This window comes from Balaenoptera ricei, chromosome 14, assembly GCF_028023285.1.
Source record: "Balaenoptera ricei isolate mBalRic1 chromosome 14, mBalRic1.hap2, whole genome shotgun sequence".
Classification (NCBI taxonomy): domain Eukaryota; kingdom Metazoa; phylum Chordata; class Mammalia; order Artiodactyla; family Balaenopteridae; genus Balaenoptera; species Balaenoptera ricei.
Genome location: NC_082652.1, coordinates 25,424,815 through 25,540,626, shown reverse-complemented (window position 1 = coordinate 25,540,626; position 115,812 = coordinate 25,424,815). Strand labels below are relative to the sequence as shown.

The 115,812-nt window shown below is 51.4% G+C and overlaps 3 protein-coding genes and 9 gene segments (V, D, J or C); 2 read left to right on the top strand and 10 right to left on the bottom strand.

Moving 5' to 3' along the window:
* Positions 1-3,948: 3,948 nt before the first annotated feature.
* Positions 3,949-5,752, bottom strand: LOC132348103 (immunoglobulin lambda constant 6-like). The segment is given in 2 exon segments: positions 3,949-4,268; positions 5,692-5,752. Coding segments are annotated over 2 exon segments (381 nt in total).
* A 1,376-nt stretch (positions 5,753-7,128) lies between these two features.
* Positions 7,129-9,059, bottom strand: LOC132348102 (Ig lambda chain C region-like). The segment is given in 2 exon segments: positions 7,129-7,575; positions 8,999-9,059. Coding segments are annotated over 2 exon segments (381 nt in total).
* A 1,382-nt stretch (positions 9,060-10,441) lies between these two features.
* On the bottom strand, positions 10,442-12,372 carry LOC132348098 (Ig lambda chain C region-like). The segment is given in 2 exon segments: positions 10,442-10,888; positions 12,312-12,372. Coding segments are annotated over 2 exon segments (381 nt in total).
* Positions 12,373-13,881: 1,509 nt separating this feature from the next.
* LOC132348097 (Ig lambda chain C region-like) lies at positions 13,882-14,425 on the bottom strand. The segment is given in 2 exon segments: positions 13,882-14,201; positions 14,362-14,425. Coding segments are annotated over 2 exon segments (384 nt in total).
* Positions 14,426-17,067: 2,642 nt separating this feature from the next.
* LOC132347493 (immunoglobulin lambda-1 light chain-like) lies at positions 17,068-39,260 on the bottom strand. Its single transcript, XM_059894053.1, has 5 exons — positions 39,215-39,260; positions 38,783-39,056; positions 26,290-26,302; positions 22,290-22,335; positions 17,068-17,514 (listed from the first exon to the last, which is right to left on the bottom strand). The coding sequence occupies exons 1-5, from the start codon at positions 39,258-39,260 to the stop codon at positions 17,195-17,197; spliced, it is 699 nt and encodes a 232-aa protein (XP_059750036.1). The 3' UTR covers positions 17,068-17,194.
* A 3,168-nt stretch (positions 39,261-42,428) lies between these two features.
* On the bottom strand, positions 42,429-43,875 carry LOC132348096 (immunoglobulin lambda variable 3-21-like). The segment is given in 4 exon segments: positions 42,429-42,580; positions 42,853-43,177; positions 43,570-43,690; positions 43,822-43,875. Coding segments are annotated over 4 exon segments (652 nt in total).
* Positions 43,876-45,198: 1,323 nt separating this feature from the next.
* Positions 45,199-59,320, bottom strand: LOC132348095 (immunoglobulin lambda variable 2-18-like). The segment is given in 5 exon segments: positions 45,199-45,239; positions 48,204-48,287; positions 53,697-53,867; positions 58,812-59,132; positions 59,248-59,320. Coding segments are annotated over 5 exon segments (663 nt in total).
* A 5,606-nt stretch (positions 59,321-64,926) lies between these two features.
* LOC132348094 (immunoglobulin lambda variable 2-8-like) lies at positions 64,927-65,468 on the bottom strand. The segment is given in 2 exon segments: positions 64,927-65,306; positions 65,423-65,468. Coding segments are annotated over 2 exon segments (426 nt in total).
* Positions 65,469-70,135: 4,667 nt separating this feature from the next.
* On the bottom strand, positions 70,136-71,650 carry LOC132347496 (immunoglobulin lambda variable 2-18-like; the record flags this gene model as incomplete). The annotated part of the segment is given in 3 exon segments: positions 70,136-70,164; positions 71,194-71,481; positions 71,599-71,650. Coding segments are annotated over 3 exon segments (363 nt in total), but the record flags the coding sequence as incomplete, so codon positions are not given.
* Positions 71,651-71,969: 319 nt separating this feature from the next.
* Positions 71,970-76,966, bottom strand: LOC132348092 (immunoglobulin lambda variable 2-8-like). The segment is given in 4 exon segments: positions 71,970-72,064; positions 74,237-74,284; positions 76,502-76,780; positions 76,889-76,966. Coding segments are annotated over 4 exon segments (468 nt in total).
* Positions 76,967-89,199: 12,233 nt separating this feature from the next.
* On the top strand, positions 89,200-93,847 carry PRAME (PRAME nuclear receptor transcriptional regulator). The gene is made up of 4 exons (XM_059894679.1): positions 89,200-89,238; positions 90,519-90,838; positions 91,178-91,786; positions 93,271-93,847. The coding sequence occupies exons 1-4, from the start codon at positions 89,203-89,205 to the stop codon at positions 93,845-93,847; spliced, it is 1,542 nt and encodes a 513-aa protein (XP_059750662.1). The 5' UTR covers positions 89,200-89,202.
* A 15,570-nt stretch (positions 93,848-109,417) lies between these two features.
* LOC132347703 (zinc finger protein 280A-like) lies at positions 109,418-111,110 on the top strand. The gene is given in 2 exon segments (XM_059894458.1): positions 109,418-111,079; positions 111,081-111,110. Coding segments are annotated over 2 exon segments (1,692 nt in total).
* Positions 111,111-115,812: the final 4,702 nt, after the last annotated feature.

Genomic DNA, 115,812 nt, shown 5'->3' with positions numbered 1-115,812 from the left:
GGGATCTCCACAGCCCAGGGTCCCTGCATGAAGGGCTCGGGCGGGGTTGGGGCTGGGTCTCTCGCCACACCCCTCATCGTCAGAGTGGCTGGAGCCCCCAGACCCCAGGGGCCTCGCAGAGACACCAAGTCCCTCCACGGGACGGGGCTCTCCCACTGACAGCACGACGGAAGGGAGGAGGCGTCCAGTGGACAAGCCCCAGGAAGGTGGCACGTGCCTTTCTGGCACAGACCTGAGAGAGCGCCCCTCGCCTCTTTGCTCCCACCTGGCAGAGCTGGGCTGTGAGTGGGGGGCAGCTTGGGGGTCCCAGGACACCCAAGAGGGCCTCAGGCAGCGGTGGGAGAGGCCTTGTATGTGTGGTGTGTGCAGGATGGTGGTCCACCCTGGGTCCAGGGGCAGGAGCTTTCCTGGCTACACCCCCGGGAGCCAAATCAGGGGACTGTTACTATGTAACTACACTATGTACAGTGACCGTACTATGTACAGTTACTATGTAACCCCCCAGAGATGGTAACCTGGTTGTACTGCAGACAGGAACACAGAGGGCTCCCCATGCAGGGGCAGCTGTTCCACCTGGTGGTCATCACCATGTCATGAGGCTGCCAGGCGATCACCTGTGTGTGTGTCAGAGCCCGGTTCCCATCAACGCTGAGGCCTCGGGTAAAACATGTCCCCACTTTTAACCGTGGTACAAGACACCTGGCTTCAGCGCTGAGACACCAGTTTCCCTCCAGCAAAGGCTTTGTTGAATCTCAGAGATTCTGAGGCACCTATTCCCTCCTCGCATTGGCTCCTGGGGAGCTCAGAGCTGATCTTTGTCACGTGCCGAGCTTCCAGGCAGGGCTTTTGTGGGACAGTTTCCTTCCTAGCTTCCTCCTACTCCTCTTGCAGCCCTGCACCTGCCGTCGGGCGAAGAACTGAGATGGACCCCAGATTTAAGAGCCCATGAAGCCAATGTTGCTGGAGTGTCCTGGCCCCCATGGGTGGTCCAGCCCTAGGGAGTGACAGGGAGGGTGAGGGGGGGCAGGAGCTGAGCTGGGCAGCCAGGGAGGAGGGCATCCTGTGGGCAGGGCCAGGAGCAGAGGGGGTCCAGGCCAGGGCAGGAAAGACAGGACGTGGGTTGGGGGGCGGTCTAGGGCGTCCCCACCAGGGCAGGGAGGGAGGGCTCATCTGGAGGTCATCAGCCATGGGCAGCTCCGGCCAGGAAGGTGGCAGGGGGTGGGCACGGCCCTGTGCTGGAGGAGGAGTGGGAGGAAGGAGAAGGCAGATGGGTGATGTGTCCTGGCTGGTTTCCTGGGAGATGCCCCCACCCAGGAGACTGTGAGCCTCTCCCCTTAGTTACTTTCTCACTGGTGCCTAGGATTCCCCACCCCACCCAGAATTCTTCAGAGGTTGCAAACTAAATATGAGAAAAAAAAAAGAAATGAGCAGAGAGCATGATTTCTGAATAACAATGAGGACATTTTATTGCAAGTTGTTTGGTGCAGGAAGAGGGCTGCGGTGGGCCCAGGCTGGGCACGGGGAGACCCTACCGGATCCTGTTGGGAGAATCTCTATGCCCTAATTTCTTTTTTTAACCATGCTGTGTGGCATGCGGGATCTTAGTTCCCCGACCAGGAATGGAACCTGTGCCCCCTGCAGTGGAAGCGTGGAGTCTTAACCACTAGACCCACTGGGAAGTCCTGGATGCCCTAATCGTGGGAGCTCTGGGCACCCTCTTTGGCCCCTGACCCTTCAGGTTCACACGTCCTCATAACTTGACCTCCTGCCCTGTGCTCCCTGCTGCTGCCGACACCAGCTGTGCTGTGACCTCTCATCCTTCCTGGGGCATCTGTCTGCCTGAAGATCCCCTCCCCCCAGACCCTCTCCCCACGTCCTCATACAGCATGTCCATCCATCCATCGTATTGGTGTCAGGTCTCTGCCCTTTTGGGGAGGGGGTTTCTTGCCTCATAGTCTCAGACTGTAAAGAATCCAGGGAAGCAGTTCAGATATTATCCTGGAGGCAGGAGAGTGGGGGAGAGGGCCTGAGGGCCGGCAGTGGGTGAGGTCCACACAAGAATAGCAAGTGTAGGGAAGCTGCAGAGGTGGGCTCTCCTGGGTCCTGCTGCCCTGATCCCCTGCTCTGGAATATTCTCTGGGCTTTTCTGGGTGAGAGTGAAACTATCCCTCAAGGGATGAGGAATCAAGAGGAGAAGGTCCCCGGGAGAGACCTCAGGGTCACAGTGGCAGGGAACAAGAGGGTCACTGAGACCATCCCATCTTGTCCCCAACCAGGGTCTAAGAACAGTGAACAGACTAAAAAGGTGAGGATTACAGGCCCCAGAGCAATTCAGACCCCAGCCCCAGACAGGACAGAGAAAACAGAAAAATCTACCCAATTGTCACTCCTGACCCCAAGAAGATGGAAAGGGGGAGACTCACCCAGGATGGTCAGCTGGGTCCACACAGCACACAGTGACACAGCCTCGAACATAAACCCACCTGTCAACCACCCAGCCCTTAACCCAGGCCCAACTGCAGCTGCACTGAGGCTCCAGGACCACCCCTGTGGTCATGGGGGCTAGTCTGGCCTCGAGGAGGGAAGGGGAAACCCCTCTAATCCTGCAACTTCGCCCCAGGGAAGCGGGGCTCCATCCATCCCCAGTTGCGGGAGGGGCAGGAGGGATGTCTGGGTGTCACATCACATCCCAGGGAATTTCCTTTCTGGAGAGCAGCTCGAGGGGGGCGTCATGGTGGGAGGGTGAGGAGTCTCTTTAGCACCCTGAGGGGTTGGAGCTGTGGCCTCTGCAGAGTGAGGCCGCGGGGCATTCTGGGGGCTCCATTTCCTTAGAGGCATTCCAACAGGGCCATGTTTGTAGTAACTTGTGTGTGTGTGTGCAATTAAAGGTGCAGCTATGAGATCCTATGTTAGCACCTAGGACAGTCATCTGGGAGGGTCTCTGATCCCATTCTGAGCCCCTAAAGAAGTGTACAGTTCACAGACGAACCCACAGCACCTTCCTAGAACCTGATTCCGGACCTCAAGCTCATGGGACCCATCGACCACCATGGACACTTAGACATGAGGAAGTTGCGGTGGAGTCAGTGGTGGACTGACTTCTAAGGGGTCAGAGAGAGAAAGGCTGACCTTGGCCCTGGGGCCTTGAATGGAGGCAGGACCCACCTGACACAAGTGGGAGGAGGGATACCAGGGGGAGTGTGGGATGAGTGACCAGGGTCAGGGACTGGAGGTTCCTGTGAGTGTGACAGTGAGGGCCTGGGGGAGGGGCAGAAGGCAGTGTCCCTGGGGAGGTGGGAATAGGAGGGGCCCTAAGGATGGGAGTAGGAGGGGGTGCAGTGGGGGTGACTCTAGGACGAGGTCATGGGGAATTACCAGGGTGAGTTTTAAACCAAAGGACACATGGAATCAGTGGGTCATCATCAATGGACAGAAGGACACTTGAGGGGGAACACAATCCAGAATGTGATGCTGAGGGTTCCAGGGAAAGGAGCTGAGGTATTGTCCCGGGGGCCCTGGCAACCAAACAGCGTGTGACCAGGACAATCAGATGTGGAGGTGGTCCACACGGAGGAGGAAACATGGAAGAGCGTGGGGAAGGTGGACAGACTTCGATTCCTGCAGCGACCCAATTCCCTGTTCTCGAATGTTCTCTGGGAGGGTTTCGGGGTGACAGTGAAACCACCCCTTGTGAAATCCCCAAGACCCATCCTCTATCTTGATTTCCGGAAGGATAAGAGGATTTTGTTCACCTTTGAGGATGGTTGAGTTCAGGACACCAAATGCAGAAAGAAAAATGAGCAGAGAGCACGACTTCTGAATGACAATGAGGACATTTTATTGAGAGTTGATTGGGTGCAGGAGGGAGGGCTGGGGGGAGCAAGGTGGGTGGGTAGACCCTCCAGAGGTCCTGTGGCTCCAGTCCCCTGAGGGTGGGGGGACCAGGACCTAAGAGCACTCGGAGGGTGACACTGTCTTCCCCACGGTGGTCACCTCGTGCGTGACCTGGCAGGTGACGCTGTCGTAAGATTTCCACTCGCTGGCCGTCAGGGTCAGGTAGCTGCTGGCCGCGAACTTGTTGTTGCTCTGTTTCGAGGGCTGGCTGGTCTCCACGCCCCTGGTGATGGTGGTGCCGTCTGCCTTCGAGGCCACCTTCACGCTGCCCGGGTAGAAGTCATTGATGAGACACACCAGGGTGGCCTTGTTGGCGCTGAGCTCCTCAGTGGAGGGAGCAAACAGAGTGACCGAGGGCGCGGACTTTGGCTGACCTGCAAAGTGGGGGAGAGACGGGAGGTGACTGGGGCATCTTCCATCGCGGGAGCCCCTGGCCTCAGGAGAAGCGGGCACAGGTGCCCAAAGCCCAGTGCATGGGTCCCAGGCGGGCCCTTGCTCCCCCGAGGTCAGGCAGCCATGGCTGGGGTCGCTCACCTTCTGTCGGGGGATCCTCAGTGCCCGACTCCTGGGAGTTCGGGGCTCCCTTGCAAGTCTCCATCTCTTGCTCAGGCTCCCACCTCCCATAAACCACATCCCACCCTCTGTTCCCTGGTGCTGCCTGGCGTCCACCCTGAGGTCCCCTCTTTCCTCTGGGTGTCTGTCCATCCTGGGCATCTGTCTGTCTGAGATCTTCCCCTGGTTCTTGTCCGGTGTCCTCACACAGGCTGTCTGTCTGTCCCCCGTTCAGGCTCTCTTCCCTTTCAGGGCGGGGGTTTGCTGCCCACAGTCCCCCTGACGCCAGCCTCACAGCCCCCAACCCTCTAGGGCTGCCACAGAGACCACAGAGACCCCTCTAGGGCTGCCAGGGTGGAGGGAGCGTCAGCCCCGGGGCTGGGGTCCAGGGAGTCCCACAAATGAGAGTTTCCATGTGGGTGAATGCTGTGTTCTGAGCCTCGGGCTGTGTCTGTTCTGAGGGGTCCCCTGACCTGTGAAGTCCCGCTGGGGATCTGTCTGTCCTAGGACATCTGTCTGCCTGGCCGGGTCAGTTCCTGTCACCTGTCCCTATGAGGAGTCCCCACCCTGGGCGTCTGAGCTAGGGGCTCACGTCCAGTGTGTAACTGGGTGAGGCGACCGTTAAGGCCCGAGTGTCCTGAGGTCTGTGCGGCCTGGGGTGTCCTGCTTGCTGGGAGAAGGATGGGGACCTAGCACCCTGAGGCCACCTTCTCAACGGGACACTCGTCCACCCTTCCCCCGTGTACTGTTGCCTCCTCCTCTCTCCAAGTCCCCTGGCTTTGGGGTCCCTCACTAGCCCCCATTTGGGTCCCTGAGCAGAAAGATCCCAGGATGACACCCATGCTCTGTCCAGCCCTTTCCAGTGTCCTTCCCACATCCCTGGACCCGGTGCCCCAGCCTGAGACCCCCCATTCCTTGGGCCTCAGCCCCTCCGTTCTCCTCAGACCCCGGGGATGGGCACCCTGAGGAGGGAGCTGAGATGCCAGCATCCAGAGAAGAAGGGCCTGGAGGGAAGGCTCGGGGTGGGCAGAGCGAGGGGTGGCAGGAGGGTCACTGAGCCCGTCCCCACCATGTCCACCAGTTTCTGTGAAGAACGACAGGCTTGGGGGGGATGGACAGCCTAGAAGGGTGAAGGTGACAGGCTCCAGAGAGTGAGACCCCAGCCCCAGACAGGAGGGAAAAGACAAGAAAATCTGCCCAAATTTCACTGTGGACCCTGAAGAGGAGGGGAAGGGGGAGACTCACCCAGGACGGTCAGCTTGGTCCCTCCGCCGAGCACAGCACACAGTGACACAGCCTCGAACATAAACCCTCCTGACACGCCCTCCACCCCCTGCCCAGGCCCACCTGCAGCTGCACAGAGGCCCCAGGGCCACCCTCCTTGTCATGGGGGCTGGTCTGGCCTCGGGGAGGATGAGGGGGGGACCCCACCCCACCAGCAACTTCACCCCTGGGAAGCGGAGCTCCATCCATCCCCAGTCATGGGAGGTGCAGGAGAGACATCTGGGTGTCACATCACATCCCAGGGAACTTCCTTTCTTGGAGGAGGCGGTGGCCCCTGGAGAGCAGCTTGGGGGGGTATTGTGGTGGCAGAATGAGTAGCCTGTTTACAGCCCGGAGGGGATGGAGATGTGCCCTCTGCAGATTGAGGCCCGGGACATTCTTGAGGCTCTACTCGTCCTAGAGGCACGTCCAACATGACCATGTTTGTAGTAAATTGCGTGTGTGTGTGTGTGTGAGTGTGTGTGTGCATCTAAAGGTGTAGCTATGAGATCCTACGTTAGCACTTAGGACAGTCGTCTGTGATGATCTCAGATCCCATTCTGAGCTCCTGAGGAAGTGCATCAGTTCACAGACGAACCCACGGCACCTTCCCAGAACCTGATTCTGGACCTCGAGCTCAAGGGGCCCATCGTCCACCATGGACACTTGGACATGGGGCACTTGTGGTGGAGTCAGTGGTGGGCTGGCTTCTAAAGGGTCAGAGAGAGAAAGGCTGGCCTCAGTCCCAGGGCCTTGAAGGCAGCTGGGACCCTCCTGACACAAGTGGAAGGAGGGCTACCTAGGGGGAGTGTGGGATGAGTGACCAGGGTCAGGGACTGAGGGTCCTGTGCGGAGTGTGACAGGAAAGCCTGGGGGAGGGGCACAGGGCCGTTTCCCTAGGGAGGTGGGAGCAAGAGGGGCCCTGAGGAGGGGGACGCTCTAGGATGAGGTCATGGGGAATTACCAGGGTGGGTTTTGAGCAAAAGGACACATGGAATCGGAGGGTCATCATATATAGGACCGACAGACTCTCGAGGGGGAACACAATCCAGAATGTGAGGCTGAGGGTTCCAGGGAAGGGAGCTGAGGTATTGTCCCGGGGGCCCTGGCAACCAACCAGTGTGTGACCAGGACAATCAGATGTGGACATGGCCCACACAGAGGAGGAAGCATGGAAGCCGGTGGGGAAGGTGGACAGACTTCCATTCCTGCAGCGACCCAATTCCCTGTTCTCGAATGTTCTCTGGGGGGAGGGGGGGTTCCTGGGTGACAGTGAAACCATCCCTCGCAAGAGTCCCAAGACTCCATCCTCTATCTTGATTTCTGAAAGGATAAGAGGATTTTGTTCACCTCTGAGGATGGTTGAGTTCAGGACACCAAATGCAGAAAGAAAAATGAGCGGAGAGCATGACTTCTGAATGACAATGAGGACATTTTATTGAGAGTTGATTGGGTGCAGGAGGGAGGGCTGGGGGGAGCAGGGTGGGTGGGTAGACCCTCCAGGGGTCCTGTGGCTCCGGTCCCCTGAGGGTGGGGGGACCAGGACCTAAGAGCACTCGGAGGGTGACACTGTCTTCTCCACGGTGGTCACCTCGTGCGTGACCTGGCAGGTGACGCTGTCGTAAGATTTCCACTCGCTGGCCGTCAGGGCCAGGTAGCTGCTGGCCGCATACTTGCTGTTGCTCTGTTTCGAGGGCTGGCTGGTCTCCACGCCCCTGGTGATGGTGGTGCCGCCTGCCTTCCAGACCACCGTCACGCTGCCCGGGTAGAAGTCATTGATGAGACACACCAGGGTGGCCTTGTTGGCGCTGAGCTCCTCAGTGGAGGGAGCAAACAGAGTGACCGTGGGCGCGGACTTTGGCTGACCTGCAAAGTGGGGGAGAGACGGGAGGTGACTGGGGCAGCGTCCATCGTGGGAACCCCTGACCTCAGGAGAAGTGGGCACGGGTGCCCAAAGTCCAGTGCATGGGTCCCAGGCGGGCCCTTGCTCCCCCGAGGTCAGGCAGCCATGGCTGGGGTCGCTCACCTTCTGTCGGGGGATCCTCAGTGCCCGACTCCTGGGAGTTCGGGGCTCCCTTGCAAGTCTCCATCTCTTGCTCAGGCTCCCACCTCCCATAAACCACATCCCACCCTCTGCTCCCTGGTGCTGCCTGGCGTCCACCCTGAGGTCCCCTCTTTCCTCTGGGTGTCTGTCCATCCTGGGCATCTGTCTGTCTGAGATCTTCCCCTGGTTCTTGTCCGGTGTCCTCACACAGGCCGTCTGTCTGTCCCCCGTTCAGGCTCTCTTCCCTTTCAGGGTGGGGGTTTGCTGCCCACAGTCCCCCTGACGCCAGCCTCACAGCCCCCAACCCTCTAGGGCTGCCACAGAGACCACAGAGACCCCTCTAGGGCTGCCAGGGTGGAGGGAGCGTCAGCCCCGGGGCTGGGGTCCAGGGAGTCCCACAAATGAGAGTTTCCATGTGGGTGAATGCTGTGTTCTGAGCCTCGGGCTGTGTCTGTTCTGAGGGGTCCCCTGACCTGTGAAGTCCCGCTGGGGATCTGTCTGTCCTAGGACATCTGTCTGCCTGGCCGGGTCAGTTCCTGTCACCTGTCCCTATGAGGAGTCCCCACCCTGGGCGTCTGAGCTAGGGGCTCACGTCCAGTGTGTAACTGGGTGAGGCGACCGTTAAGGCCCGAGTGTCCTGAGGTCTGTGCGGCCTGGGGTGTCCTGCTTGCTGGGAGAAGGATGGGGACCTAGCACCCTGAGGCCACCTTCTCAACGGGACACTCGTCCACCCTTCCCCCGTGTACTGTTCCCTCCTCCTCTCTCCAAGTCCCCTGGCTTTGGGGTCCCTCACTAGCCCCCATTTGGGTCCCTGAGCAGAAAGATCCCAGGATGACACCCATGCTCTGTCCAGCCCTTTCCAGTGTCCTTCCCACATCCCTGGACCCGGTGCCCCAGCCTGAGACCCCCCATTCCTTGGGCCTCAGCCCCTCCGTTCTCCTCAGACCCCGGGGATGGGCACCCTGAGGAGGGAGCTGAGATGCCAGCATCCAGAGAAGAAGGGCCTGGAGGGAAGGCTCGGGGTGGGCAGAGCGAGGGGTGGCAGGAGGGTCACTGAGCCCGTCCCCACCATGTCCACCAGTTTCTGTGAAGAACGACAGGCTTGGGGGGGATGGACAGCCTAGAAGGGTGAAGGTGACAGGCTCCAGAGAGTGAGACCCCAGCCCCAGACAGGAGGGAAAAGACAAGAAAATCTGCCCAAATTTCACTGTGGACCCTGAAGAGGAGGGGAAGGGGGAGACTCACCCAGGACGGTCAGCTTGGTCCCTCCGCCGAGCACAGCACACAGTGACACAGCCTCGAACATAAACCCTCCTGACACGCCCTCCACCCCCTGCCCAGGCCCACCTGCAGCTGCACAGAGGCCCCAGGGCCACCCTCCTTGTCATGGGGGCTGGTCTGGCCTCGGGGAGGATGAGGGGGGGACCCCACCCTACCAGCAACTTCACCCCTGGGAAGCGGAGCTCCATCCATCCCCAGTCATGGGAGGTGCAGGAGAGACATCTGGGTGTCACATCACATCCCAGGGAACTTCCTTTCTTGGAGGAGGCGGTGGCCCCTGGAGAGCAGCTTGGGGGGGTGTTGTGGTGGCAGAATGAGTAGCCTGTTTACAGCCCGGAGGGGATGGAGATGTGCCCTCTGCAGATTGAGGCCCGGGACATTCTTGAGGCTCTACTCGTCCTAGAGGCACATCCAACACGACCATGTTTGTAGTAACTTGCGTGTGTGTGTGTGTGTGTGTGTGTGTGTGTGTGTGCATCTAAAGGTGTAGCTATGAGATCCTACGTTAGCACTTAGGACAGTCGTCTGTGATGATCTCAGATCCCATTCTGAGCTCCTGAGGAAGTGCATCAGTTCACAGACGAACCCACGGCACCTTCCCAGAACCTGATTCTGGACCTCGAGCTCAAGGGGCCCATCGTCCACCATGGACACTTGGACATGGGGCACTTGTGGTGGAGTCAGTGGTGGGCTGACTTCTAAAGGGTCAGAGAGAGAAAGGCTGGCCTCAGTCCCAGGGCCTTGAAGGCAGCTGGGACCCTCCTGACACAAGTGGAAGGAGGGCTACCTAGGGGGAGTGTGGGATGAGTGACCAGGGTCAGGGACTGAGGGTCCTGTGCGGAGTGTGACAGGAAAGCCTGGGGGAGGGGCACAGGGCCGTTTCCCTAGGGAGGTGGGAGCAAGAGGGGCCCTGAGGAGGGGGACGCTCTAGGATGAGGTCATGGGGAATTACCAGGGTGGGTTTTGAGCAAAAGGACACATGGAATCGGAGGGTCACCATATATAGGACCGACAGACTCTCGAGGGGGAACACAATCCAGAATGTGAGGCTGAGGGTTCCAGGGAAGGGAGCTGAGGTATTGTCCCGGGGGCCCTGGCAACCAACCAGTGTGTGACCAGGACAATCAGATGTGGACATGGCCCACACAGAGGAGGAAGCATGGAAGCCGGTGGGGAAGGTGGACAGACTTCCATTCCTGCAGCGACCCAATTCCCTGTTCTCGAATGTTCTCTGGGGGGAGGGGGGGTTCCTGGGTGACAGTGAAACCATCCCTCGCAAGAGTCCCAAGACTCCATCCTCTATCTTGATTTCTGAAAGGATAAGAGGATTTTGTTCACCTCTGAGGATGGTTGAGTTCAGGACACCAAATGCAGAAAGAAAAATGAGCGGAGAGCATGACTTCTGAATGACAATGAGGACATTTTATTGAGAGTTGATTGGGTGCAGGAGGGAGGGCTGGGGGGAGCAGGGTGGGTGGGTAGACCCTCCAGGGGTCCTGTGGCTCCGGTCCCCTGAGGGTGGGGGGACCAGGACCTAAGAGCACTCGGAGGGTGACACTGTCTTCTCCACGGTGGTCACCTCGTGCGTGACCTGGCAGGTGACGCTGTCGTAAGATTTCCACTCGCTGGCCGTCAGGGCCAGGTAGCTGCTGGCCGCATACTTGCTGTTGCTCTGTTTCGAGGGCTGGCTGGTCTCCACGCCCCTGGTGATGGTGGTGCCGCCTGCCTTCCAGACCACCGTCACGCTGCCCGGGTAGAAGTCATTGATGAGACACACCAGGGTGGCCTTGTTGGCGCTGAGCTCCTCAGTGGAGGGAGCAAACAGAGTGACCGTGGGCGCGGACTTTGGCTGACCTGCAAAGTGGGGGAGAGACGGGAGGTGACTGGGGCAGCGTCCATCGTGGGAACCCCTGACCTCAGGAGAAGTGGGCACGGGTGCCCAAAGTCCAGTGCATGGGTCCCAGGCGGGCCCTTGCTCCCCCGAGGTCAGGCAGCCATGGCTGGGGTCGCTCACCTTCTGTCGGGGGATCCTCAGTGCCCGACTCCTGGGAGTTCGGGGCTCCCTTGCAAGTCTCCATCTCTTGCTCAGGCTCCCACCTCCCATAAACCACATCCCACCCTCTGCTCCCTGGTGCTGCCTGGCGTCCACCCTGAGGTCCCCTCTTTCCTCTGGGTGTCTGTCCATCCTGGGCATCTGTCTGTCTGAGATCTTCCCCTGGTTCTTGTCCGGTGTCCTCACACAGGCCGTCTGTCTGTCCCCCGTTCAGGCTCTCTTCCCTTTCAGGGTGGGGGTTTGCTGCCCACAGTCCCCCTGACGCCAGCCTCACAGCCCCCAACCCTCTAGGGCTGCCACAGAGACCACAGAGACCCCTCTAGGGCTGCCAGGGTGGAGGGAGCGTCAGCCCCGGGGCTGGGGTCCAGGGAGTCCCACAAATGAGAGTTTCCATGTGGGTGAATGCTGTGTTCTGAGCCTCGGGCTGTGTCTGTTCTGAGGGGTCCCCTGACCTGTGAAGCCCCGCTGGGGATCTGTCTGTCCTAGGACATCTGTCTGCCTGGCCGGGTCAGTTCCTGTCACCTGTCCCTATGAGGAGTCCCCACCCTGGGCGTCTGAGCTAGGGGCTCACGTCCAGTGTGTAACTGGGTGAGGCGACCGTTAAGGCCCGAGTGTCCTGAGGTCTGTGCGGCCTGGGGTGTCCTGCTTGCTGGGAGAAGGATGGGGACCTAGCACCCTGAGGCCACCTTCTCAATGGGACACTCGTCCACCCTTCCCCCGTGTACTGTTCCCTCCTCCTCTCTCCAAGTCCCCTGGCTTTGGGGTCCCTCACTAGCCCCCATTTGGGTCCCTGAGCAGAAAGATCCCAGGATGACACCCATGCTCTGTCCAGCCCTTTCCAGTGTCCTTCCCACATCCCTGGACCCGGTGCCCCAGCCTGAGACCCCCCATTCCTTGGGCCTCAGCCCCTCCGTTCTCCTCAGACCCCGGGGATGGGCACCCTGAGGAGGGAGCTGAGATGCCAGCATCCAGAGAAGAAGGGCCTGGAGGGAAGGCTCGGGGTGGGCAGAGCGAGGGGTGGCAGGAGGGTCACTGAGCCCGTCCCCACCATGTCCACCAGTTTCTGTGAAGAACGACAGGCTTGGGGGGGATGGACAGCCTAGAAGGGTGAAGGTGACAGGCTCCAGAGAGTGAGACCCCAGCCCCAGACAGGAGGGAAAAGACAAGAAAATCTGCCCAAATTTCACTGTGGACCCTGAAGAGGAGGGGAAGGGGGAGACTCACCCAGGACGGTCAGCTTGGTCCCTCCGCCGAGCACAGCACACAGTGACACAGCCTCGAACATAAACCCTCCTGACACGCCCTCCACCCCCTGCCCAGGCCCACCTGCAGCTGCACAGAGGCCCCAGGGCCACCCTCCTTGTCATGGGGGCTGGTCTGGCCTCGGGGAGGATGAGGGGGGGACCCCACCCTACCAGCAACTTCACCCCTGGGAAGCGGAGCTCCATCCATCCCCAGTCATGGGAGGTGCAGGAGAGACATCTGGGTGTCACATCACATCCCAGGGAACTTCCTTTCTTGGAGGAGGCGGTGGCCCCTGGAGAGCAGCTTGGGGGGGTGTTGTGGTGGCAGAATGAGTAGCCTGTTTACAGCCCGGAGGGGATGGAGATGTGCCCTCTGCAGATTGAGGCCCGGGACATTCTTGAGGCTCTACTCGTCCTAGAGGCACATCCAACACGACCATGTTTGTAGTAACTTGCGTGTGTGTGTGTGTGTGTGTGTGTGTGTGTGTGTGCATCTAAAGGTGTAGCTATGAGATCCTACGTTAGCACTTAGGACAGTCGTCTGTGATGATCTCAGATCCCATTCTGAGCTCCTGAGGAAGTGCATCAGTTCACAGACGAACCCACGGCACCTTCCCAGAACCTGATTCTGGACCTCGAGCTCAAGGGGCCCATCGTCCACCATGGACACTTGGACATGGGGCACTTGTGGTGGAGTCAGTGGTGGGCTGACTTCTAAAGGGTCAGAGAGAGAAAGGCTGGCCTCAGTCCCAGGGCCTTGAAGGCAGCTGGGACCCTCCTGACACAAGTGGAAGGAGGGCTACCTAGGGGGAGTGTGGGATGAGTGACCAGGGTCAGGGACTGAGGGTCCTGTGCGGAGTGTGACAGGAAAGCCTGGGGGAGGGGTACAGGGCCGTTTCCCTAGGGAGGTGGGAGCAAGAGGGGCCCTGAGGAGGGGGACGCTCTAGGATGAGGTCATGGGGAATTACCAGGGTGGGTTTTGAGCAAAAGGACACATGGAATCGGAGGGTCACCATATATAGGACCGACAGACTCTCGAGGGGGAACACAATCCAGAATGTGAGGCTGAGGGTTCCAGGGAAGGGAGCTGAGGTATTGTCCCGGGGGCCCTGGCAACCAACCAGTGTGTGACCAGGATAATCAGATGTGGACATGGCCCACACAGAGGAGGAAGCATGGAAGCCGGTGGGGAAGGTGGACAGACTTCCATTCCTGCAGCGACCCAATTCCCTGTTCTCGAATGTTCTCTGGGGGGAGGGGGGGTTCCTGGGTGACAGTGAAACCATCCCTCGCAAGAGTCCCAAGACTCCATCCTCTATCTTGATTTCTGAAAGGATAAGAGGATTTTGTTCACCTCTGAGGATGGTTGAGTTCAGGACACCAAATGCAGAAAGAAAAATGAGCGGAGAGCATGACTTCTGAATGACAATGAGGACATTTTATTGAGAGTTGATTGGGTGCAGGAGGGAGGGCTGGGGGGAGCAGGGTGGGTGGGTAGACCCTCCAGGGGTCCTGTGGCTCCGGTCCCCTGAGGGTGGGGGGACCAGGACCTAAGAGCACTCGGAGGGTGACACTGTCTTCTCCACGGTGGTCACCTCGTGCGTGACCTGGCAGGTGACGCTGTCGTAAGATTTCCACTCGCTGGCCGTCAGGGCCAGGTAGCTGCTGGCCGCATACTTGCTGTTGCTCTGTTTCGAGGGCTGGCTGGTCTCCACGCCCCTGGTGATGGTGGTGCCGCCTGCCTTCCAGACCACCGTCACGCTGCCCGGGTAGAAGTCATTGATGAGACACACCAGGGTGGCCTTGTTGGCGCTGAGCTCCTCAGTGGAGGGAGCAAACAGAGTGACCGTGGGCGCGGACTTTGGCTGACCTGCAAAGTGGGGGAGAGACGGGAGGTGACTGGGGCAGCGTCCATCGTGGGAACCCCTGACCTCAGGAGAAGTGGGCACGGGTGCCCAAAGTCCAGTGCATGGGTCCCAGGCGGGCCCTTGCTCCCCCGAGGTCAGGCAGCCATGGCTGGGGTCGCTCACCTTCTGTCGGGGGATCCTCAGTGCCCGACTCCTGGGAGTTCGGGGCTCCCTTGCAAGTCTCCATCTCTTGCTCAGGCTCCCACCTCCCATAAACCACATCCCACCCTCTGCTCCCTGGTGCTGCCTGGCGTCCACCCTGAGGTCCCCTCTTTCCTCTGGGTGTCTGTCCATCCTGGGCATCTGTCTGTCTGAGATCTTCCCCTGGTTCTTGTCCGGTGTCCTCACACAGGCCGTCTGTCTGTCCCCCGTTCAGGCTCTCTTCCCTTTCAGGGTGGGGGTTTGCTGCCCACAGTCCCCCTGACGCCAGCCTCACAGCCCCCAACCCTCTAGGGCTGCCACAGAGACCACAGAGACCCCTCTAGGGCTGCCAGGGTGGAGGGAGCGTCAGCCCCGGGGCTGGGGTCCAGGGAGTCCCACAAATGAGAGTTTCCATGTGGGTGAATGCTGTGTTCTGAGCCTCGGGCTGTGTCTGTTCTGAGGGGTCCCCTGACCTGTGAAGCCCCGCTGGGGATCTGTCTGTCCTAGGACATCTGTCTGCCTGGCCGGGTCAGTTCCTGTCACCTGTCCCTATGAGGAGTCCCCACCCTGGGCGTCTGAGCTAGGGGCTCACGTCCAGTGTGTAACTGGGTGAGGCGACCGTTAAGGCCCGAGTGTCCTGAGGTCTGTGCGGCCTGGGGTGTCCTGCTTGCTGGGAGAAGGATGGGGACCTAGCACCCTGAGGCCACCTTCTCAATGGGACACTCGTCCACCCTTCCCCCATGTACTGTTCCCTCCTCCTCTCTCCAAGTCCCCTGGCTTTGGGGTCCCTCACTAGCCCCCATTTGGGTCCCTGAGCAGAAAGATCCCAGGATGACACCCATGCTCTGTCCAGCCCTTTCCAGTGTCCTTCCCACATCCCTGGACCCGGTGCCCCAGCCTGAGACCCCCCATTCCTTGGGCCTCAGCCCCTCCGTTCTCCTCAGACCCCGGGGATGGGCACCCTGAGGAGGGAGCTGAGATGCCAGCATCCAGAGAAGAAGGGCCTGGAGGGAAGGCTCGGGGTGGGCAGAGCGAGGGGTGGCAGGAGGGTCACTGAGCCCGTCCCCACCATGTCCACCAGTTTCTGTGAAGAACGACAGGCTTGGGGGGGATGGACAGCCTAGAAGGGTGAAGGTGACAGGCTCCAGAGAGTGAGACCCCAGCCCCAGACAGGAGGGAAAAGACAAGAAAATCTGCCCAAATTTCACTGTGGACCCTGAAGAGGAGGGGAAGGGGGAGACTCACCCAGGACGGTCAGCTTGGTCCCTCCGCCGAGCACAGCACACAGTGACACAGCCTCGAACATAAACCCTCCTGACACGCCCTCCACCCCCTGCCCAGGCCCACCTGCAGCTGCACAGAGGCCCCAGGGCCACCCTCCTTGTCATGGGGGCTGGTCTGGCCTCGGGGAGGATGAGGGGGGGACCCCACCCTACCAGCAACTTCACCCCTGGGAAGCGGAGCTCCATCCATCCCCAGTCATGGGAGGTGCAGGAGAGACATCTGGGTGTCACATCACATCCCAGGGAACTTCCTTTCTTGGAGGAGGCGGTGGCCCCTGGAGAGCAGCTTGGAGGGGTGTTGTGGTGGCAGAATGAGTAGCCTGTTTACAGCCCGGAGGGGATGGAGATGTGCCCTCTGCAGATTGAGGCCCGGGACATTCTTGAGGCTCTACTCGTCCTAGAGGCACATCCAACACGACCATGTTTGTAGTAACTTGCGTGTGTGTGTGTGTGTGTGTGTGTGTGTGTGTGTGCATCTAAAGGTGTAGCTATGAGATCCTACGTTAGCACTTAGGACAGTCGTCTGTGATGATCTCAGATCCCATTCTGAGCTCCTGAGGAAGTGCATCAGTTCACAGACGAACCCACGGCACCTTCCCAGAACCTGATTCTGGACCTCGAGCTCAAGGGGCCCATCGTCCACCATGGACACTTGGACATGGGGCACTTGTGGTGGAGTCAGTGGTGGGCTGACTTCTAAAGGGTCAGAGAGAGAAAGGCTGGCCTCAGTCCCAGGGCCTTGAAGGCAGCTGGGACCCTCCTGACACAAGTGGAAGGAGGGCTACCTAGGGGGAGTGTGGGATGAGTGACCAGGGTCAGGGACTGAGGGTCCTGTGCAGAGTGTGACAGGAAAGCCTGGGGGAGGGGCACAGGGCCGTTTCCCTAGGGAGGTGGGAGCAAGAGGGGCCCTGAGGAGGGGGACGCTCTAGGATGAGGTCATGGGGAATTACCAGGGTGGGTTTTGAGCAAAAGGACACATGGAATCGGAGGGTCACCATATATAGGACCGACAGACTCTCGAGGGGGAACACAATCCAGAATGTGAGGCTGAGGGTTCCAGGGAAGGGAGCTGAGGTATTGTCCCGGGGGCCCTGGCAACCAACCAGTGTGTGACCAGGACAATCAGATGTGGACATGGCCCACACAGAGGAGGAAGCATGGAAGCCGGTGGGGAAGGTGGACAGACTTCCATTCCTGCAGCGACCCAATTCCCTGTTCTCGAATGTTCTCTGGGGGGAGGGGGGGTTCCTGGGTGACAGTGAAACCATCCCTCGCAAGAGTCCCAAGACTCCATCCTCTATCTTGATTTCTGAAAGGATAAGAGGATTTTGTTCACCTCTGAGGATGGTTGAGTTCAGGACACCAAATGCAGAAAGAAAAATGAGCGGAGAGCATGACTTCTGAATGACAATGAGGACATTTTATTGAGAGTTGATTGGGTGCAGGAGGGAGGGCTGGGGGGAGCAGGGTGGGTGGGTAGACCCTCCAGGGGTCCTGTGGCTCCGGTCCCCTGAGGGTGGGGGGACCAGGACCTAAGAGCACTCGGAGGGTGACACTGTCTTCTCCACGGTGGTCACCTCGTGCGTGACCTGGCAGGTGATGCTGTCGTAAGATTTCCACTCGCTGGCCGTCAGGGCCAGGTAGCTGCTGGCCGCATACTTGCTGTTGCTCTGTTTCGAGGGCTGGCTGGTCTCCACGCCCCTGGTGATGGTGGTGCCGCCTGCCTTCCAGACCACCGTCACGCTGCCCGGGTAGAAGTCATTGATGAGACACACCAGGGTGGCCTTGTTGGCGCTGAGCTCCTCAGTGGAGGGAGCAAACAGAGTGACCGTGGGCGCGGACTTTGGCTGACCTGCAAAGTGGGGGAGAGACGGGAGGTGACTGGGGCAGCGTCCATCGTGGGAACCCCTGACCTCAGGAGAAGTGGGCACGGGTGCCCAAAGTCCAGTGCATGGGTCCCAGGCGGGCCCTTGCTCCCCCGAGGTCAGGCAGCCATGGCTGGGGTCGCTCACCTTCTGTCGGGGGATCCTCAGTGCCCGACTCCTGGGAGTTCGGGGCTCCCTTGCAAGTCTCCATCTCTTGCTCAGGCTCCCACCTCCCATAAACCACATCCCACCCTCTGCTCCCTGGTGCTGCCTGGCGTCCACCCTGAGGTCCCCTCTTTCCTCTGGGTGTCTGTCCATCCTGGGCATCTGTCTGTCTGAGATCTTCCCCTGGTTCTTGTCCGGTGTCCTCACACAGGCCGTCTGTCTGTCCCCCGTTCAGGCTCTCTTCCCTTTCAGGGTGGGGGTTTGCTGCCCACAGTCCCCCTGACGCCAGCCTCACAGCCCCCAACCCTCTAGGGCTGCCACAGAGACCACAGAGACCCCTCTAGGGCTGCCAGGGTGGAGGGAGCGTCAGCCCCGGGGCTGGGGTCCAGGGAGTCCCACAAATGAGAGTTTCCATGTGGGTGAATGCTGTGTTCTGAGCCTCGGGCTGTGTCTGTTCTGAGGGGTCCCCTGACCTGTGAAGCCCCGCTGGGGATCTGTCTGTCCTAGGACATCTGTCTGCCTGGCCGGGTCAGTTCCTGTCACCTGTCCCTATGAGGAGTCCCCACCCTGGGCGTCTGAGCTAGGGGCTCACGTCCAGTGTGTAACTGGGTGAGGCGACCGTTAAGGCCCGAGTGTCCTGAGGTCTGTGCGGCCTGGGGTGTCCTGCTTGCTGGGAGAAGGATGGGGACCTAGCACCCTGAGGCCACCTTCTCAATGGGACACTCGTCCACCCTTCCCCCGTGTACTGTTCCCTCCTCCTCTCTCCAAGTCCCCTGGCTTTGGGGTCCCTCACTAGCCCCCATTTGGGTCCCTGAGCAGAAAGATCCCAGGATGACACCCATGCTCTGTCCAGCCCTTTCCAGTGTCCTTCCCACATCCCTGGACCCGGTGCCCCAGCCTGAGACCCCCCATTCCTTGGGCCTCAGCCCCTCCGTTCTCCTCAGACCCCGGGGATGGGCACCCTGAGGAGGGAGCTGAGATGCCAGCATCCAGAGAAGAAGGGCCTGGAGGGAAGGCTCGGGGTGGGCAGAGCGAGGGGTGGCAGGAGGGTCACTGAGCCCGTCCCCACCATGTCCACCAGTTTCTGTGAAGAACGACAGGCTTGGGGGGGATGGACAGCCTAGAAGGGTGAAGGTGACAGGCTCCAGAGAGTGAGACCCCAGCCCCAGACAGGAGGGAAAAGACAAGAAAATCTGCCCAAATTTCACTGTGGACCCTGAAGAGGAGGGGAAGGGGGAGACTCACCCAGGACGGTCAGCTTGGTCCCTCCGCCGAGCACAGCACACAGTGACACAGCCTCGAACATAAACCCTCCTGACACGCCCTCCACCCCCTGCCCAGGCCCACCTGCAGCTGCACAGAGGCCCCAGGGCCACCCTCCTTGTCATGGGGGCTGGTCTGGCCTCGGGGAGGATGAGGGGGGGACCCCACCCTACCAGCAACTTCACCCCTGGGAAGCGGAGCTCCATCCATCCCCAGTCATGGGAGGTGCAGGAGAGACATCTGGGTGTCACATCACATCCCAGGGAACTTCCTTTCTTGGAGGAGGCGGTGGCCCCTGGAGAGCAGCTTGGGGGGGTGTTGTGGTGGCAGAATGAGTAGCCTGTTTACAGCCCGGAGGGGATGGAGATGTGCCCTCTGCAGATTGAGGCCCGGGACATTCTTGAGGCTCTACTCGTCCTAGAGGCACATCCAACACGACCATGTTTGTAGTAACTTGCGTGTGTGTGTGTGTGTGTGTGTGTGTGTGTGTGTGCATCTAAAGGTGTAGCTATGAGATCCTACGTTAGCACTTAGGACAGTCGTCTGTGATGATCTCAGATCCCATTCTGAGCTCCTGAGGAAGTGCATCAGTTCACAGACGAACCCACGGCACCTTCCCAGAACCTGATTCTGGACCTCGAGCTCAAGGGGCCCATCGTCCACCATGGACACTTGGACATGGGGCACTTGTGGTGGAGTCAGTGGTGGGCTGACTTCTAAAGGGTCAGAGAGAGAAAGGCTGGCCTCAGTCCCAGGGCCTTGAAGGCAGCTGGGACCCTCCTGACACAAGTGGAAGGAGAGCTACCTAGGGGGAGTGTGGGATGAGTGACCAGGGTCAGGGACTGAGGGTCCTGTGCAGAGTGTGACAGGAAAGCCTTGGGGAGGGGCACAGGGCCGTTTCCCTAGGGAGGTGGGAGCAAGAGGGGCCCTGAGGAGGGGGACGCTCTAGGATGAGGTCATGGGGAATTACCAGGGTGGGTTTTGAGCAAAAGGACACATGGAATCGGAGGGTCACCATATATAGGACCGACAGACTCTCGAGGGGGAACACAATCCAGAATGTGAGGCTGAGGGTTCCAGGGAAGGGAGCTGAGGTATTGTCCCGGGGGCCCTGGCAACCAACCAGTGTGTGACCAGGACAATCAGATGTGGACATGGCCCACACAGAGGAGGAAGCAAGGAAGCCGGTGGGGAAGGTGGACAGACTTCCATTCCTGCAGCGACCCAATTCCCTGTTCTCGAATGTTCTCTGGGGGGAGGGGGGGTTCCTGGGTGACAGTGAAACCATCCCTCGCAAGAGTCCCAAGACTCCATCCTCTATCTTGATTTCTGAAAGGATAAGAGGATTTTGTTCACCTCTGAGGATGGTTGAGTTCAGGACACCAAATGCAGAAAGAAAAATGAGTGGAGAGCATGACTTCTGAATGACAACGAGGACATTTTATTGAGAGTTGATTGGGTGCAGGAGGGAGGGCTGGGGGGAGCAGGGTGGGTGGGTAGACCCTCCAGGGGTCCTGTGGCTCCGGTCCCCTGAGGGTGGGGGGACCAGGACCTAAGAGCACTCGGAGGGTGACACTGTCTTCTCCACGGTGGTCACCTCGTGCGTGACCTGGCAGGTGACGCTGTCGTAAGATTTCCACTCGCTGGCCGTCAGGGCCAGGTAGCTGCTGGCCGCATACTTGCTGTTGCTCTGTTTCGAGGGCTGGCTGGTCTCCACGCCCTTGGTGATGGTGGTGCCGCCTGCCTTCCAGACCACCTTCACGCTGCCCGGGTAGAAGTCATTGATGAGACACACCAGGGTGGCCTTGTCGGCGCTGAGCTCCTCAGTGGAGGGAGCAAACAGAGTGACCGTGGGCGCGGACTTTGGCTGACCTGCAAAGTGGGGGAGAGACGGGAGGTGACTGGGGCATCTTCCATCGCGGGAGCCCCTGACCTCAGGAGAAGCGGGCACAGGTGCCCAAAGTCCAGTGCATGGGTCCCAGGCGGGCCCTTGCTCCCCTGAGGTCAGGCAGCCATGGCTGGGGTCGCTCACCTTCTGTCGGGGGATCCTCAGAAACTCTTCCATGTCACCCTCCCAGGTGACCCGGCCAAGCCATTCCATCTGCAGCCTCAGTGTCTCTGTGTGTAACCGGGCAGCTCTCCTCCCTCCTCCTGGTCCCAGGAGTCTGACTTTGAAATCTGGCCCCGACCTCCTGAGCCCTCAGCCCAGCATCAGGCCCCCACATGGCTTCATCCTTCGGGAGCCCAGATGCCTCCTCTGTGAACCGGGGTCCCCCACCCCACCTGCCAGGATACTGACTGTGTATGGAGAGGCCCCGAAGCGGAGCCATGTGCACAGCGGGACCTGGAGCCTCCTCTCCTTGTCGGGCACCGGCTCTGCCCCAGACTGGCCTCAGCCGTTCAGGCGAGGGCTGGGTCCGCCTCACCATAGCCCCGGGGGCTCCTCCGAGGCCCTGCCCATCTCCCCGTACCTCTGCCCTGACTGCAAGGCCCCTCGCCTTGGCTGTCTTCTTGGAGCTGCTCCCCCCGAGGACGGCACAGCTGCCCCCATGCAGCACCTCTGACGACTCTGATTTTATGGGGCAGCTGTGAGCTCTGAGCCCCTGTTCGTGATCTCCTGAGTCTTATGCAACCTTTGAGGCAGGTAGAGGCCGACCCTTGGACAGGTGTGATCCCTGGGCCCCAGGGGGTCAGGGCTCCAGGGACAGAGAAGTTCTGCCCTACAGGACTCGCTCCGTTCTGACCACCATCCTGGGAGCCTCTGGTCACCTTTTCCCAATTCACCTGTGTCTCCATGTCCCTGTGTCCTCACAGCCCAGCCGGGGCCCAGGGAGCCTCAGCCCGGAGTGAGTGGGACCCCTCTCTCTGCCCTCCGTGGGCCTCCCTCGGGCTGCTCCTCTGTGTCCCTGGAGGCTGGGTCATAGCTCCAGCCATGTCCCCGACCTCCTTTGTGGCCCTCAGCCCAGACCCTGGGGCTTGGAGACTGTCTCCAAGGCCACCCTAGTGCCCCTTGTCAGAACAAGCCTCTGGTCCCTACGCCAGTGTCTGCCCTAGAAGAGGGGAAGGAGCCCCCATTCCTGGGCCAAACCCCAGCCCAGGCCCCTGGACAGGCCATGTCCAACCGTTGGACTCTGGAGGTGGCTGCTTCTGCGGTTGGGGTCCTTCCTGCTGGTTACCCCAAGACCAACCTGCCTCCCCAGGCCCCAAGGAAAAAGGTGGGGGTCGGTCCTTAAGCTGGGAGGGCAGAGGGGAAGCAGCCCCCAGAGAGAAAAAAGTGACTTTCCCGAGACAGCAGAGGGTGGGACAGACTGGGAAAGACGTGAGAGCCACTTACCTAGGACGGTGAGCTGGGTCCCGCAGCCGAAGACGTACCACGGTGACTGAGACTCGGACCAACACCCACCGGGCCAGCACCTGGGACCTGTCCGCTGGGGGCCAGGATGGAGCGGGGACCTGCTGGGCATGACGGGAACAGGGCTGTAGCAGGCGGGGCTGTGTTCTCAGGTTGGGGGGGTGGGCAGCCAGCCCCCCGGAGGCTGGGGCGCCCCTGGGTGTCCCCATGCCCAGCCCCCTGTCTGAGGCAGCAGCCACCCACACCTTGTCACCCAGTGTGTCCCCCCCACTCTGAGGCTGTCCTGTGACCACTGAATCCTCAGTGCTGATGGTGCTGCTGAGTGCCGAGTCCCCTCGGGTGGCCATGTGGTGTGGCAGAGTGAGTCCTGAGCTGGCTTGGACCTGCCCGACCTCTCCTGGCCTCATTTTAGGGCCTCTGGGTGTTCCTTCCCCCATAATTTCCCACAGTCCAGCCAGGTAGCTTCCTCCCTGGGCCTGTGGACACCAGGTCATTCCCGGGGGGGCCCCCATGTGGGGACCCCCTGCCCTGTTGTCTCCACACATTGAGACACAGTTCAGTTCCTCCTCTTTCATGAAGCCTTCTCTGCTCTCTCAGATCATTGTCTTTCTGTCCATTTGTTTGTCCATCCATCATCCATCCATCCATCCATCATCCATCTATCATTCGTCCATCCATCCATCCATCCATCCATGTATCCATCATCCATCCATCATTTGTCCATCTGTCCAACAATGGTTCCCCAAGCACCTGTCTGCCAGGCACTGTTTCACAGGCTGGGACGTGGTATGGGGAGCCCTCTTCCTCTCACCCCCATCTCTCCCTGAAACTTCTCAGGTCAAGGCCAACAAGGTCCCCATCCTGGTCAAGTCTGAGGTCCCTTCCCAGTCCCCTGTGTTTTCCCATTCTCTCTGCCTCTGACCCACATTGTGCACTCTGACAACTGCCCAGTGGTCTTGCATCCTTATTTCCAGTCCTGACCTCTCTTTCTGGCTCTAGATTTATGCACATTCTGCCTCCTGAATGCATCTCTGCTTGAATGCCCTACAGACACCTCAAACTCAACATCCCCCATCTAAACTCCTCACAGTTCCCTGCAAACTTGCTGCCCCTCATTGTTCTCACTTCAGTAGATTTCTCCTCAAGCCAGAGGCCTGGAGTCATCCCAGAATGCTTTCCCCTCATTGAATCACCCTCTGTGTTCTAGGCATCCTACTACAACACAAAATACCCTTAAAATACTCAGAAAAAGAAAAAACACCCAAACCTCACCCTAAGAGTTTATGATGACAAGAATCCTCAGGCTTTGCCAAATCTGATTGTATCTCCCAATGAAGTTTATCTAAGTCAGAAGGTAACCCTTTGCATTGGGACAAGAATTTTTTAAATTCAGCGGTGGAACTATTTGGTCATGGTTGTGTTTAAGGTGTGCACATAAGATTTTTGAAACAAAATTTAACAGAACAGCAATATAAATTCAACACTTATTTCTGATTAAAGAAAGCAAATAGCCATAACTAATAACTTAAAGCAAATAACTTAACTTTTATTAAGTTAATTATCTAAGGAAACATCCTCAACTTGATAAAGAGTATCTCCCGAAACTTATAGCAACCTTCACATTTAAAGGTAAAACCATCTTAAAGGTCAGGGTTCCCACTCTTACTTTTATTATTCAACATATTCTACAGATTCGAGCCAATGAAGTGAGATGAGGTGGGGGAAAGAGTGTGTTAGGAAAAATGAGATAAAATTGTTCTTTGCAGATGATGGGCTAGTTTACTTCAAAAAAACCAAACCAAAACAAAACAAAACCCAAGACAATCAGCTGAAGGACTATTAGAACTAATACAAGAGTTAACCAAAATGATTGAACACAAGAGCAATAGGTAACTATTGAGGAGATGAAATTTGGGAAACACTGACAACCTCAATAAAAATTCTATTAAAAGCCCTAGGAATAAACTTAACACAAAATGTGCAAGATTTGTATGGATAAAATATAACACAATTTGACTAATGGACACAACAGCAAAGACATCAATTCCCCTTAAATGAATCCATATACTTCATGAAATTACAAGCACAACATCAAAGGAATAATTTTTGAAAATTAGTGAACCGATTCTAAAGTCCAACAGTAAGAATAATGATGGAGAATAGACACAAATATCCTGAATGAGAATAATAACGATGGGGTTGTTCTCTACCAGGTATCGAAACACATTGTAAAGCTACAATAATTAAAACAGGGTAGAAAGGATGTGGGAATTGATCATTAGATCAACAGAACCACAGAGAGGATGTGATAAATCCATAATTCATTATTGGATAAAAGCTATGTTTGTATTCAACAAATACCTGATGATTGGCTCTCCATTTGGAAAATATATAAGGTTATATTCCTACCTACACAAAAATAAACTCCAGGTGAAGTAAAAACAAACACCAAAACAATGAAAGTACCTGAATAAAATAGAAAAAAAATAGAAATGAATATGCCTTCCTTATGTTTGCCACAGATCACAGACACTGTAAAGAAAAACCACCAATCTGACATGTAAAAATTAAAAAGGTTTTATGGTGAAAGACCCCACAAACAAAAGGTGTAAAACAGATCAGGGAAAAATATTTACAATGTACATACTTAATAAGGGGTTACTATCCCAAATAGATGGAGAGTTTCTTATAGATCTTTAAGAAAATACAACAAAACGAACGAAAAATAAACCAGGCAAAATTATGACTGGTGAATTCACAGAAAAAATAAAATCAGTCAATAAAAATATGAAAGAAAAATAAATTTCACCAACGATCAAATAAACAGACAACAAACACTTTTGTTCTCATTTTTGCTCATCAGACGTGCAAAATAAAAAAAGATCCACCCTGTCACATTATTGGCAACAATGGAGAGAGAAAGGCACTGTCATTCACTGTGGTGAGAGTAAGTTGGAACAGACTTTTGGGAGGACCACTGGCATCTCCTATGAAAATTTCAAAGCCTGTTCTCTCTGATCCAGCAATCCCACTTTTTGGCATCTATCCCATGGAGATACACAGTGTAGTTAGTATGGGTACACAGCTACACACGTGGGGGTTTCCATGTAGCATCTCTTGTAATTTACATTTTTAAGTGGAAACAACCTAAATGTCCATTAACAGGGGAATCATTAAAGGCATGCTGCTTCATCCAAACTTTGAAGTCTTAACAAAGCTGTGTGGAGAACATGGGGGATCCATATGGGCTGATACAGAAAATCTCAACAGACTGTTGAAAAAGCTAGTTGCAGGCTAATATACTTCTGTGCTTAATCTTTTTTTAAAACACATATTACTCTGGTATTAAAAATTATTTTAGAAGATAAAAATGAAATATATCTTCTTATGAACATTTTCATAACTACAGAAAATTATAAAGTAAAAATTGAAACTAGGCAAAATCCCACCTAGTGCCAGAGACACACCATTGACATTTTTCTACATTTTCTGACAGGCTTTTGAAAATGCACACATACTTTAAAAACCCAATTTCAGAAATACAATTTTGGAGGTTTGTGTAAGATTCCTTATGATGGATATTCCATGCTGTATTTTGTCACACCCTTTCTGCTGGATATTTAGGTTATTTCCAGTTTTCTCCCATCATTAATAATGTTGAGTTTCTTGCTTGTAAACCTGTGGTTACATCTTTGGTTGTTTCCCCCCACCCTCTGCTCAGGATGAATTCCTAGAAGTGGAATTACACAGTTTAAAGAAATGCGCTTTCTTTTATGACTCACTGCATATTGCTAAAAAGGGTGTACATTTTAGTCTTTTATAGACAGTTCATGACTGTGCCCGTTCCTCCCCATCATGATAATGTCACTTTAAATTCACTTGCCAATTCCATAGGAGATATTGGTACCTGGTCACCGTGGACCAGCACCCCCTCCCCATTGACTTTCCACTGCCCCTTCTCCATCCTCTAATCTGGCCTCACACTGGTCTCTGATCTGGAGCCATTTTTTCAAAACATGAACCTGACTCTGACAGCTCCCCACTTAAATCCTTCAGTGACTCCTCCTGGACACCAGGATAAAGGATGAGGTGTACAAGACCCCGGCGGTCTGCACCCCACTCTCCCTGGCTCCGGAAGCTTCCTGCGGGCCTGTGCCACCTCACTCTCCTCCTCGGACCCCCCACCATTCCCTCTGCCTGGAGCGCCCCATCACGTGTCAGCACCCTGGATCTGTAAGACCAGCTCGGGCATCCCCCCCTCCCATCTTACTGCTCCTAAAATGGCCCATGGGTCTGCCCAATGCCTGGACATGATCCCACTTGTTTCAGGCTTGGCCCCAATAAACTCTCAGGAACTTAGTTGAGGAGTTGGCCTCCTTGGGGGACACCAAGCCAAACCTTTGCTTCCTTCTCTGGACGCCTTGTAGACTGCCCCTTCTCTTGCACCATTTTCTTAAAACACAGGACATGCTGGCCTGTTCAGTCCTGGGATTTCTATAGTCCTGGGACCATGCCCATGTGCTGTGTGAACTTGGGCAGGTTGCCTCACCTTTCTGGACCTCTAACCCTGTCTGTAAGATGGGGATGACGGCAGGACCTGCCTTGTGGGGCTGCTGCCCCTAAAGTGATTAGTGCCTTCTGGGTACGTCCTGCCCCTGCCGCCCTGTTTCTGCCCTGCTCAGAGGTCCAGGGCGAGGCAAGTGAGGCACCAGTCTTGGGCACAAAACTTAAGGGACGCCAAAAAACCCCAGTCATTGAGATAAATAATACTTTAATACAATATTAAGAAAGAAAAATCAATACAAACAAATCCACACTAGACAAAATGTCAACACTTTAAATAAAGCCACTGTCTGCTCAGGCCCCTTCTTTACGAATGATTCTCCCTTCTTGCCCCTCTCCTCTATATTCATTCACCCCTGCGCCCCGTCAAAGGGACCTCCAGTCCCCCTGTACCACAACTCCCTCGGCCTCTTACCTGTCCCACAGTCTCCGCAGGCTGGATGGGATTCTTCCTGCCGGGGCTTCCTTGTTGGGGGCCATGCTGCCATCGGGGGCAGCAGGCCATGGATTCCCATGGCCAGGCCCAGCACTATTAGAGGCCAGGGCTGCCTGGGGACAGAGCTCTGACCCCTGGGGTCCTCATGTGCCCTCAGGGTCAAACGCGCCTCGGCCGACCTGCTGGTGTGGGCTCCCTGGAGGGGGATCGGCAGGTGCCCCCAGTTCCCCTCACTGGCAGTGGCCGTCCCAGCTCATCCTGGCCCGCATGGCCCTGTCCTCTGCCTGGGCCTTTTCTGTCCCTGCCCCCAGCACCCGGCCCCCTTCAGGATCCATGGCTGTTACTCCTGGGGCCTCTCCCAGCGGGGCCTTTGCTAACTGCTCTGCTGTGGTCAGGATCCAGGGCTCAAGGGCTTCACAGCAAAGCCCGCCCACCAGCCCCGCCCCCGGGTCCCTGCCTCGGGCACATCCGCCCTGTTCTCCTTCCCTGTTCTGCGACGGCATGCCCGGGCTGTGGAGCACCTCCCTGGGGCCTGGAGGGGCCAGGGAGGGCAGCCGAGTGCCCGTGGAATGAGTCAGTGAGGCCTAAGTGCAGTGGGCTGGGGCTTCTCTTCTGACCAGTCCTCCAGCTTGGTCCCTGCAGCCTTCACTCCGGCTAGTCAAGATCGCCCTTCCTTGGTTGGTTTGGCCAAGCCTGCCTGGTGTCCTTGGTCAACTCCTCACTCAGCTTCTCAGCCAGGCAACGGCCCTGCGGGAGTGATTCTATACCCCTCGTTCAAGGAGAAACGTTAAGTCATGAATGTTGACACCATCCAGACCGAGGTTCCCTCTGGATCTCAGTTTCCTTATCTGTAAAATGGGGGCAGTTCCTTTGCGGCAGGAAGGCCGTGAGGATCAGTGTGATCACGTGTCTGCTTAGGTTGGGGTCCGTTTTGAAGCCCAGGAAGATAACACATGATACAGTGATGAGAGGGATGCTGTTTATCCAGTGCTGACAACCGGGCCGGCTCCCTGCTGAGCTAAGATTTTTTTTTTTTTTCTCCCCTGTTTGAAGATGAAGAAATTGATGTTCAATCAGATTCCGTACTTTCCTGATGCCACACCGTCAAGAGGCCTGGCCCTCACACAGCTCCAGGGCGTGCCCCTCTCTCTAGGTCCTGGTGCTGTATAGGAAGAACTCCAAGTGGCAGGTTGAAAGTTTCCACTTGTCACAGCCAGCACCTACCCTCTGGCTTTCCAGTTGCTCTCCGGCCACAGGAGCTCTAATACCTATGTCAAGTCCAGCTCTGCAGCCCTCCCAATCTTCTGTTTCAGCAAATCTGAAAGAGGCCTCCCAGGGATGAACCCCAAAGTGACTTTCCTGGGAGGGCCCTTTCAGAGGTGTCTGGCCCGTGTTTTGAGGCCGATGCTCCTTAACTTTCCTGCTACATTTGGTGAAAATCAGTCCAGCCTGTTCCATGGGATGCGTTAACAGGCACACAGCCTGGGACTTCATTTCCTTCACATAGATAAGGGTCCCTGGGAGACAATGTCTACGGATCTCTGTATTTCTGCACGTCTCACGAGCAAAGGAACGGATTGCCTTTGTTTTGGATCATCTTTTCGAGGATGTTTGTGTAATGAACGACCTGGAGGGTAGAGATAGCGTCTCCCTCTGGAGCAAAACATGCTTACTGTCCGGCAGAAAAGATTTGGGGTCCCCAGCTTGGATGTGCAGGTGTCTCCTGTCCCCTTTGCATCACCCTGTGGGGCTCAGAGAACCAGTGCAGGGCGATGCTGATATGCCGGCTGCCTCTCTTGCTGGGAGTGACAAGCTGGCCTTTGTCTCCAACCCAGCATCTTGTGTCCACCAGCATCTGTGCAACTGTGGCAGGCTCACTTTTTAGCTTACGGGCAGGAACAAATCCCAGACCCTCCACAGCTCTTGATAATGATGGTTGTGATGGGGGAAGGAGGGAACGAAGGTGATGATGGTGATCAAAACCTCACAGTTTGACCAAACTCATAAAGCAGCTTTGGAGGAACCCCAGGCTGCCGGGCCCGGTGCTGAGGGCTGGACTACACAGCACACACACACAGATCCCTGGCCTTGAACATGGGCCAGGCACTGAATGGTAACGGGGTGTGGGCGCCCTACCAGCCATCATGCAGGATATGGGGGAGCCCCTGGGAGGCCCTAATCCAGTCCAGCTTCTCCCCATTGTGGTGCTTGGTCCACTCCAGCCTCATACCTGGGTTCCTTGTACCTTGGGGCCTGGGGTGGGGTTCCTGCCAGGGTCCAGGCTGAAGCTGTTCCCTCACAGCACCCCTATGTGGGTGTGACACTCACCCACTGCCCGGGGCCCAGAAGCTGTGGTTCCCCCGAGGACAGCCCCAGGTCTTGGGGAGAAGAAGGGACTGTCCCTGAATTCAGTGACCCCAGCTACTCCCCATAACCTGCCCTGCACCTGCTGTTGCTACAGACCACATATTCCTGTGGTGGCCATGGTCGGAAATCCGGGTCTGGCTGGTCCCTGGAGACCCTCGGGGGATGGGCAGGGCCTTCCCAGCTGGTGCAGCTGCAGCTCTGGCCGCCCGGGCCTGTCCCCACCACCTCCCTGGACCGAGAATGGCCGAGGGCTGGATTCAGGCTGAGCCAGAGAGGTCTGGGTCCAGCTCTCCTGCTCAGCAGACCCCCTGCTCAGGGTCCCTGGCTCCTCTGTGCCCCGCCCCCACCCATCTCCCCTGGAGCGGAGGGGTGTGTCATGTCCCGTCACTTCTGCCCTGCTCCCGTGTCAGAGGGCGCCCCCTGCCTCCTGCTGGTCAGCCCCCTGCCCATTCTCCATCCCACAGGCCCCAGAGACCCTGCCTATAGTCACAGTGGACTCTTCTCTCCCAGGCCCAGGTCTCCCCAGCTCCCCACTCCCCTCCATCCCCAAAACTTAAGCGCTGGTCCTTCTCTTAACATCGTCAGCGTTTTACTCTTGGGGCCTGGAGGGTCTGAGGCAGAGGGGGACAAAGTGTCCATCTGGAGATATGACAAAGTTTCTGGAATCAGGATCTGGCTCTGTGGTTCCTGAGTCCCCTCTGAAGGGTGCCCGGGGAACCCTGAAGATCCCGGCTCCTCTGGCAGTCCTGGGGGTGCAGCCCCCCACCTGCACTCTCCTCCAGCAAATGGGGAGAGAATCCTGCTGCTTCTGGAGATGTCACAGACTCACCGACCTGGTAGCTCCTTCTACAGATGAAGAAACTGAAGCACAGAGAGGGAGAGTTTCTTTCCTAAGACACACAGCTACTTGGTGTAAAGACCGTGTCCTGGGACTTACCAGTACCAGCCGGAGACCTGGGAGGACCAGACTTTTTGGACATGGGGGAGGGCCCAGCCTGGAACTGGGGGCTTTGGAAAATTTCCGTGCTTTAACCTCTAACTCTCCCAGTCCAGCCGTCGGGGATGCAGCCCGACGGGGAGGGCCTGGTAGGGGGCAGCAGAAACCAGCTGTCAAGGGGAAGCAACGCCCAGAAAATGTGGCTCTCAGAAGTGGGAGGCGGGAGACCTGGGGGTCGGAGTGGGGGGTTCCTGTGAGGGGGAGGAAGGGGTGCAGGGGCTGGACTCCGTTCTTCATCTTCCTGGAGCCCCGGCTTGTCCTGGCCTGGGGGTTACTTAAGGTGAGTCACACCAGTGCATGGTCAGATCCTGACTTTACTTACTGTTTCAGTGCTTTACTCATATGGATTTTGGGGGGCTTTAATTTCAATTTTAAAAAATATTGCATTAAATATTATTTATCTTTTTTTTTTTTTTTTTTTAATTTGGCCGTGCCATGGGGCTTACGGGATCTTAGTTCCCCGACCAGGGATTGAACCCGTGACCTCGTCAGTAAAAGCGTGGAGTCCTAACCACTGGACCTCCAGGGAATTCCCAAAATATTATTTTTCATTTTTCATCATTTTAATGTTGATCTCACCAGACACATCCTTTAATTTTCAGTGATTTATGACGTTCCTCAAAATGCCCACTAACACGTTTACTTGTATTGACAAATACAGTGGGAAGGCTTCTAACAGAACTTGGTCCGAATAGTACATTTGGCAGTGAGGACTGGCTGTGCAAATTAGATCACTCGGTCAGACTTTTCCATAGATTGAATGGTTCAAGTCAGCAGCCTCAGGTTTTGGAGGAAGCATATACTCAAAGCACATGATAAGATGCAAGTATTTTTCTCAAAAGATACCGTATTGGCAAAGATGCACTAAGATGACAGATATTTAAATTTTCCCTAATCTTTATATCTTCTTACACAAGGGGCCTCTTAAGTAAAGGAGTAATACATTTAACTAGTAAGTTCTGCTCAAGCCTTCTCGGTGTTTATCTCCGAGAAAATGAATGACAAGTGGCTGGGTGACACCTCTCTGAGGGTGGTTCCCCGAAAAGCTGACTCTGGGATGGAGCCGGCTTGCAGGCTCTCCCAGTATATGAGGCAATGAGCCCTCGTCCCTGAGGGGTCTGGAAGTGCATTGAACTGCCTCCCACACGAGTCCTCTTGAAGTCGGGTGGTGTCCAATCCTTTGCTTTCCACAAAATTACGAGAGTATGAAACGGAGCTGTCAGCTGATAAATCATTTAGAGAAACTATTTTTGACCATCAACCATGAACGATTTTTGGCATATAACTAGGAAGGAGTTCATATCAGGCAGTGACACTGTATTACAAGACTCCTATTGATGGACCAAAGTTTCTCCGTGTTTCATATAGAAACGCAAGCCAGGACAGCTTTGATGCTGGACTTACTTCATTCTAGAGGTAAATTATATTAATTGATGGATCCATGAGTCAACACTAGTTAATAGTTATTTATGAAAATGTCAATGCATTTATGTTGTTTTGATCAAACTCTGCTGCTAATAATTAACAATGTGGGAGAAACCTTTTGGCACTTAAAATCACGGGAAATGAAACAAATTCAAAAATTTTAAATGAATGTACATTATTATGACAGAGATGTATGATAGGATAATGAATGAGATTTTCAGGTATGAAAATGTATGAGCAGACCAAATGTAGTAAGGGATGTGGAATGAAAACAAGTCTAAGGAGAAGGAAAGATGGATGTTATAGAAGAATTTTAAGGACAGTGGATATCAAATCATGATGATTTTTAGACTCCAATGAATATATGTAAAGGAGTGATGTGAACATTTTACAATCTTCTGATGACAATTTTCAGATGTCAAGTTACGAGGGAGCAGGCATCGTGGGGAAGCCCAGTTCTTAGAGGGCTGTGGGCAATGGTGTTGAGGGCCTGCCTCAGGGTGTTGCAGGGAGGCTCTGGGTCTCAGTGCAGGACGAACAAGCACAAGTGACAAGAATGACCTCCGTGAGTCAGGGGCCACCAGCGGCCACCAGGGGCCAGAAGCTTTCCTTCCTGTATCTGGAATCTTCCCCCCACTCCTGAGAGAAGCCAGTGGAGAAGCTGAGCCTGGAGAGGGGACACGGCTGTCCTAGGACTCAGCTGGCAATGGGAACCCTCTGGCTCAAGGGTGCTGACGACAGTCTCCATGACTCAGGACCGAATCCCCACTCGCCATTTCTCAGCAGGATAAACAGAGGCCCTGAGAGCACAGAGGACACCCGAGCCTCAGGCCTGCCCTCCAGCTGCTCCGAGGTGGGTGGAGTGAGCGCAGAGCCAGGCAGGGAGGTTAGGGTCTCACTTCCCCATCTGCCTGTGTCACCATGAGTCACTGCCAGCTGCTCCCACTGCCATCAGCTACTGCACAGTAATAGTTGCCCTTGTCCTCGGCCTGGGCCCCGCTGATGGTCAGGCTGGCTGTGTTCCCTGAGTTGGATCCTGAGAACCGGTCAGGGATGCCAGAGGGCCTCTCGTCATCATGGTAGATGACCAGCACTGGGGCCTGGCCCAGCTTCTGCTGGCACCAGTAAGCACTTTTACTTCCAATGTTGTTCCCCCCAACACGTGATCCTGGCCGTCTGTCCCAGGGACACTGACACTGAGGGCGACTGAGTCAGTTCATAGGAGGACACAGCGCCTGCAGGAGAGAAAAGGACAGGTGGGCTGGAGGTGAAGAACCCATGTCCAGAGACCCCCACCTGCCTGGCCTGGACTAAGCTCCAAAGATTCTCTGGGCCCCGAGGGCGCCCCCTCCCATCAGTCTCAGCCCCAGTGGCCCATGGGCCTGGCTGGTGGATGGAGCCTCTGAACAAATGAGAACCCCCCTCACTTTCTCTGGCAGGTGCAGCCTCTCTGGGCTCACACACAGCAGTGAGCACAGTGGGGAGATTTCAGCCCCTCCAGCCCCCCATCCTGCGGCAGGGCCAGGAGTCTCCTGACCCCACGGGCAGCGCCCTGCTGAGCTCAGAGTCAGGGCCACGCCTGTCCCCGAGTCCTGGGCCAGGTGTGGGTGGACCCTGGGGGCAGCACCTGTGCAGTGAGCCAGGAGGCCGAGGAGGAGGGGGGTCCAGGCCATGGTGGAGGCCCCCCGAGTCTGCTCCCCGAGGCCCAGGCTGGGCTGGGTTGCCCCCAGGCCTCTCTTATCCCCTTGCTGGAGAGAGAGCTGCTGGGGATGTCAATCAGCCAGAGCCCAGGGGGGCTGCCTGGGGAGCTCTGTGGTTTCAGAGAAGGGCTCAGCCCCCAGGGACACGGAGAGGGAGGGGTGGCCCCTGCAGACCCCACCTCGGCCCGGGGGGTCCTCCTCCACCTGCTGGTCCCATGGTCTGGGGGTGACATCTCCACCCCAGTCTGAGTCCTGGCCTCACTCCTGGACGGGCCTGGCCACTGAGAGCTCAGAGGTGGGTCTGTATTCTCTGAACCCATTCCATGGGTAACGCTAGGAGGCTTAGACTGTACAGGATTCTCCCCCGGATCACAGCTCCCCGGCCCAAGACTGAATAAAATTCACGGTTTGACAAAGCACATGGAGTGTTCCAGGCCATCGCGGTGCTGTGTCTGCCCTGGGCTGTGAGCTCCTGGGGCTGTGTCTCAGTGTCCCCATCGTGCCTCAGGGGCAGGAACAGACAAGGGGCTAAAAGAAATGTTTGCTCTATGAGAGAATGAGAGGGGGCTTCAGGGTTTAATAACTCTGCAAGGGAATGTCAATCCTAATCCATTTCCCTTCAGTTGCTGGGAAAAGATATACGTCATAAACATCACAATTATGGAAAGCTGATTGAGTGACTGCTGTGTGTCAGATACTGGGAAACAGGAAGTGTGGAAATTTCTGGTTCCCCCCCTTCCCTGTGAGGGGTAAGTGGAGGGACGGGGGTGGGGCAGTGGGAGAGCTTCCAGGGAGTAGGAGCAGCTGTGTCTGGAGGACGGGGTTTCTGAGCACAGGGAGGGGAGTGGCAACATGTGGTCACAGGGAGGATGAGCATTTCCGGACTGCGGTGGCTTTTTAGCGGTATTAGGTGGGCTGGCAGTGGGTGTGGGGCACCGTCTCCAAGAGCAGGACTTGGGACACACGGAGACAGAAGTATGTACTTGAGAGTGAAGGTGACACTGTAGAAACAGAAGGACACTTGTCCTCAGGTGTGAGGTCCTGGTTACTCCTTCCCCGGCACTGGAGCCCTGACGCCCAGGACACCACTCCTCCAGGTGGCTCTGCCGGGCTACCTCTGCTGCCCCCTGGTGGCCGCTCCACACTGGAGGCGGAGACTCAGTTCTAGGTGTAGGTTCAGAGCGCACTGCTCAGGTGGTGATTCCCTGATCCAGGGATGGTGACCCCAATCAGGAATTACTCCCCGTCCGTAGCTCTGTCTGCCTCACGTCCTGGCACGAGGGGCTGAGATTACCCGTGAAGATATGAATGGGCTCATCTGGAAGAGGAGGGGGCTGGGCTCACGGAGGCATCCCTGCTCCTGTATGTGGGGTGGTGGGAGGTCACACAGGTGGAATGGGCAGTTGGTGACACCTCCTTCAGGGGGTGGCTCTTATTGGTGCCAGCTGTGGGTATGGGCCTGATGCGGGGTGGCGGCTACAGCTCCAAAGGCACGGTTAGGACCACACCCACCGGGAAATGTTCATTCAGACCCACTTTGGGCTGGCACATTCCCTCCAGGGAATTCAGCATGAACAGGACACAGTCCCTGCTTGAAGGGTGTTTCCATCCTGTGTGTGGGGCAGTGCAGGGGACACAGTGGCTTTGCACACCTGGCAGAGAATCTCCACCACCGTCACCTACACATTGCCTGCAGTGTTTATTTAAAAGCCAAACACTTGCTTCTTCAAGGTCTCTGGCTGTCAGGTTTGACCAGGTGGCCCAGCGCTGTTCTATGGGATGTAAGGGTCAGTTGGCTGGAGTTTATCTCGGGGAACTCTTGCTCTTGTAAAGGAAAGAAATAGCAGGAATTGACGCAGATCCTTTCCTCTTGAACATGGTGTGATAGCTGGAGCTGCAGCAGCCATCCTGAGGTCTGTCATCCACAAGAATGAAAGCAAGGCCAACATATAGGGACAAGGGACCTGGATGCTGGCAAGATCTTGGGTCCCACGTGGAATCTGTGATCACCCAGAGAACAAGAGAAGTCTTCCCTCAGACTTACCTTGGTGAGACTACAATAGGTCCCGCCTGTTCATGCCTCTGCTTTTCATCAGTGAGTCCTGAAATTAAAACAAATATGTATTCCGACCAAGCAGGGAAAGTCTGAGCACAAATGCATCAGTTAACAAAACTAGTGATGGGGAAAGAACCCCATCATGGTGTGTGCTGTGGGGATAATTAATCCAGAGAAGAGACAGACAATGACAGGCAGGCTGCTCTGTAATCAGAGGTTGGGGGCCTCCCCAAAGGGGTAACTCTGGAGCTGCCCTCAGGACCGGGGAGAACCAAGTAGTAAGAGGTGAGTGTGGGAAGGGCTGAGTCTTGGCCAGTGGGGAGGAGTTGGCTGTGTTGGAGGATCTGAAAGGACAGGGCAAACTTGAGGGATATGGGATGTAAACCCAGCTCAGGGCCAGTGTAATATGTTCTCTGAGCTAAGAATTTGAGGGGCAGGAACGACATGTATCAGGTGGGGCAAAGGGGATTCACACGTAATAAATCCGGGTCTTTGCAGCTGCTTAACACAGGATGGAGCCCGGGGAGCAGGAACAGGATTGACACAGGTGGGTTGAGACCACCCCCTTGGCCTTCCCTACTTTACCTGAGGGCTGAAGAGGGCTCTCCCCTGCCAAGTATCCACCATGCAGCCGTGCTGGGGCTTTAGCTGCTGCATGTGCCTCTGGTCCTGAGCCCTGTCTACTGTCCCGTGTGGCTGACCGGTCACTGCCTTCCATAAATGTCTGCAGATTTGCTGCTGTGACTGGGAGCCCAGGACTCGAGGAGCTCACTTGACAGGGAAAGGCAGGGGCTGAGAGTGGGAATGACAATGCCAAGGTCACTTGGGGGCTAGAGAGAAGAGAGATGTCCTAATCCCTAAATAATAGCCTCTTCTGAGTGTTCTAGAACCAGACTGGGCCAGGAGGGGGCTGTGGGAAATTCTCAGCCTGAATTGTAGATTCTTCCTGTCAGTTCTCCCCACTGCCTCTGGGGGCGCTGCTGCACCTCCCCTGGGGCCGTCTGACACCTGGGAGGCTGACAACGCCCTGCTCCCCGTGGGGCTGAACAGAAAGCCCAAGGACAACACACTCCAGACTCAAAGCAACGAGAGCAGCCTTTTCATGATCTCTCCTCTGGAGGAATCCTGGAATTACTGCTTAGGTCTTAGGGATTCGGTGCATAAAATATCATCTGTTGCTGATTCATGGTCCATGAGTGTGACAAGTTAATTGTACATTTAATAATCTGTAATTGTCAATACTTTTTGAATGTAATTTTTTCCCATGTGGTTTCCATCCTCCAAATTAGACATCCGCCCTCATGCAAGACAGGAGTGCACTTGGAGGAAACTTTTGGCTTTTCTTTAAAAAAAAAATCCACAGGTGACATTTTAATATTTCTAATGTGGACCTTTCCCCTGGAGAATCTAGAATTCTGTGTGAAGCAGGAGATCTATGTGCCATTGTTCAGGTTGTCACATGTTTGTTTAAGCATTCTCCAGGGAAATGGTCTTTGGGTGTAAATTCACTGTTTTCCAAGGTCACCCAGAAATTTCCTCATTGTATGTCTGCGAGTTTGGACACTGGCTTTTTTTGTGAGGAAAGCCATGCATTGTAGGATGTCAAGGTTTTATTTCTTTACAAGAAGGAGAAACATATCCAGCCAACTGATGGGTCAATAGCTGTGCAAAAATCAACCCAGCTCCTCCCCGGATCCTGTTTCAGATGAAGACTAAGGCTTTGGTATAACGGGGGTGTCTACTGTGAAATTGGGGCCCTACTTTGAAACAGAACAGATGTTCTCGGTGGTCCCCATCACTTACAACACCTACTCATAGGACAGCATGATAGTGGTGACAGTTTTCAGTCATCTCTTTGGATAGAGAAATCGTTTTTTGCCAGTTTCTTTCACAAACATTCTCACCGTAGCTTATTGGTCTCCAATGCACCTTTTTATAAAAATTCAAGGACAACCAGATCTAACTGGGGATTTTGAAGAGCACCTTGTGGATTTAGGTGGGAAACAGAGACTTGAGGGTATATATAACCTCCTCGGGTCCCTGATGAGCATGCTGGGAACAGCTGGCCAACTTAGATCGAGATCGGGTTCCCTGGAAGCCGACTCTGAGATGTTAAGTGCATGTCCTGGAAATCTGGAAGGAGATGAGGAAGGGAGACTGGGCAGAGGGGAGGGGACCCAGGATTTGGTCACACAAATGAGGACTCAGGGTTCTGCAGGAAAGTTAAAGCTGGCCCGTTCGGGTCATCCTAAACTGAGTCAGAGCCTGGGGATGGTGGCCTCAGGCATCATTCACCTGACCCTCTCTGACCAGTGGGATAAACCGGGGTGGGGAGTAGTTTTCTGCACCAACAGCATTTCCCAGTGAGGGCACCGCTGTGAGTTGTCACAGGCTCCCAGCAGCTGTGGATGAGTAGACGAGGCCGGAAGAGAGAAGGAGGTAGATGCCAGAATGCCCACTGCTCTGGTGTGTTCCATTCAGAATCCCAGCTGCCATGGGAGCCTGGGGCTTCAGCATCAGATGGGATGGGACATTCTGTAGTCAAATCCTAGACAGTTGGGCCAAGAGGGGCCCAGTGACCACGATATGGAAATGTGGGGAAAACTATCACTGGAGGGATGTGTCCCTCTGTCTGTCCTTCCATAAGGGCCTCTGTCCGAAGTTCCCAACCTGGCCTGACAGCAGTAGGACAGCCTGGTCCTGCCCGCCCATAATCTACTCCTGAGCCCCCTGGGCAGAGCCTGCCTGGAGGGCTGGGAGGAGGGGCAGCCTGGGGAGCTCAGATCTGGGGGAACTGGGCCAGACCTGTCACTGTTTGTCCACAGTCCTCCTGCGGCTGGAGGAGAGTGTGAGCCAGACGGGGAGGGGGTTTGTGTCTCACTTCCCCGTCTGCCTGTGTCACTGTGATGATAATCACTGCTGTCAGCTGACCCACAGTAATAGTCAGCCTCGTCCTCGGCCCGGGCCCCGCTGATCGTCAGAGTGGCTGTGTTGCCTGAGCTGGAGCCAGAGAATCGGTCAGGGGTCCCTGAGGGCCGCTTGCTATCCTCATAAATGACCAGCACAGGGGTCTGGCCTGGCTTCTGCTGGTGCCAAGATGTATATTTTTTGTCCAGTAAGTCTCCAGAGCAGGTGATCTTGGACGTCTGTCCCAAGGCCACGGACACTGAAGGCGGCTGGGTCAGCTCATAGGAGGCCACGGAGCCTGTAAGAGAGGATGGGAGAGGGGTTGAGAATGAAGGACCCATTCGCAGGGAGGGGTCCCACTCTGAAGCTGTGCCTGGGCTGAACTCTGGGTGTGAGGCAGGCCCAGCCCAGGGTCCTGGGGGGCCTGAGCCTGCGGGCAGGGCCGGGGAGCAGCACCTGTGCAGAGAACGAGGAGGGGGAGCAGGAGAGGGGTCCAAGCCATGGTGGGGCTGCCCTGAGCTCTGCCTCCGAGACACCACAGCAGCGCTGGGCTCTACTCAGATCCTTTTATTCCCTCTCAGAGCTTTGAGAGGGGCAGTGAGGGTTTGGGTTTATGCAAATTTACACCCCCCCGGGGCTCCTCACTGAGATGGGAGTCACCCAAACCATCAGCCCAGGTGACTGTCACCCAGCTTCCTCCACGGCTTCGCATGTCCAAAAAATCAGACTTGGCCTCCAAGGTCTGAGGTCACAGTCACCTTCCTTATGTCTGACCGCATGACCACTGTCCGAAACCGTCCTGGCCTGTGGTCTCTCCTGGGCTGGCCCAGTGGGGCTGTCAGCCTGGCAGCATCCTGGCCGTGGGCTGAGGCATGGACTGTGCCCCTTTCCCTGGGTGTCCTGGGGTTCACTGTGAATGTGACCCTTTAATTTGGTTACTGTGTTCTGAGGGGATGGCACAGTCAGTCCCAGCTTCCTGCCGAGCACTGAACCTTGGACACCTGTGGACCCTGAGGGCTGGGTCCCTCTGAGGCTCCACTTGGGCAGCCCCACCCTCTGTCCTGATGCTCCTGGCTGCGCTCTGCTTCCCCCTGCTGGTGGAGTAGAATCAGACCGGGGCTCCCTTCCCTCAGGTCACCCCAAAGACCACCTGAGAGAGTGTGGACCAGGGAGTCCAGCCCTGCCTCTGAGCAGCCGTGACCCCTGCCCTGCCCGGCCCAGCACAGAGAGGTCACCTACACAGTGCAATTGCTATTCCTGTAACCATGTCTCAGGGTAGAAATGCCCTTCCTGTCCCTTTGGTTTTGTTAGTAGAGTAGAGTGTGCAGGATGAACTGTAGCTGCAAAGTGTCAAGTTCCATAGCAACGTGTGTAATCCCCTCAGGACCCAAGGTTCCTTGTATTTGGGAACCAAGATTGATACTATCCCCTCCCCAGGAGGTCAGTTGGGTGATGATGTTCCTGGCACTTGAGGTCATTTAAGCCCTTACATCATCAGCATCATCATCATCATCTCCATCATCAACATCATGATCTTCACCATCTCTCCTCCTTTTTTTATTTTTTAAATTTTTTTATGTCATCTCACACCTCTCAGAGTTTGTGGTGCTAGCATTTCTACCTTAGCATAGTCTGCCTTTTTAAGGAAACTGGGGAATCTCATGCTTATTCCACTGGGATTCTATCCAGAAATCATACAGATGGCTGAACCCCTCTCCTTGGATTCCTGCAGAGTGACGACAGGAAACTCTAGGACCTCATAACTCACTGATTCCCTCTTTAGTTAACAATACACTTTGGTGGCCTTTTTATAATTTAACTTGGAAAAAAATTTCTTAAGATCAGTACATACCTCCCCATTTTATAGCAGGTAAAGCTGTGGCCCAGAGAGAGTAAGTCCCCAGATTAATAGAGAAAAGTGGGGTGAGCCCAGGATGGAGCCCAGAGGTCCTGGATTCAGACCCTGGCCCTTTGGGGCAGAACTTCATCAGGGAGGGAGGGGAGCATGAGGGCCAGGCTGGGAGGAGAGACGGGGTCCCCAAGATCACTGTCGTCCCCACCACATCCTTTCTGTCATTAGAAGCCCCCTCAGCCTGCACGTGGGGGTGGTCAGCGGGGCTGTACCCCAGGTTAAGCTGGAGAATCTGCGGGGATGCGGGGCTGCCTGGCCATTCAGGGGCCTGGCTGGGTCCTGCTGCCTCTGCTGCAGTGATGCTTGGTCCTCATTCTCCTGAGCAGGTGGGAGTGACTGGTGTCTCATGGCCAATCTATTGGTTGAGAGCTGAGTCTTCAGGGGTCTGTAGGGCCTGCAGGTTTACCAAAAGTACCTTAAGACCAGCCTTTTTTAAATTAACTTATGTGTTGCCTTTATTATAGTTCTTATTTCTTAGAATGACTGTAATTACTATCTCTGATCCTTTCATGTCTGTGTGAAGGGCTCTGTTAGCATTTCTCACAATAGAACCACTGTCCTCCTGTGCACAGTGAACACACCCCTCTCTGTGGAACTTTTGCAAAAGGTCCCATAGCCTAGAGTCATAAGGAATCTTAGCTGATAAGTGCTGGATCAGAGAGAAGTGAGAACCAAATGTGAGGGCGGGAACCTTGAGGATCTTATCTGGTAACAAAACTAACAGCTAAAATAAACTTCTGGGCACCTGGGAATGCGGCGGCTGTGGACTGGACGGATGAATGTGAATTCTCTGAAATACATACATACATACATATATATGGAGAGAGAGAAAGGCTGTAACTGTCCAGGGCACCATGTAACGCATGTTACGACCAGGGAGAGGGTATATGGGTGATCACTACACAATTCTTCTTCGGCTTTGTTGGTCAAATGACTTCAAAATTCAAATTCCTGTACTTTATTTCAGGCTGAGCAATTTAAAAAATATTGTAAAATATACATACATAAGAGTTATTACTTTAATCACCGTGATGGTTCATTTTGTGTGTGCATTTGACTCGGAAACCGAGGTCCCACTTACATTTATTTCTGGGGGTGTCCGGGGGTGTTTCTGGAGGACATGAGCATTTGAACCTGTGGGCTCAGTGAAGCAGGCGGCCCTCCCCATGTTGGCCTGGGAGGAACAAAAGGCCAAGGAAGGTAGAGCCCCCCTCTTCCCTGACGGGGGAGCTGGGACATCGGTCTCTCACCCTGAGACTGAGAGTCATACATCGGCTTCCCTGGTTCTCAGGCCTTTGGACTGAATCTCACCCCTGGCTCTGCCGGGTGTCCACTTGCAGACGGTGCTTCCTGGGACTTCTCAACCTCCAAAACCTCATGGGCAGATTCCTCATAATAAATCCTCATAATAAATTGCTCACAATAAATCTCTCTCTATTCATACCTATCCTATTTGTTTTGTGTCTGGAGAAACCTGGATAATACGATGATTTTTGAATGAAAATCCAGTGGTACTAAAACACATTCACAACGTTGTGCACCCATCACCATGATCTATTTTTAGAGCTTTTTCATCACCCCAAACAGAAACTCCGCCCCCATCAGACAGTAATTTTGGGCACTTGGGACCTGGGGTCCAACCTGAGGACAGTGTGTCCAGGAGAGTGTCCCCAGGAGAAGCCAGGTGGACTCAGCACTTCCTCTGCGGTTTCTCTGAAATCTCAGGAGAGGAAGGGTCCCAGGGGACAGGGCCAGGTCTCAGGCCTCTCCAGGTCGCAGGCAGCCCTGCAGGACGTGGGGTGCCTCGTCCAGGAGAGCAGGGGACCCAGCCCCAGGACTCCTGCAGCGGGTTCCACCAGGAGGAGACGGATCCCCACAGAGCTCCGCCGGCTCAGAGAGCGTGGCCTCTCCTGAGACACGGGATCACACTCGGGTCCTGGACCACATCGTGACCCCTAAAACTTTCCTTTCCTCTCAACTCTGACAGCAGTCTTTGTAGCTCAGAACAGACACCTTTCTCCATTTTCATCAGGACGAACCAAGGCCCCAAGAGGACAGAGTGTCCAGCCCTGGAGGAGCCGGGCCAGGACCAGAGAGGACGCCCAAGCCTCAGGCCTGCCCTCCAGCTGCTCAGAGGCGGGTGGAGTGAGCACCGGGCCAGGCAGGGAGGTTAGTGTCTCACTTCCCCATCTGCCTGTGTCACCATGAGGATTATAACTGCGGTCATATGACTGATAGTAATAGTCAGCCTCGTCCTTAGCCCGGACTCCGCTGATGGTCAGGGTGGCCGTGTACCCCAATTTGGAGCCAGATATCTGGTCAGGGATCCCCGAGGGCCGGTTGCTATCATCATGGATGACCAGCACAGGGGCCTGGCCCAGCTTCTGCTGGCACCGTTGAACATATTTACTTCCAATGTTGTTCCCCCCAACACGTGATCCTGGCCGTCTGTCCCAGGGACACTGACACTGAGGGCGACTGAGTCAGTTCATAGGAGGACACAGCGCCTGCAGGAGAGAAAAGGACAGGTGGGCTGGAGGTGAAGAACCCATGTCCAGAGACCCCCACCTGCCTGGCCTGGGCTAAGCTCCAAAGATTCTCTGGGCCCCGAGGGCGCCCCCTCCCATCAGTCTCAGCCCCAGTGGCCCATGGGCCTGGTTGATGGACGGAGCCTCTGAACAAATGAGAACCCCCCTCACTTTCTCTGGCAGGTGCAGCCCCTCGGGGCTCACACACAGCAGTGAGCACAGTGGGGAGATTTCAGCCTCTCCAGCCCCTCATCCTGCGGCAGGGCCAGGAGTCCCCTGACCCTACAGGCAGCGCCCTGCTGAGCTCAGAGTCAGGGCCACGCCTGTCCCCGAGTCCTGGGCCAGGTGTGGGTGGACCCTGGGGGCAGCACCTGTGCAGTGAGCCCGGAGGCCGAGGAGGAGGGGGGTCCAGGCCACGGTGGAGGCCCCCCGAGTCTGCTCCCCAAGGCCCAGGCTGGGCTGGGTTGCCCCCAGGCCTCTCTTATCCCCTTGCTGGAGAGAGAGCTGCTGGGGATGTCAATCAGCCAGAGCCCAGGGGGGCTGCCTGGGGAGCTCTGTGGTTTCAGAGAAGGGCTCAGCCCCCAGGGACACGGAGAGGGAGGGGTGGCCCCTGCAGACCCCACCTCGGCCCGGGGGGTCCTCCTCCACCTGCTGGTCCCATGGTCTGGGGGTGACATCTCCACCCCAGTCTGAGTCCTGGCCTCACTCCTGGACGGGCCTGGCCACTGAGAGCTCAGAGGTGTGTCTGTATTCGCTGAACCCATACTATGGGTGACAAGCTGGGACTTCGATAGGGGTAAGGTCCTGCCCTGGATCACAGTTCCTCAGTGGCAGATGTCTTAATCCCTAAATAATAGCCTCTTCTGAGTGTTCTAGAACATGTCTGGGTTAGGAGGGGGTGTGGGAAATTTTCAGCCTAAATTGTAGATGCTTCCTGTCAGTTCTCCGTGCTGCCTGAGGGCAGCGCTGCTGCACCGGCCCTGGGGTGGGGGTCTGACACCTGGGAGGCTGACAACGCCCTGCTCCCCGTGGGGCTGAACAGAAAGCCCAGGGACAGCACACTCCAGACTCAAAGCAACTAGTGCAGCGTTTTCATGATCTTTTCTCTGGAATTACTGCTTAGGTCTTAGGGATCCGGTGTATAAAATATCATCTGTTGCTGGTTCATGGTCCATGAGTGTGACAAGTTAATTGTACATTTAATAATCTGTAATTGTCAATACATTTTTAAAAATAAATTTATTTATTTTATTTATTTATTTTTGGCTGCGTTGGGTCTTCGTTGCTGCGTGTGGGCTTTCTCTTGCTGTGGTGAGCAGGGGCCACTCTTCATTGCAGTGCGCAGGCTTCTCATTGCAGTGGCTTCTCTTGTTGTGGAGCACAGGCTCTAGGCACGTGGGCTTCAGTAGTTGTGGCTCGTGGGCTCAGGAGTTGTGGCTCGCAGGCTCTAGAGCGCAGGCTCAGTAGTTGTGGCGCACGGGCTTAGTTGCTCCACGGCATGTGGGATCTTCCTGGACCAGGGCTCAAACCCGTGTCCCCTGCATTGGCAGGCGGATTCTTAACCACTGCACCACCAGGGAAGTCATGTCAATACTTTTTGAACACGATTTTTCCCCATGTGATCTCCATCCTCCAAGTTAGACATCAGCTCTCATGCTAGACGGGGATGTACCTGGAGGAAATTTCTGGCTTTTCTTTTCAAAACAATCCATAGGTGACATGTTTATATTTCCAATGTGGACATTTCCCCTGCAGCCTCTGGAATTCTGTGTCAAGAAGGAGATTTATGTGCCCCTTGTCCAGGTTGTCATATGGTTATTTAAATATTCTCCAGGGAAATGGTCTTTGTGTGAAAAGTTCACTATTTTTGTAGGTCACCCAGAAATTTCCTCTTGCACCTCTAAGAGTTTGGACAGTGGTTTGGCTAGCAAACCAGTGAGGTTGTCAGGATTTTGTTTTTTTACATGAAGGAGAAACATATCCAGCCAACGAATGGTGGGTTAATAGCTGTCCAGGTACCAGCCCAGTTCCTCCCCGGATCCTGTTTCAGATGAAGACAAAGGTTTTGGTATAACTGAGGTGTCCACTGTGAAGGCTGGGGTAGTACTTTGAAACAGGACAGGTGTTCTTGCTGGTCCCCATCATTTTTTTTTAGCTGACTTTTAAAATTGAAATATATTCGCCGTATAACACTGTGTAAATTTAAAGTGTACAACATGGTAATATGTTACATTTGTATATTGTAATATGATTTCCACTGTAGCCATAATTAACACCTCTATAACATTACATAATTATTCTATAAAATTAAATATTTTTTCTATTGAATTATAGTTGGTTTACAATACTATATTAGTTTTGGGTGTACAACAGTGATTTGATATTTATATAAATTATATTTCATTTAAAGTTATTATAAAATATTGGCTATATTCTCTGTGCTATAAAGTATGTCTTGTAGATTATTTATTTTATACATAATAGTGTGTACTTCTAAATCTTTACCGTATCTAGCCCCTCCGCCCTTTTTCTCCCCACTGATAATAACCACTTGTTTGTTCTCTATATCTATGAGTCTGTTTCAGTTTAGTTACATACATCCATTTGTTTTCTTTTTTTTAAGATTCCATATATAAGTGATTACATACAGTATTTGTCTTTCTCTGTCTGACTGATTTTACTAAGAATAATGCCTTCCAGGTCCATCTGTGTTGTTAGAAATGGCAAAATTTCATTTGGCATTTAATATTCCATTGTATACATATACCACATGTTTATCCATTCATCTGTTGATAGACACATAGGTTGCTTCCATGTATTGGCTCTTGTAAATAATGCTCCTATGAACATAGGGGTGCATGTGTTGCTTTGAATTATTGTTTTCATTTTCTTTGGATATATACCCAGGAGTGGAAATGCTGCATCTTATGGTAATTCTATTTTTCATTTTTTGAGGAACCTCCCTACTGTTTTCCATAGTTGCTGCATTCCCACCAACAGTGTAGTCGGGTTCCCCTTTCTACACATCCTCAGCAACATTTGTTATTTGTATTCTTTTTGATGATAGCCATTCTGACAGGTGTGAAGTGATATCTTATTATGGTTTTGGTTTGCATTTCTCTTACGATTGGCCAGGTTGAGCACCTTTTCATGAGCCAGTTGGCCATCTGCATGTCCTCTTTGGAAAAATGTTTATTCAGGTCTTCTACACATTTGTTTTTGGGTTGTTTGTTTTTTTGATATTGAGTTGTATGACCTGTTTATATATGTTTTGGATCTATAAACCCCTTATCTTTCACATCATTTGAATATTTTCACCGATTCAGTAGGTTCCCTTTTTCATTTTCTTGATGGCTTCCTTTCTTGTGCAAAGGTTTTCTTTTTAAATTAATTTATTTTATTTTATTTATTTTATTTTTTTGGCTGCGTTGGGTCTTTGTTGCTGCACGTGGGCTTTTCTCTGGTGGTGGTGAGCAGGGGCTACTCTTCGTTGCGGTGCACAGGCTTCCCTTTGCAGTGGCTTCTCTTGTTGTGGAGCATGGACTCTAGGCATGCGGGCTTCAGTAGCTGTGGCACACAGGCTCAGTAGTTGTGGCTTGCGGGCTCTAGAGCGCAGGCTCAGTAGTTGTGGCACACAGGCTTAGTTGCTCTGTGGCATGTGGGATCTTCCCAGACCAGGGCTCGAACCCATGTCCCCTGCATTGGCAGGTGGATTCTTAACCACTGCACCACCAAGGAAGCCCTGTGCAAAAGTTTTAAGTTTCATTAGGACCCATTTGTTTATTTTTGGTTTTGTTTTCTTTGCCTGAAGAGACAGATGGAAAAATATTACTACAATTTATGTCAGAGAGTCTTCTGTCTATATATCTATTTTGGGGGATAAAATCAGATATTTAATCCCCCTGGCATTTGTCATTTACTCACTTTTCACTTTAAAATGGTCCGCATCATTTACAACATCTATACATGGGCAGATCCTGAGGGATCTGGGATTCAAACCCAGCTCAGGGCCAGAGTGATATTTTCCTTGAGTTAAGAATTTGAGGGGTAGAAGTGACATGTGTTCAGGTGGAGCAAAGGGGATTCGCACGTAATAAATCCGGGTCTTTGCAGCTGCTTAGCATAGGCTGGAGCCCTGGGAGCAGGAACAGGATTGACACAGGCAGGTTGAGACAAACCCCTTGGCCTTCCCTATTTTACCTGGGGTCTGAAGATCTTCAGGGGAGGGGTTACTCCTCCTTCTCCTCTGCCCAGTACTCACTATGAAGCAGTGCTGGGGCTTTAGCTGCTGCATGTGCCTCTGGTCCTGAGCCCTGTCTACTGTTCTGTGTGGGTGACTAGTCACTGCCTTCCCCAAATGTCTGTAGATTTGCTGCTGTGATTGGGAGCAGAGGATTTGGGGAAACACACTTGACAGGGAAAGGCAGGGGCTGAGAGAAGCAATAACAATGCCAAGTTCACTTGTGGGGGGAAGATGGTTTTCCTGGTGGAACGTTAAAAACATTCTCCTGAAGTCTTAGGTTAAAGAGATCTTGCTTGAAAATGCTGGATCAACATGACTTGACTTGTGATGGTCATCACTAGCTCAGCCTCCAGTCTGGTCTTTGTTGCTTGTCTGCTCTGCCCATGGTCCACTGAGAAAGGAGCTGCTCTTCCTATGGGGAAGGGAAGCCCTGTCCGTGGTGCTGATCCAGGTTCCGTGCCCTGGAAGGACCCTGCGGGGAGGAAGGTGGATCTGGCTACTCCAGGCTGATTCAGCTCCCTGTTAGAAGCTGTCACTATGAAACAGGTGCATCAGACCAGACTATACAGAAGTCCTCAGTCTCTTCCTTTGGCTGCACCCCAGCGATGGTGAGCACAGCTCTGCCCCCAAGGATGGAGCCTGAAAAGCAGCTGGGGATGGATGCTGGGCATTTGTCCATGTGGTGTATGAGCTGCAGATGAGTTTGACCAGGTTTCTTCAGGAACCATCCTTGAGCATTCCCAGTTGTGCTGGATCCCGTACTCATAGAGCCGGTAAGGGTGACTGTCAGTCCGGGCAACACCGTGAGGGAGAGCTCCTGGGTCACCACAGGCTGGGAGCTGACAGCTGACGAGAACAGAAGGAGACGTCCATGGGCACCACCGTTAGGGCGACTCCTCCACAGGGCCCCTTGCCCAGGCCCCCTTCCCAGAGCCCAGGGAGTCTTCCCTGACCTGTGCAAAAGCCCATGAAGGGGACAGTGGTCCAGGACATGTTGGTGATGCTTCTACATGCACTGCTTCTTGAGGACCTCACAGCTGCGGCTGGACTCCTTCAACTTAAATCTCCTCTTCTCAATCTCTTCAGTGAAGGGCAGCCCTCATGCAAATCCCCCACCCAACTTCCTGCTTGCACCAGGGCTGCATCCCAGCTGGGTAAACACCTGCAGATGAAGAGTGGGTGGAGGGGGTGGTGAGGGCTTTGTGTCTGTTTTCCTTCAGCAGTCGCCCACCCTCTCTGGGCGTGAGGGTTGTCACAGCTGCTGAGGCATGCTTGGGGACCACTTATGGGAAATGAAAATGGTGTCTGTTAAAAAGATGCACAGCTGGGCCAGTTCCCCACAAACAGAGAGATGGACTCACAGTGTCCCCTGCTTCTCAAATGTCTGAAAATCTCCTTTCCCAAAAGAGACTTCAGGCCTGATAGATTTGACTTTGGGTCTCTGATTGATTCCCTCTAAAATGAACCTCAGTCTTCCCTTGAAAGCCTCTAAATAAAACTTCTCTGTCTCAAATCCAAGCTCTATCTGAGCTTAGAAGTCCTAGAATCCAGCCAGTAGCTCTGTATCAAATATTGTCTTTGTCCTCTATTACATTCTGAAATGAAGAGAATGCATGTGGACATTTGGAGACACCCTTTTCTTTTTTCTTTTTTTTTTTTTTTTGACACCCTTTTCGATTCCCCACAAAGTCTGCTTGTTTATGGACGTGAGGAGTAAGGGAACCTGGGACTCATTGCTCTGGGTTGGGTGTCTATTAACTAAGTCTTTTTCCAAGCCTCATGGGGGCAACTGAGGGAGGATGGAGTGGGGGATGTGACCCTACTCTTCTGGACTCGGTTGGATATTTTAAGCATGTCGATTCTATCAGATTGTGGCCCCCACATTGTAAGACGGCTCAGCATGGTGCAGGGATTTGGGAAGCTGAGGCAGCAATAAGTCTCTGGAGATTATTTGCCTCCTGGAGATTTGAACCCTAGATGGAGCCCAAGCACTCCCAGAGAAGTGACAGTGAAAGGGAACAAGAGAGGAAAGAAAACAAAGCTGTTTGCTTAATACATGCATGTGCGCACGCACACACACACACACATACACACAAATGTACTCATAACAAAATGAAGAGGAAACACTCATGACCATTCAGTCCTCATTTCTGTGACTGGTCACATAGTCATAGGTGGCATTTATAACTACCTTCTTCTACTATCCATTCTGTATTTCCTCTGCCCTCAGCAAGCACCTCAGCTGGTCGTGGTTCTTGACTTGATGGGGTGAAGCAAACTTTCATTCCCAGAGGCTATTCTGGGCTATTAGCAGAACTGTTTGGACTGCCGGGTCGACCTTGGTTTGTGGTGGCCCTGGCCCATGTTGCTGAGTCCTTGCATAATCTCTGTCGCTGTCACCATTGCCACTTGGTTCGTGAGACCATTGGATGAAGACAGAGGTGGCTGGGGAAAGATGCTGCCTGGGATCCACAGAATGGGCCATCCTATCCACTTGATTATTAAAATTCTCCTCTGCAATGGTGAACGCATCGGTGAACATTCACACTGGACGCAAATATCTTCACGTAATTTTTGCACTTTCAGAGAGGTCTATCCACATACCTCTTCCCAAATTTATTTATTTAAATTAATTTTTTATTGGAGTATAGTTGATTTACAACGTTGCGTTGATAGTTTCTGCTGTACAGCAAAGTAAATCAGCCATACATATACATATATCCACTCTTTTTAGATTATTTTCGCATATAGGTCATTACAGAGCACCAAATAGAGTTCCCTGTGTTATACAGTAGGTTCTTATTAGTTATTTTTATATATAGTAGTGTGTATATGTCAATCTCAATCTCCCAGTTTATCCCCCCCTTTCCTTCTTGGTAACCGTAAGTTTGTTTTCTATTAATACATCTGTGACTCAATTTCTGTTTTGTAAATATGTTCATTTGTACCATACTTTCTAGATTCCACATATATGCGATATCACATGATATTTGTCTTTCTTGGTCTGACTTACTTCACTCAGTATGACAACCTCTAGGTCCAACCATGTTGCAAATTTATTTTTTCACCAACTTTCTGTCACGTTCCTTCCAAGTCCATGACCATCCAGCCAAACCAATGACTCGATATATAATTGCACGTCGGGCCATTTCTCCCTCCAGAATGCACAGCCAGGTGCACTGTTGGAGGGTCTGCCTGCGGGGAGGGTTTCCTTTCACCATATCCTTCAAGGATGTCCTGGAGATGGGCTGTCATGCTGCAGCTGTCCACTTCTGTGCACTTTGATGTATGTGCCTTGGTGGGTCAGATAGCGCCCAGTTCATGGTGGGCAGTTCAGGCCACACGGTAACTATATTCGGGATCTGGAGAAATAACCACAGAATGGATTCGGGAACCCATGGGAGCCACTGTGAGACAGACCTGAGAAGAAATTCCATTGATCACCCCGTCTCCACAAGCCCCTGCTCTGGAAGCCACAGTAGTGTTTGGGGGTCCCAGAATCAATATCAGTTCAGAGCCAGCATCCAGCAGTCCCTGAAAAGTCTGATTCTTTTGTTTTTCCCAGTACACAGTTACCCTGATAACAGGCTATTGGTCCCTTTGGGTAGATTGGGAGAAAGATCACAGTGTACATTTTTGGTAGTGTACTAGGGTCCTTCCTCAAGGGGACTCAGCCTCTGCTTCATTCATGGGGTTCTGGATCTGTAAACTGCTCAAGGCTAGGAATTAACCGAGGGATCGTGACTCTATTTTTATGATTTTGGTTACACTTTTGTTCACTTGACCCAGAAGGTTTTTTGACCAAGTAGGAATTTAGCAGGCTTCCCACCTTTTTCACTTCTCGAAATACCACGATTAACAAGCCATGACATAGATCTGTAAGCGTCAGACTCTTCTGATTGCTGCTGTGACTCCACTGTGACGGTAACCTTGCCTTTGGCAGGCGAGGGCTGCCCCTTGGCCCCTGCCACCCAGGATCCAATTTCTCTCACTGTGTTTAGGATTTCCAGCTAAGGGGCTGCAGTTCCCATTATAAGGTCTGGCCTAGACAAGGGTGAGCACAGAGTTCTTCAAGGATTCTGGGGCTCCCCTCACAGATTTGTTTCTTAAAGTATTGGTGAGAAGTGTGCCTTCTGGACCCTCCTGGAGTGGGTAGCAGGTCTTAAAACACAAATTCACTCTAACATTACAACCTCCCTACCTTTTGAATCCATTTGTCTCCAGGCAGGTCTGGCTTCTCTAGTTCACTCACTAGGGACCATCTTGGACTTTGCTTCCGCCAACCAACCCCCAAACTGCTGAGGCTCTGTCTACCTCCCCGAGCTGCAGGGAACATGAAACGCAGAGTCTCTGTGGAGTGAGCCCAGATCACAGATCCAGCTGATCCAGCTTGATGTTCCTCCCACCACTGCCCCCCACCCTCGAATCCCTTCCCAACGTGTTCTGGGGATGTCTGTCTGTGTGAATTAGGAGAAACAAGCAGTTCTTGGAGTGCAGTGCCCCTCTCGAGGCTCACACTCTGTTCTCATCCTAGGAAACTGCTGGGACCCGAGTCTAATTGTTGGTCCAGAAGCAAAGAGGGGTAATGGGGGCGGGGGGTCCTGAGGAAAATCAGCACAGCCTCACGTGGCAGCTTCCTCAGGGCGGCCGTGACATTTTCCTTGGGCAATGCAGGGTCAATCGCCCCAGACAGAGGTGGAAAGACCTATACCGCTGGGAGTGGGGAGGCGTCTTCCACAGGCAAAGAAGACATGTGAGAATTGAGGGGCTCAGTGTCCCGAGTCCCTCAGGTCCTCCCACACATCCCCACCCAACCTGTAGGATCCGGTTCTTTCCCAACCACCTTCTTCACTACAAGGCTGGGACTCAACTTTGCTGGAATTTAGCCAATTGAAGGAGGAGGGTCTGGGTTGGATTTTCAGCTATTTCACTCCAAGTGCTGCACGAGATGAGGCTCTCCTCCAGGGCACTCTGGAAAACTCGCAGGTTGCTTGTGTGGCCCTTGGGATGGGATCTTGAATCGTTAAGCTCATCTTTTTCTCTCCCTACTCTGTCCAGCAGCATTCTGAGCAGATACCAATGTCATGATATTCTGCAGGATTCCCAAAACGTTCCAAAATATCATATACAGGGTCACTTAGCTCCTCGATTCTTACAAGTGGTTGCTTAGAAGAATCCAAGGCAGGCATTTTTCTCATTTTGATGAACAGTTCATGACATACACTAGCTGTGCTCTCTGTACTAATGGAAATAGCCATTAGTGCCATTCAGATGAATCAGATTAGACAGCTAATTCCAGAAACCTTAGAATCAATTAAGAAAAATCATCCTTAAAATTCTATTCCTCGTGAACCACTCTGGGTACCAAAATCATGATTAGTCAAGTTGTTCCAGAGAAACAGGAAAAAAAAATATATAATTTATTGTAGGAATTGATTCACACCATTATGGAGGCTGAAGGTGTCTCATAATCTATCAGCAAGCTGCAGAACCAGGAAAGCCAGTGATATAATTCAATCTGAGTCAGATGCCTGTGATTCAGGGGCCTAGGATGTAAGTCCTGGGCTAAGTTTGAAAGCTGAAGAAGCAGTGCCAGTGTCCAGGGTCAGGAGAAGGTGATGCCTCTGATGACGAGGAGAGAGCAACGTCCCCTTCCTCTCCCTTTTTGTTCTATTCAGGCTCTCAACTCAAAAATGGTGCCCAGTGCACTGTATCAGTGATCTTCTCTACTCAGTCTGTGGACTCAAATGCCAATGTCCTCCTCATGAGACATCCTCATAGACACCAAGAAATAATATTTTAACCACAGTTTAGGCATCTCTTATCTCAGGCAAATAGACACGTAAAATTAACCATCACACTGCTGTGGAAGAGCTGGAAAGATTGGCACATCATACAGGATGAGGAAGTGGTTACCATCCCAAGACAATAACCCCAAGAGCATATTTCCCACCACCTTCACTGTAGGCAAAGAGAGGAGCTCAGAGACCACTGACCTCTCATGGCCGAGCTGCATGGAGCTGGCAGCTCAGGGAGGAGAAGCATTTCCAGAGCAATAGGGAGCCTGTGAACTCAGGGACGTTTTGGTCTCACTTCCCCATGAACTTGGACCACTGTGCAAAGTGCTACTACTTGTATATGAGCTACAGTAATAATCAGCCTCGTCCTCAGCCTGGAGGCCAGAGATGGTCAGGGAGGCCGTGTTCCCAGACTTGGAGCCAGAGAAGTGATCAGGGATCCCTGAGCACCACTTACTGACATCATAAATCAGGGTTTTGGGGGCCGTGCCCGGGCGCTGTTGGTAAGAGCTAACATAACTGCTACCCCCGCTGTCACTGCTGGTTCCAGCACAAGAGATGGTGACCGTCTGTCCCGGATTCCCAGACACTGAGGAAGGCTGAGTCAAGGCGCAATGCGCCCAGTACCCTGGAAAGAGGACAAACACACTCTGGTCAGCTCCGTACTAGACCAGGTCACCCTGAGGACAAAGACACAAAGGATCAGACAGATGTCCCCGGGGGTCCCTTTCCTGGAGGCCTCACCTGTGTCCTGAGTGAGGAGGGTGACAAGGAGCAGAGCTCAGGTTATGGTGGAGACGCTCCAGACGCTGCCTTCTGAGCCCCCAGCCCTAGGCCTGCTCCCCCAGACCTCTCTTATCCCCTCCCCCACAGAGGAGGGAAGGGCCTCCATGTAAATCTGCTTCCTGCACCTGCCCTTCCTCACCGCCTCTACTGTGGCCCTTGATTCTGGGAACGTCTGAGTCCCTGGACAGCAGAGCTGCCTGAGAGATTAAAATGGGCTGTCATGTATTTTCTGATTCAGGACAGACTGAGAAGGTGACAGAGCCCAGAACACGGAGCCCAGCTGGCTGTGTCCTCTCCTCCTGTGGGGGATCATGGTGGATGCAGAGGGATCCTAGGACTCCCCTCCTTTTGCAAGGAGGAGGGGAGCAGGGCATCTATGCTGGGGAGGAGAGGACATCCCGTGACCCCTCTTCCAGGGACTCAGGCAGAGCCGGGGACCCTCTCCTTGTCCCTCATGCCCTCCCCAGTCCCCTAGGCTAAGGTGCTCTGGCATCACCCTCTCCGCTGCTCTGCGGTGGTTGAGGTTGGAGATGCTCCCTGGCATGTCCAGTAGAGTGATTATGGGACACGGGAGATGTCGGACACCCCTCCCTCATGACCCGCTTAGGACTGGCTTGGAAGAAGCTGCTGGGCCTTTGGACAGGACGGAATGACAACACAGACAACCTCCCCCAAATCCGGGCCCTGCTGCCCCCCGGTGGCCTCAGTGGCGAGAGCCGAGCCCAGGGAGACAGCCGAGTGGGGGCTGGACACCCAGGTCTCCCCTCCCCCTCCCCAGCTCAGTGCTAGGCCCGCATCCCTGCAGGCAAGCCTCACCTTCCCTCGACTTCCTCCAGAATGAGGTACATCACCTGTAAAATCAGGAAGCCAAGATGCCCCCCTCGGGGTCACCTTGCTCGTCCCAGGTTGGCCTTGTCACAGGGTTAGTCATGGGAGGTGGACGTGGGCTCAGGGATGAGGGAACCTGAGACATAAATTAATCCAGTCCCGTTAGGGATGCAGATGAGAGAAACAGGCCCCCGAGAAGATGCCAGAATCCTTAAATATAGACAAAATAAGGATAACGTGAGACAGAGAGAGAGCTCCGTCCAGATGGAGAATGACCCAGGGAATCAAGGGGGAGATTCTGGGGCTGAGGCTCTGGAGGAGGGACCGGGTCAGGAGGGGCCTGGGGGTCCAGCTCTGGGTCTTCTCCACAGGAGGGGGGTGGTTCTTGGGGACACAGATGTTCTCTGTCTTCCCCTTTGTGCCCTTGAGACGCCCTCACCTCAGAGCCTGGCACCTTCCTGAGGTAAAAGCTCTTCATCACAGACATGCTTCCCCAAGGGTGTTTTTCCAGAAACAGATGAGTTTGCAGTAAATATTACACTCAGGATGACGGGTCCTTTCTGGATGGAAATGGACATGACCCCTCGGGCAATGGACTAGGAGTTTATGAAACACAAATACTTTGATGAAGGTTTTTAGTGTCACTGTTCGTATCACACGACCACATTCCAGGAGCTAAGGGGGTGAGGCCCTGGCCGAGCTTGGGGTGGGTGAAGGGGGGCCTCTGGGGACGGGAAAGGAAAAGTGTGGGGGGAAGTGTTAGCTCTGGATTTGAGACAATCGTTGGTGTGTGTTTCACAGAGGTATGTGCTGTACTATGTAGACATTCGTTTAACGACGACATTTTTTGAGATTATAATAAAGCGGGGACTGGTTCAGGAACTTCTCACAAGTCAATCAGTCACGCATCTGACACCAGGTCAGAACCCAGCGGTTTGGGTCTTTGTCTGCGGGGGTCGCTGTGGACAGGCCTCCTGTGATCACTCCAGGCGTCCAGTGCTTCCTGCAAGAAGCAAACCCCGGGGTCACGGGAGCTGCCTTGCCTCTGCTGCACGTTTGTTCATGCAAGCAGCAACTCAGGGCCCCTCATGATTTGGGCGTCACAGTTGAATTAAAAATTCCTGAGATGTTTGCGCCCACTCAATAAAACATGATGGAAATATAATAAGAATGACTGCCACAAAAGGAGGAAAATTACTACTAACACATAATAGGAGTAATAAGCAATAAAATAAAAGCATATACCTATTAAGAATCACTAAAATCAATTACTGGATTCTTATACTTCTGGAAAAAATTAAATATGGGATTCATTAAATACTAACAGTTTAAGAAAAGAACGTCATAATAGCCAGAAAAGTTTAATGACACCTGACCCAAATTCAATGGACGCAGGAAGGTACCAGGCCAGCGATGCTGATCCCTCGTTGCTGTGAATAATAACAACCCTGGCGGATACTCTGACCATAGGGACCGCTAAACCATTTCATGTTACCTCCACCCAAAGTGACATTCCTCTCATCATTGTATAAATATATTCATATATTCAAATATAGTATAATTATTTGAAGCTTCACAGGAAGCTGCCACTACAGCCTGAGACTCCACACATCGCACACCTGGAGGGTGGTGGCTCCAGAAATCTCCTTTTGGAGCATCCTCTGCTCTCCACATCTGCCTTGTGGTTTTGTTGGAAATTCTCCATGTTGTAAAAACAGTGACCAATTTCTCAGCAGGAGACTGTGCTCCCACCTTTACAGGAGACACTCGTAGAGGCCATGGTGGCTCCCGCCGCCTGTGCACAGGTGACTCTTGGTAAAGATCCCACTGATGCCCTTACAGTCAGGGAGCAAGTCTCCCCACAGGTGCCACAGAGGATCCTGGGACAGTGGCCTCTGTGCCACCTCTGTCGTCTCCACCAGGACACACACCTGTCGGGCAGGTGTAGCCTCTCACCAGCCTTACGCACAAGGGGACGTGACTCAGGACATTGTTTGGTGTCCAGTAGCTGAGACCCCTCTCCCTGTGCTGTGACCCAGCTGCTGGGGGTCCCTGCATGACCTTGTTCCAGCCAAGGTGATTCAAGCATGATGATACTGACCTATGTGTTTATAGGGAAAGAAAGAAGGTAACAGGTAAAAGCTTAGAAAAAATAATGATGATGAGAACATTATGAGAAGATTGAGCTTCCTGTTAAGAGGACTGTATTAGTCAGGGTTCTCTAGGGAAACAAAACAAATAAAAATATATACATATAACTAAAGAAGAATTTTTTGTAAGGAATATATATATATAGGGAGAGAGCGAGAGAGAGATTAGTATTGATTATTGAGCAGGGAAGTCCCAGGAGCCACTCTCTACACCTAGAAAGCTGAGAAAGCTGGTGATGTAATTCAGTTTGTGTCCAAAGATTTGGGAACCAGGGGTCCAGTGATGTAAATTCCAGTCTGAGGGCTGGAGAAGTTGAGGTGAAATGTCCCAGCTCGTACAGTGAGAAGAGAAACAGACGTGAAATCCTCCTGCCTTTTCCTTTTTCTCTACACAGACCCTCAACAGATTGGGCGATGCCCACCCACACTGCGAAGGGCAATGTATTTACTGAGTCCCCAGATTCAAATGCTCATCTCATCCAGGAACACCTGCCCAGACCCATCCAGAAATGATGCTTCTTCTGGGTCCCCTGTGACCAGTCAAGCTGACACATAAAATTAACCCTCTCAGCGACGATCCACCGTGATTTGCCCCAGATTGAAGTCCCAGACAGGACAGGGCACTTTCAGAGCTAAAACTGGGAAAGTTCTCGCAAGATGGGAAAGCCATCTGGTGCTTATGCCTGGGTCCACCCAGATGTTCAAGCAAGTAGGTCGATGCTGACAATGTGGCATTATTTGGCAATAAGAATGAATGAAGTACTCATATGTGCTGCAACAGGAAAGAACCTTGAAAATATTATAGAGTGAGAGGAGCCAGGCAAAAAGGGCCACATAAGGTATTGTTGCATTCATGTGAAAAGTCTAGAACAGGCAGGAAGTATATTAATGGTTTGAGGGGCTTCCCTGGTGGCACAGTGGTTAAGAATCCGCCTGCCAATACAGGAGACTTGGGCTCTAGCCCTGGTCTGGGAAGATCCCACATGCCGCGGAGCAGCTAAGCCCGTGTGCCACAACTACTGAGCCTGCACTCTAGAGCCCGCGAGCCACAACTACTGAGCCCATGTGCCACAACTACGAAAGCCCGCACGCCTAGAGCCCGTGCTCTGCAACAAGAGAAGCCACTGCAATGAGAAGCCTGCACACCGCAACGAAGAGTAGCCCCCGCTCGCCACAACTAGAGAAAGCCCGTGCACAGCAATGAAGACCCAATGCAGTCAAAAGTAAATAAATAAAATAAATAAATCTATAAAAAAATGGTTTTGAGAGCTGGAGGGACTAGGGAAAGGGGATTGACTGGTGATGGATGAGGTGTTCCTTTTATGAGGATGAAAATATCCTGGAAGATAGAATGTTAGTGGATGTTCAAACTTGTGACTCTATTAAAAACCACTGGATGATTCACCTTAAAATGATGTATGTTATGGATTATGAATCCTATGTAAGAAAAAATACGAAGGCTTGGTTGCTGGTAGATACAAATTACTCTCAAATGATTCAGAAAATAAATGTTTATTGTGCCTGGGTGTGTGCTGTGTGTGCATATGGATGTGTGTGTGTATAGACATACAAATGCAGAGAGGGAATGAGAGAAAACGGGATATAAGAAAAGCGATTATGGCAAAGTATTTAAAATTCGTGAATCTGGAAAAAGGTTATGCAGCAGTTCTCTATGTAACCTATATATTTTTGTTTAAGTTCATAATTGCTTGTAAATAAACTAATAACAAAAGCAAATGAAAGCCTCAGTTTAGGAGTGAAGGGCTGAGTGATCTCAGAGGAGATATTGGTCTCAGTTCCCCATGAACTTGGGCCACTGTGCAAAGTACTACCACTTCTAGCTGAGCCACAGTAATAATCAGCCTCGTCCTCAGCCTGGAGCCCAGAGATGGTCAGGGAGGCCGTGTTCCCAGACTTGGACCCAGAGAAGCGACCAGGGATCCCTGAGGGCCGTTTATTGACATCATAAATCAGGGTTTTGGGGGCCATGCCTGGGAGCTGTTGGTACCAGCCGACAGCATTATATTTCCCTATGTCACTGCTGGTTCCAGCACAGGAGATGGTGACCGTCTGTCCCAGATTCCCGGACACTGAGGGAGGCTGAGTCAGGCCAGACTGGGCCCAGGACCCTGCAAAGAGGAGAAACACACTCTGGTCAGTTCCGTGGGGGCCCAGGTCACCCTGAGGACAAAGACACAAAGGATCAGCCAGATGTCCCCGGGGTCCCTTCCCTGGAGGCCTCACCTGTGCCCTGAGTGAGGAGGGTGACAAGGAGCAGAGCCCAGGCCATGGTGGAGACACGCCAGTCGCTGCCTTCTGAGCCCCAGCCCTCGGCCTGCTCCCCCAGACCTCTCTTATCCCCTAACCCCTCAGAAGAGGGAGGGGCCTCCATGCAAATCAGCTTCCTGCACCTGCCCCTCCTCATTCTCTCCTCACCCCTCTGACCTGGCTCTGCAGGTGTCCATGGACAGCAGGGCTCATCTGAGAGGATGGAAACTCTGTGACACGTTGTCCTTAGTCAGGACACTGACCATTACAGGGCCCAGGAAATGGGGCCATCCTGGGATGTCCCTGTCATCCACTATTTGAGTCAAAATGTCGTTGGCTAATAATCCCGATAATCACTCTTTGGGTTTTGCGGGTGGAAGGTGAGGACAGGGGCCCGAGGGGCTGGGGTGACTTAGAGAATCCACCCCGACTCCTCCCGACACCACAGGGGAGCTGGGGGTGTGCATCCCCCTCCCCAACCTGTCCCCCCAGCAGGATGGGCCCCCTGCCTCCCCTGTCCCTTGCCTCTGCAGGGCTCTGAGGAGGAGCCCTGGGACCTTTGTTGGCCTTCCTAGTAAAGGTTTTATGAAGCAGAACAGACTGGGGACACTGCACCCCACACTCTCCCTTAGGGGGTTAAGGAGGCCGCAGCTGGGGGCTTCATACAGGTCAGGAAACCACAGCAGAACCTCCCCAAACCCAGGCCCTCGCTGCCCCCTGGTGGCCTCAGATGGTGACGACGGAACCCCAGGGAGGCAGCTGAGTGGGGCTGACCCCCCAGCTCTGACCCCCCCACTTCCTCCTCCTCCTCCCAGCTCAGCACCAGCCACCCAGTCCCTCCTCATCCCCTCCATGGGCTCATCCTTTGTCCTGCAGCCCCATCAGGACAGAATTGTCACCTTCCTCCCCAGGTGACTCAGAAGGGCCCTTGAAGGGTCTCTAATCTTGTCTCAGCATGACCTTGTCTCAGTGACAGTGACCTTGAGGAGATCTCAGCTCAGGGCAGGGGAACCTCACACGATAAATGACTCCACCCCCATAGGTACACGGATGAGAAATATGGGCCCATGAGATGAATCTGAATTCTCAAAACGCTTTGAAAAAGAATAATGTAAGAAGGATTTTAGTTCCGTCAGGATGGAGGGAGACTAATGGAAAATGAAGGAAGATGCCAGGGTGTGCAGGGCTGGGAGGAGGGACGGGGTCAGAGTCGGCCTCAGGGCCCAGCCGCAGGGACCTCTCCTCAGGCAGGTCTGTCTGCCACGTGGTGCTAAGTGAGGATCCTCCTCTGTCCCCTGTGCTCAGCGGGAGGTCCTCACCCCAGAGCTGGCGCCTCCCTGAGGTCAGGCACCTGTGTCCAGATGCTAGGCCCCTTGTGTCTTCTAGACAGAGGATCAGGGCTGCCTGGTCTTTCCCAAGATTGTCACTTTCAGTATCTGAAATGTCTAGTTCCTGATTACGAGGAAAGTTGACAATTGGTGTAATTGTCCTTTGCGTCCCAGGGTTTATGCTCCTGCCTCTGTGCACAGGGCCCCGGGGGTGATGCAGAAGGAGCTCCCGGTCCCCACAGAGCAGATCCCTGCTTCCTTCCTGGGTACTGTGGAGGGGACCCAGGAGTGATGGCGCTGGGTGGGTGTGTGGGTGTGTGTGTGTGTGTGTGTCTGTCTGTCTGTCTGTGTTTGCGTGGGGCTGTGTGTGTGTTTCTTCGCAGAGACAGAGCACATCCTGCGATAGAACATAACCTGGACCTGATGGGAGATGTTGGGTTTCCTTTGGATCCAGGGCCTGAACTCAGGCGCAGGAATACACATAGGATTTGTGCACATCAGAGTTAGCCCACAGCCTGAGACTAATGTCCTTAGATAGACCTGCCCACAAGACTCGCCCTTGGTTTGTGTCTTGTGATTAGATTTCAGGAAGGTTTAGGCTATTCCCCAAGAAGAATGACCCCCTGAGTCTCCACTTTCCCGCAACCTTATGGTTTACTCTGAACCCCTGGCCTGCTCCCCAGCGGGAATCTGGAATTTCGGCAGATGCCAGGCACAGGATGCCTAGGAGACCAGCCTCCAGTAAGAGTCTTGTGGGTCTGATGAGGCTCCCTGGGGCACAGTTCTTCACACAGGTTGTCACCATTTAACTCTGGTGATGAAGCCCGACCCTGGGAAAGGTCTCCTGGAAGTTTATCCTCGTTTCCTCAGATTTCACCTCATCCACCATGGCCCTTTGCTGATTTTGCTTGGTCTCCCTTCACTGAAGGAAATCACAGCCACCAGGACACCTCTCTACTGAGTCTTGTGGGTCTTCTTTTTTTTTTTTTTTTTTTTTTGTGGGTCTTCTTAATGACAAAAGTAGTTGCCTGTGGTCTTGGGGACACTTGACACAGGATGATCTGAGAAAACAAGCAGCAAACCCAGGGTCTAGGGTTTCCCTCCATCTCCTGCCATCTGCACGCGGGGGGTAAAAGTCATCATGGGAATCAGGGTCTGCACTAACCTTCACCCCTCCCTGGACAGCCCAGGACCACCCAGAGAAGCAGTAAGTCATGAGCACTGGAAACTCCCCACACCTCCCCACCACCCTTGGAACAAGCTCCAGTGAGAGAATTATCATGTCCACACTTGGAACTCCTGCTCTCCAGACTTTCAGTGTAAGCTCCTGTCTACACCCCTGCTGGTTTCTCTCTGTGGCTCCTTGATCCGAAGGCAGGGACCCCAGTTGCAGCCATACTCGCTCCCCCCCACCCAGAAGCTCATCTGGAGCCTCTGCCTCGTGGATCTTAAGAGCTGCCAGAGCTCCCACAAGACCTCAGGCTGCCACCCAGCCTCCATGAGGAGGGATCCCACATAGCAGGAGGGAGTCCTCTGCCAGTCAGCACACGTTTTGTCCTCATTAAGGAGAAAATGCACAAATAGTCCAGATCTTCTTTCTTTATAACACAGGCTAATGTCCACTGCTTCCTTCTTGGTTTATCCTTTATTTATTTATTTATTTTTTAAATTAATTTATTTTTTTATAGCTACTTTATTTATTTATTTATTTATTTTTCGCTGTGTTGGGTCTTCGGTTCGTGCGAGGGCTTTCTCTAGTTACGGCAAGTGGGGGCCACTCTTCATCGCGGTGTGGGGACCGCTCCTCATCGCGGTGCGCGGGCCTTTCACTATCGCGGCCCCTCCCGTTGGGGGGCACAGGCTCCAGACGCGCAGGCTCAGTAGTTGTGGCTCACGGGCCCAGCTGCTCCGTGGCATGTGGGATCTTCCCAGACCAGGGCTCGAACCCGTGTCCCCTGCATTAGCAGGCAGATTCTCAACCACTGCGCCACCAGGGAAGCCCGGTTTATCCTTTAAATATGCCATACGTTTGCAGTGGGAAAATAACCAAAGCAAACCACCTGCAGGAAAGCTATTGTTTACCCACATTTGATGGTGAATCCTTAGTAGATTTCCCAAGAGTCGTATTCTGCCTTGCACATATTACAACAGCAAAGAGTAAGGAGATTTTTTAAAAATTTAATTGAATTTTCAGAGATTCTTCATCTCTGCTCCAGAAAACGTAACCCATCGGATATGCCTTGACCCTTCATTCACTGTGAACCCTTAGGAAATTTCCTCTCTGTCCACCCCGCCCCCAAACCTGAGCAAGGGCTCCTGTTCCCACTTCCGGGATATGGATACAAAACAAGACACACCTTCAGTCCAGAGCAGGGTCCCACATGCTGTCTGGAATAATGTTTGGGCATCACATTGGACGGGGCACAAAATGGCAAGAGATGCTCTTGACTTGAGTCTGTTGCTTTGTGTCCCGAGATTTTCATTTCATTGAGATTCCGAGAATCAAAATATCATCTATGATAGAAAGTACCTTTTTTCTTAGTCAAACATATGTTTCCAAATCCACCTAAAATATTGGGTCAAAACTTCTCCAGAAGTTTTCTCATCAAACAGAAGGGAATCAATGACCCTCTAGATTCAGTGTGTATCCCATCGTGCTCTTTTGAAAACTCATCCACATCCTGCTCTGTGATGGAGCTGTTAGGACCTGCAGTGAGGACGGGAGAGGGGAGGGGTCCGTGTGTGGACACAAGGTGACCTTTGCTCCGATTCTCAGGCACAAACACACACATCTGCCTACAAGTACCCACACTGGATTGTTTAAACTGCAAGCTCAGGGTTACTATATTCAGGGGAATATTTGATATCACAGCTCAGTCTGCTTTGTAGAATGTGACTTCTGAACATGTGGAGAGCCATATTCAGGTCATTCTCATTAAAAGAAAAAGTCTTACTTTGAAAAATGTAAGACTGATTATAAATGCAGTTATATGTTTAATAGAAAAAAAGAAGAAAGAAATAACAGGATAACAGGACAGATGCGAAGGAGCAACGGCTGTTTCCATAATAATGGTGGAGGGTAGAAATCATAACCGAGGCTATTTCAGGAGAGTGAAAACACTCTGATTCCTGCATTGCACACTTATTAGCAGCTATAATCCCAATGAAAGTAGAACTTAGAAATAAAGTTGGTCAATATTTTCTACACTCTACTTGAGCTCTGATGATATAGATAGAAAGACCAAAGACTCTGGTCATTTGTAAAATGCTGTGATAAAGACAAATGAATACACAGATTGAGACTAACATAGACTTGGAAAATAAGGGGCCTAACTGGTGGGGTTAAAAAAAAATCAGGTTTATCAGGAAGATGAATTAGACAAGAAAAGCGTGCCCAGAACCGGCATAGAGTGAGCCATATACGACGGGTCTTCCAAAGTTAGAGGACCGATTGACATGTGAAAATAGCCCGATTGACATGTGACTCCAACTTCATGCGAGCCAGGAGCCAGGACCACAAGAAAGAGCTGCTCTCCAGTCCTGGATGCCTGAACACACAGTTATCAAATGTTCCACTTCACTTGTTACTGTGGGGATGATGTGTCCTGAGGAATCCAACCAATGTACTCTTTCATCTAAACTATTGAATTTGGGATATCCCTGGCGGTCCAGGGGTTGAGACTTAGCACTTACATTGCAGGGGGTGAAGTTTCGATCCCTGGTCAGGGAACATAGATCCCACAAGGTGCGTGGCATGGCCACAGAAAACACAACAAAAACCAAAACAAAACATAAAAAAAGATTTTTTTTTTAACTATTGAATTCACATAATTAAAATTTTAGTAATGTTTCCATTTGAAAACTGTCTTTCAGGTTCAAGAAAAATTTAATATTGAAGCCACGACACTCACGCCTGTTTTTCAATGAATTCTCACAGGTGTTAGATATGCTGGGATTCCACCTGGAAGCTGCATTGGCTCTTCATGGAAACATGTGACCTTGACATCACTGAGGAACTGAGGACATACCCTCCAACCCACCCTCCATACTGGAGCCACGTTGCAAAGAGCCCATCGTATTGGGAGACTGTCTTCCTGTAGAGCTGTCCACGGACAGGGTTCACCGATGCCAGGACAGGGACAATTCTGAGACCCAGAGTGTGTCCCCAACCCTCCCTGGTTCAGCCCACTCAGATGCAGGTCAAAGAGGAGGGACAACAAACAGGACAATCACACGTGTCCTTTGTCCTCATCCCTCTGCAGGGTCCTCAGATCTCCTCTCAGCTGCCGATGCTTCTACCACAGATGCAGATGAGCAACCAGCAGAGTCACAGCAACGGGGAGCCTGTGAGCTCAGGGCAGGATTTGGTCTCACTTCCCAATGAACTTGGACCACTGTGCACAGTGTTACCACTTCTACGTGAGCTACAGTAATAATCGGCCTCGTCCTCAGCCTGGAGCCCAGAGATGGTCAGGGAGGCCGTGTTCCCACACTTGGACCCAGAGAAGCGATCAGGGATCCCTGAGGGTCGTTTATTGACATCATAAATCAAGGTTTTGGGGGCCATGCCCGGGTGCTGTTGGTACCAGCCAACCTGATTATAACCCCCGACGTCACTGCTGGTTCCAGCACAGGTGATGGTGACTGTCTGTCCCGGATTCCCGGACACTGAGGGAGGCTGAGTCAGGCCAGACTGGGCCCAGGACCCTGGAAAGAGGAGAAACACACTCTGGTCAGTTCCATGTGGGGCCCAGGTCACCCTGAGGACAAAGACACAAAGGATCAGCCAGATGTCCGTGGGGTCCCTTCCCTGGAGGCCTCACCTGTGCCCTGAGTGAGGAGGGTGACAAGAAGCAGAGCCCAGGCCATGGTGGAGACACGCCAGTCGCTGCCTTCTGAGCCCCCAGCCCTAGGCCTGCTCCCCCAGACCTCTCTTATCCCCTAACCCCTCAGAGGAGGGAGGGGCCTCCATGCAAATCTGCTTCCTGCACCTGCCCCTCCTCCCCCCCTCTGCTCACCCCCTCTGACACAGTTTGTTCCAGATTCTTCTGCATCCCTGGACAGCAGAGATTACTGGAGAATCAACTCCTTCACATGGTGTGTGAGGACAGACCGAGTCCATGACATGATGTGGGAAAGGAATCCAGCCCGGGATTTCCTGTCTCTCCTGGTGTGAGAGTCATCGTGCTTCCTGGGGGAGGAATCCCAGAAGGTCCCCTCTGTGCTCTTGGGACAAAGGAGAGGCCCTGAGCCCAGGCAGCTGGAAGATCCAACTGCCCCGCTTTCTGAGAGTTAAAGGCAAAGCTGGGTACCAGTATCCCTTCAACTACTTCTGTTTTAAAAATATTTATTGAAGGGAATTCCCTGGCGGTCCAGTGGTTAAGGCTCCGCGCTTCCACTGCAGGCGGTGTGGGTTTGATCAACGGTCGGGGGACTAAGGTGCTGCACGTCACATGGCGCAACTAAAGAATTTTTAAAAATTAAAAAAAAGAGAAAAAAGAAACAAAACACATTCTATTGAAGTATAGTTGAATTACAATGTTGTGTGAATCTCTGTTGTATAGCAAAGTGACTCACTTATTCACTTATATATACATTCTGTTTCTTATTCTTTTCCATTATGGTTTATCACAGGATATTGAAAACAGTTCCCTGCACTATACCGTAGGACCTTGTTGTCTATCCATCCTATATATAGTAGTTTGTATCTGCTGGTCCCAAACTCCCAACCCATCCCTCCCCCACCCCCAACTCCCTCTCATCCTCCTCAGTTGGGAGGGTCCTCGGATTCCACTCCAGCCTCTGTCTCCGAAGTGCTCTGAGTCTGAGGCCCAAGCCTGAGCCCTGGGCCATTTATTAGCACTTTTGAAGATGATTTCTTGGGGCACACATGCTTTGGGACATAAGAGGGGTTACGCAGGAAGAAGCTCTTGAAACTTCATACAGGACAATACAAGCCACAGGTACCTTCCCCAAATCCTGTCCCTTGCTGCCCCCTGGTGGCTGCAGATGGTGCCAACCGAGGCCCTGGAACCTGAGGGACAGAAAACAACCCAGTTCCCAGGCGGACCACTGTGCAGCTCATTGCAGGACGTGTCCGAGGAGCAGGTCCAAGTCTGTGTAAATGAACTGACATGGAAAGCACAGTTCACACAAAGCTGGGTGGAATCAACCACCTGTACTCAACCGGGCAGAGAATCTGATTAAACCAAAATGCCAACATAGGATTTAAAGACCCATAGTTTCACCACAAAATACTGGCCACACCAGGATAGACTGAAATCACTGGGCATGTGGAAAACCAGAACTTCTCAACTGTATGGAAGGGAAAGTTAACAGAGCGTGTCTCACAGATCTGCTGGAATTATGTCACAAAGATATTCAACCAGTTTGTTAAAAATGATGCAAGAAATAAGGACAGAACCTCCTGAAGTCAATAGAGAGATAGAAAGTCTCAGCCAATATATGGGAGAAAAATCTAAAAAAGAGTGATATATGTATATGTATAACTGATTCAGTTTGCTGTACAGCAGAAACTAACACAACAGTGTAAATCTACTATATTCCAATAAAAAATTTTTAAAAAAGAAAGTCTCAGCTAAGCAATGGAAGGTGGAAAAAAACACAGTGAATCTACTACAGAGAAAATTACAGCAGATGGGATTAATGACAGACAGAGCATTGGATAACGAAAGATTTCTGACTTGAAGTCATGCAATGGAAACAGTCCCTTGTTCAACATAAGGGGGAAATATGAATTTAAAAGAATGAAGTAGTATCCACAAATTGTGGGACTTCAATTGACCTAATACACAAATAATTGGAGTTCCCAAAGGAGAGGAGACAGAGAGACACAGGGAAACCCTCACATCCAGAATCTTGACAAGCCCCAGGATGTAGAAATGTGAAGGCAACCGGATCAAGTTTCATTGTAACGAAATCTTGAGGTGTGGACAATTTTTGAGACCCCTCTTCAGGTTGATTGACTATTGGTATGTTAGGAAAATGTCAGCCAAAGAAATAGTTCCAGGACTTCCCTGGTGGTCCAGTGGTTAAGACGTCATGCTTCCAATGCAGGGGGCACGGTTTCCATCCCTGGTCGGGGAACTAAGATCCCACATGCCACTTAGCGGGGTCAAAAAAAAAAAAGAAAAACCAGTTCCCTGCGGATTCTACCACAATGTTTCCTCCTCTCTCTCCCTCTCCCCAGCCTCACAACACAAACGTCTGTCCCAGAGTTCTTCACTCTGGTCATTATGGGTGACGTGGAACGAATGCACAACTATGATTGTTTCTTTCAAACCCAAGTCAAACAATACTGATAGTTAGAGGCATATTTCAGAGTTCAGGAAGACTCCAAAGAACATAGGAGTACAGAAAAACAGAAATGTGGAAGCCAAGATGCATGTCAACAAGTGTTAGCCGACTTCCTCCTGAGAAAGGCCAGTCCCAGGTCTGCAGTGGTGCTAAGTAGACCTGTCATTCCGTAGATCGTAATCGGTGGTGAGTATGGTCGTGATGAGCTGAGATAACTTAACAATTATAATGAGTGTGAGTCCTTACAGAAGCAGGTAGATCTCCAGATTCTCTCTCCTTTTAGTCGTGAGGCTAGTAGACCACTGCCCACTAATCCCACTGACAGATTTGTTCTAGGGAGAGGGTGAACCACATGTCCTGAATAAGGGGACATGGCAGAGCTGATTCTGTGGGGATCAGGAGGAGAAGCCTGTGTGCCTCCAGAGTTTTGTAGCCTCTGCCCACCTCTCTGGAATGGCCATCTCCCATGGAGGCCTTTCTCCAATGGGCAACCGGCAGAAATATTCACCAACAAGGAAGCTGACATCATCCAGGTGCTGACATACCTGACACCATCCTGTAAGGTTGGATGCGTGTCGCCCAGGTTCTGATTTGTACCTTATGTCTGGACTAGGCTTGTCTTGACATGGTCCATTTTCTAGGGTCCTGATCAGCCAGGAACAATCTCTCTCGCTTCCTCCCAGTGAAGTGATCTCAGACAGCTCCTGGAGTCCACGTCCCGCTGAGTAGCAGGATATGTGGGACAGCTGATCCCCTGACAATATTCCCTCTAGAGATCCAGGACCCGCCCACATCCCACAGGGCCTGACGCCTGACTCTAGGGTTCCTTGTCTTTCCTCTGGGACCCTGTCTGCCATCTTCAGGACGGGCTCCAGGAAACCCAGGGAAGCTCCGCCCAGGACCAAGCTGAGCCTCTGTTAGGGTCCATGTCTCTTGGGGCCTCACCTGTAGACACACTACCCTTTCCTCACTCAGCGGGTTGGATGCTTGTACCCACTGTTTCAAACTATGTTGTTTGGGGGATGCATACCTAGGAAGACTGGGGCAGGAATGTAAAGACAGGCCATGGAATGATTAACCCTGAAGTCAGCAAACCAGCTAATCGGGGAGTGGGGTAGACAGATGTGTTTGCGGGGTAGATTTCATCTGGGGTTATGTGGTTTCTGTTTATTATTCCTCCTTAAATCGTGAGTGTGCATTTCCACACATTCTCCTTCAGGAATGCTGCATTTCATAATAAAAGGAATTGTGCAAAATACACTGAAAGAGACATGACTACTTTTCCTCTCCTTAGCTACACAGACCAGGACTCAGACATGGAGGAAATTTTCATGAGAAACTGCAAGTATAAGGTGAAAACCTACTCTTGAAGCCTTGGATGTGGTAGAAACACTCACCTGGAATCTTTAAACAAAGAAAGTGGGAAGAAAAAGGCAGAGCCAGTATCAGAACAAAGACCCTCTCAGGCTGTTTGATGCGGCTGAGACCCTGCCCCCTCCCTGCCCATCCAGCTCGTCCAGGACACATGCAAGCAACACTTAGAGAGAAGAGGAGATGCCCCCCAAACTGGATTGAAGAGCCTTATTCAGGTCATTGTCATTAAAACTAAAAAAGCTTTTCTTAGAGAAAAGTAAGACCGATTATCATTGCAGCTATATATTCAATAGAATAGAAAGAGAGGGGTAACAGGACAACAGGACGGATGGAAAGGAAGAACGGCTGTTTCCATCATAGTGAGAGAGGGTAAATCATAACCGAGGCTATTTCAGGAGAGTGAAACCACTCTGATTCCTGCCCTGCACACTTGGGAGCAGCTATAATCCCAGTGAAAGTAGAACTTAGAAATGACGGTGGTCAATATTTTTCACACTCTATTTGAGCTTTGACCATATAGATAGAAAGACCAAAGATTCTGGTCATGTGTAAATTGCTGTGATAAAGACAAATGATTATTCAGATGGAGACTAGCATAGACTTGGAAAATAGGGGGCATAATTCACTGGGTTAAAAAAAAAATTAGATTTAGGGACTTCCCTGTCGAGCCGGTGGTTGAGACTTCGCCTTCCAATGCAGGGGGTGCGGGTTCGATCCCTAGTCGGGGAGCTAAGATCCTATTTTCCTTACGGCCAAAAAACCAAAACATAAAACAAAAGCAATATTGTAACATATTCAATAAAGACATTAAAGAGGGTCCACATTTTAAAAATCTTTTTAAAAATTTTTAAAAATTCAGATTTAGCAGAAAGATGATTTGGACAAGAAAAGAGTGCACAGGGCTAGCATGTAGTGAGCCATATACGGGGCGTCTTCCAAAGTCAGAGGACCTTAATGAAAACAGCCCACTGACACGTGACTCCAACTTCATGAGAGCCAGGAGCCAGAACCACAGAAAACAGGCTGCTTTCCAGTCCTGGACGCCTGAAAACAAAGCTATCAAATATTCCTCTTCTTCTTACTGGGGCGATGAGGTGTCCTGAGCAATTTAACCCATGCACTTTGTTTTTCATCTAAAATATTGAATTTGGGAGATTCCTGGTGCTCCAGTGGTTAAGACTTAGCGCTTTCATTGCAGGAGACGTGGGTGTGATCCCTGGTCGGGGAACTAATATCTCACATGCCACATGGCATGGACAAAAAAAAAAAAGAAAAGAACAGAAAAACAAGAAACAAAAACTTCTGACTTCACATAATTTAAAATTTAAAATCATTGCATTTGAAATCTGTCTTTCAGTTTCAAAAGAAAGTAATATTGAACTGTGGACACACGAGCCTGTTTTTTCAATGAATTCTCACAGGTGTTAGGTGTGCTGGGATTCCACCTGGAAACTGCACTGGCTCCTCATGGAAACATGTGACCTTGACGTCACTGAGGAATGGGGGACACGTCCTCCAGCCCACCCTCCATTTTGGAGTCACGTTGCAAAGAGCCCGTCGTATTGGGGAGACTGTCCTCCTGCAGGGCTGTCCCTGGACAGGGTTCATGATGCCAGGAGAGAGACAACCCTGAGAACAGAGTCTGTCCCCAACAATCCCTAATGTAGCCCACTCAGATGCAGGTCAACCAGGAGGGACAACAAACATGAAAACCACACGTTGTCATTTGTCTTCATCCCTCTGCAGGGTCCTCAGATCTCCTCTCAGCTGCCAATGCTTCAAACACAGATGCAGATGAGCAACCAGCAGAGTCACCGCAACGGGGAGCCTGTGAGCTCAGGGTAGGTTTTGGTCTCACTTCCCAATGAACTTGGACCACTGTGCAAAGTGCAGCTACTTGTACCTGAGCTACAGTAATAATCAGCCTCGTCCTCAGCCTGGAGCCCAGAGATGGTCAGGGAGGCCGTGTTCCCAGACTTGGAGCCAGAGAAGCGATCAGGGATCCCTGAGGGTCGTTTATTGACCTCATAAATCAAGGTTTTGGGGGCCGTGCCTGGGTGCTGTTGGTACCAGCCAACCTGATTATAACGCCCAATGTCACTGCTGGTTCCAGCACAGGAGATGGTGACTGTCTGTCCCAGATTCCCGGACACTGAGGGAGGCTGAGTCAGGCCAGACTGGGCCCAGGACTCTGGAAAGAGGAGAAACACACTCTGGTCAGTTCAGTGCTGGGGCCCAGGTCACCCTGAGGACAAAGACACAAAGGATCAGCCAGGTGTCCCTGGGGTCCCTTCCCTGGAGGCCTCACCTGTGCCCTGAGTGAGAAGGGTGACAAGAAGCAGAGCCCAGGCCATGGTGGAGACACGCCAGTCGCTGCCTTCTGAGCCCCAGCCCTGGGCCTGGGCCCCCAGACCTCTCTTATCCCCTCCCCGCTCAGAGGAGGGAGGGGCCTCCATGCAAATCAGCTTCCTGCACCTGCCCCTCCTCATTCTCTCCTCACCCCTCTGACCTGGCCCTGGTCACTAGATTTTCTGCACCCTGAGGGGAGAATATAGTTCAGGGATTAAAATCTTTTGACACAAGGGTGACATGTATATACAGGAGCATGAATTGTTTGTACCTGGTTTGCAGGGAAAGAAATACCAGCTGAAGTCCCTCAGGTAATGAGCTCCTGGATCTTCAGGGTCTCTGCTGGGACAGGGCTGTGTCTCTGGGAACCTCAGTGAAGGGGACATTCCGCAGCGCCCTCTGCTGGATGACTATCTCCAAGGTCTCTATGTTTGGGAAAGGGACAGTCCCACCAGGGGGAACACCTGCTGTTTGCTGGGTGGCTGGTGGGAGCCCCAGTTGCAGCCTTGTCCCATCCCCACCCCCACCTCTTTGTTCTGAAGCATCTGCACATCAAATCCACGAGCAGGTCCTTGACCCCAGCCCCCCACCCCAGGCCCCCTGTCCAGCTCTGGACCCTAGAGTCTCTGCGTCCCTGGACATCAGGTCTCATCTGAGAGGATGAAAACTCTGTGACACGTTGTCCTTAGTCAGGACACTGACCATTACAGGGCCCAGGAAATGGGGCCATCCTGGGATGTCCCTGTCGTCCACTATTTGAGTCAAGATGTCGTTGGCTAATAATCCCGTTAACCACTCTTTGGGTTTTGCGGGTGGAAGGTGAGAACAGGGGCCCGAGGGGCTGGGGTGACTTAGAGATTCCATCCCGACTCCTCCCGACACCACAGGGGAGCTGGGGGTGTGCATCCCCCTCCCCAACCTGTCCCCTCAGCAGGACGGGCCCCCTGCCTCCCCTGTCCCTTGCCTCTGCAGGGCTCTGAGGATGAACCCTGGGACCCCCCACTTCTTCCTCCTCCTCCTCCTCCTCCCAGCTCAGCACCAGCCACCCTGTCCCTCCTCATCCCCTCCATGCCCCTGTCCTTTGTCCTGCAGCCTCATCAGGATGGAATTGTCACCTGCCTCCCCAGGTGACTCAGACCCACCCCTGCAGGCTCTCTAATCTTGTCTCAGGACGACCTTGTCTCAGGGTGAGTGACCTTGAGGAGATCTCATTTCAGGGCAGAGGAACCTACACAATAAATGACTCCACCCCCATAGGTACACTGATGAGAAATATGGGCCCATGAGATGAAGCTGAGTTCTCAAAAGTGTTCGAAAAAAGGAATAACGTAAGAAGGAGTTAGAGCCCATCAGGATGGAGGGAGCCCTAAAGGAAATGAGGGGAGATGCCAGGGTGTGCAGGGCTGGGAGGAGGGGCTGGGTCAGAGTTCACCTCAGGGCCCAGCCGCAGGGACCTCTCCTCAGGCAGGTCTATCTGCCACGTGGTGCAAGTGAGGATTCTCCTCTGTCCTCAGTGGGAGGTCCTCACCCCAGAGCTGGTGTCTCCCTGAGGTCAGGCTCCACTGTCCACAGAGACGCTGGACCCAGCGTGTTTTGTGTATTTTCTAGACAGAGAATCAGGGCGGACTGGTCTTTCCCAAGATTATCACTGTCTCAGTATCTGAAATGTCTAGTTCCTGATTATGAGGAAAGCTGACAATTGGTGTAATTGTCCTTTGCACCCCAGGGTTTATGCTCCTGCCTCTGGGTACAGGGCCCCGCGGGTGATGCAGATGGAGTACCCGGTCCCCACAGAGCAGACCCTCGCATCCTTCCCGGGTACAGTGGGGCGGGGGGACCCAGGAGTGATGGTGCTGGGTGTGTGTGTGTGTGTGTGTGTGTGTGTGTGTGTAACCGAACAAGACCCCTATGGAGCCTTCCAGGGACAGGCCATCCCCAATATCCTCTGCTTTAGCTCTTCTCTGAAGTACCTGGATAATAGTATTTGATGCAAATTTCCTGAGTTGTTTTGCAGATGTGAAATCCACCCCCCACCTCCACACCAGGTGGAAGAACTACTTGGTGACCATGAGCACATAGCCCCAGGCCCCCAGGAGCCTAAGGACTGATAATGTTAAGCCCTGTGACTCCACCCTGCTGCCTCACCATCAGCCAATCAGAGAACTGTGCACAAGCTGATCATGTACCCTGAGACCACCTCTCTCCTGGCCTTTAAAAATGCTTTGCTAAAACCCACAGGAGTCTGGAATGTCGGCAGATGCCAGACCAGAGATGCCTAGGAAACCAGCCTCTGGTAAGAGCCTTGTTGGTCTGATGAGTCTCCCTGTGATACAATTCTTCACACACATTGTCAGCATTTGACGCTGGGGGTGAAGCCCGGCCCTCGGAAAGGCGTCCGGGAAGATTCTCCTGGTTTCCACGGACCTGACCTCATCCGCCATTGCCCTTTGCTGATTTTCCTTTGTCTCCTCTCACTGAAGGAAATCACAGCCATGAGGATGACTCCCAACTGAGTCCGGAGAGTCTTCTCAGTGGGCCCAAAATGGGCATTTTGGGGGAATTTTTATAATTTGAAAAAATTTTTATAATTTTTTCACTTGACCTAGAATTTTTTTTGACCAAGTAGGAATTTAGCAGGCTTCTACCTTTTTCAGTTCCAGAAATACCATGATTAACAAGCCAATGACAGAGATCTGCACACGTCAAGACTCTTCTCATTGCTGCTTTGACTCCACTGGCCATGATGGTAGCCTTGCCCTTGGTAGGGGAGGGCCACCCCTTGGCCCCGGCCACCCAGGATCCAGCTCCTCCCATTGCGTTTAGGATTTGCAGCTGAGGGGCTGCAGTTCTCACTATAAGTTCTGACTTGGAGAAGAGTGAGCACAGAGCCATTCAAGGATGCTCCAATCTCATTACCTTTTGAATCCCTTTGTCTCCAGGCAGTTCTGGCTTCTCTAGTTCACTCACTAGGGACCATCTTGGACTTTGCTTCCGCCAACCAACCCCCAAACTGCGGAGGCTCTGTCTACCTCCCCGAGCTGCAGGGAACATGAAACGCAGAGTCTCTGTGGAGTGAGCCCAGATCACAGATCCAGCTGATCCAGCTTGATGTTCCTCCCACCACTGCCCCCCACCCTCGAATCCCTTCCCAACGTGTTCTGGGGATGTCTGTCTGTGTGAATTAGGAGAAACAAGCAGTTCTTGGAGTGCAGTGCCCCTCTCGAGGCTCACACTCTGTTCTCATCCTAGGAAACTGCTGGGACCCGAGTCTAATTGTTGGTCCAGAAGCAAAGAGGGGTAATGGGGGCGGGGGGTCCTGAGGAAAATCAGCACAGCCTCACGTGGCAGCTTCCTCAGGGCGGCCGTGACATTTTCCTTGGGCAATGCAGGGTCAATCGCCCCAGACAGAGGTGGAAAGACCTATACCGCTGGGAGTGGGGAGGCGTCTTCCACAGGCAAAGAAGACACGTGAGAATTGAGGGGCTCAGTGTCCCGAGTCCCTCAGGTCCTCCCACACATCCCCACCCAACCTGTAGGATCCGGTTCTTTCCCAACCACCTTCTTCACTACAAGGCTGGGACTCAACTTTGCTGGAATTTAGCCAATTGAAGGAGGAGGGTCTGGGTTGGATTTTCAGCTATTTCGCTCCAAGTGCTGCATGAGATGAGGCTCTCCTCCAGGGCACTCCAGAAAACTCGCAGGTTGCTTGTGTGGCCCTTGGGATGGGCTCTTGAATCGCTAAGCTCATCTTTTTCTCTCCCTACTCTGTCCAGCAACATTCCGATCAGATACCAACATCATGATATTCTGTAGGGTTCCCAAAACGTTCCAAAATATCATATACAGGGTCACTTAGCTCCTCGATTCTTACAAGTGGTTGCTTAGAAGAATCCAAGGCAGGGATTTTTCTCATTTCAATGAACAGTTCATGACATACACTAGCTGTGCTCTCTGTACTAATGGAAATAGCCATTAGCACCATTCAGTAGAACCAGATTAGACAGCCAATTCCAGAAACCTCAGAATCAATTGAGAAAAATCATCCTTAACATTCTACTTTTCTTGAAGCACTCTGGGTACCAAAATCGGGATTAGTCACATGGCTCCAGAGAAACAGGAAAAAATATATATAATTTATTATAGGAATTGATTCACACCATTATGGAAGTTGAAGGTGTCTCACAATCTATCAGCAAACTGAGGAACCAGGAAAGCCAGTGATATAATTCAGTCTGAGTCCAGAGGCCTGTGAATCGGGGCCGAGGATGTTAAGTCCTGGTCCGAGATTGAAAGCTGGAGAAGCAGCAGTGCCAGTGTCCAGGGTCAGGAGGTGATGCCTTTGATGACGAGGAGAGAGCAACGTCCCCTTCCTCTCCCTTTTTGTTCTATTCAGGCTCTCAGCTCAAGGACAGTGCCCACTGCACCACACCAGTGATCTTCTCTACTCAGTCTGTGGACTCAAATGCCAATATCCTCCTCCTGAGACATCCTCACAGACACCAAGAAATAATGTTTTAACCGCAGTATGGGCATCTCTTATCTCAGGCAAATAGACACATAAAATTAACCATCATACTGCTGTGGAAGAGCTGGAAAGAGTGGCACATCATACAGAATGAGGAAGTGGTTACCATCCCAAGACAATAACCCCAAGAGCATATTTCCCACCACCTTCACTGTAGGCAGAGGGAGGAGCTCAGAGACCACTGACCTCTCATGGCCGAGCTGCATGGAGCTGGCAGCTCAGGGAGGAGAAGCATGTCCAGAGCAATAGGGAGCCTGTGAGCTCAGGGACGTTTTGGTCTCACTTCCCCATGAACTTGGACCACTGTGCAAAGTGCTACTACTTGTATATGAGCTACAGTAATAATCAGCCTCATCCTCAGCCTGGAGGCCAGAGATGGTCAGGGAGGCCGTGTTCCCAGACTTGGAGCCAGAGAAGCGATCAGGGATCCCTGAGGGTCGTTTATTGACATCATAAATCAGCATTTTGGGGGCCATGCCCGGGTGCTGTTGGTACCAGCTGACATAATTATATTTCCCGATGTCACTGCTGGTTCCAGCACAGGAGATGGTGACCGTCTGTCCCGGATTCCCAGACACTGAGGGAGGCTGAGTCAGGGCAGACTGGGCCCAGGACCCTGGAAAGAGGAGAAACACACTCTGGTCAGTTCCATGTGGGGCCCAGGTCACCCTGAGGACAAAGGATCAGCCAGATGTCCGTGGGGTCCCTTCCCTGGAGGCCTCACCTGTGCCCTGAGTGAGGAGGGTGACAAGGAGCAGAGCCCAGGCCATGGTGGAGACACGCCAGTCGCTGCCTTCTGAGCCCCCAGCCCTAGGCCTGCTCCCCCAGACCTCTCTTATCCCCTAACCCCTCAGAGGAGGGAGGGGCCTCCATGCAAATCAGCTTCCTGCACCTGCCCCTCCTCCCCCCCTCTGCTCACCCCCTCTGACACAGTTTGTTCCAGATTCTTCTGCATCCCTGGACAGCAGAGATTACTGGAGAATTAACTCCTTCACATGGTGTGTGAGGACAGACCGAGACTATGACATGATGTGGGAAAGGAATCCAGCCCGGGATTTCCTGTCTCTCCTGCTGTGAGAGTCATCGTGCTTCCTGGGGGAGGAATCCCAGAAGGTCCCCTCTGTGCTCTTGGGACAAAGGAGAGGCCCTGAGCCCAGGCGGCTGAAAGATCCAACTGCCCTGCTTTCCGGGAGTCAGAGGCAGAGCTGGGGACGAGTATCCCCTCAACTCGCTCTTTTTTAAAAACATTTTATTGAAGGGACTTCCCTGGCAGTCCAGTGGTTAACACTCTGCGCTTCCACTGCAGGGGTGCAGGTTCGATCCCTGGTCGGGGAACTACAATCCTGCATGCCGCATAGCGCTGTGAAAAAAGAAAAAAAGAAAAAAAAGAAAGAAAAAGAACAAACAAACTGAAAATTTTTATTGACGTGTGCTTGATTTACAATGCTGTGTGAATTTCTGCTATTCAATAAAGTGATTCAGTTATACTCTATATACATTTTTTCTTATTCTTTTCCATTATGGTTTATCAGAGGATAGTGAATACAGTCCCCTGTGCTGTACCATAGGTCCTTGATGTTTATCCATCTTATATATAATAGTTTGCATCTGCTAGTCCCAAGCTCCCAATCCATCCCTCCCACACCCCCCAACTCCTTCTTTTCCCCCTCAGTTTGGAGGGTCCTCACGTTCCCCTCCAGCCTCTGTCTCTGCAGTGCTCTGAGTCTGAGGCCCGAGCCTGAGCCCTGGGCCATTTATTAGCACTTTTGAAGATGATTTGTTGGGGTACAAATGCTTTGGGACATAAGAAGTGTTCCGTGGGGAGCCCCTCTTGAAACTTCATACAGGACAGTATAAGCCTCAAGTACCTTCCCCAAATTCTGGCCCTTGCTGCCCCCTGGTGGCTGCAGACGGTGCCAACCAAGCCCCTGGGAGGCAGCTGAGCGGGGGCTGGAAATCCCTCTTGCGTTGCCCTCCCCTCCTCCCTCCTTCCCCATCAAGCTCAGCACCAGGCCCCCGATCCCTTCCATCCCCTCTAACCTCATTTCTCTTTGTCCACTAACTCCCTCCACGATGGGATGTGTCACCTGCCACACCAGGTGGCCTGGACCCTCACCCCAGGACTGTTTAGCCCACCCCACCACAGCCTTGGTACCAGGTTATGCCTGTGAGGCAGCTCTTCATACCGAGTGACAGACATTTCAGGAGTCCAAGAGAGGTGACTCTATGGCCAATGGTGGGAAAAGCTAAAGGCTGGCCTTGGGGATTTAAGGAGAAGGAGAAAGATGTTTGGGGGAAGCAATCATTTTTGATTCATGACTATTGCTTAAGTGTGTGTTTGTTTTTTTTTTAATTTTTATTTATTTATTTATGGCTGTGTTGGGTCTTTGTTTCTGTGCGAGGGCTTTCTCTAGTTGCGGCGAGCGGGGGCCACTCTTCATCGCGGTGCGCGGGCCTCTCACTATCGTGGCCTCTCTCGTTGCGGAGCACAGGCTCCAGACGCGCAGGCTCAGTAATTGTGGCTCACGGGCCCAGCCGCTCCGCGGCATGTGGGATCCTCCCAGACCAGGGCTCGAACCCGTGTCCCCTGCATTGGCAGGCAGATTCCTAACCACTGCGCCACCAGGGAAGCCCCTTAAGTGTGTTTTGAACATGTTTGTGCTTTTTTATTTTATACACTGGTTAAAATAATAATGTCTGTTATTAAAGATAAGACTAAGTCCCACAGTCTGCAAGTTGCAGACCCAGGAAAGCTGTCGGTGTGATTCAGACCAAGTCCTAAGACCTGATACCGAAGTTGCTGAGGACAGAGGAAAATGAGATGAGATGTCCCAGCTCAACAGCGAGACAGGAAAGGGGCAAACTCCTCCTTCCTCTGCTCTTCTTCTATCCAGACCCTCAGAGGACTGGATGCTTCTCAGTTCCTCCTTTGCTCCAAGCCCTGAGGCTTGGCACGCAGGGAAGCGGGCAGATGCCCTGGCCCAGCCAGGAAGGGGCGGGGGGAGGATGTCTTCTTCCCAAGAAGTTGTTCTGAAGCTGGTTCTGAGGGACACGGAGCACCTGGCCTTCTGATGAGTTCCCCTCCCCACACACCTGATCTCCCCCTTCCACCACACACACACCTGGGGAGGGGCTTCCTGCCCTCTGCATCTGCAAGGCCATTGCCTGCAGCAGGCCTGAGTTTGAGTCTGGGATGGAAGGATACTGGCCTCTACCTGAAGGCTCCTGCCTTTCCCTCTGAGCTCATTCATAGCTACCCCAAAAGGATTTTCTTTCTTTTCTTTTTCTTTTTTTTTTTGATGTGGACCATTTTTAAAGTCTTTATTGAATTTGTTACAATACTGCTTCTGTTTTATGTTTTGGTTTTTCGGCCACGAGGCATGTGGGATCTTAGCTCCCCGACCAGGGATCAAACCCGCACCCCCTGCATTGGAAGGCGAAGTCTTAACCACTGTACCGCCAGGAGAGTCCCCCAAAAGGATTTTCAAAAGTGGTGGTTCCCCCAAATCAGGACATATGGCCTTAGGAACGCAGACCAGCCATCCTGGATTGTCTCCAAGACCTTCCTTGTCAGCTTAATCTTGCAGCAGACTGGGGGACTAGAGGCTGTGTGGGGTGACTGAATTTCTTCATATCTCCAAAATAAATCACTGGTCAAGGAAAACATTTATGTTGGAAAAGTTTACCCCCAAATATAGAAAAGTTGGGAATTCCCTGGCGGTCTAGCGGTTAGAACTCCATGCTTCCACTGCAGGGGGCGTGGTTCGATCCCTGGTTGGCGGGGAACTAAGATCCCACGTGCTGTGCGGCGAGGCCAAAAAACAAAACAAAACAAAAACACAAAAAACAAGCAAAAAAACCCCCCAAAATATAGAAAATTATTTTACCATGGCCAGCGTTATCATTTTAGTGATCATCTTCTGGACATCTTGACATGCTTATCTACAACGTTCAGGAAAAAGAATTACATGTATTCCAGGAGGTGGGAGAGGAGGTCCCTGTAACTTTCACTGCTTCTTCTACTCCAGGCCTAGTCTAGCCCCCAGGAATATGGTAAACATTGTGAGCATTGCTTGAAGCAATGAAATGAATGAATGTTACTTTCATGTTTACTTGTACATGAATAGGACTATATCATAAATATCTCCGACGTCATCTTTTCAGTGTGTCAACCTGAAATCAGGCCTTAAATCAGCCATTGAATCATGAAAATAACGATCGGCAATTTTCAAAGGGATCCCCTTTCCACTTCAAGTCCCACAGATGCATCCTTTGCCCTCTCAGAGAATTAGTTACAACCTGCCACTTTAAAACAATGGTCTTCTTGTTTTGGTTTTTTTCTGGTTCCATCCTAAAACTTATGAGCACTACCTCCTTGAGTGTTGCATCAGCAGCCTCTCAAGGACAAATGTTTGTTGAATGAGCCTGGACAAGAGGAAGGAGAGGGAGGCTGAGTCTCCAGTTCCAAGGTGAAAAACTTGAGTTTTTACCAGCCCTGTTCCAGGTAGCAATCCCAGGTCCAGGGGGATCAACACAATGCCCTCATTTGTATGTACCTATGTATTCATTCATCCATCCATCCATCCATGGGTATAGCTGGACACCTTAAGCTCTGTTAGCTCACAGGGATGGGGGATGTCTGGGGAAATGGCAGGGTTGAGCCATGAAAGATGGCCATCACTACTGCCCTGCCTGTTATTCTTGGCCACCACTACCTTCTGGTGGCCTGTGGTTAAAGATTTAGGGTCACCTGGATGACAGGGACACAGCCTCACAGTTTGAGGAGACCAAGTACTTAACTGGGCTTGAGTGAGGAAGCTGAATTCAAAGGACCCAAAGGAGGTCCCCCAAGCCAGCGTGAGTGACAGGCCTGGGGTTCCGCTTTGCTCTTAACCCCTCCAGGCAAGAATCCTCACCCGCCTGGCTCTCACCATCTCTCCAGAAGCCCGACTTTCTCCCCTAGAGGGGCTGGGAGGAAGGAGGAGCCAAAACGTTTAGTCCTGGATTCCATGTCTCCAGTGCCCCCTGGTGGCCCGGACGCGACATCCCCAGGGTTGAGGGGCACCGCTTGGGAGGGTCCCGCCCACACTTTCCTTTTCCACGCCCCTTCCTGACTTTGTCCGAAAGTGTCCGTTGGTGAAAAGAGGAGAACCCTGCACTCAGGACCAGCACAAGCTGAGGCCATCGGAGGGGCTGCGGAGGTCAGACGGAGGTGAAGAGACCAGATGCAGCAATTGTTTGGCTTCTGAAAAAAACTGGAAAACCAAATGGGGGGGGGGGGTGGGGAGGTGGGAAGCACGATCTGGATAGAGGACAATCTAGTCAAACCCTGGCTGGGGTCTCCGCTGCCCCAGGGGTCACATAAGTGGTAAAGTCGAGAGAGTAGGGGGTACTGGACTGGCCAAGGTCAGGGACATCTTATCTACAAGAGGGAGGTGGGAGTGGGCGAGAACCCTCGCCCACGGGGCCCCGGAGCCGGCCCTGGCACCCCACGCCCCGCAGAGAGGAAGGGGTTGTGGAAGAACAGGCCCAGAGGTGGGGGTGGGAGAGGAGTTGGAGGTGGGGGTTCTAAGCCTCGACCCCTCCCTCCGGATCTCAAGGGCCCCTTTATCCCAACCCACGCCCACCCCTCCCCACCCCCCCACCTACCCCCACCCCATCCCCACCTCACCCCGTTCTCCATCCTACCCCATTCCCCCATTCCCATCTCCCATTCCACGATTCCTCCCTCCCCCACCTCACTTCCATTCTATCCCATCTCCTACCCCCACTTCACCCATTCCCCTCATCTCCTCCCCATCCCCCCAACCCTACCTTTCCCCCACCCTTCCCCCACCCCATCCCCACTCTCACCCCCCCCCCCCCCCGCCGTCCAGTGGGCATGGCCACAGACGCCACCCCTCCCCCTCTCCCCACTCCCTCCCCGCCTATTAAAATGAACCCCTTCTAGACTCCCTGGGATACCCCACTCGCGATCCCAGGATCTCGTGAGATTTGCCCCAGGAGGAAACAGAAACCAGGATTGGTCGGGCCGCGTGGTTTCCGGGTGGGGCGCTGCTGAGTTCGCGGTTCTTTGTCCGCAGAGCACAAGCGAGGGACCCCGTGGCGTACCGCTGCAGCGCGAAACGTAAGTTCCCGTCCTGGTGCCCCCGTGTTCCCGCGGGGTGACCTTGAGCTAGTCCAAGGGGCCCCCGCTCCTGTTCTCCACCCGAAAACGAGCTATCACGACCTGGGGCTGGAGCGGAGGCCGCACGGGGTGGGGCGGCCGCCTTGGGCCTCTCCGGGCCACGTGCCCCGTGAAGAGGCCGCAGCGCTGCGTGGGGGACGTAATAATCCAAGGAACCCGGGTCTGCGGGGATGGCCAGAGCTCATCGGCCGCCGCTTTGCGCTGGAAATGGGGTCCCCTCGGGAGGTGCCAGGGTGTGGGGGGCAGAGAAAGGGGCAGAACTGGGCTTCAGGACGGCGGTCAGTGCCCTTAGAAGAAGGTTCCCTTGACCCGAGCACCAGGTCTTTTCTTCGATTGTCTGCTGCTTCAGCCGATGAGAAACTTCTCGGGTTTGGAGATACGAAGAGATTCTCACTGTAACGGCAGGGTCGGGGCTCCGGTTTTCAGTTCACCTAGCAGAGTTCTCACTGTGGCTTCGTAAATACACGTGTTAACACACCGTGTCCTTGTTTTTTGGAGAATTTGGGTTCTTATTCTCAGACTTGGGTGGAGACGGGTGACTGAGACGGTAGGAAACCAGGGAGACCGGGTGTCGGAGGACCTGAGGCCAGTGTGAGCTGGACCAGTGCGGCGGAAGACATCTTCAGGTAAACTGGTCCCCTGCACCTCCTCATGTCCCAGGAAGTCCTGTTGCCCCCTCAGTGCTGGTAATCGCGGAGCTGCATGCAATCTGCATCCTGAAGCCCTCACAGTGGGAGGAGGATGAGCAGCCTTTATTTTTCCAAGTCATTTTCCCAAGAGAGCTTTCATCCTGCTGCCTTCTTTGAAGAAGCAGCTGCAGTGTGTTGGGGTCCCATTCCCGAAGCCACGGTTACGTTCAGAACCTGTGCTTGGGGCGAAGGAGCAGGGCTGGCATCAGCCCCCAGAAACTTGACTCCTGTGTGGTGTTGGGCAGGGGCAGGGTGGGTGAGCCCAGGGAGGTTTTGGTCTCCCTAAGTGGTGGGCTGGGACCTCTGGGCCTAGGGGCGGTCCTGGAAAGAAAGCACCCAGAGGGCACAACGAGTCCTCCAGCTGCAGCCCAAGGAGGCCAGGAAGGCGGACCTGGAGCTGGAGGATGGAGAGGGACCCCAGGGGCGAGGACGATCTCGTGCACTGGGGGTGTTGGGCAGCATGTGGGTGCCGTTGATACCAGCACACCGGGCTGTAACCCCCAGTATCACTGCTGCCTCCAGAGCAGGAAATGTGGCCTCTCTGTCCCAGAGCCACAGACACTGAGTGGCTGTGTCAGGACAGACTGGGCTCAGGACCCTGAGAGGAGCAGGATGTGCAAAGGGGAGAGGTCAAGGTCATCACTCCAGAGATGTTCAGGGTGGAGGAAGAAAAGGGGGTCAGCCCTGGGCTGCCAGACGGTGCCTTCCTTAGTGCCTCTCACCTGTGCAGACAGACCATGAGCAGAGCCCAGGCCACGGCGGAGACCCCCACAAGCTCTTGTCCTGCAGCCATGGCGCCAGGCTGAGCTCCCCACACCTTTCTTAGCCCCTGCCTCACGTGTGTGAGGGACTTCTGTGCACAGCTGCTTCCCAGATCCTTCAGGTGACACCCTATCAGCAAACCTGCTTACTTCCTCCTGCCGAGGGCAAGCAGTGCTGGGAGGTTTCCTGGAGCCTGAGGTCCCGGGGTACGGCTGCTGAGCCGAGGTACCAGTGAGTGCAGGCCTTTCTGGATTTCTCCCCGATATATCGCCCCTCCCCCCATCTTCCTGGAAGACCTGGCAGGACCCACAGACCTGCTGAGTGCCTGGACTGTGGTGGGTGATGTCCCCTGAATGGAGGCTCCTGTCCTCCGCTCTCGTCCCCGACCTTGTCCACTGTCCACGAACAGAGTGGGCTGTTCCCATCCACAGGCGACTTCCCTGGGCACACTCCCACTGGGCTGGCACGGTGATGGCTTAGCGAGCCCTGGACCAGGAGCCAGGGGCCTCGTTCCTGTGTCACCCTCTCGTGGCTGGCTCTGTGACACAGGTGCAAGGGACTCGCCCTTTTGAGCCTCAGCCACTGCACAGGGAAAGGAAAAAGCAATCTAAGGCCGCTGCCGACGTTTCAGATCTTGAGGGAGAAGCCGAGATGAGGAGAGTGAAACGCTTTGGTGATTTAAGCTCTACCAAACACGAGGAATTGTTGACTGACTCATCATTCCGAGTCAAAATCCAGCTTCAGGCTCCCGGTCCCCATCTCCCAGAGAAGCTTCAATGAAGAGCATGGTTGTGACAAAAAAATGAAGATGTCCCAGAGGCAGTGATGCCAGCAGACATCTTCACAGTAAAGGAACTCGGAGATAATGTCAGGCCCTGAAAACACAAAGGGTGAAATGTTGGAAGCAGATCCAGGCTTAGAAAGCAGAGTGACACTGCAATGAGAAGCCCGCGCACCACAATGAAAAGTAGCCCTCGCTCGATGCAACTACAGAAAGCCCATGCACAGCAACGAAAACCCAATGCAGCCAAAAATAAATTAATTAATTAATTAGTTTTAAAAAAAGGCAGAGTGACAGGTTGCCCAGGCGTAGGAAAGACACTCAGCCCCGATTGAAAGTTGTGTGATGAGAAGCAGGGAAGCAGTGTTGAGAGGATTTTTGATGAGTTTTTCGCAAAGAAACAAAACACTTTTTCTCAGTGCTTAAAATCACAGTGTACTAAAAAAAATAGCTTTACTATTTTTACCTTTCTAAACATTACAGTGGATCGTGTTAAGAGGGTTCTTAATGTTTTGAAAAAATATGTAATGGCTGCAGGAAACATCATATTGTGCCTTAGATTATGAAGGTTGGCTTTGTGGTTTCAGCATGCGTGGTCGCCTTGGTGGCCTTGCCCCACCGTGCAGGCCAGGTCTGCCTGTCATTATTTTTTCGACTTGCTTGTTTTTCGTTTGTCTGCTCAGTCGAATGCAAGGTCCGCGCCTCAGGGACACCCTGAGTGGAAGACCGTGACATTTTATTTCTTCCAGTCTTACTGAGATAGAATTGACATACAGCCCTATATAAGCTTAAAGGGTGCAGCATCATGAGTTGACTTGCATCCATCATGCAGCGATGATCGCAGTAAGTCTAGTGAACATCCATATTCTCATATGGATACAAAATTATACAGAAAACAGATTTTTCCCCTGTGATGAGAACTCTTAGGATTTACTCTCTCAATGACTTTCATACGTAACCTACAACAGTGTCAGTTATACTTACCATGTTGTACATCACCTCCCTAGTATGTACTTCTAACTAGAAGAAGACCATGACGTTTTCACTGGGCTGTCCCTCCCCGTCACCCAGAACAGCCGTGGATGGTCTGCCCCAGGCACTCTGTAAATGTTGAGTAAATCGAGGGTTGTCGATAGAGGGGGAGCCTGGGTATGGGGGTGAGGGGACCAGCTGGGCGGGAGACCTCCCTGGGGGCACGTCCCTTCTGCCTGGTGCCTCCTGCCAGCCCTCAGCACAGGGTGGGCTGCCCCCTCAAAGGTGGAGCTAGTGCTCCCTGAGTTCTGAGGCTCACTGACCCTCCTCCAGTGGAAAAAAGTCCAGTGCAAAGGGCCGGACAGCCCAACGCACCTGGTGTCACTCTGAGCCACAGTGACCTTATGGCTTGGTGTTGGAGATTTGGGGTCAGTTGGATGACAGGGATGCAACACCGGACCCCTCTTCTCTCCTCCTCTTTCCAAAAGCACAGTTCCCACCATCTCAGGCAATAACGAGGTTGACCGTGCGAAAGTCCTGAGAAGCATCCTCTCTGGGGCCAAACGCCAAGACTGGGGCCTCCCCTTCTCTCTCAACCTCTCTCATCTTTGTGTCTAGGGTCAGTGCTCCCTCTCTGTGCCCTTGGAGTTGGCGGTGGGGGACAGCCACTGGCACCTCCCCCAGGTCGAGGCAAACAGAGCCAGATCCTGGGGACACTGACAGTCCCCAGGTGCCCTTAGTGGTCCCAGACATGGCTTCAGCGTATAAGGGACACAGCTCTGAGAGCCAGGAAACCAAGCCCCCGGCTCTGCTGCCATTTCCCTCCTCCCCCCTCGTCCTGGGCCATCCCCCGCCCAACCAGCCTGGAGTGGGCCCTCAGCCTCCCGCACCCCTACTTGCCTCTAGAAGCACCTCCCTCAGGATTAACTGGCTGGACCCAGAGTGACCTGGACGTCAGACATGTCCTCACTGGGGAGGAAGAAGTGGGGAGACTTGCTTGTTTCGGTCTAGATGTCATTGGATCTGAAGTGGAACCACATCTTGCCAAGTGCAGGAAGAGGCAGAGAGGGCTGACAGAGACCTTCGATTTTTCAAAAGACCCAGAGGGCAAAATATTCCGGGGCAAGAAGAGATCTTACTGCAGAGGGAACGGAGACATACCAGTTCCTGGGTAGGACCTCGTCTGCTCGAGGCTGGGTCAAGAGAGCCGAAGGAGGAGAAGCCACCATCGGCCTGGCACCCAGGGCCTCTGTCAGCCTGGCGCCTCTGAAGACCAGCAGGGTTGGGGTCTTCTTCTGGAAGCCAGGAAGGGTCATCTTCCAGCATTTCTGGTGCTTCTTTGAATCCAGAAAAGCAGCTGGGCTTTTCTTTACCTTCTTCTACACTTGTTATGTCAGAAGAATTGGGGAGAAATCCTTGATTTCTGTTGATGCCAGTGGAAGGATGTCCGGTCCCCCACCCTTCCCGCATTGTGGCCACACCCCAGGCTCTGGGAGAGGTGGGCTGACTTGCCAGGGATGCAGAAAGAGGGGGCTGCCCCGTCAGCACAGGCCAGGAGCAGGAACCTGGGGACACAGATGCATTCTAAAGACCCCAGGAAGGCCCTGGGGGCAGATGCTTTGCGATCCCAGTAGAAATTCTGTGACTGGAGACGGGAAGGGAGACAGGACATACCCCCACCATGAGCTCAGAGGCTGCTCTGGCCTGTGCAGCATGAGAACAGGTGACCAGGATGTGGTAGAAACGTCCCCCAAATTGACTCATGCCTGGGCCTTGGGAGTTGTCCTGGGCCAGTCCTGACACTGGGCAGGAAGGACAGGTCTTCCTGCAGATGTGCCCCTGGTCCTTCTGCCTCCGGACAAACAGGCTCTGCATGGAGGTGGAGGTGGACAGAGGAGTGTCCCCTGCCTCTCTGGGGAAGAATGTTTGGCTTATACTTCCCATTTTTACATCATTCGAAGGCAGTGGCCCCTCCTGCCTCCTTGGATCTCCTGGATGCTGGGTTCCCATGGAAGCATCCCAGGCTTGGACGTCTGCCATTTCCTGTTTCCCCGAGGTCCACGTGAAGTCAGTCATCTCTTCTTAACGCTCTGTGGGGCAGGTCCATCCACACCCCTCCTCCGAGCGGGTCTTCTGGTTACTCCCTGCGTGGAGCATGGCAGTGTCTACCCCTGGCCAAGTCCCCGGCTCACCAGGCTGAAAAGGAAACTAACTGAATTTCAGCTTTTCTCTGAAGGTTATTTGAGGTGCTGGATGAAAAGTGCGAGCACCACACAGTGGCTGCTCCAGAATCAGGAACATTCTGCTTAACTTACTAATCTCGACTTCCTGCAGCAGATCAGTCAAGGTGATGGTCTGGGGGTTGAATGTCCATAGAGCACATTCCAGCTTAACCCTGTTTTAGGCAAACTGCTGATAGGGACGGTAGAAATTTGGAGAAAGCAGTCTCGGAAATTACCAAACCAGAGAGCATCCTTCAGAGAATGCTGCTGCGTCGCCCACAGAATAGAATTGTCGGGGCATCACAATGCAGGGGGTGGAGAGGTTCCGTCAGCCTGTATTCTGAAACCTCAACAGAACCAACGTGTGAGCCAGCTCAGCAGGGGCATCGCCCCCAAACCCTTCAATACCGAACAGAACTTCACATCCGCTGAGGAGAAGTTTGGTGTTAGCGTAGCTGTGCTTAACGCAGAGCAAGAGAAAATTTGAATTTTGTTTGTGGGCCTAATGGCGCTCTCCCATCAGAATCCCTGTAAGGGAAAGCCTTAGGGGAGGGGTCGGGGGGCTTTTTGAAGCTGCTTTGCATTACTTGTTTCCTAGGATTGAGGAAATGTTAAGTTATCCGCAAACACTGGGAAGGGGCCTTTGAAGGTCATGATGAGGGTTGAAGCTGCTGGACAGAGCCTGGGCTGGGATGTGGAAGAGGACGCCTGAGCCTCAGGGCAAGTCCTCTTCTGGTTGCAGCCCTTTGCTGACACCGATATGTGTGCTTGCCCCGCGTTTATTTCCCTCCCTGCCTCCAAGAGCCCAAAGAGCCCACAGCCCTGACCCCCTCAGTGGCTTTCAGGCTGAATAAGGTGTGTCCCAGGTTTGGCCACCAGCACAGTTCGGGCCTCTCCCAGCCCACATGCCTACATTTCATCGTCTCAAGCCAATTTGCAGATCCCCGCTTACGGGAGGAAACACCCTTTGCCTCCAGGGACAGAGGGAGGAAGATTGAGTCTTGGGTTTGCCTTGGGTTTAAGGGATCCACCAGGTGCCCCCGTAGCCACTCCTGCTGGCAATTTCTCAAGCCCATCCTGACAAAAGTCTCTGAATTCCTCCAAACAAAACACACTTTACCTCGTCTTGGGTAATTTCCTTGGTCTCATTACAAACGCCCAGCCCCTCCCTCTTCCCAGCCAGCTCCTAGTTGTAATTTTGACGTGACCTCCTTTGGGGAAGCCTCAACCCTCAAAATCTGGAGGACCCACCATCCCTCAGTGTTAACCTCTGTTCCCCCGTGAACGGGCATACATTTTGCGGTTTTAGGTTACGTATAAGTGACTGTGTGATTCTCAGGATTTTTGTTATATTTCTTTTTCTTTTGGGGTGACACCACTAGGTCTGCACAAAGCTGTCTTAACTCAGACATTTGGGTAATTTTGATGTGGCCCGAACTCCCCCAACAAGTATACTTTCAGGTTGGTTTTCTTCTTTTATCTTTCGCTTTCATGAGTGGACAGAGGATCCTATCTGTGTGTAACGAGAAAGTCAAATCAGCGTTAGCTGGATGGATTTCTAGTAATAAGATTCCGCTTTCAATTGGAAATGGAAATTTCAGCTGGGATCTGAAAAGTGCGGCCAGGAAGGCCTATCATGGCTTCTCAGGAGCCAGAGGAGGGACTCAGAGGCCTGAGCACATTGCTCCTTGCACCACACCCGCCCTGGCGTCTGGGGCCTTGGGCCCTGACCACTGCCCCAGCCAGGGTCTCCACAGGACAGGCCATGCAGGCCAAAGTCCTGTAGAGAATTTTTCTTCGCCTTCTGTACACGTTTGCAGTAGCAGGCTTTGCTTTTGCTTCTACATGAAGTTTTGCCTTAATCCCAAACGTTGTGATTTCTGCTCTGGTTTATGCCACTCTTATAGACAGTTACAGTATTTCTTAACCAAATAGTATTTTTTTCTTTTTTTGATGTAAGACATCTAATTAGTTGGAATTTTTTGATGACATTTTATGTATTTGGTTTGTGACCAGTAATTATAGTTCATATCATTTATGGTTTTGTGATTTTTACTAGTTTAAAGGGTTTTTTGGTTTGTTTTCGTTTTAGAAATGAAAAGTTTTTTTTTTTTAATTCCATGGAATAAAAAAAAATTCCACGGAATATTTTAAAGAGTGGAGGCTTTGTTCTAAATGTGAGCGCTTTGTTCCTCTGAACTAAATCGTAATAATAATACTCGTAGGTACATCTTGGAATCAGTTTTTTTTTTTTTTCTTAATCTCTGACATCACATGCTATCAAATACTGTCATGCTGCTTTATGGTTTCTGATTTAAAGATTTTTAAATGGGGTAACAGTACCCACTGTGTGGTGCTCCTCCATCTTTCCCATCTGGGTTATTTGTTGGAGTTTAGGAAGAGGCCATGTTGGGCTAAACTCCTTATTCCTGTTGTTTTCAGTCCTTGAGTGATAATCAGAAGCTTGTCTCCGGAGAGGGTGGGGTCAGCTGTCAGGCTTCTAGGTACCCACCTGTCAGAGGAGCTGGGATTAAACGCAGCAGCAGGTGGATATGGGATGGGGCGAGAGGTCACCTTGTCCCGTCATTGGGGCCTGGCGCCAGCAGGGCCAGAGCTGTGGCTTTGTGGCCAGAGGGGTGTCTTTGGCCCTGCGTTGGGTCCCCTAGAGGGTGGAGGGACGGCAGGGTCGCCCGTCCTTGGCCCGAGAAGGACCCACCCCTTGCTCTCTGGTGTCCCTCCAGGAGGCATTACGGAGCAGATTCTTCAGGATGGGCATCCGGGCCCCGCCGCAACTCCTGGAACTGGCCGGCCAGAGCCTGCTGAGGGATGAGGCCTTGGCCATCGCCGCTCTGGAGGAGCTGCCCGCTGAGCTCTTCCCGCCCCTGTTCTTCGCGGCCTTTGCCGGGATGCGCAGCCAGGCCCTGAAGGCGATGGTGCAGGCCTGGCCCTTCCCCTGCCTCCCGCTGGGGGCCCTGATGAAGGAACACAAGCCTCAGCTGGAGACCTTCCAAGCTGCAATCGATGGCCTGGACGTCCTGCTTGCCCAGGAAGTCCGCCCCAGGTGAGGGCGACCCGGCAGGCGGGTGGGGCCTGGGGGTCTGAGCAAGACGCAGCTGGTGTCAGGGAGGGTGCGGGGCCACGGGGAGGCCTTGGGGCCGTGGCTGGGCCACTCTGGGAATAGGCTTTTGGGCGTGCAGGGCTACTTAAGGTGCAGAGGTGACAAAAGGCACGTGGGCCCACCCTCTCCTCATGGCACTTAAAGTGGGGACCAGGAGGGGCCCCGGAAGCTCGAGGAGCAGCTGGTGTCTGGGGTGTCGCACCCTTGCCTGGGTTCTGAGCCATGCGGTCCTGGTCCCCGTGGGTCTCCGCACGGCTCAGCGTGTCTCCCGTTGTCCCGCAGGCGGTGGAAGCTGCAGGTGCTGGATTTGCGCCGGAACGCCCACCAGGACTTCTGGACCGTGTGGTCCGGCACCAGGGCTGGTGTGTGCTCGCTGCTGGAGCCTGAGGCGGCCCAGCCCATGAGGAAGAGGCGCCGGGTGGAAGGTGCAAGGGCGTGGCCGAAGCAGACCTGCGCCCCCGTGGAGGTGCTCATAGACCTGTACCTCAAGGAGGGCACCCCTGACCCGCCCCTCAGCTACCTCCTGAAGAAGGTCAAGCAGAGGAGGGGCTCACTCCGCCTGTGCTGTCAGAAGCTGAGGATCTTCGCCATGCCGATGCAGAACATGAGGAAGATCCTGAAGCTGGTGCAGCTCGACTCTGTCCAGGACCTGGAGGTGAACTGCACCTGGAAGCTGGCCACCCTGGGCAGGTTTGCGCCACATCTGGGCCAGATGGTCAACCTGCGCCGGCTGCTCCTCTCCCACATCCACATGATGCCGCACGCCGCCTCCGGCAAGGAGGAGCACTGTATCAGCCAGCTCACCGCCCAGTTTCTCAGCCTGCAGCACCTGCAGGAGCTCTACCTGGACTCCATCTCCTTCCTTGAGGGCCGCCTGGACCAGGTGCTCAGGTGAGGCGTGGTGCTGTCTCTCTGCAGACCAGGGCAGGCCCCTCTCGTTTCATTACCCATGGGGTGTCTGTCTACCGTCTGCCTGCCATGGATGGTGCCAGGGTGCACGGGCCACTCAGAGGTCCACACGATGCCGCCACTCCGTCCCCTGGCATCTTGTCATATAGCCTCCCAGGTTAGGGTCAGAGGTGTGGCCTCAGTTAGATGCCTGTCAAAGGGGGCTCTTTGCTGGGAATCTGCATCTTGGGGGCTTTGGGCCAGGTGAGGGTGGCTTTGGGAATTCTTCCTGAGAGAGTGATGTCTAAGCTGAGATGATGGAAAATACTAAGCAAGGAGGACATTGACCAGGGGAAAGCCCATCCAACGTGAGGTTTCAAATCGGAAGCTCTGTGCTGAGCAGTTGGTCCACATGAGCCTGTCCCTCCCACCTATCCCACTTTCCTGTCTGTCCCGGGTTGCTTTAGGCCTCAGGTGAGGTGTGATGTGGGAAATGGGTGATTCTGGAGATGACGGGGAGGGAGCAGGAGTGAAGAATTGTGGAGTCCATCAGGACATTAAGCAGTTATTGCTCCTAAGTAGTCCAGAGAAGAGAAACAAAAAATCAAATGAGTATCATTATTGAAGTGGTTCCAATCTCGAGTCCAAATTACAATTATTATTTGCTTCTAAGGATTCTGATTACATAGGAGTTCTTCAGTAACAAATTACTTCTTCTAGAAATTTGTTTTTCATTCTTAAAATAGAATCATAGCTTTACCTGGAACACAATGATGAAAGATGAGAGAATGCAGCCTGATTTATTTGTGTGAAAGAGTTGGATTGATTTCCTTTCTGGCAACTGCAGACTCAAAGCATTAGGAATAAATGTGTTCATTCAACAAGGACAAAAAAAAAAAAAAAGAGTTGTGGAAAGTGAGGGATGGTTTGTGGCTGATACAGTGACTAGAGTTAGCCCCTGCCGGCTGGACCCCTCTGGACGTTGCCAGACCTTGCCTGGCTTAGCCCTTTAAGCACAGATCCCAGTACCCTCACTGGGAACAGAAAAACGGATGATGGGGTCCAGGAGGTGGCAGGAAGGAAGCCCGAGTTGAAAGCAGTTTAGGTCATGTCTCCCAATACTGTAGTTTGCTGATCCCCTCTCTCGCTTGGGACATGGTGTCAGGCTCCCCGGTGGGCACCTGCCATTGTTACCTTACCTGTGCTCACAACACCTGGCAGGGGTACGTCGTCCCCCACTTGACGGGTGAGCACAGGGAGCAGTTGAGGATTCCTTCCCTTGACCCCGTCACACGGCAGAGAAGGGATGGGGAAGGACCCCGCTCAACCTTGGGCTGACCTGACACCTCTCCTTTGACCATGCAGCATCCTCCGGAAGACTGGGATCTGGTGCAATGGGGTTCTCTTCCCTTGAGGCCTGGGCCACCCCACATCCCTCCGCCCACCACCTCCATCCTCCCGGGGCTGACTGCTCTGTCTCTCTCCAGGTGTCTGAAGAACCCCCTGGAGACCTTGTCGATTACCAACTGCCTGATTTCGGAGTCAGACCTGATGCATCTGTCGCAGTGCCCGAGCGTCAGCCAGCTGAAGGATCTGGGCCTTAGCGGGGTCAACCTGACCAGCATAAGCTCTGAGCCCCTCCGGGTCCTGATCGAGAAGGCCTCGGCCACCCTCCAGGACCTGGACCTGGACGAGTGTGGCATCATGGACTCCCAGTTCAGCGCCCTCCTGCCCGCCCTGAGCCACTGCTCCCAGCTCACCACCTTCAGCTTCTGCGGCAACCCCATCTCGATGGCTGTGCTGGAGAGCCTGCTGCGCCACACCGCGGGGCTGAGCAACCTGAGCCACGTGCTGTACCCCGCGCCCTTGGAGAGCTACGAGGACGTGCGCGGCACCCTCCACCTGGGCCGCCTGGCGCACCTGCACGCCCGGCTCAAGCAGATGCTGCGGGAGTTGGGGCAGCCCAGCGTGTTCTGGTTCAGCGCCAACCCGTGTCCGCACTGTGGCGACAGGACCTTCTACAACCCAGAGCCCATCCTGTGCCCCTGTTACATGGCCGCCTAGCCCAGCGAACGAGCCGCAGGCTTTGTCCTGGCATGCGGGCACTGCCGCTCAGACCTCAGCGCATCTTGAAGAAACACAAGCTATAGTTTCAGACAGTTGTTCATTGTTAGCGGGAAAAGGAAAGGTGATTCAGAGCAGGCCGGGGGGATGGTGACTTGGGGGTTGATGGGATCTTCGGGGAGATGCATCCTATAGATTTAGAAATGTGAATCTGAATTTCTAGAGGGGGATTCAGGCTTGAGAAGTAGATGGGGGTGTTATCCCTGTGTGGATGGTTATAAAGAAATGGTCAGAAATAAAGGGAACCTCAGTGTCAATCACCTGGTGTTCACTGTGATCTGTGACTGTGATTCTCCCATTTAAACCTCAGGAATCTCCTGTTAGTGATTAAATAAGAAGTCAGCGTGTGTGAGGCCCAGGCACCCTAGGCTGGACGAGGTTCGGCCTCAAGAGTTAACAGCACCATTTCTCCCTCCCTTTGGTCTTGTTTCTGGATCATCTGTTACCTCCTCACTTCTGTGGCTGTTCAGTCTATCATTGCACACAAGGTGCATCATCAGGGCCTGGAACGTACTAAGTGTCCAATAATGAGCACCACTGGAGGGAACATTCTTCCAAGGGACCCTCGCTGCTGACTCCACGCAGGCCCTGGACTCTAGCACCCTCCCCAGTGGATCCAGCAGATACACAGCCTCCATCCCTGGCCCTGGGTGGTGCCAGGATAGGGCTTCAATGTGCAAAGTCAGGCCCCGAGTCCTGAGGGGAAAATCCACCCACAGACCATCTGGAGCCTCTGGGACTCACCAGCCCATAACCTCCTTCCCACTGCGTCCAGCCCCTTGAATTCAATTAGTTGTGTCCTATAAAAACATCTTAATTCATCCTAGCAGAATAATAGTAAGCTCACATAGACAAATAACATTTGTTTACTATTCTTTTCCCACATTGAAAAGAGTTCATCATTTTGTGCAGAGGTAGGTCACACCAGGGTGAGAATACCCTTCTTCCAGGAAGACCCCCCCTTCTTCCCTATCAAGGAGGTGATAATCCAGCTCTGAGCCAGTGAGATGCCCTGGATTCTGGGTCCCAAGAGAGAACAAACCCACGCCAGGTCTTGGGAGCACTTGGGTAGAGCAGGTGAACGTCAGACTTGGTTTGGGGGTGTGGTGAGGCCACCCCGTGGGACCCCCCAAGACGGCCCATCCAAATGAAAGGGACACGGGCTTCCCGGGGGGCGCAGTGGTTAAGAATCTGCCTGCCAATGCAGGGGACACAGGTTCGAGCCCTGGTCCGGGAAGATCCTGCATGCCGCAGAGCAACTAAGCCCATGCGTCACAACTACTGAGCCTGCACGCTACAACTACTGATGCCTGCGTGCCTAGAGCCCGTGCCCTGAAACGAGAAGCCACCGCAGTGAGAAGCCCGTACACCGCAATGAAGAGCAGCCCCCGCTCGCCGCAACTAGAGAGAGTCCGCGCGCAGCAACGAAGACCCAACACAGCCAAAAATAATTAAATAAATTTACAAAAAAAAAAAAAAAAAAAAGGGGACATGTCATACAGTGGGGTCCCCCCCGTGGCCCTGGGCTGCCTTACCTGGCTTCCCACGCACGACCTGGGGAGAAGGCCACACACGAAGGCCAGAGCAGGGCTCGTCTGCATGTCCCCTGACCGTGAGCCATCCTCCACCGCCTATCTGGTGTGGCCAGCTGTCAGCAATCCCCTTATCCTGCCACACAGCCACTGGCCCTTCTCTATCTTCTTCCCCTAGCAGGCACCCTCTTTTCTTCTGCCCCATCCCTTCCAGCCCCCTACCCTATGCCCTGTAAGAAAGAACAAGAAATGGACCCCTCGGCTTGTGGACATGCTTTGCCATTTCTGAAAGGAGAGAGAATGCAGAAATCTGTATAAGTGATGGTGTGCTGGGAAAAAGGGGGTCAGGAAAAGATCTCTCTTACTTTTCCCCAGTGCGCACCCAGTCTCAGCATCCCCAAGCATCCCTAAGTTACAGAGCATATCTTCCGGAACGGGAACTGGCACCTCTGGGATATGAGGAAAAGTATACAGGACGAGCAGATTCTCCATGAGGAAGAACAGAGGCAGAGATCGTGTGATCTCAGTGCCAGATTCCTCAGCCGCAAAACAAATAATAACACTGGCCTCATGACGTTGCAGTGAGGTCACCCACAGGGCTAACCTATGGAAGGCACTTGCCCCGGTCATGGATGGCCCCATATAGGACAGTGGTGATTATTAGCTGCCCGATGCAAGTAAAGGAAGAAAAACAAAAGTGAACACTGCCTCTTGCTTCTCAAGCAGGGTGCCCTGCACTTGGGACTTTATTTGGCCCAGAGACCACACTTGAGAAAGAAATCTTACAAGAGTCTTTGTTCAGAATTTAGATTTTGTCAATATGTTCAAAGAGGCATATGCTATCAATGCAGTGAGGTTCTGAAAGTCGTTTGGCTGGAGAGGAAGCTCATCCGTAAGGATGGGGCATGGGGAGGTAGTGACTGCTGGGGGCCCAGGGGTCCGGGGGCCATGTGGATGGAGGCCCTGTCGGGGGTGGGGGCGAGCGGGGTCTCCAGCTGCTGGGAAGCAGGCAGGGAGAGTATGGCACATAGGGTGGGATGATTGGAAGTAACCATTTACCCAGGAGCAGCCCCAGCTGCACGTCGGACAGGCAGTGGGATTAGGGCAGCTGAGGGATAAGATGTGAGAGGGGTGAAGCTGAATAGAAAAGAGCCAGAGAGCAATCTAACACAGGGAAACAGCCACAGGCAGAAACAAGACCAAAAGAAGGCCTGACATGGGAGTTCCCTGGCAGTCCAGTGATTAGGACTGGGCGCTTTCACTGCCTTGGCCTGGATTCCATCCCTGGTCTGGGAACTAAGATCCTGCAAACTGTGCAGCGCGGACAAAAAAAAAAGGCCACACAAAACATTCTCTGACATAAGTCTCGTACCAATGTTTTCTTAGGTCAGTCTCCCAAAGCAATAGAAATAAAAATAAAAACAAATGGGGCCTAATCAAACTTATTGCACAGCAAAGCTTTTGCACAGCAAAGGAAACCGTAAACACAACGAAAAGACAGCCTACGGACTGGGAGAAAATATTTGCAAATGATGCGAACAACAAGGGCTTAATTTCCCAAATATACAAACAGCTCCTACAATTCAATAACCAAAAAAAAAAAAACCCAATCGAAAAATGAGCAGAAGACCTAAATAGACATTTCTCCAAAGAAGACATACAGATGGCCGATAGGTACATGAAAAGATGCCCAACATCACTAATTATTAGAGAAATGCAAATCAAAACAACAATGAGGTACTAATAAAGGGGCTTATACAACTAGGTTCTGAGAGAAATCGCCTAGACTTTGCAGCTGACACGAAGTTGGAGGGGAGTTGGAGACGCTGAGTCTGTGTCGTGGGAAACTTTGAACTGCAGAAATGCAGTGGTGGGTGCCATGTGGACCCAAAAGTGCCAGAGTGGGTTTCGTGTGAGATGCACAAGTGCCCGGTGGGGCCCGGGGTCTGACCTCTACATACTCCCCACACTCATGACCCCAGTGGGCACCTGCATGGCTTTGTTCTAGTCCACAGGCTATTCAATATCTTATCTTCCTTTGAGGAGATGGACCCATATTTTCCTCACTTAACTCATTGGTGAAGATCCAGCTCCACTTGCTTCTTTCTTCCAGCTCAGTTCCCCCAGTGTTTTAGTTGACGGGTAGAGAAGTGCTTCCACGCAATCCCTTAAATGGACCAAAACGGTTCAGGACAGAGATGAAATCTGACTGTCTCCTAAAACCTTTGGCATTACCTAAGTGATGAGAGTGATCAAGGTGTCTTTTGTTATGTTAATGAAGTGACTTCAGGAAAGCACCTAAGGCTGGGGGGTGGTGACCTCCAGGGAGGAGAGAGGGGCTGGAGGTTGAGTTTACCCCCCATGGCCAATGATGTGGCTACAAAATAAATGATCCCAAAACGTAGGGGCTTAAAACAATAACTGTTTCCTGCTGCACAGTTACTGTGGCTTAGCCGGGTGTTTCTGGCTCAGAGTCTCTTATGAGGGTCGACTCAAATTACTGGCTTAATCGGCTTATTCGTCTGAAGACTTGACAGACTTGACTTGTGCTGGAGAATCCTCCCCCAGGATGGCTCTCTCCCTTGGCTTTTGGCTGGAGGCCTCAGTGCCTCCCCACGTGGACTTCCCCAGAGGGCTGCTGGAGTGTTCCCATGACATGGCTGCTGGCTGGCTTCCACCAGAGCGGGTGATTCAAGAGAGCAAGGCAGAATATCCATTGTGATCTAATCTTGGAAATCACACACTAGCACTCCACAGTATCCTGCTGGTGCCCTGCTCCTTGTGAGAGGTCACAATACAAGGGTGTGAAGACCAGGGTGCAGGGATCATCAAGGGCCATCTTGAAGGCTGAGTTTCACAATAGTACAAAGTTATTTGCATGCATTATTTTATTTAATAGTCATAACAATCCAGGGAGGTAGTTACCATTTACTTCTGTGCTCCAGAACCTGGCATCATGTCTGGCAGACCCCGGACACTTGAGACTTTATTGAAAGAGAGGTGCACGTGAGGGATTAAGAGTTCAGGATCTATAGACCCATTGCCAAGGTCCAGGCCTGGGATGTGATTTATTTTGTGATTGTGAGCAAGTTTCTTAACATCTCAGATGGCCAAGAGGCACATGAAAAGATGCTCAATATCACTAATTGTTAGAGAAATGCAAATCAAAACTACAATGAGGTATCACCTCACACCAGTCAGAATGGCCATCATCAAAAAATCTGCAAACAATAAATGCTGGAGAGGGTGTGGAGAAAAGGGAACCCTCTTGCACTGTTGGTGGGAACGTAAATTAATACAGCCACTATGGAGAACAGTATGGAGGTCCTTAAAAAACTAAAAATAGAACTACCATATGACCCAGCAATCCCACTACTGGGCATATACCCTGAGAAAACCATAATTTAAAAAGAGTCATGTACCACAGTGTTAATTGCAGCTCTATTTACAATAGCCAGGACATGGAAGCAACCTAAGTGTCCACTGACAGATGAATGGATAAAGAAGATGTGGCACATATATACAATGGAATATTACTCAGCCATAAAAAGAAACGAAATTGAGTTATTTGTAGTGAGGTGGATGGAACTAGAGTCTGTCATACAGAGTGAAGTAAGTCAGAAAGAGAAAAACAAATACCGTATGCTAACACATATATATGGAATCTAAAAAAAATGGTTCTGATGAACCTAGGGGCAGGACAGGAATAAAGACACAGATGTAGAGAATGGACTTTAAGACACGGGGAGGGAGAAGGGTAAGCTGGGATTAAGTGAGAAAGCAGCATTAACATATATACACTACCAAATGTAAAATAGATAGCTAGTGGGAAGCAGCTGCATAGCACAGGGAGATCAGCTCGGTGCTTTGTGACCACCTAGAGGGGTGGGATAGGGAGGGTGGGAGGGAGGCTCAAGAGGGAGGGGATATGGGGATATATGTATACATATAGCTGATTCACTTTGTTATACAACAGAAAGTAACACAACACTGTAAAGCAATTGTACTCCAATAAAGATGCTAAAAAAAAAAAACAACCTAAAAATAGAGCTACCTTATGATCCAGCAATCCCACTCTTGGGCATATATCCAGTGAAAAACATGGTTCTAAAGGATACATGCACCCTAATGTTTATTGCAGTGCTGTTTACAATAGCCAAGACATGGAAACAACTTAAATGTCCATCAACAGAGAAGTGGATAAAGAAGATGTAGTACATATATACAATGGAATATTACTCGGCCATTAAAAAAAATAAAATAATGCCATTTGCAGCAACATGGATGGACCTGGAGATTATCATACTAAGTGAAATAAGTCAGACAGAGAAAGACAAATATCATATGATATCGCTTATATGCAGAATCTAAAAATAAAAAGATACAAATGCACTTATTTACAAAACAGAAAGAGACTCACAGACTTGGAGAACGAGCTTATGGTTACCGGGAGGGGGGAAGGATTGGGGGGAGGGATAGATTGGGAGTTTGGAATTGACATGTACACACTGCAGTATTTAAAAGAAAATGTCTTTCCATGAAAAAAAATCTGTACTATAGTATATCATATTGTAATAATTAGATATGATAATAATATATACACACCTTCTCATAACTTTTTTTTAAAATTAATTAATTAATTTTTGGCTTCATTGGGTCTTCATTGCTGCGGGCAGGATTTCTCTAGTTGCAGCTACCCTTCAATGCAGTGCGCAGGCTTCTCATTGTGGTGGCTTCTCTTGTTGTGGAGCACGGGCTCTAGGCATGCGGGCTTCAGTAGCTGTGGCACGCGGGCTTAGTACTTGTGGCTTGTGGGCTCTAGAGCGCAGACTCAGTAGTTGTGGCGCGGCATGTGGGATCTTCCCAGACCAGGGATCGAACCGGTGTCCCCTGCATTGGCAGGTGGATTCTTAACCAATATGCCACCAGGGAAGTCCCATAACTTTGATTAAATGGAATAAAAGACATAGAGCTCCAGGAACAGGGCCTGGCTCATCGTCAGTGCTAAATAAACATTAATTGCTGTTATTGGTATTATTATTCCCAACAATATCTCCCGCTTCCGGTGAGGTTTTCAGTGACTCAGTCGTTTTTCAGGGTAAAGATAGGACCTAGTGGCATTTTAAGCCACCATTGGAAAAGGCTTGGATCTTTTCTAGTAGAAACATACAACCAGAAAACACAGATATGTCCAAAGAGTACTCTCTGACATTTATCTGTAAGTTGCTTCGACCTTTGAATTTGGGGCACCCATCCCTTTGTGTTCACGAAGCATCTCATGCCTCCCTTTGTGGTCCTTCCCTCACATACTCCACAGAAGATGCATTCTTGTTTGCTTCTGATCATTTGAAATCAAATGACAATAATCATCCAACTCCCTGATCGATTTCTCCCCATCCAAGTTAAAATCACTCAGTAAAATTATGTTAATAAAACACAACTTAAATTTGCGGAGTATGCAAATAATATACACCATTTACATAAAAGCAGGGGAAGAGGGGTGTGTGCTTGTGGATGAGGAAAACATGCAAGGAAGGACACTTGAGAAATTCTCAACAACAGTTTATTTCGGGAACAGAGAGAGATACCTGTGGTCTGGGGCAGGAGTGAGACTTGCTGTACAGTGGGTGAATGCTCTTTTGTGTGGTTAGATTTTATTGTTAACTCTGCATAAGTATGATTTTTAATTGAAAAGTAGTTTCTGAGAATTCCCTGGTGGCCCAGTGGTTAGGACTTTGCGCTTCCACTGCAGGGGGCAGGGGTTCAATCCCTGGTTGGGGAACTAAGATCCTTCAAGCCACAGAGCTCAGCCAAAAAAAAAAAGGAGTTTCTAAGGGACAATACATTATCCCTGGATCCATTGTCTAACTGTGCTTTTATGCCACTAATATCCCCGCAGGTTTTATTTTGTTTTGTTTTTAAATTAATAAAAACTTGTACATGATTTTTATTCAAAGGCTGACCAAAATCTATTCTCAATTGTCAAAAAAAAAAAAAAAGTCACATCTGATTTCAGGATTTCAGCGTTAGATGTAACTTGACATTTTTCTCCTTGGCATGATTCATCTGTAATTTGGAGTTTTTACCTTAATCCATGTGGTAAAGACAGAATTTCCCCCGAATCCTGGTTCTCTGACAACCTGGCAGAGCTAAGGTTTTAACTAATTCCCCTTGCCCATCAGAGCACTTTTCTGTGACCAAGTCCCCTTCCTTAGGGGTACCCCTTAGAGTTGGGGGCTCCCACTAGACCCTTTTTGTGGCTAGCATGGGCCACCGAAATTTTCATCTAAGAAGGCCCTGGAAATTAACATCACCTTGCTTTGGGTAAGCAGGTGGTGTAAGTCACCACTGATTCCATTTTTTAATGTGTCCCGGTCCCTTGCCTTTTGGTCCCTCTCTGCCACCCCCTGACATTTAACTCAGAGCTGAGAGCTGAGAGCAGAAACAGCAGGAAGCCGGAGGCTCTGCCACTGACTATGAAAGCCCTAATCTCTTGAGATAAAGCTCTCCCAGGGAGCGTGAAAGAGGAAAAAGCTTGGAGAGCAATGGTAGAGCCAAGCTCTCCCCTGGAGGCGGAGGAAGGGGTAGAGGCTGGCCATCTGGAACAGGAACAGGTGTGCTTCCTGGGCCACATCGTAAAGTAGAGTCCACTTTTCACACAGCCCTGGTCTGCATGTCAGGAGGCACAGCCTGTGGTCCTGAGGGCCTGATCTCTTCCTGGGTACAAAGTTCTAAGATGGTGTGAGATGCCCAGCCCTGTTGGTAGATAATCAGGCTGACCACATATCACTCCACTATCATGACCACAAGTCCCAGGGAGCTGTCTCCACAGCACTGGGCCTGGGCTGGACTTGGCCATGGGGCTGTCCATGGAAGGAAAGGTTAGAACAGGTCATTTCCTTTTTTTTTTTTTTTCTGCCCCTCCGTGCGGCATGTGGGATCTTAGTTCCCGGACCAGGGATCGAACCCACGTCCCCTGCTGTGGAAGCGCGGAGTCTTAACCACTGGACCGCCAGGGACGTCCCAGAGTATTGTTATACAGCTGTGGTTTGTTTTTCTTCCTTTTCTTGGCCAAAACAGATACTTCCCCTCACATTCAGGATGGTATGAGAATGGGACTCGCTCTGTCCTCAAGGTTCTGTCCATCACAGTCTAGAGAGAGAAGTAAAAGAGTTGGGGCCAGAAAGAGAATTGAGTGCGGCCCCTAGCAGCAGTGGTCTTCAGGAAGTAATCCACAAGAGGAGCAGGTTGCTTCCTGGAAAATCAGGGTGGTTGGGCATTTGTTGATGGCCGGCAGTCACCTGGGAGCTGAGCTATCACCTGCATACCTCCTACCTATACCTGAGGTGAGCCCTCTCCACGGGCTCCTGATCTAAAGAGTGCGTAAAAGTGCTAGGGCGGCCACAACAAATACCACAGACTGGGGGTCGGGGAGAGCTTAAACAACAGGAAATTATTTTCTCCCAGTTCTGGAGGCTAGAAGTCCAAGATCAAAGTGTTGGCAGGGTGGTTTCTCCTGAGGCCTCTCTCCTTGGCGTGCAGATGGAGAGAGTGTTCTTGCTGTGTCCCTGTGTTCCTCTATGTCCAAGCATCCCTGATGTCTTGTGTGTCCCAATTCCCTTTTTGCCACGTTGCGTGGCTTCTGGGATCTTAGTTCCCCAACCAGGGATTGAACCCAGGCCCTCGGCAGTGAAAGCATGGAGCCCCAACCACTGGACCGCCAGGGAATTCGCCTCCCTCTTTTTATACAGAGACCCATCAGATCGGATTAGGGGCCACCCTAATAACCTCGTTTTAACTTAATCACCTCTTTAAAGGTATTATCTCCAAATATGGTTACATTCTGAAGTGCTGGGGGTTAGGAATTCAACATATGAATTTTGCAGGACACAATGAAGCCCAAAACAGGGGGTGAAGGTAGGGGTGATTCACCTGGTGAATGCTGCACAGGTGCTGTCATCATCTGAAGCAGGGGATTTGTACCCCACCTGCTCCTTAGAAAGACCTGGGACCTCTAATAATACAGACTCACTGGTCCCATTTCTGAAGATACTGATTCTGTTGGTTTGGAGTAAGATGGGCAGAATCAACCAGGACATAAGTACTTTTCAGTAGCTCCCTTGTATTTACTGTTTAATATTTGGTCCTTGGCCAAGTGGCCTGGGCATCACATGGAGCTTGTGAGAAACTCAGACTCTTAGACTCTACCCAGAACTGCTGGACCAGAATGTGCATTTTCACAAGACCACGTAGGTGATTCCTTAGATTCACTGAGGGTTAAGAAGCACAGTCCAGGTGATTCAAAATGCAGCCTGAACTGAATCCTGATCTCTGGGCTTTGCTTACATATCCCAGGTGGGGGTCCTAGAATCTCTGAGGGGGAGGGGCAGGCACCCAGCTCAAGCTCCAGCCTCTGATTGGTTTATTATTATTATTTTTTTAATATTCATTCATTCATTCATTCATTCATTCATTTACTTGGCTGTGCCGGGTCTTAGTTGCAGCATGCGGGATGTTTCTTTTTTGTTTTTTTTTAGTTTTGGCATGCGGGATCTAGTTGCCTGACCAGGGATCGAACCCGGGCCCCCTGCATTGGGAGTGCGAAGTCTTAACCACTGGACCACCAGGGAAGTCCCTGATTGGTTTGTTGAGTCACCAATAACATGCTCATCCCAAGGCAGGTGCTCAGTGTGTCAAATGAAAGAGAAATGAATTCCTGACCCTCAACCCATCCTCAGGCTCCCTTGAAGGAGTGGACTCGTGGGTATTTTAATCATAGGAGAGATCAATGTTTCCCAAAGTATTGGAGGATTTTACACCTTGGGCCACCCTTCACTTCAGAATCAAATGGGGCAAACATTGAACATTCAGATTCCCAGGCCCCTGCCCTGGTAATTTGAGTTTCCCAGGTGTGAGATCCAGTCCTGGAATCTGTACGTTTCACAATGTCCCAGGTGATTCTGAGATTTGAGCAATCTTTATAAACGTATTAAGTAGTCGAAGTTTTCCTTCTTTTCCCCTAAGTTTTTGCAAAAGTTTTCCTTCTTTTCCCCTAAGTTTTTGCAAATTTTTAAGTTGACATCAAAAATGTTTTCATCATAAGTGTAAACACTGCAATGGATGTAGCTTCTGGCATACAATAAAAATAGGCCCTTTAAGTAAATAAAACTGGTGGCGCTTTTACTGCCAAGGGCCAGGGTTCAATCCCTGGTCAGGGAACTAAGATCCTGCAGGAAGCCGTGCAGCATGGCCAAAAAAAAAAAAAAAAAAGGAAATAAAACTGTTACTATCATGCTTTTAAACATATCCAAAAGAATGTAAATAGCATAGGGTTTTGATACTCACCACCATCCATTTTAAAAAGTATAAAATGAGCTCTTTCTAATGGTCAGATCATTTATACTTATTTTTCCAGCTTCAGAGAGATATAATCAACATACATGGTGTACAGTTAAGGTGTACAGCATGTTGATTTGATAAGAAAGGTTTTTGTTTGTTTGTTTTGCTGCGCTGCGTGATGTGTGGGACCTTAGTTCCCCAACCAGGGATCAAACACGCACCCCCTGAAGTGGAAGCGAGAGGTCTTAACCACTGGACCGCCAGGGAAGTCCCAGAAAGGTATTTTTGATGTTATATCAGGTTATGGCACTTTAGTATGCTTTCATTAGTGAACTTCATTTTTGTTCTAATTCAGTGACTCTGTTGCATTAGAATGAGTGGAAATACAAATAATTCTTGCCAGTGAGGAGTTGTTAGAAGCCCTCCCTATCCCCAAGAATCTGTATGCAGAGGGCTGTGAAGGCAGTGGGAGGGAAATTTTCCGATATAATCTAGGTGGTGAGGAGGGAAGGGAGAGTGAAGGAGGAGGAGGGAGGGAGGAGGGGAGAGGGAGGGAGACCAGGGTATGAGCTGTCACCCCTGGAACTGGTTTAAGAAAGAACGAGCCCCTGCTTAGAAAAAGCTCCTGGGCTTCAGCCTGAAAACCTACAATGAGGACCCCGGGAGTCCCATGGGTGCTGAGTCTTCAAGTGCAGACCACTTGGGAGTGAGCCCTGCCCCCTGGATCCCCCAGGGACAGGAGGAGAGCAGGGTTTTGCTCTCTGCAGATGGAGAATTTTCTGGCATTGGAAAAGGACCTCTGTCCTTTCAGGTTCCTGACCTCAGCCTGGGTTCTGTTGGAATATCTGTGTGGACCACATTCCCCTGCCCCTGCTGACCCCCAATAGCTTAAAATGCAGGTAAATTAGAGATGAGGTGGTGAGGCTGTGGACGCCAGAGAGAGGAGTGGGGACTCCTGCCATGGGGACCAGGAAGGCAGCTTCTGGGCCTGGCCCTGAAGCCCCACCCACATTCTTTCCTTTCCCTGGCAATTTGGATGAAAGGTTTCTAGCTGAATATCCAATCAGGATAAACTGGTTCAGGAACATGATTGGAGCCCTGTTTGGATGCTAGGGATTGGATTATAATGGACTTTAAAAGGCATGGAATCTTCTGATTCAGCCTCACTGAGGAGAGCCAGGTAGGAGTTCCACTGACACAGGACTCAGGAAGTAGCGCTGCTGAACTTGAGAGAAGTCTCTCCTGGATATGGAGACCAGGACGTTCCAGCTTCACCCTTCGTTGGGGCTCAGAGTGCACTGAATCATCTGGACTTCAGGAGCTGGTGAGCTACGGAGTTTGGTATGCTCCATTTTGTTCTCTGAAGCCATGAGTCTGCAAACTTTCTCTGTAAAGGGCTAGATAGTAACTAGGCATTAAGGGCCATGTGGTCTCTTGCAGTGGCTTGACTCTGCCCTAGTAGTGCAAAACAGCCTCCAGCAACAGCAAGTGATCGTGGCTGTGTTCCAGTAAACTTTATTTGTGGGCACTGAAATTTGAATATCATATAATTTTCACATGTCACAAAATATTCCTTTGTTTTTATCCCCCAAATTAAAAAAAAAGTAAAAAAATTAAATATATTCTTAAAAGTTAAAAAAAAAATCTTAAAAAATATAAAAACCATTCTTAGCTTGGTGGCTGGCAAAAAAAAAAACACAACAGGGGGCAAGCCAATTTGCCAATCCCTGTTTAAACCATTTGCCTATAGAATGCAGCTAGCATCCCATTAGTGCCTTGTGAAGTAAATTTAGCAGGCTGGATTCAGCTTATGAAAAGAAATAGAATTTTTCATTGAATCTAAGATGCCATCAACTGTAAGATACATTATTTCTGATACCACTATAAAAAAAAATATATATATATATATACAGCCAAACAAACTTATGAAATGCTACTGATGAAATGCAAGATAACAGAAATGGTCAAATGTCAACATTAGAATGTCCCTTAGTGTCAATGAACGTGTTAATGGCATGGAAGCTATCAGCAAATCTATTGTAGGGAGAGAACTACATTACAAAACTTTTATTTCAATAACCACCCCTCCCCACACCCAACTACATACAGGCTGATTTTCTCCCTTGTATGATGGTGTTAAATGATTAGGATTTGGATTTAATTAAATGCTTGGAAAATCACTTCTCAGCCTTTTGGCTAAGATCAAGTGTAAGTGCTTGGGGAGCCTGGAATTAGTGGGTTCTGGCCTATTGTACAGGTAAATGATCATATTAGTAACAGTTACTTTATATTTATGTAGCAAACATGTAGCATTGACAGTATGCCAGATGTTGCTCTAGAAACAAAGAATACAGCAGTGAACAAAACACAACTCCCTGCCCTCATGTATGTAGCTCATAGTCTAGTGGGTGGAGACAGAAAAGAAGCAAGATGTGTTTTATACTTGTGTGTTAGGCAGGTGATAAAGGCTGTTGAAAAATAGCTTCGGAGGTGAATATGGCATGTGAGTTGGGGGAGGCTGTGATTTTTGAAAGTGTGGTCAGGGAAGCCTTGCAGAGAAACTGTGGACCTGAAGCAGGTCAGGAGCTGGGATGCGGGTACCTGAGAAAGCATCCAAGGCAGAGGGAGCAACAGAAGTCCTGAGAAAGTACCGTCCTTCCTCGGTATCCATGGGAGATTGGATCCAGAACTCCCCACCCCGAAGATACCAAAAGCCATGGATGCCCGAGTCCCTTATATAAAATGGTGTAGTATTTGCATATAAACTAAGTAGATCCTCCCATATGCTTTAAATCATCTCTGGATTCATTATAATACCTAATACAATGTTGATGCTGTGTAAATAGTTCTAAGTACAGTGTAATGCTATATATATAGTTGCCAGCACGAGGCAACTTCAAGTTTTACTTTTAAGATCTTTCTGGAATTAAAAAAATTTTTTTGATCCGGGGCCTTCCCTGACGGTCCAATGGTTAAGAATTCCACTGCAGGAGACGAGGGTTCCATTCCTGGTCGGTGAACTAAGATCCGGCATGCCACGCAGTGCAACCAAAAAAAAATTTTTTTTGATCGGTGTACAGGGTCTGGTGCCTTCCAGACTCACAGAGTGGAGGGAGGGAGGGGCACCCCGGGCGATAGCCTAGGGCTCTTTTAGACATTTCATGTTGGTTGGCATTTCTGAGTGAGGTTGGAGATCTATAAGCAAAAGGGTGCATGCCAGCTCTCCTGCAGAGTTTAATGGGAGCATTGGGGCCGCCGTGGGGAGATAAGGCAAAAGTGGGGCCTGGGGGCTGGAGAGGTAAGTTTAAAATTATCATGTCACTTAACTGGGTTTGAGCCTATTTCCTCACATATAAAATAAGGGTGTTAATAGTTATCTCAATGTTTCAGCTGATGATTAAATAAGGCACCAATTTTGTCTTTTGAAATAAATACAATAGTCCCCCCTTATCCACGATGGGGAGGGGGGGATGCGTTCCACGACCCTCAGTGGATGTCTGCTGCCATGGATAGTATCAAACCCTATATACACAATGTCTTTTCCTATGCAAACATACCTACGATGCAGTTTAATTTATAAAAGCACAGTAAGAGATTGACAACAGTAACTAAGAATAAAATAGAACAATTATAACAATACACTGTTATAAAAGTTTTGTGAATGTGGTCTCTGTGTCAAAAATATTATTGTACTAATTTAATGTTTCTTCCATCTCAGCTAAGCACTTACCATGCACTGAGGCCATAACTTTTTTTAAATTAATTAATTAATTAATTAATTAATTAATTTAATGGCTGTGTTGGGTCTTCGTTTCTGTGCGAGGGCTTTCTCTAGTTGCGGCAAGCGGGGGCCACTCTTCATCGCGGTGCACAGGCCTCTCACTATCGCGGCCTCTCTTGTTGCAGAGCACAGGCTCCAGACGCGCAGGCTCAGCAATTGTGGCTCACGGGCCTAGTCGCTCCGCGGCATGTGGGATCTTCCCAGACCAGGGCTCGAACCCGTGTCCCCTGCATTGGCAGGCAGACTCTCAACCACTGCGCCACCAGGGAAGCCCGAGGCCATAACTTTTGCAGTTTGAAATGTGACAGCAATACGAGCATGGATTTGTTTCCTTCTTCACAATTTCACAGATAGAAGATTCATTCTTACCATAGACCTTAGCAACATCAGCGTACAATTTTTTTTCTTTTTTTTTTAATCAAACTGAGAACTTTTGCCTTTTTACCTAAAGGTAGCATTTTATGGATTCTCTCTGGCATATCTGAATTGCCAGCATCACTCTGCTTGTGCTTTGGGGTCATTATTAAGTAAAATAAGGATGACTTGGACACAAGCACTGTGATACCTTGACAATCTGATAACCGAGTGTCCCAGGTGGGAGGAAGCAGGACGGTGTGAGACTCCCACCACACTCCTCAGAATGGTGTGCAATTTAAAACTTATGAGTTATTTATTTCTGGAATTTTCCATTTAATATTTTCAGTTAGCAACCGAGAGTTAACTGAAACCCCAGAGAGCGAAAACTCGGATCTGGGGGGACAACTGTACTGACCATATCATGTGGTTGCCTTTAGGTGGGAGTTTGCCAAAAGAAAGCAGTAGAAGAAGGGACCACTTCAAGCAAAAAGCGATTGTAAAATGGCACACGTCTTTCTGTGTGAGGAAGCACAAGCCCCAGAACGACCAGAGAAGAAGATGGGAGGGTCCAAACCCAGAGACGAGGACGAGGACAGTGCTGAGGTGATCTTCGTTGGAGTGGAGCATGTTAATGAAGATGCTGAAACCCTCTTTGTCAGAGTGATTTCAAATTCAAAGCCGGTCATTTCTAACATTTTGAACAGAGTGACCAGGGACTCATCCTCAACAAGAAAGAAGGGTCACGTGAGTCAAGATACCACTTGCACATTGCAGCCTGCAAATTGCAGGACCCCGATGTCAAAGCCAGCAGCCATTTCACCGGCATTTCAATCTGAATGGGGAGATGTAGATAGTCCTATTATTTTTGAGCCTTCGTCTAAACCTGATTATAAAATGAGCTCTCTGCAAGTCGTGCTTCACAATTCCTCAGATTTGCTCTCTCCGTGGCCTCATTGTCTACCTGGAGCTGCATTCTCAGTAAGAGGCAAGGATAAAAGTCCTCGTGATTCAAAGCGATGTCCCACTTCAGATATGAATATATACAGTGGGAATCCCAAAAGACTTAAAGTCAGCCATGGAATCCCAGGGGGACAGGCCTCAGCTATGGCCTCTCCAGGTATCCTTTCTACAAAGAACACGAGTATGACCCCGGAAGGTGTCCCGACTTCATCAAGCCATGTTCACAGTGGGGCATCATTTCCATGGGCTCATGCATATAACCAGGCACGTTACCATGTTATGGATCCAGATGGAGCATGTAGCTTGGAAAGGCTGGCAAAAACAGACTTTTTGAGTCTAGCAAGTCAAAACAAGACTGTTGATCCCAAGAAAGGAAATCTGATCATGTTACTTGATGATTTTTACTATGGACGGCACCCAGGAGACAGGCAGCCAGAATGGAAGACCCACACAACCTTCAAATGCCTCAGCTGCTTGAAAGTTCTAAAAAATGTCAAGTTTATGACCCACGTGAAGAACCATTTGGAATTTGAGAAGCAGAGGGATGACGGCTGGGAAATCCACACCACCTGCCGGCACTGCCACCGCCAGTTTCCCACCCCCTTCCAGCTGCAGTGTCACATTGAAAGTGTCCACACTTCCCAGGAGCCCTCTTCGGTCTGTAAAATCTGTGAATTGTCCTTTGAAACAGATCAGGTTCTCTTACAGCACATGAAGGTCAATCATAAACCTGGCGAAATGCCCTACGTGTGCCAGGTTTGCAATTACAGATCGTCAGCCTTTGCTGATGTGGAAGCACATTTCAGAACATGGCATGAAAACACGAACAGTTTGCTTTGTCTGTTTTGCCTCAGAATTTTCAAAGTGGTGACATCCTACGTAAATCATGCTTGGAGGCACTGGAACAAGAGGGTCTTTCAATGTTCCAAGTGCCGGCTACAGTTTTTGACTTTGAAGGAGAAAATGGAGCACCAAACCAAGAATCATCAACCATTTAAAAAGCCAGAGCAACTGGAAGGGTTGCCTCCTGAAACAGAGGTCAAGATCCGAACTTCAGTTCAACCGGGACCAAGAGAGGCAGCATCCATGATTGTGACCAACACTGAATCCCAAGTGTCACCTGAAAAAACTACCAAGAGGATGGCTATGAACACGAGATATTCCAGACGTATTGCAGCAGGGGTTCTGGCTAAAAATTATGTTCTACCCACCTGCAGAAATCCCAAAAAGCTGAATTGAGGCTAGGTCAGCTGTACGTAGTGGCTCATAGATGCCAGCAAACAGTGTCAGCGCCTGTCTGGCTTTACAGTGACTGAGATTGTATCTGCTTCATCTCTCCACTGTCAAGTAACTCCGAAGTCTCCATGCTCCTTCCCAGCCACCCTCTCCTCCCCAAAGTAACCACTTTTCTGACTTCAACCACCAGGGATTCGTTTTTCCTGTTTCTAAATTTTAAGTAAATAGAATAACACAATAGATTTTTTTTGGTCTGGTCTTTGTTTTCTTTTAAATAAGTGAGATACGTTCTTGTTGTGTGTCGCTGTGGCACATTCTTTTTCATTGCTGAGTAGAATTCCCTTGAATGAATATGGCACAGTTTTATGTATCCATTTTATTGTTCCTGAACTTTGAGGCTCATAATTTTGCTATTTTGCATAAAGCTGCTATGAGTGTGTGTCTGTCTTTCATAGTAATTTCTTTAAGATATCTATATCTATATGTCTAAATATAGATATGAGAAGTTCTGAAACTGCATAGATTTAGCTTTCTAGTGTGTAGATACGGCCAGACACTTTTTCAAAGTGATTGAAACAATGTGTATTCCCACCAACAATACTGTGAATTCCATTTCTACAGCTCCAACACTTGGTACTGTCAGTCCTTTTCAATATATAACTGAGCAGGACCCTGCAGGGCCTTCCCAGGGACAGACCCCCCACCCCCATGTCCCTGTCTCTTATTTGTAGAAAAGCTTTAGGTCCTAGGCTTTCCCCATGTTCCAAAGAGCGAATTTAATTAGAGAACTGAGAAAATGCAGAAACAAAATAAAACAATCAAGCAAGCAAGACAAAACAATAATAGTTTAGCCATAAAACAAAGTCAAGGATCTTTAATTTCTCCTCAGGGGCTACAGATAATATCCTGAGCCATATCCTTGAGTTGTTTTGCAGAAACTAAAACCCCCAGAAGACAGAAGAAGTTAACTGTATGCTGCCCACCAGCATGTAGACCCCCAGACCAGCTGGAACCAGAAGGTTGATGATGTTGACTACTGAAATACAACCTGGTTACCTCACCACCAACCAATGGTCATAAGAATTGTGCATGAGCCGATCACACACCCTGCCACCCTCTCCCTCACGTTGTCTTTAAAAACCCTTCCCTGAAAGCCATCCCAGAGTTTGGGTCTTTTGAGCATGAGCTGCCTGTTCTTGCTTGGTCCCGTTTTGGACGCCTTGCAAGAAACGCAGTACTTTCCTTCATCACAACATGGTGTCAGTAGATTTGCTTTACTGAGCTCGGGCTAGCAGACTCAAGTTTTGTTCAGTAACAATTAGTGCTATTCTCTTGACGTTGTAGTGGTATCGCACTGTAGTTTCATCTGCATTTCCCTGATGAGTAATGATTTTGAGAATTTTTTTTTCACATGCTTATTGGCCACTTGAATATTACCCTCTTTTATTAAGTGCCTATTCAAGTCTTGCTCCTCCTCTTAAAAAACAAAACAAAACTATAGACTGTCAACTGGGAAGGGCATTAGGGAACTTCTGGGACCCTGAAAACGTCCCTTATCTTGGCCTCGATGGTGATTTCATGGGTGTACATATGTACAAAGAGTGGTGCTTCATGGAATGTTCTGTTTAAGAAATTGTCTGCCAAGAACATATTCCTCTCATGTTTTCTTCTGGAAATTTTACGATATAGCTTTTCACAGTTAGGTCTGATCTAGCTCAAATGTATTTTTTTTAATTTATGGTGTGATAAATCAAGGTATCAATGTTAATTTTTTCATATGTGTATTCAAATCAACCACCATTTACTAAAAAGACCACGCCACTGTATTGCGGTGGAAGCTCTGTGTAAATCAGGTAGATGGCTGTATATGTATTTCTGGACTCCATTCCATTTGTCCAGTGCTCTAGTCTTGTGCTAATGCCACAATTATTATAGCTCTTAATTACTGGGGCTCTGCCTAAGTTTGTGTGATGGTTAATTTTTTTTATCGACTTGATTGGGCTAAGGGATGCTCAGATAGCTAGGTAAACATTATTCCTGGGTATGTCTGTGAGGGTGTTTTCAGAAGAGATTAGCATTTGAATCAGTAGACTGAGTAAAAATATAAATCCTCAGCAATGTGGGTGGGCATCATCCAAGAGAATGTGGATGGTCCCTAAGATGGGATGTGGGTTCATCCCTAAGAGAACAAAGGAGAAGGAAGGGACATCCATCTCTCCTTTGGACATCAAAGCTCCTGGTTCTTGGGCTTTCAGATTTGGACTGAGTTATATCACTGGCTTTCCTGGTTCTCCAGTTTGCAGGCAGCATATGGTGGAACTTAACATAAGCCAATTCCCATAACATACCTCCTCATGTATCCCTCTATATCCTATTGGTTGCGTTTCTCTGGAGAATCCTAATACAGATATCTGGGAGTTTAAGTTCTCCAGCTTTGGTGTTGAAAATTATCTTGGCTATTCCAGGTGTTTTGTTGTACTGCAGTGGTTATAGTGAACATTCTTATCTTGTTCTCAAGCTTGTGTACTATAGTTCATCGACTGTGACATGAGTTATAGGGCTTTTTGTAACTACCCACTGATTGCAGGAAAACTGAGCTGCAAATCAATAACAGAAAGATATGGGAATTCCTGGCGGTCCAGTGGTTAGGACTTGGCGCTTTCACTGCTGAGGGCTAGGGTTCAATCCCTGGTCAGGGAACTAAGATCCCACAAGTCTTGAGGCATGGCCAAAAACAAAACAAACAACAAGCAAACAAAAAAAACAAACAGAAAGATAATTAAGGAAAAAAACCCCAAAGTTTTGAAATGAAGCAATATAATGAAGCAAACAGGGCTAGGGCCAGAGTAAGGGTTGCCAGGAGCCCAAAGTGCAAACGTGCCATGCCTGTGTTTCACAATCCTCTTTAATGTTGTGGTCTAGGCTCACCCTAGTCCTGGTTCTGATTCTAAACAACTTGTAGCTCCTATGAGAAATCACTATGGAAAAAATGAAAATATGTGAACTGAATGATATTGAAAACAGCAAAATTTATGGGACAGAGCTAAAGGAGTTCTTAGAAGAAATTCATATGTTTAAGTGCATTATGTTTTAAAAGAAGAATGATCTAAGTCAGTGCTGTCCACAGAAGTTTCTGCAGTGATGGAATTTTTTTTTTAATGTTATTGTTACATTTATTTCCTAAAATGTAATGTAACATTTATTTCCTAATAAGGATGATCAGCTTTTCACATGTATAAATGTGTATTTTTCTCTTCTGTGAGGTGGCCTGTTCATATCATTTGCCCATTTTTTGGTTGGAGTATTCATCTTGTAGAATTTTCTTTTTGGCCATGCTGCGAGGCTTGCGGGATCTTAGCTCCCTGACCAGGGATCGAATCCGTACTTCCTGCGGTGGAAGTGTGGAGTCCTAACCACTGGAAATTTCAGATGGAAATGTTCTATATCTGCTCTGTCCAATATGCCACATGTGACTATGGAGCTGGTGAAATGTAGCTAGTGTGACTGAGATATTAAATTTTTAATTTTACTCAATTTGATTAATTTAAAATTAAAAGGTAAAGCTAGAAGAAACAGATCTTCCTTACAAATGAGTTCCAATTAATTTGTGTACTCGATAATTTGTGTATCTCATAGATGTTTCCCCTCAATGAGATTCCTTGCCCCTCCCTAAGTGTAGTTTGGATTTAGTGACTTGTTTCCAAAGAATAGAATATGGCTGGGGGAGAAAAGTAACTTTACAGTGGAGAAACTAGTGGTAAGTCATATTGACAGTATGTATCCCTGATGGGAAGTGATGAGAAGGATACGTCACCTCTGCGGTATAGTTCTAAAAACCTATAAACCCCAGTGTAACCAGGAGAAACACATCAAACTCAAACTGAGAGTCATTTGGCAAAATACCCGACACTTAAGGATTCCTGAAAATTGTCAAAAGTCATGAAAAGCAAGGAACGTTTAAGAAACTGCCATAGATCAGAGTAAGCTAAGGAGGTCTTATAATTAAATGTGATTTGGTATCCTATATGGGAATCTGGAACAGAAAAAGGACATTTGTGGAAAAACTAGTGAAATTTGAATAAAGCCTGGAGCTTAGTTGATGGTAACTTACTGAAAGGTATTGGAGTAATTGTGAGGCCTAAAGGAGGTCATTTCATATATACACATTTTAGACATTGCAAATATTTTCTCTACATTACTTCCTCTTCATTTTGACTATGGTATACTTCACTGAATGGAAATCAAAGGATCAATAATATTTAGACTGTGTGATCTGACCATAATGCAACAAAATGAGAAATTGATAAAGAAACAGCTTTTAAAATCCCGTAGATTTAGAAAATAAATATATTAGTATATAATACATAACCCTTGTTTTAAGAAGAGAGTATTAGGATATTAGGATATACATGGAAATTAGGATATACTTGGAAGTGAATGATAATGAACATATTATTAAGCAAAAATTGTGGGACACAGTTAAATTGGTACTTTAGTAAATTAAGGTAAATTTATAGCATTACATACAAGAGAAATCAGTTACAAATAAATGAGTTAGGCATTTATCTCAAAAAGTTGTAAAGAAGAGCAACAGAACAAACCTATAGCGATAAGAAGGAAGGAAATAATAAAGAATGGAAAATGAATATAATAGAGAAGAAAATAGCATTATAGAGTAAACCAAAAACTTTTTTTTTTCA

What these genes read in the sequence shown, in the direction of transcription:
- LOC132347493 (XM_059894053.1), bottom strand. Translation starts at nt 39,260, where the DNA reads ATGGCTTGGACCCCTCTCCTGCTCCCCCTCCTCGTTCTCTGCACAG. An exon ending in CCTCCTCGTTCTCTGCACAG is followed by an intron (nt 39,057 to 39,214) that starts GTGCTGCTCCCC and finishes CCTCTCTTACAG; the next exon opens with GCTCCGTGGCCTCCTATGAG. An exon ending in GACCCAGCTCACCGTCCTAG is followed by an intron (nt 17,515 to 22,289) that starts GTAAGTGGCTCT and finishes CCCACTTTGCAG; the next exon opens with GTCAGCCAAAGTCCGCGCCC.
- PRAME (XM_059894679.1), top strand. Translation starts at nt 89,203, where the DNA reads ATGTGGCCCGAACTCCCCCAACAAGTATACTTTCAG. An exon ending in CCCAACAAGTATACTTTCAG is followed by an intron (nt 89,239 to 90,518) that starts GTTGGTTTTCTT and finishes GTGTCCCTCCAG; the next exon opens with GAGGCATTACGGAGCAGATT. An exon ending in GCCCAGGAAGTCCGCCCCAG is followed by an intron (nt 90,839 to 91,177) that starts GTGAGGGCGACC and finishes GTTGTCCCGCAG; the next exon opens with GCGGTGGAAGCTGCAGGTGC.